The 144,179-nt window shown below is 41.3% G+C and overlaps 1 long non-coding RNA gene across 1 annotated transcript; it reads left to right on the top strand.

Annotated features, from left to right (window-relative positions):
- Window positions 1-23,270: 23,270 nt before the first annotated feature.
- Window positions 23,271-116,958, top strand: LOC116993280. Its single transcript, XR_004417248.1, has 3 exons — window positions 23,271-23,314; window positions 96,584-96,720; window positions 116,900-116,958. It is a non-coding gene; the product is annotated as an uncharacterized LOC116993280 (long non-coding RNA).
- The last annotated feature ends 27,221 nt before the right edge of the window (window positions 116,959-144,179 follow it).

The following is a 144,179-nucleotide window of genomic DNA, read 5'->3' as shown; positions in this document are numbered from 1 at the left end:
GGGATTTCAGTAGACACGTGTCATTACTCACTCCCACAAGCCTTACAGGTGTGACATTAATCAGGTTGTGTGCCGTGTTCCTGGAGTCTCACAGGGGTCTGACCATCTGTGTGGCTCCTGTGTTCAGGGTCAGTAACTGGCTATGCAGAGCAAGATCACTTCCTGAGGCATCCCTGCCTTTTAACAGGCCTCTTCCACCCTGTGATGGATTCCTCCAACAGGCAGCACCTGAAGGACATCACTTTTCACTGATGGATGTGTCCACAGCTCAGTGAGCACCCCATCCTCTCCTGAAACTCTGTCCTACCAGTGTGGCCACTGTGTTTGGAGTGCTGAGTTAGTGTGGCAGCATCCAAGGAAATCAAGCAGGATGCCGATGGTCCTGTCTAGAGATTTCTCACTTTTCCTACTTTCTTAGAGAATTTTGAAAGACTGTTATAAAGGGGCAGTAAATATCAGTTTCAGACTTGGTCCTCAGGTCTGTCACTCCTTAACAAGGCTTGGAAAATAATTACCTTTAAAAAGTTTTTGTAATGCTTGGTTGCAAAGAAATTTCTCCATGTTACATCAGCTGTGGCATCAGCAAATATTTCCTGCCCCTCTTTTCCACCAGCCATATGGAATATCAGTTGCAGGGTAGATAAGTAATTAATTCTTTCATTCTCTGTCTTCCTCTCATATCTGATTGTGTAGTTGTCTCTTCAACTTGGCTGCTTAGCTGCTGGGGATTTTGAATCAAGCGCTTGCATGTTAGAGATGTCACATACCCCCTCATGTGCAAGAGATTCAAAGGGTCCATCTCTTGGACTATGATTCCCATCAGTTCCACCACAGTGAGATCCTTTAAGGAGTCATATGCAAACAGCCCCACACTGCAAAGTAGAGAAAAAGCCATCTTCCAGGTAGTTATCTGTACTTTAATTCAAGAGAATTACTTGCTGTATTTCTTCCCTTGGGAAAATATCCACTGATACAAATTTATTTCCAGTCAAACCTTGCAGTGTCAGTATCTAAAGAGAGAGACTTCGTTTCCTTTAGGCTCAGGAGCCTAACAACTTGGGAACTGTTTCTCTCCCTCCCTTCCCCCCCGAGACATCATGCCTGCTAGATGGGCTTTCCCAAATTCTCACAGCTCTAATCTGGATACCATTTAGTGTGACAGCCTTCTTCCCGGGTTCCCACAGCTGGTTAGTGTTTTGAATTCCAGCCTCGTGAACTCATATCAGGCTACATGGGCTAATGCTCCGAGCACAACCTAGAGCAGATATCTCTGATGACAGAATAATGGAGAAACTGTGGTGCTTTCTGCCTCTTTATTAATGCACACTCATTTGTGGTGCTCTTCAGTTGCTGTGGAGAGGAGCGGACTGCAGTGCCTCACAGAGGCATTGAAATGGGAATGGAGGTGAAAGTAAAATCATCCAAGCGTGTGTTGCTTGCAAGACCAGTAAACCAACCTGCTGCAATGGGAAAAGTTTTTTTAAAAAATTGTTAAATTCCAAGGGTCACAAATATGGCTAAAAATATAATTACTGTCATATCCAGCTGATTTCTTATAAAGGAAAACCCCAGGAAAATATGTCCTATTTTCTCTCATAACATTCAGACTTCACCTTGGCTAAACAATGTTTCAAATAGCAGGAGGCAGGAATTGTCACAGTGTGCAATAGGCACAGCACCCTCTGTTCAAGCCTGGTGTGGAAAATACCATTGGATTCAGTGCCTTGGGCTTGTTCACAGCAGCCTCTAGTTCAGGGGTTTGCTGCTCATTTTTGGGCACCACCTGCATATGGCTGGATTTGGGGGTGGTATTTGGACCCTCTTTGGGAACATTAGTTCTGAGGTACAGCTGAGTAGAGATGTGAAAGAGGAAATTACATGGAGCTGGGTAATTCCTCACATCATGCAGCTTGGGAGGGATTTGACAGTCCTTACCAGGGCAAGATCTAACATATATTGTCCATGCTTTGAGTCTTCAGTTGTTCTTTCTTTAAATTACAAAACATCAACAAAATAAAGCCCTCCTTTAGAATGAAAAACAAATGCGCATCAAAATGGAAATGATTGGTGGCACGTGTTGAGAGCATGGGAAGCTGTGGGTGGAAGTCAATTTTGCCTGCAATTACACTGCTCAGAATGCTATTAGGGAGCTGTTTCACTTAAAATTTGTGGGGGTGAAGCTACACTCAGGGCATGTGAGAAACAGGACTTCACTCTGAAGTGTTTTCAAAACACTTGAATGTTGGTTTTTCCTTTGATGTTGACACAACTGCATCTGATGATTTGTTCATCCTAATCTGGTGAGTACCAGTCAAGAATTTGAATGCTGTATGGATGGAAAGTAGCTTTCTTCCATGGAGAGGATGTAAAGAAGATAGTTTACTGAGAATCAGGAAGTGGATTTCTCTGTTTACCATACAAGATACTTAGAATGTTGTTCAGTTTGTGGTCAGCTCCTGGACTGGATCTTTTCTGGGCAGAAAGTCAGTGAAGATGCTGTGGCAAAAATGTGATGTGTAACAAAAAATATTGTGTTCATCAGAACTTCAGAGTGTGACCAGGTGTCATAAACGCCCAAAATTACTGCAAGCAAATAGACCTTTGTGCCTTGAAATAAAATCTACTTCTTTTGCTGTGTTTCTGTAGGTCAGTAGAGGCTTTTCCATATCACATCCTCTTTTGTAATGAGGTTGTTAATCTTGAATGATTTTGCATGTGAGAAACATGACATATATGGTTGAAGGCAGGACCAAAAAAAAAATTCTCAGTAAGTGACCTGCTCTACAATCCCATTTGTACATTTATCAGGCTGTTTCAATTTTGCCATCTATTGAGCGGCAGTTTCAGAACCTTGTTCCTCGGATACTTAAAAAATCTCATTTCCCCTCTAAATGTGGTAGCACTCAACCTTTTCCAGGTGATGGGATCATCCTGTGCAAACAGGGATGTTTAACCTGGATATCCTCTAAAATGTGATACATCTCCTCAGCATTTGCGTCAGAGGAAGAAGATGGCTAGTCCCACTGTTGAATTCCAACCAGGAATTATTCAGGCCTTTAGGAAACATGGGAGAGCAAATGTTTACTGACCGTGTAATTAGCACGATGACTTGCTCTGTCTATTGGCCCTTAGCACCATATTTCCTGTCTGAGCAGTGGAAAGCAAAAATATTAGTTGCTGTTTTACTAGAGGAACAAGTGTCCTCCAAATGAACAAGTGATCTATTACCAGTCCTGTAGACTCTTCCCATGGGAATAGGCATTTTGCTTCTTTTTCTACCAGCTAATTTCTTTCATGCAGCAGGTTCCCAGACACATCAAATGCCTCTCATGTTGAGCTGTTAGTTAAGATTTATAGTCTCTGTGTTATCAGAGTGAATTAAACTGTGGCTGGCAGTCAGGCTTCTTCTTGTGGGCTCCTGTAAAAATATATACATAAATTAATAAATTAGGGTTTGATATTTAATCTTCCTAAAACACAAGACATTCCAAAGACCACTCTTCAGAAGTTTCTTGCATTATTGGGCAGCCAATAATCAGCCAATACTAATCCTTTGCTCTTTGAAATAGTAATACATAGGCACAGTTTTGGTGGGTCTTCTGGAGGCAGATGAAAGCTGATGCAGTTTGGAGTGAAATTCAGTGGCTATACATTGGTGTTTATAAAGTTCAGCTGGAGTCTTGAGAGGAAAACACAGACAGCAGTTTAAAGAAGAAATGCTTTGTACATTGTTTTTTTAGTCTAGATCTTCTTTACACAGTGTCAGAGTTGGAAGGATGTGAGTACTTTAATATTAAACTGTTCATATGAGCCTTCATCCAGTGCTTTTCATTTCTAGTTGTAAGTATGTCATGGAAACTTTTTTGTGGTAACATAAAACATAGAGATTAAAAGCAAAATTTGCTGTTTGAAAAGTGAAATTATTTTTTTGGAAAGGTCAAATGAACTCTTTTAATGTTTCTGGGAAATTCTATTTAAACTGATTCGCTAATTTATGTTTAATTTTATGGGACAGCTTGGAGTTGAATGGGATGTCACTTCTAAATGTGAAAATCACGAATTGCATATGGAGGTGTAAGCAAATTGTTAGTTTGGGGGGGAAGTGGAGAATGGAATCCATGAGATTTTGCAGTTCCTCAAGCTCTGCAGCTTTTCACTAACTGTTTGATAAACTAAAAGGAATGAACTTCTTTAAAATAAGGGAAGCTAACCCTGCACTTCTTTTTCCTCTTCTGTCTTTCATAATTCTCTGCTCTAAATATTGAATTCTTTAACCTTTAGTTAAATATGAAACAACATCCCCCCCCCAACCATACAAAATTTCTGTATTTACATTTTTTTCTAAGAGATTGATGAGAAAAGGGGAGACACTTTCAAGCCAGAAATGTTCTTCAAACTGCACCCAACAAGACCAGGTCACAGCTAACACCTTGGCTCTGCTTTTATCCATTTCAAACCTAGAAGGGAACAGTTTTCATTAAAGCCATTCAGGCAACATCGTGGTACCACATCACATCTGCTTCTGCTCTGAGACACCTCTGCTCTCTGAAGTGGGACCACGAGATCGATTAGACCTGATAGTTAACCTCAGCTCTGAACTGGTCCAGACCAACAGGGCTTAAGTGCTGATACTTTGGCCACTCATCTGCATTGCCCAGATGTTTGCTGCTTTTCTCTCAGGGAAGATTTCACACTTGTTTGGTTTCTAAGAATTATACCTTTCAAGGAGTTCATGGCCAACATAATTTTGTTGTAACTTTAAGTTACAATAAGATTCCTACAGTTGTTACATAGCATGTTCCACAAAGTTTTAGTGCTGTACACTGTGTTAGTTCAATAATTTTTAATCCTGGAGACCAGATACTGCTTTAACTAATAGGTCAAAACTCAATCTGTTTCATTCCAGTCTTTAAAAGCCGTGAACCTATGTCCCAAATGTCATTCCCTGCCTGCACTTCAGCCAGTGGATGATTCCAGCCAAAGAGAGGGCTGGAGGCTGTAGCTGAGTATTTTGGTGGGACCATTTGTCATCTGCCTTATACCTGTTCACCTTGTTCTTGATTAACTAAGAAGAATAATTAATGGCCTGCCCATTAATTTGAGGTTTTGATGTGACAAAACATTAAAGCACCTTTGCAGCTGGGATAATCCAAGTAGCTGTGTTGAAAGCCAGACTGTCACCAGTGATGTGGCAGCTTATATGGTGCTGTGTCGGATTTTTGATTTTTCTTTTTTTAGAGATTGCCTGCATTCTTGTCTTTCTGCTTCTCTGGCCCTTAGAGTAATAATAATTTTTACTTATTTATTTTTATGTTTTTTTTTCTCCCCCATAGTTATTTCAGGCTGCCCTTCTTAAAGTGAATACAGTTTGAGAACTGAATTCCTTATATTGGAGATGCAATAGGATTTTAGTCTAGGGATGTTTGTACACAAATTTAAATTTTAATGGGTGAGAGACCCTGCATAAAGTGATCAAATTTTGTTATATAATTACAGAGAGTTTTTAGGTTTTGTTAAATTGCATTTTAAATTTATATTTCGTACTGTTGAAGTCTCATAGCATGGCAGAAATAATTCTGCAATAGAAGGAGAAACAAACTAATTCATATTTTGTAAGCTTATTAGGATAACTGTTTATTAGGATACTTGTTTACCTGTGTTCTGAAAGAGCAAAAATTCTGATTTCTACTTAGTTATTGCCTGTAATATTTTGCAACTTGGTGGCATAATGTAAATGCAGCAAAAATTTGAGAGATTCATATACCCCTTTTCAAGCAACAAAAATATATCTTGGTCCAGCAAAGCAAAAGAGAACAAGCAGAAAAAAGTATTTTTGTTACTGACATCTCCCCACAGTAACAGTTTAAAAAGACATTAGATTAAAAATTATATTGCAATTTTCTTTTGAGACATGGCTGCAGGATCTCAAGGTGGACATGAATAAGAGGGCAAAAATGTCTGCAAGACTGTCCAAAAGGTGCATTAACCCTCTCCCTTCTGAATTCTCTCTAGAGTTGGGTTGGAATTTATCAGTGGAAGGCCCTGTGCAGCAGAAAAGCAGTTCTTCCTTACATGTGGGAGGGTTAGAAGCTGGATTTCCAAAAGCAGCTCTGTGTGTGAGATCTGAGGATTAGCCCAAGTTTTGTGGAAGTCTGTGGCAAAACCGAAGACTTGAAACCACAGCCAAAGGCCAGATTTCTGAGTATCCTTATTGGGCCTTCACTGAGAGCTGGCCCTGCCTACTTGGGGCACTTTTACTGTGTGTCACAGAGCTTGACAAGCTCATAAGCAACCTTAAAGGAGTTTTTTGGGGATGAGAGTTGGACAATCCTGGTGACACCTGCCACCTCTTCTGGAGACGTAGCACATGGAGGATGATATTCTGTCCCAGGGTGATGGGATTTGATTGATGCTGGAAGGTGACTGTGAGAGTGGAAAGGGAGAAAGTAACTGAATGGAGGGAAGGTATCTGTAAGAAGGTATTTCATGGACAGAGCATCCAAGCAAAATGAGGACAAGGGCAAAAGAAGGAAAGGACCTTGAGCCTTTCTCTGGTGTGAATGTGGTGGGAGAACCTCCAGCAGCAGCAGAGTTGCTACTCTCTTCTGATTCATCCTTTACTTTGCAATGATTGTCTGCTGGTGCAGAAGGATGTCAGTGTTAGTGGGATATTTCTCTACCTCAGGAAAAATTACCTTGATCGGCTAGGCAAGGAAGGGTGCAAAATGGGATCCCCTAGCAATTTTCCAATTCACAGAATACCATTGCAGGTTTACTTCAGTATCAGATGAGATAAACTGGGGACAGAGAGCAAAGAGAAGCCACTTTGTTTTGTCAGGCAGCTTCTCCAACACATTCTCTGGAGTGGGATTCTTCCCTCTCAGCAAACACACACAAGTCATGTGCCAGGCTCTTTGCAGAGGGTGGGAACCTCTCTGCCTCCCCTCCTGTGTGGTTCCCAAACAAGCCAGACACCCCCTGAGCACTTGACACATGCAGTTAGTTGGTGGTCTGCCTGCTGCCTTGCACATGGGGCTCTTCCCAGGGGGGTGTGCTCGCATGTGGTTTCCATCTCAGAGCTCTCACAGCCTTCTCATAGTGCCACATGAGCAGCTTGGGAAGAGGGCAGCATCTTTCAGGTGCTGGGGTTTTGGTGGCCCTCCCCTTGCCTGGCTGCTCCCCTGCAAGTGGTGCTCACAAAAGGAGTGTAAGGTATTTTGAGTCTCCTTTTGAATGCTGCTCTTAGCTGTGACTGGTGAGCAGTTTTATTCTGTAGCATCTGGTTTGCAATCTCCTGAGTGTGCTCTTGCACTGCCAGGCTGTTCTGACATCCCTTTAATATCTATATTGCTGAATACTTTTTTAATTTTTTTTTTCTCTCTGAGCTGATGTGGTTCACTGGGCAAGGGTTTTGCCCTATAGATAATTTGAGAATATCACTTACAGTAATTTCACGAATACAAGCCGCACCAATTTGACTAAGATTTTGCTCCTAAACCGGAAATGCGGCTAATAATCAGGTGCGGCTAATACAACCTCAGAAGTGCCTGCCAGAGTGCTGAGCCGAGCAGCTGCAAAGTCGGCATTTTGCGATTGTTACAAATCGCTACTCTGTTGCACCGCGGGTGGAGCCTGGCTCCCTGTAGGCAGCACGGGGGGCGGGGAGAGAGGCGGGAGAGCTCTCTTTCCTCCTCTGCCACAGCCCAGGGGAGAGACGGGGGGGGCCCGGCGCTGCCATTGCCGCGGCCCGGGGAGGAGAGGGGGGACCCGGGCCGCCCCTACCGCGGCCCGGGGAGGTGGGGGGAAGCCCGCGCCGCCATTGCCGAGGCCCGGGGAGGGGGATGGAAGCCCGCGCCGCCATTGCTGCGGTCTGGGGAGGGGAGTGGAAGCCCGCGCCACCATTGCTGCGGCTCGGGGAGCTGACAGGAGCCCCGCGCAAGCCATTGCCGCGGCTCGGGGAGCCGACGGGGTGCTTTGTCCCCGCCCGCCGCCGCCGCGGCAGGAGCGGGGAAACTCCGTCCCTGCCCGCCGCTGCTGCCGTAGGAGCAGGGGAAGCTCTGTCCCTGCCTGCCACCGCGGGGCAGCGCCAACCCGGGGTGACCGAGCCCAGTGGCAGCGGTGGCCGGCCCCGAGCGGCAGCACCGGGCTGGGCCACCTGGCCCCGTCAGCGGCCCCTAGCGGGCCGAGCCTGCACAGCCTTAGCTCAGCCAGTAAACCCCGCCCTCCCACGGTTCTGTTACTAATTGCACGCGGGTCCTCGCTGCGAACGACAAAGCGGCTTATATTCGGGTGCGGCTTTTCTATGGACAAAAACCGAAATGTTTGCCAACACTCAGAGATGCGGCTTATACTCAGTGCGGCTTGTATTCGTGAATTTACTGTACTCTGTTTTCATCTCTACCACCTTCCCTGCTGTGTGTGGATAAGATAAACCCATGCTTAACCCAATATGAACAAAATATTCACTAAATATTAATTTATTAGGAGGTATCTTCTCATCTTCCCATTATGTGGCAAGATGTCAGATTAATGTTCTTAAATCAGATTTAATCCTGGACTGGCCCTTGACAATGGATGGCAGACTCCAAGAGAGAGGCTCTGCTTTGCAGAACTTCTGCTTTTAGTTCTTGGCTCTGCCATGGTCTGTCTGGTCCTGTTGGAGAATCTCTGCCCTCACTGCTCCTCTTTCAGAGATGAATAATGGTTTTTCTTCTCTCCCATCTGTGGTTGCTCATGTCTGCCTGGACTTGCTGCTTGTTTACTTATGCAATGCCAATCACTGTCTGTCGGTCATTGCACGTAATGTAGGTAATTGCTCTGTTATAAAAATGATCTTTATGGAGAATACTTCTCCATATGGGAAGCTGCAGCCCTGAAAAATGGTTAGGCTTTCAGAATCAGACCTTAGAAAGCCTTGATGTGTAGCCTTGGTAATACAAATTTTTGTGGTCTTAGTCAAGATGTCCTAGAACTTTTGCCATACCCTGAAATTTTTTTATTTTTTTTCTCTCTTTCCCCGCTCCCACCCCAGTCTTGCAGTTACGTCATGTTTCTTCTCTCTAGTTTTATGAATGGAATGTCATGATCTGCATCTGCATAAAGTTTCTTTTATTAGATGCTCTCTCTGCTCTTAAGATGTTTATGGAGGTTAATTTGGGGAAAAAATTCTTTGCAATATGTGACCTTTTCCTTCCATTGTACTTCAGCCATCCCAGATTTATGTGAAAAGTTTGCACAAAACATCTTATTTATAAGAATACATACACTCATCATTCACACAGACAAAACTATTACAATGCATTCTTTCTAGAGGGGTAGAGCTCTGGCCAGCCAGCCCAAATTACACCATGGGTCTAAAAAGTTTCTATCAAAATCCAGAATTGACATTACTAATTTTCAACACTTCCTATGTGCTTTCACAATCAACCTTACAAAAAAACCCAGATGCACAGCTCAAATCATTGCTGTTTTGCCTTTACCTCAGGGTTTTTGGTAACACAAACATTTTCTGCCCAAACCTAGAAAGTCTTGTGGGAAATGGAACCAACTTTTTATTTTAATTCTTTCAGCAGCAGTTTGCTCATCCCTTTTTTTTCTTTTCCTCTGTTCTCAACATGATAACAGATGTAAATATGAATAGTATTTTTCATTCTCAGACTCCCTACAAAAATACACTCAGAACCAAAGTTTCTGAATAATAAAAAATTCTGGCTGCATCTCCAAACCACAATGAAACACCCTCTCCCCAAACGAGTGAAGGCTTGGTTTGCTCACCTTTGTCTGAAAAGGAGAAACCTTTTCAATAGCACTGCTGTTTATTTTACTTTTACAGACAAGCAGCACTGACAAACTGATGCAAATGTGTAGCTCCGTGCTCCTGTGTGTGCTTAGGTGTGTGGTTTCCTGCCCTCCTTATCTCTCCTGTCTGTGCTGGATGACTGATCAGCACTGTAGACATTTTTGTGGCTTTGATGGCTAAAACGAGCTGATATTCATAGCTTTCAGTCAGCCTCCTTCCCCTTTCTCTTCCATGCGCTCCAAACAAGGTTCAGAATTAGGCTTTCTGAGCTTTTGCACCAGGAAAATCAGGATATATTCATGGTCTGGGATTACATTTAGGCTACAGAGTCTGCTATGAGGTAGCATATCACCCATTGTGCAGGTGTTGGGAGCTGGGTGTGAGGCTTGTTTGAATTATTGGAAGGAATCTTGCTGGCTTTGGGCTTGCTGTAATGAACCTCTAAGGCAAAACCCTTCTTTTAAGTTAAAAAAAACCTATTTGCTTTGGCTAATGACCTTGGGATGGATGTGCTACATACCATCCCAATAAATTGATGAAAGGCTGGGATGCGAATCTCAGTCCAGGATACTGTTGGTTGCTCATGGTTTTTAATTAATGAGCAAAAGTGCCAGCACACTTTTAATATTCAGCAAAAATCAGTCACCCAAGTGACTTCTGGCCATGTTTTGGGAATAGAGAGTTGCCAAGGTCTGGTCCCAGTGGGTAATGTGAATGAGATTCCCTTCTACAGAGGATAAAAGGATTCAGCTTACATGGATGTGAATTGTTCTGTGCATTCATTTGGCCTGAAGGCTGAAGAACAGGCCCAGGCCACTGTATTTGGTGGCGTAGGCACAGCTATTGATGTTTTCAATTGAATCTTTGTATTCTGAATATTCCTGTTCTGGGCACAACATTCCCTTTTCCATGTCAGCAATACATAGAGCGTGGACACCCACGTTTAAAGGTTTAGATTTGATACTCTGAGCTGGCAAGCTTCAGTCTCACCTGCTGAAAATATCAGCTGCTTTGAACAGAAAACTCTTAGAGTGGGCTTAATTAAGCATGGACTGTTTGACTTAACTGGGTTTTGATTGTAATGGGTTTTTTGATTGTAATGGGTTATTTTTGCTGGCAACAAGCCAGTGTATCAGAGATTGTTCTTTAAATGTAAGTGTTCACTTTCATCTTCCCTCACCCATTCACAAGCATCTTGCTGTTGTGTGTGACCCTGTCACACTGGAAGGTTCTTGCTTTCTCTGTGGGCCTTGGAGGGCTAAATATGTCCCCAGAGCTCCAGGAGTCCAAGTCAATAGTGGAGACAAACCACAGTCATGGGAGGCTGGGGTGTGTAGAAGCACTTCTGAGGTGAGGAACAAACTACAGTAATTTCACGACTATAAGGCGCATCCTTTTGACTAAAATTTTCCCCTGAACCCGGAAGTGCGCCTTATAGTCCAGTGTGCCTTATCTGATGTACAAAGTTGCAAAATTCACAAACCCGGAAGTGTGAGCCGCAATGGGGGGGCGGTGCCGCGGGAGCGCCGAGTCGTGAGCAGGGGCGGGCGGCCGCGGCCAACAGGAGCCGCAAGGGGAGGGAGGGAGCTGCCCCTGGCCCCGGCTCCGGCACAGGGAGGGCACCTGGGGCTGTGTTTAAAGGCTACGCCAGTCTGTGAACAATGCAAACTGCCAGTAATTAGTTACTTTGTTGCATGCGGCTCAGCTCCTTGCTGCAAAAAAAAAAAGGGTGAGCTGTGAGTGCAGCCACGAGTGGGGAGCAGGAGCAGCCAGCCCCTGGCCAGCGCCGGCTGCATGGGCTGAGCGGGACCACCTAGCCCCCACTGCCAGCCCCCAGCCCCAGGCGGCTGCGCGGGCTGAGAGGCACCACCCAGCCCCCAGCCAGTAGCAGCCACACAGGGAGAGAGGGAGCGGGCAGCCCCCGGCCAGCGGCAGCCGCACAGGGAGAGAGGGAGCGGGCAGCGCTGCGCCACCCTGAGCCGCTGATGGTCCTGAGCCACCCTGAACCGCAGCAACCCCAAGGTGTGAGCCGTGGCCGCCCTGAACAGTGGTAGCCACGAGCCCTGCCTTGCCAGCCGGGGGCGGGTGGGAGTGCTGGGCCCCGCCCACGGGGAGGGCGCTTGGGGCTGCGTTTAAAGGCTACACCAATCTGTTAAAATGTTTCCAATTTGAGCACATACCAGTAAACTCCACGATGGGGGATTCCGTTACTAATTCATTACTTTGTTGCGCGCAGCACAGACCTTCACAGCAAATAAAAAAGGTACGCCTTATAGTCCGGTGCGCCTTATATGATCTACAAAGTTGCAAAATTTGCCAACTCCTGGGGTGTGCGCCTTATACTCCGGTGTGCCTTATGGTTGTGAAATTACTGTATTTCTTTGTAGTACTTCCTCACATAACCTAAGCCTTCAGTCTTTGTTTAGAACTGAACCTTTAATTGCAGTGGGATTCAATGAAAACTCTTCCAGGAAGAAAAGGCTACTGCTATCACTTGGCTGTAAATGCTCTTGAGGGATTTCTAGCACATATATCTTAACCAAGAAAATAACCACCCTGCTTCACAATGCAACTCCCTCCCCCGAACTAAAAAACCTCTGCAACTCCCTCCCCTGAATTTGCACAGTCAGGAACAATGAAAAATGTTTTCTGCTTCATTATGGTCTTTTCATGGGCCAAGGCAAATGCACACATACTGTCTCTACCCATAAGATAAAGTTTTTTTTTAAAAAAAGAAAGAGACAAGGCAATCGGCAATGATTCACTTCTGTGGGAAATGTGCTTCTTTGCTTATTTAGGGATTTAATATAACTTTGGAATATGTGTGTCTGCAGAAAAAAATAAGGTGATAGAAAAGTTTTAGTCTTCAAAACTTGGTTTTCTAGACATGGGGCCCAGATATGAAGTATAGCAGTGGGCCATGTCTGCTGGCAAAACAAACTGGAGTAGAGCAAATGTGTCCTGCTGGTTTTCTTTTCATACCAAATCAGTATTCTGGGAATGCCTAGGATATCCCAGGCTTTTGTAATAAACTGAGTCATTTGAGGATTATGCTGCTGCAACTGTAGAACATTCATATAGAAAGATCTCTTGAAAGTGTTTGTTTTGTGCTTACCATGAACAAGCAAGCCAGAGGAGTATGTGATCAACATGATGAGGAGGATTTGAAGTGAAGAGAAAAGCCAATATGAGTGTAGACATGATCAAAGCTTTAAAGTAAACATGCTCACTAAAAGCACTTTCCCAGTGTTTATGGGAAATGCATTCAGGACCCTGTGCTAAGGGGAAGAGTGTTCAGTCCAGAGCCAGGTTTAATTTATGCTAAATAAGAATCTGGAAGTGAGGCCATCATGACTTCTTTGGTTTTCTCAATTCATCTTTGAATGCATGTCACTGCAAAATTTTTGTTTTCTAGCTATGGATTTGATTTTTAAAAAAAAAAAATTATTTTTTTTTTTATTAGTGCATAGAGATTGAGCAAGAAGGGAAAGCATTTGGAGGTTCCCTCCTGAAGGCAGTGCCTGGCTGAGCTGCCTGGGCTCAAAAGCTGTCACGGATAGTTTTTACAGGGAAACAGCAATTATTTATTTCACTGTGAACTGGAAGAAATAGCACCTCAGCAATGTGATTCTTAGTCATCATGTTTTGTAAGACCATTTTTTATAGAGATTTTGTAACAACTCTGTCCATATCCAAAACTCAAATCTAGTGTTACTCTTGTTTTCGCCTGCAAGTCGGTCAATATGGTGATGAGTTGAGTTTTCTCCCGCAAGGAAAAGATTCCTCTTTTAATTTTTTCCCTTCACTCGCTGACTTTAAACCAATGCTCTCCCTATCTCTATTGGGCAGACAGGGTGTCAAAATCAGGGCTAACATTTTCCTCTCAGCACCACCCACCGTCTGAGCAGGGGACTCTGATATGAACAAGGTTACGACGTTTCCAGAGTAGGGAGCTTATTTTGCAATGAGGCAAAACTTCCTTTGGGACTGGTTTTCTCCAGGGCAATGAACCTCTGGAAAACATCTTCATGAGTGATACTGTCAGGAGGATTTTATGTACAACCCTCTTCATCACCTCCCAAGATCTTCAACACATCAGTTTATGTACTAGAGGCAAAAAGGATTAGCAAAAGATTGCAATCTTGGGTAAAAAACATCTGAGTGTAGCAGCCAGGCCAACAGGCTTTCCCCTTTCCACTACTCAAGATGCTGAATGGTTTTAAAGCAGTTTTGTGCAGCTTAGAGTCTGGTGTTTGGAAGAATTGGAGCTCTGTGCTGCTGGCCTAGGCCTGTGCAGGAGGTAGTAGAGAGAAGATATGGAGATACATTTTCTGTTTTGTCTTTCTACAGCTTTACCAGCAGTGTTTGTGGAGTAACACTATCCCACAAATTCTATTTTCCATTTATTGAATATGTTCCCTCCGCCATTTAACCTGTCAGAATATAGCACCTTGGGAACAGCAGGAATTTTTCTCTCCTCAGAAAGCTTTATGAAAGCTTTATAAAATCTTTGTTATTTGTGTTGGGGATCTTTTGCTACTACAGAAAACAATTGGGGGATGCAACAGAATTTGGCATTCACTGTGCTCATAAAATACTGATTGTATGCCTTGGGACAGAGTTCAGCAAGGAGCTTATTCAAATTTCTGTCTGGAAAATCTTGCTCAGCATCTGTTTGAGGCTCCTGTAACTCTACAGTCCATGTGGAAGATGGATCTCATGAGGGCACCTTCCCCTCTAGAGCTGAAACCTGCTTTGATTCTGCTTTGATTTTTTTGCAAAGACCACAGGGGAGCAGCTCCCTGCAGCTCCTTTGCTTCACCTTTGTGATGTCATTCCATTGAATGTCCCTGTCTGCAGGTGACAGCTCCCTGTGTCTGAGATGTGACATCGCTGATCACTTCCCCTTGTGTTGAGGATTCTGAGCTCCATGGACCTCTCCGGCTGCACAGGAGCTTCCTCAGTGTGGGTTCCACTGTTCTTACAAGTTGGGATAACTAGAACATTCTCTGCAGAATCCCAGGAAATGCTCTGCTGGGAAAATCTCTGCCCAGGCTTGGGGTCTTCCTGACCTGTAAGTCCTTTCCATCCCTAATTACTGCAATTCTGTTCTTTGCATGCTTTAAATTAAATAGCTGGAGGGAAATTGTGCAGAAAACCCTTGCCATTCTCTGGGGTTGCTGATTAAGACATCCATCCTCTTCATCACGAAGCTGCAGGACAGATATTAATGGGGGAAAATTACTGGAGGGAGGAAAAATATATCCTCACTGAAGTTATATATAGTTTTCCACCAACATTTTTTTTGCACTTAGAAATGCAAATTTATGCCAGTCAAAACTTTGGACTCATTTTAAATTCCCTACATTGTTCCACATAAACAGAAAATAAAGTATTAAGAGAATATTTCTTTATTAATGCCAGTAATATTTCAGGCAGCTTTTTTTCTGACAATATTCAATAGCTAAAATTGCACTGTATAGCAGTGTCCCTTTTTTGTGATTCTAGTAAATTCTGTGTAAGCAAGCTTCTTTTACTCATTATAAGATTATGCCTCAACTGCTGTTTTGAGCGAGGAATTGTAACATAAGCACCCAAACCTGTCTCTTCTGCAATTGGGAAAAATCTTTGTTATCATGTGTGCAAAATAATTGCACAAAATCCTTCTGCCCTGGAGTGTTGCAATAAACACACCAATCCCTTTGTCCCAGAGGGGAATGCACAAATAGCCATTAACAGAGAGTCTTTCTTTGAACTTGAGTAAGCAGTCTGAAAATTCAGTCAATAATTCAGATAAAGCCAAATATTCATAGGGAAGAAGAAATAACTGAGCACTAGGAATCTATCTTGATGGCAGGCAGAGCTTTTTCTAGAAATAGAAACTCTTCAAATAAAAACTTCTTCACTTCCACCCTCCTCAAACCAAAAAGCATTCTCTGAACCTGTATGTCTGGGTACAGATATTATCTAATTCCCATCATTACATGGAACAAATGAGACAAATATTTCTTGTCAGGCAGAAGGAGCAGAATCGCTTGGAAGAATTGTGAGGAAAGAAGAATTTCAGAAAGTTTTGTTGAACATAGATGAATTCCATTAAACCTGTGGAGGGCAATAGCAAATCCTGCTGTGCCAGGTGAAAACTTTCATTGTAGTGTAGCAAGTCTTCAGCAGGTGTGAGAGTGGAAAAGCTGCAGGTTGATGCCTCCTGTTCCTGAGCATCTGATTTGTTGATTTTATTGATCAAGCTGTGATAATGTATTAATAATTTGCTCCCTAGGATATTATCCAAGCTGTTTAGTTCTGTACCTGAACTGTGAGAGCTCCCCAGATAATGGCTGGCTCATTTTAGCAGTGCTTGCCAGGTCAGGTTTTGAAGGCTTTGTCAAAATACAGAATAGGGACACTTGCATTGTCTTCCTCTGTTCGTTTATCTCTTCTGTGGTGTGATGGACAAAGGGAGACAGTGCCGACCCGCAGAAGATTATTGCAGGTGCCAAGGTTGCTGTAAAGAAGCTCTGATCCACCTGGAATGTAGCTGATCTGGGCTCTGCTCCAGCAATATTTGGATTCAAAGGTCCTGAGACCATCCTACCCCACAGACATGATGTGGCAGCTGAGGGTAGCCTGCTACTAAATTTATCCTGGGCCACTGGTCCCATGCAAAGGATGAGCAAATCCTGTGGATCTTGAGGTTTTCTGCAGCGTGACTTGAATTGTTTATCAGAACGCTAAAGACCAATTTGAGATCAGAGACTTTATTTTTCCTGTAATTCCAACCCAAGGTTGGCTTAATTTTCTTTTCCTTGACCCTAAAAGTGATTCAACTCCAAAACAAAAGTGTACTTTTCCTGTGTATTCAGTTAGGGTTAGAAAAGTTTCTACAAAGGTAGGCTGAGAGTGTGCCTAATCATATGTGGCCACCATACACATTTTGTTTTCCACTGAATTTATCTTTTTGTCCATCTCCTGTAGTTATTTTTTCCTGCCTCTCTTTCAACTCAATTCTATTTATAATTAATTTATATGTGGCTTAGTTCAAGAGATACAGTACAAAATCAGTGAAATAAATTTCTCCTTACCATTTTATGGTGATCCTTAGGTGTGTTGCAGTTACTCTTTTTTTTTTTTTCATTTTGAGGAACAGTTCTTCATTATAACTTGTATAACTTTTTATTTTGTGTGTGAAAAGAGTGACAGTCTCCTTGGTTATTTTCCTCAGAAAGCTCATATGAGAAACTCACATGGAAAACCTAAGCAAAGGATAATTCCAAGTTCATCCATATTTATACTTTGATATTTTTTTAAGAGATCTTTAATATATTAGAAAGTAAAGGTTTACAGGATTTTTGGTAGCTGGGAATTCAGATGTTGTATAGCTCCATTCCTAGAAAAAAAAACTGGTTAGCCTGAACTTTTAACATCAGAGTTTTTATAGTGGTCATGTTTTTACCTCCCCAAGCTTCTTTCTTAGGGAAAGCTTCCACTTTTCAACAGTATCAGTTCTTTTCAATTAATTTTGCTCCTTATTTATTTGATAGTTTGATGGTCCTTAGAGGAATGTCTGATATGTTTACATTCCTAATATAGCTGTGATTTCTTCAAAGCCACTTAATTTTTCTAAAACAGTGATGGTCTTTAACTGATTATTCTATGGGAAAATTCTCCCTGGACTATGAAATTTTTCTAAGATATTATCAAAGTGCAGAAGTTATACCTCATATCATTCTTAATTGGCTTTTGTGATTACTACTCCAGAATTTTGGAAGGAGTGAAGGCTGATCCTCTAGAAATCAAGAGGTGACCTATTTGCTTCTTGTTGCTGTACAATTTTTGTTCAATCTGTCTTCATGTCTTGGGACAGTTGTTCTTCAGGTTGTCCAAGGCATCTGGCCACCTTTTGTTTTTCTCCTTTCCCATGAACTCAGCAATATTTTCTACTTAAACTCTTCAGGCATGATTGCCATTCTGTATTTAGACACGAATGCATTTATGTTCTTTATCAGTCGACTAGATTGGGTTTGTTTTTTCAGCCCCTTCTTTGTGGCAGGGGATGTCTGGAAGGAGGGCAAGGGAACATTTGTGTTCTGCAGGGCAGAAAGCAGGAACTCAGCATCCAGGTGCCAGTTCAGCCTCTGCAGATGTGACCAGAGAGGGATGCTTACCCCTTTTTTCATGGAGCACTCTGACATTTGGGGATAGGAGGAAATACAAGATGAAAGTGTAATATAAATGCTGATCACCATATTAGGTACTTCTTTATCGTCAGTGATGTTGAGGGTGATGTTTATTTTCCATTGAAAGCTCTGCTTAACTTGTTTTCCTGGGGTCTGGAAAATAATTGCAGATTTCACTACTTGCCTACACTACAAGTACATTAATCTGAATTTGAAGCCTTGAAGTCCTTGCAGCTGAAATGCAGAATGTCTGACTGATCTTCAGTTTCTTGCTATGAGATTTGGACTAATTTGTGTGTTAAACAGAGTTTTAGACAACAGCAGTTGCCTGCCATACACTAATTCCTAGTGCTGGTATCAGTAATCCCAGTGATTTGCTTTCTGATGTTGATATCGACTGTCAACATTTAATGCTTTGGTTATTATCTGCTGCTCTAAGAAAGAACCTCCAGTCTGTCCCAACTGGATTTTGTTAAACAATGGGTAAAATATTGCACATACCCTTTGAGAAATTATTGATAATTGTTCTGTCAAGATTACTTTTGGTAATTCTCATCTTCTTTTTAAAAAGTGTTTCTGTTGCTCAGCCTCCATTTAATTGTTAGGAAAGACAACTTCTGACTTGATAATATTACAACATTCAACTGAAAAAAAGCCTTGGTCCTTACTGATATTTCTGCATTACCTTAGATGACATTACATTTATCTTCTCCCCCACCCACCAAAAATATTTGAAAATCCAAAGGCTCCCTTTGGCATGAGCCTCACTGAGACAATCCACACAAAAACCTTTCATGCCTTGTGATCCAGCCACAAGGACTGTAGGCTTTCCAGTCTCCTTTGCTTCCAGCTATATTCTGGAAATATATTCTGGTAATTACTAGCACAATATTGTGTTTGCCAGGATTTGTAGCACTGATTGGGCTGTCAGAACCTCCTGGCTGCCAAGCAACAGACCTACCAATGGTATCAGGTGAGAGGAGCAGTGCTGACACTTCTGGTTTAGAAAGCTCTTTAGGAACCTGAAAGATGGCAGTTTGCTGAAGTGTCTCTTGAATTGTAGGAGAATTTAATTAGGATTCACCTGAAGGAAGATGAGACCTCTAAAGGAGTTTGGTTTCAGAGTCCTATGAGCTTATGAGGCAATTTCATCTTGGTTTTTGATCACAAGGATGTCTTCAGCTAGATCAGGTTGCTCAGAGCTCCACCCAACCCTTGTTTCCAGGGATGGGACATCCACAGCTTCTCTAGGAAAACTGTTCCAGTGTTTCACCATCTTCACAGCAAAGAATTTTTTCCTAACACAAACCCCATTGTTGTGTCAGTCTGAAACCATTCCCCCTGTCCTATCACTCCATGTGCTTGTAAAAAGTCCATTTCCATATCTCTTCATGCCCTTTTAGGTGCTGGAAGGTGCTCTAATGTCTCCCCAGAGCCTTTCTTTCTCCAGCTCTCTCAGCCTGTCATTGTAGGAGAGGACCTCAGCCCTCTGAAGGTCTCAGATGAAAATAAAGTGTTCTCCAAGTAGGAGTACCTAGAGCAGGTATTTGTGTAATCACATTCTGTGTTTGGGAGACATAAGACAAGTATGAAAATATTTTAAAAGTCAATGGTTTTCATATCTCTGAGGTGATTCTAGTAAATTTTGGTGTGTCAGAACTGCTAGAGGCTCTCACCTCAACTGTTATCAGGCAGTTAGTAACCTGGGCTAGAACCATGTCCTAATACTCAAATAAATCAGAGATTCTTGGGGCATGAGATAACCACAAACTGACTTGCAAGTCTGCCAGCAAAGCAGATCCATTTTTTTTCTACCCCTTCCCCACTCATCTGCTCATATCCTCATTACTCAAATTGATAGGAGTTTTAGCTGTGCATCTCCTCACACCAATCACCTTTCATGGTAAGAAAGATCCTTTGGGGACAAGCTCACCCAGGCAGGTTTTGAATCAGCTCCCTTATGGGCTTGTTGATCCTTGTCAGCTTTCAGCTGCTTGGATGCAAGCAGAGCAGATCCTCAGCTGATATTGAAGATCTAATCCCCAACTCACTTTCTCTACTTGAATTTCTCCCTGGTTTTGAGTTTCGTGTTGTTCTGAAGCACCTTAAATTTTTGGGTAGTGGATATTTCAACTGCCAAATAGATAATACATTTCAAAACTGAATGCTTGCCAGGTTAACAGATTTCCGGCAGGTTTTCTGAAGGTCTCATTAGCTCTTGCTGATGAGTTGAACAAAAGTTTGTGATTAACAGGAAAGGACCACCCATGCTTAGTACAGGCAGTGACCTTGAGATGCTTCATACTTCACATGACACTAAACTTCTGAAACTTCTGGAGACGTGTCTGACCTTGGCTCTGCTGAAAGCCCAAGAGAAAAAACTCCACCAAAATGAGAACTTTGATTGTCTGGACCTTACAATGGGAACCAAGCTTTGCCCCACAATCCCTGCACTGAAGAACTTTTTGTTTTATCTGCTCCAGTCACCAGCAAGCCACCCTAAATATGACTGGGTTGTTATTTCACATTCTTGGTGATAATTTCTGGTACAACATGTCCCCAAATTCTTTCTGTAGCTTGGAAGCTCTGCTTTTAGGGTCTGAGCCAATACATACTGAAGTCAATAAGTCTCCCTATTGATTTCAGTTGATTTTGGATGAGATCCTTATTTAGGGGCTATAAACACATCACTGGAGGAGAAAATCCCATCCCACACTTCTTGATAAATTTTTTTCCCCAATTTTCTTATTCTCACTCTTGTGTTTTGGTCAAATGAAATCTATCAAGCTCAGTTGCATTTCCTAGTCTTCACTATTCTGACAGACTTCAGGCCAGCAGAAAGACAAGTTTAAAATTATGGAAATTAAGTGCAATTTTTTATTATGCTGTCTAAGATGTTTTCAATAAAAGCAGAGAGAGAGAGATCACTTTGCCAGATTGGTGTCATGGCGTTCCAAAGGTTTTGGTTAGTTAGCAGACTTCCAGTAAAAATGCATGTTGCTCTTCAGACCTCTTGTGGGTTATCCACACCTCTCTTGGAGCCTCCTCTTATTGTCTTGTGGCTTCAAATGGAAGACAGCCTAAATGATTTTGGACCTGTGCTAAGAGTTCTCAGTATTATTAACAGCATGCTGAGTGAACTTACTATGTAAAATGCTCCGATTGCCCCTCCTGCCTTTCATATACCAGGCACTTAAAAACCAGACAATATTGGAGAAGGCATGACTGGATGAACCAACTTCACACAGAGCCAGAAAGAAGGTGAGGATCTGGAAGAGTGAGGCATAAAGAGGAATAAAGAGCAAGGGCTGTTCCTGAGCTGTAGCAATCAGGCTGAAGCCCCTTTCAAACTGACATCCATCATACATTGGCATTAGAATAATGCTGCGCAAGTTTGTCCACAGGATTCTTATTCCTTTTTCTTGAAGAAAGGAACTTCTTTATATTGTTTTGATTTCAACCTCCCCAAGATGTTTTTTTTCAGGTTCTACAAATTCAATTTTCATATTTTTATGATATGGAAATTAATCACCGGAAGCTTTGCAACCAGAGAATTATTTCTATCACTTTTTGGTGCTGTTGTAGAAGTAATAGACCAAATTACCTGCTAGACAATGTTTATTTTAAGCATTCATAATATGCTAACTGTGTCTGTATTTAGTTCTTCTGATAAACATTGCTATCAATATGTCTAAAACCTCTGGGTTTTTGTGCATGTCATAATCATGTAATTTTTGATACATGGTTTAAAAAGGGGAAGGTGAAAGCAGAGGAAAGCAATAGCTGGAATTAAAAAGGAGCACAAAACAAAAACCCGGACATTCCTCTGTCTAACTGCTGTGTTGGATGGATTTAAAACAGAATTTTCCACCATTATCCAGGGAAAAGAATCTGAAATGTAAGAATACTTCTGGCACCACCTTTCACAAGTAAGGCAACTGCATTCACTTAGTGGGCATTTAAAATTCTACAATAAAATACTTGCAGCACACTTCAGAGACTACAGCTGACTTCAGAGACATCCTCACTGGAATCTGGGAAGCAGCCAGGATCACTGGAAAACATTTACCAAGAAAGCAGTATTAGTATGACTTGTTAAAAAGCCCTAAACAGCCAAAACAAAACTCTCTGCCCAATGCTGCTCCCCCCAAATCCATGCCTGGAGGTTCAACCAGGTCCTGCATGGCCTGGACAGGTTTCACCTTGGACTTGGTGTGGAAGAACTTCAGCACAAGCTCAGCTCCTTCATTTTGAAGGTTGGGTCTGATTTTGGGCAGTGTTTGTAGCCTCCAGGGTGAATGACAGTGTGGTGGGAGGAAAGTTGATTCTGTGTATTTTGGCACATCCTTGGGTTCCAGGAGTCATCCCTGTGCAGGTGTGGGAGAAACATTAGTTCAACTGATAGGATGCAAATAGATTGAAACTTAAGGAGCTGTCAAAAATCACTTTCTGCACAATTTTCAACCTACAGAATCACAGAATGGTTTGAAAGTTTCCCTGCAGACCATCTCATTTGAACTCCCACTGCCATGGGCAGGGATACCTCCCACTAGACCAGCTTGCTCAGAGCTCCATCCAGTCTGGCCTTAAACACTTCCAGAGATGGGGCATCCACAGCTTCTCTGGACAACCTGTGCCAGTGCTTCACCACCCTCACAGGGAAGAATTTCTTCCTAAGATGTTGTAACCCAATACCCTAATGCTTTAGGAATGGTATGTCCCTTTAACCCTGTAACCCCTACAAGACCAATGGACTGACCCCTGCGATGGGATTGGCCTGAAGCCAAGGCTGACCCCTCCCCTTTCCTGACCCAGAGAAAAACCCTGAGCCCACGTGGACTCTCTCTCTTTATCCCCATCTCTCGCTCTGACCACATGGAAGCCTAAGAATAAAGCAGAATACCAACCCTGAGAGAAAGAGCCTCTAATGTCTTCTGTTCTACATGAAACAGCATCCCAGGCCAGCTCTGCAGGGTATTTGGGGAGCAGGCGAGGCCTAGGGTGCAGTTTCACTAATAGCCAATCTAAATCTACTCTGTGTCATTTTGAACCCGCTCCTGATCCTGATGAAGGGTCCCTCTCCATCTCCCTGGTAGGACCCATGAGGTACTGCAAGGAGCTTTGAGGTTTGCAAACAACTTTCTCTTCTCAGCCTGGAGAAAAGGGAGGGTTAATTGCAGCTTCAGGTCTAGAGATGATGCATTCATCAAAAGCTTGAGAGCAGAGAGAATACAAAGCCACATTGACCAGAAGGGGCTGGGTGACATCACAAACCCTTGTGACAACAGCAGATCTTCAGAGTGAGTTGCCATCTTTGTCTGCATGCAGCAGCATTGCTGTGAGTACAGTGCTTTGCATGAGAGGATGTTTTGCTGGTAGCCTGAAATGGGGAATAGGGGTTTAATCTGGGCTCATTCAATGCTCACTTTGCTGGATTTGGGGTTTGTCAGAAGTCTGTGGAAGATGCAGGTAGCATTTCATTGAATTCAAGTGGGATATTGAAGGGTCTTAACAGAACGGTACTATGTCCTTCTGAGCTATACTGGAATTCAATTATAGTTCTGCATGGAAGCACTGAGTTATTTACTACCTCCTAATGATTAATTTTTTATAAGTTTGTAAAATAGATGTTAAGAGACCACATTAATTGTTCATGAGGGAGGCAAAAGTGAACAGAATCCTTTAAGGTAGAGTATTCCAAGAGAAGCAAAACAACTTCTATTCATCATCAATCACCCTGTAATCTGCCCAGCACTAAGAGAACAGCAAGTGCATAGCAGAAGAGAAATATTTTAGCACTTAAGGAAATCTGACATGCAGTCAAAACATGAGAGAAAATGATGGCAGTGCTAACAAAACACAAATAATGTTTTGAATAACTTCTCACTGCTTCTTCGTGGACACCTTCAAGGGTCTCCCTCTCACTAGAACTGTTTTCTTTTCCTATAATACTCATGTTCCATATTTTTCAAACAAATTCAGTGTATTGTGATTCCAGGAAATTCTGAGTCATGAATGGGCTCGTAAATATTCAGCCCCTTATGTAGAAAACTTTAACCCCTCCTAAAAGAAAATTATCATTAAGCAGGAACTAGCATGAAACTATATTGTTACCTGAGGCGAACATCAAACATTTAAAGATTAAGGTCTTTATTTACAGATTAATCACAAGCCACATCAAAATAATGATGTTATTACCACAACTACTACTACTAATTGATACATAGATCACATTGCACATCTCAAGGTGCTTTAAAATACAGCTGTAAAAATGACACAAAGCCACAAAGGCATAATAAAATGTAATTAGGACAAGCAATAAGTCCAAAAGTTGTTAGGACAGTTCCATGGAAAATAACTGTTGTTTTAGGAATTACCTTCTACCAGTGATGGGGAAATGGGAGCTGAATTTGCTCCAACTCTCTTCTTTATTTCTGATGCTGACTGGCAATATTGCAGTCTTGGAGTCTTCCTGTCAGAAAGTCAAAAAGAACCAGAATCAAAGCATCTCAGATTCCTGTTAATTTTCACATTTCCCAGTTGGAGGCTTGGTTTTCAACAACACTTTCCCTAAAACTAGGTAACTAATTTCAAGGTCACAGAAGGTGTATCCTATAACTTGGGATTAGTGTGCAATATCAGCTCTTTTTGTCTTTGAAGCCTCTGTTTTCTAAACATGGGGTCTATTTCTCCTCTCTTTTCTTATGTTTGTTTCCTGTTGTGACAGGGTTTATAGAAACAAGAACTAGAGTGGATTTTTTTTTCTCTTAGTTGTCTATGAAACTGTTGAGTATTTTAATTTTTCTTGTTTCATGAAAAGTTCATTTCTGTTTGTTAAAACCTCCCAACTGTCTTTTACTATTGAAAGTAAAAGTACAGTAATTTCACGACCATAAGGTGCACCGGACTATAAGGCACACTTTTTTTTTTGCAGCGAGGATCCGTGCCACGCGCAACAAAGTAACGAAGAAGTAACGGAATCCTGCCCATGCTGCTCCCGGCGCTTGGGGCAGGCCCCCGCCTCCCTGCCCATGCTGCTCCCACTCCCCGCCTCCCTGCCAGTGCTGCTCCCACCCGCCCCCCCCTCTGCCAGTGCTGCTCCCTCTCGCCCCCTGCCAGCTCTGCTCCTGTCCCCCGCCTCCCTGACAGTGCTGCTCCCACCCCCACCACTCTGCCAGCACTGCTCCCACCCCCCGCCTCCCTGCCAGCACTGCTCCCACCCCTCGCCTCCCTGCCCGCGTTGCTCCTAGTGCCTGGGACCGCCCCACATCTCCCTGCCTGTGCTGCTCCCGCCCCCCGCCTCTCTGCCATTGCTGCTCTCGGCACCTGGGGCCGCCCGCGGCCGCCCCCCCGTCACTACTCGGCGCTCCCGCGGTGCTGCCCCACCTTGTGACTCTCACTTCTGGGGTGGCAAATTTCACAACTTTGTACGTTATATAAGGCACACCGGACTATAAAGCGCACTTCTGGCTTCGGGCCAAAATTTTAGTCAAAAGGGTGCACCTTATAGTCGTGAAATTACTGTACTTAAGATTGTCACTTGTTGGTTTTTGTTTTTTTTTTTTCTTCCGAAGAACCCAAAAGTGTGGTGAGGTGTGCAACAATATTTTAATAAAAGAGTTTATCCTTTCTAGGGTACCTTATGGCAATCCTTTGCAACTACATATCACATCTTTCTCACAAAGTCCCTAGTCTTCCATTTGATACTCTGAGGTTAGTTTTGATCCCTGTAAATATTTCAGGGCTCCATGTCAACACTGAAACCATATTATTGTAGTCTAGAGTTTTGACTGAAGTTACCCAGGCTGTTTTATGCAGCTCTGCTTGCTCTTTCCACAGCCCTGATGTTGTTTGCCAGCTGTTGGTGAGGTTGATCCTCTTCCCCTAGCTAAAATTCCTGTACTGTACCACCTTGGGAGGAAAAGTGCTAAGGAGAAAGACGGATGGAGGGACGAGCCAAGACTAAGAGCTTTTAGATGCATTTCTGGGTTTTGATTTGTTGTTTTAGTATTCTGCTCGCCTTGAAGTTTTATTTTAATGCATCTGATAATTCTAATCTTGGATGTTGAATCTGAATATTTCCAGTGGAATAGAAGAAGAATTAGGGTTCAAGTTCATCTGTGCTGTCAAAATAGTGAGCTGACAAAGCCAAACTTTAAATACTGTGAAATTCAATCATGAGCTTTCCTGGACCCAAGTCTAAAGTTGGAATTTGTGTACAGACTTCCAGCAAGAGAAAAATAATGTGTACCAGTGGTTGAAATGGAGGATATGCATCAAAGCAGAAATAATACTTATTTTGCAATAGCTCTTGCTTAATCTGAGCATCTTTATCTTTGAGCTGGCAGTGCACCTTAGGAATGGAATGAAATCCTTATGTAACTAAAGACAGTGGTAAACTTCTTCCTGTACAAATGCAAAGATTTTTGTTTATTTTAAGTTTTTTTTACAATTTCTTTAATCTATGTAATCATAGTTACATGCACTTAAAATTTAAGTAACTGGGACAGTAGTATATGGGAGTATTTAATCAGACTCACAAATGTTACCATAAATAATAAATTTTCTTTAGTCTATAAAGATCATAGTGTATGTACTCAAAGTTCAAATGAAACTGGGACAGAACAGTGTGATGGAGTAGCTCATCAGATCCATAACCATGCCCATAAATAAAAATAAAGGGAGCATGAATGATGGAATTTGAGACATTCTTTTTTGATAATGCCAGTTCATGCATTTTGGGCAGGGCCATAGCCATGGTAAAAGCCAAAATAGAATGGAAAAGTCTTTTAAAAATGCTGATGTAGCAATGAATTAGCTTATTTTAAATGGAAAATAAAAATCAAAATAATAATTTAAAAAAAATTCCAAGTAGAGTATAAAGGCAAAACTGATTCTTGGATTTACTCTGCTGCTGCAAATACCATGTAAATTTTTAACTGTGTTTGAGAAAGTGCAGACATTGCAGAATCCAGGGAAGATTATCATCTCATGCACTACATTCTTCCAAGGTGGTGAAAAAAAATACTGGGATAATAGTGGTTTATGATTCAAGTCAGAGACGTGACAGCAAATGTATGATTGCAAAATTCCCCTGCTCTTGTGCTGTACTGATTCTTTGTTAACAGACTCAATATATCTGTCATAGGTATCTGCTCAAGCAGATACTGTCCTGGACAGGTCTGAAACACTTGGAAAAATTCCTATCTGCTCTCTTGAGACTTAACCCAGTAGGCTGAGGCTTCATGTGTGTTTTATGGGCCTGCTTTTGCTACCTCTATGAAAGGGCTGTAATTAGATGCTCAAATGAACCCATCAAATAATTGCCAGTGATGTTCATGGAATCACAAAATCAACTAGGTTGGAAAAAAACCTCCTTTTGAGAGTGTTGATGTGGCCCCTGAGGTCCCCATGTGAGCTGGTGAATAGGTCAAGCCTTGAAGTCATCTAGATATAAATCTGGATGTTCTACGTGTACCAGAAAATAAGCTTGAAATGAGAGTTTGGATTGTATTAGATATTGTCTCCTCATTCCATGATAACTGTACTTTATTTTATTCAATAATTACTGTAATGTCACGTGTATAAGGCGCACCCCTTTTGACTAAAATTTTGGTCTGAACCCAGAAGTGTGCCACATACCCCGGAGTGCCTTATATATGGACAAAGTTCGGAAATTTGCCAACCTGTAAGTGCGAGCCTGCAGCAGCCCCGAGCCGAGCCCTGCAGCCCCGGTGGCAGCAGCACCAAGCCAGTAAACCCGCGATCGCGTGATTCCGTTACTAATTCATTACTTTGTTGCATGCAGATCCTCGCTGCAAAAAAAAGTGCACCTTATATGCCAGTGGGCCTTATATATGACAAAGTTTGGAAATTTGCTGACACCCAGTAGTGTGCCTTATACTCTGGTGCACCTTATACTCGTGAAATTACTGTAATTTTTCATAGAGGGCAAATGAACCTTTCACTGTCATTGAAGAAGTAAATCCCTCTGGCAAAGGGAGAATGGTTTCAAAAAATCAGAACAACCTCAAAACAACAAAAGAAACAATTCTGTCCAGTGGGAGGTCAGCTGCTGACATGGAGCTCTGTCATCTAAAAGCTGGAGAAGAGATTCAGATTAATCTACCATAATGCTATAGCTGTGAAAATACAGTCATCCTCCATGGTAAAAAAAATTCCTTGGGATCAGGGAGGCAGATAAAAATAGCTGCTGGTGGGAGTCAAGTGTCACACTGCCTTTTCCTGAGATATTGAGGTGGCCACTAAGCCAGGGAAGGAGAGAGGGGCTGTAACATTAGCTATGATGACCTGTGATGGCGTGTGCAAGTTTTCTGCTGCTCTGTGGTCAAATCTTCGGTTTTGAGCTAATATTTAAAATTTTGAGTCCTTTGCCTTACAATCTTTTTGATCTGTGCAGGGTTTCATGTGTTGTGATTTTTAATTTTTCTTTTTTTAAAGTTCTGTAGGTTTGGGTTGTGTAAAACGTCAAGTGAAAAATCTGGTGATTGATTAGAACTGTTTCCCTTTAAGCCTTTGCTGAAGGGCTTGAGATCATTCATGTAGCAGAATGGTAATTTTTTAAAACATAAATGCAGACCTGACCATAAAGATACATACCAGAGTTTCTGGCAGGAAACAAGACTTCACTAAAATCACTTTTTTACTAAGAATATGGTGGTTTTGAAAGATATTTTGACAAGAATCTATCAAGGCAAACACTTAAAGCATTCTTGTTTAATTCTGTAACATTGTCAATTTTAAAAATAAATTGAGATCAAATTAATTCTGACATATCTAGATTTTTTTTCAGCTTGTAAAAAGTATGTTTTCTACTGCTTTATGTCTTTAATTTACTTTTTGGATTTCCTTATAGTACCTCTGCATTATACTGTAATTTTTCTGGTCAACTCTATTCCCTTGTTTCTCTTGTTTAACACTAGGGACTCTAACTGAAATATTCTGATGTCAAACAGCTGATGGAACACATTGGAATCATTGACTCTAGACTGACATTTTCTAGAACTATGCAGAAAGATTTTTTGGTGTTAATATTTTTGGGATAACTTTCATTTTTTTCCAATGCCAAAATCTTATATCCTCATCATTCTGCAATCACTGTAGTTTCTGTTAGCTGTAAAGAGAAAACATGCTCGAATTTCTCTTTGCATCATTATGTGTCTAGAACTGGAATCAGATGTGCTTTCACTCCAAAATTGTCCATAGCACCCTGGCAACATATACTTCACCCCTTTTATGTCAAGATGTCAAGTCTGTCTCTATTTTTACTTTCACCTATATGAAAATGTCATCAGGGCTAAAACTGAGCTGTTTTTCACACCCCATGCCCTATAAAACATAGAAACACTACACTCATGAAATTTTACAGAAGGAATTCTCCTTTCTTATTCCACAGCAAGTAATGTTTTGTGGTGTGTTTTTGGTGGTTAAAGGGCAACAGCAGTTTGAGGACTAACAACCCATTCTTGCCTTGCTAAATCAGGGATACTCCACTTGTTTTGAGTTACAACTTTGTTTTACACTCTGAGAGTGCCTCGGAGAATACTTGGCTGGAGGAGCACAGAGAATATACAGTAATTTCACAATCATAAGCCGCACTGAGTATAAGCCGCACTTCTGGGTTTCAGCAACTTTTTGTTTTTTTGTCCATATATAAGCCGCACCTGATTATAAGCCGCATGTTACAATACAGAGTGTGATAAAAGGTATCTATTCTATCACCATCTGTTGAGGGTGGGGACAGTGATCCTTATCTCAATGGCAGATAATCTGCTAATGGGCCATCCATTGAAACCAGGCAGGGCATTGTTCTTTATGTTTTCACACCCCATCCTTCCTCCAGGGAGTCATTGTCTGCTAATGGCCCATTGAGTCCCACTGCGTGACTGATAAAATTACTGCATCCCATTGAAAGTTGCTCCAGCCAGGGGGAAGAGCCCAACATTTCTTACCAAGATAAAAACAGAGGTTTTGGGACACTAAGGTAGCCACTTTCTCCACTGGACTCCAGAGGAAAACCGGATTTCTCCACATCACCACTGGACCTCCAGAGGGAAACTGCACCTTGTACAGGAGCACTGCTCCAACTGAATCACATCTGTCACTGCAAGAGGATGCAGCCACCATTTAATGGGGCTGCTACCAGCACCCTGCCTGACGGGGTGTCAGGTTGTACTCTGACTTTGTCAGGGTTTGGAGTTTGTTTCTTTGTAGTACTCTATTTCTATTTTGATTTCCCTAGAAAAGAACTGTTATTCCTAATTTCCATATTTTTGCCTGAAAGCCCCTTGATTTCCAAATTATAATAATTTGAGAGAGGGGGTTTACATTCTCCATTTCAAAGAGAAGTTCCTGCCTTTCTCAGCAGACACCTGTCCTCCAAACTAAAACAGCAACTTTTTGTTCTTTGTCCATATATAAGCCGCACCTGATTATAAGCCGTACTTTGGGTTCGGATCAAAATTTTAGTCAAAATGGTGCGGCTTATAATCGTGAAATTACTGTATATGCATGTATGTATGCATTGAAAGATAACAAGGATATGATGAAACATGTGGGACATCAAGAAATTAGAATTTTTACTGCAAGTTCAAATAAGCAAGATTTAAGAAACTGGAAAAAATACTCAATATACTTTGTGAAGAAAGCAAAGGAATATCTCTGCAGTGTAATGAAACTTCATTGGAATGCAGTTATTCAACTTTTTGTGATGTGGGGTAGCAGGAAACTTTGGATAGTTATTACTTGCCTGTTTCTGAACACACCACATTATTTCATTGTTATAATATAAAAATACCTGGTGATGTAAATATAATATCCATTCTAGGATAAAAAATATTGAAAGTTTTTCTTCATTCTGAATGTTTCACTTATTCTGCTGCCAGGTTTGAAAAATGTAATAAATACTATGGAATAATCTATGTAGGCGTTTTGGAAATAGCAAGCAGCAGAAGCCAGCTTTTTGCAGTGTATTCTTTTCCATTAGAGGGTAAGGAAGAGTAGAGTTATCCTTGACCCCAAATTATCCATTTTGCTCCCTACAGCTTTTCCTCAGACTAAGCAGGCAGCTCTGTCACTGTGATAGTGCAGACTTCTGTGCCCTGACTCCTCAACATGTCCATGGCTTCGGGGTTTATTACTGGTACTATGGAGTCTGGATTTATTCCAACTCCAGGTACTAAGGTGTTGAGAATTTCTATTTGCAGTAATGACTTGAAATAAAAGCACCATTTTTCAAGGAAAGTTGCAAAACAATGTGTAGATGAATCTAAAAAATCCAAAACCTGAAAGGGGAAGAGTAATTCAGGACACTTGACTTCTGCAGTTGTGAGATACACGGTGCTCTAGGGCTTCATTTCAACAATTCCAATTAGACTCTGCCTTTTGCTAGAAAATGTAAATACTGCTGTAGCATTAAAGACTTGGAGCACCACACTCTGAAGAGTTAAATGCAACCTAAATGTAGGAATTTCACAATTAGGCATCTAGTGTTAAAATTGAATATTTCAGCTTTCTTTGCAGTCACTGGAGGGGGGTGACCACTTTTGCAGCCTTTTGGTGACATAGGTTTTTCTCTCCTGAGTACAGAAGAGCCTGATTCTCTCTCTTGGACTGGATGGTTAAGCTGTGGATGTGGGGAGTAAAAGGAGAATCTTTGGCAGATGGATCAAATGCTGCAAGCTCCAGATCAGGAGGTTTGGCTGTGTGCCATGAGGTTGATCCCTGTGCAGGAGGTGGCTGGGACATGCAGAGCAAGAACTCCCAGCTCCATACCTGCTGTCCTGACACGCCTGAGCAGTGGCACTGGAATTGCTGGAGGTGGGAGCTCTTTGGGCAATGCTTGTGTTGGATCTATTTATTTATTCTCTGCAATGGTATAATGAGAAAACATCTTAAAGAAGTGCATGCATCAATTGCTACATTTGGCTGTGAATCTACTAATATACAAAAAGTATTTCTAGGACTTTAAGAAGTTGCTATTACTACCTGATTCTTTAAAATGAACTCAGTGATGAGGGCATTTTTAAGAGTCATTAGAATCCATTGCAGACAGAATCTGTTTGTTATTTCAGAACACTTTAAATAGCACGTTACTGACCTGGGGGACTCTATTTGGCACCACTGTAATGTTTTACATTACCTCATCAACCTTGTTTTATATAGGTAAAATGTTATTTGCTCACATCTAAATGCCAGGAACTTGCTGACGTGGCAACTGGAAAATATTGCCCCTCTGTAACAGCACAAGGAATTGTTGGCTTCCCCAGGCATCCTTGACAAGGATCTTACTGCTAGGGGAGCAAAAGGCCGAGGATCAGCGGGATTGGCTTGGGCAAGCTTAGGGCGCATCCTCAGTGGCTGTACATTGATGTTGTCCCTGCTCAGGGTCTGTCCCAAAGATGTCACTCCCCTGCAGACACACAGCCACCTGTGTGCATGTAATTGAGTGAAACACATGAGCAGGGTGCAGTTATTGCTGCCAAGCTGGGATGAGACACTGAATTCCATGAAGGGATGGGGTAGATTAGTAAAAAATGTAAAGGTGGTAATTTCTCACACGGAGTAAAGCTGGTAAAGGTAGTGTCTGCACCACTTCATTAGTGACTTGTCTTCATTTTCTTCTGTCTTTACTCAGAGTCAGGATTAAAAACACAAAGGAGATGAATTTTCTCGTGTTTGGGCCTGGTTGTTTATTAAATCTTATCTAAAGTACAGAGAGTTCTGCAACACTTCCAGCTACCAGCTAAATGTGAGCAAAATGAAGGTGAATTGAGCTAGTTACAGGGTCTTTTAAAGCTAAGCAGTCCAATAGAAAATCAACACCTATTTTATTTATATTTTTATAACCAAACTGCAGTGCAGTACTAGTTATCTAACCAGAAACTACTACCTGAATTCATGGAGAAGAAGGAAGAAGATAGAAAATGACAACTCCCAGAATCTTCTATCTTGTCCCATATCTATTACTATATTCTAAAACCTTAAAATTTAAAACCCTTCACCATGTGAAATCACACACCTCTATTCCAGCTACACACCCATGACTCTACCCCATGACTCTACCCCATCACTCAAATTTGGAAGCCTTCTCTAAAGTGTCAGGTCAAAAGCAGTGTTCTCCTGGAGGTCAGTGTCAGAGAGCACAGAAAGCTCAAAAATCCCAGGTTTCTGGGTTCCAACAAAAAAAAAATTATACAGCCATACATGATCTCTACTTTCATGATATATAGAGATACATCATAAGACCATGCACATTTTCTATATAAATGTACTGCTTTGAAGAGCACCTCAGTGTTTTCTGAAACTGATTTAGAGCACTTTAAAATCAAATAACAGTGTTGCAGTTTCTAGAGACCACTGTGTGTGAAAGTAGAAATAGGAGCTGGACATATATCAGCATAGAAAAATAACATGTCTGTGTTTTCAGTTCTCCAGTTTGGCTTGTGAGGACGATAAAAGTGCCACAGTAACTGCAGAAGGTAAAGAGGTAAATGTCAGTGGGAGAAAGAACACCATCAGCTTAGAAATAATTCCCTTCTCGGTCTGCCAGACAAAACTTATGTAACCTTTTGTGGTTTTGTGCTCCCTCAGAGTCTAATGAGAGATTTAGTGAGAGCCCCTCTGCTGAGTCCAGTGATCTTTGGATCACTGCAGCTTTACATAATGCAAATTTATGCAGCGAGAGCAAGATTCATGTTAAAAATTACTCTCTGTTCTAACATTCAGTTGCTGCATTTTATCTCATTTAGTGACTTATTTATGCAAAATTCCAGACTGTCTGATAACACTGTTTTTTGGACCTGAAACTCCTAGAAGAAGTAGGGATAAAGGGAATAGCAAGGCTTAGTTTCTTGCAGCAAAGGTATTCTAAAGCAAATAAGAACACTTCTGCTTTGTAACTAGCTGAATGATTCTATTGTAAATTCAACTTTTGGGTATTTATTTTAAAAGCTTCTGCTGCTTAAATGATTTTCAGTCTGTGCTGATGCATTGTTGCTTTATCTCCATAGTTTATACAGCTGTCAGATACCTGTGGAGGGTCCCTTATAAATCAATTCCCCAGCAGTAATGTGCAATTGGCCTGTAGGGAGGCTCAGGTCACTTAATCTGAGAGGTGCAAAGAGACATCTTACGTATTGTTTGGTTTTATTTATTTTTGTAAGGCTTAAGGCTGCTTGAAGCTTTTGTGAAGTAAAAAGAGGTTTCAGCCTAAAGGAAATACTATGAACTGTCACTAAATCATTTTGCATTTTCTCAAAACATACCTTTCTTTACTATGAGGTTCTTAACTTTTACTCTGGTCACATGTCTGTCTCTGCCAGCTGTTGCAATTGGGTCTGGGAAGAGGATCTGGAACCTGACTAGGATTGTCTCAGGAAAATATCTTGTTTAAAGAAGAACATGCAGAAAACCCTGCAGCAATGCAATTTTATAAGTGTCTGGGAAAAGGAGATTTGATCTCTTTATTTCCTAAATAACTTACTTTGTAATGTGTCTGTCTGTGCATACACTTATGTACAAGTCAAAGGAATTAAAAGGAGAAGAGACAGAAATAACTGATGGAAAATTAAGGACTTACTTTCCAGCATTTGTTTTCCTTTTTATGACAGCATATTTTATTTTATTTTGTTTGGCACAGTATTTGTTTGAGAACTGCTGATCAGAGGCAGCATTGGGCTTTAGTGGTGGTGTGTGTGTGTTTGTGTGTGTGTGTGTGTGACCATTTTACAGGTGGAAAAATGGAGGTACAGGAAGATAAAGACCTGCACAGTGTTCTGTGGTGAATCACTGGCTCAGCTAAAATTAGGGTTTTCCTTCTTACTCTTAATACTTCTTAGATCCACTTCATCCCCTCCTCTCAAATTCAGCTGCTCAACACGTTTTTAAATTGAGGCAGAATGCAACCAGAATTTTATATAATTTCTGGTAGGACTTGTCAAATGTGTAGTCATTCCAAGTTTATGCAAACTCTGTATTTGTGGAAAACAATATGGATTTTCTGCAGAGCTGCTGCAAAGCTCAGTGAGGTAGTGGGAATCTTCCCATGGAGTTCTCTGGGATTTGGACCAGACCTCAGAGTCTTATTTCAAAGGGAGAGCCATGATGTAAACACAAATCACGTCACATCCATGTGTCACAGGAACCTTAATGTGCTATGAACTTGAATGTCTATTGTTCAAACCTCCCAATGTTTTTCCTTTGTTTCTCTGGGTATTGTTTGTACTTTGGAGACCCTATGTGTGGCTGAAGTTTGTGCCTTCTAGGAACTGAATCCCATAAGGCCTCAACTTGTGTTAATTTGGCCTCATAAATGTCACTCTGATATGTAAAATGATTGTAAAAATAGGAAAACATATGTACTAAACATTAACATTACTTGACATACAAATACTAGAAAACATTCCCACACACTGTATAGAAGATTTCATTGTTATCACAGTTTTATTTTAGGAGTACTAAATCCAGTGGTGATGAAAATAAGTTCCAAATTCCATGTTATAAATAAATTCACACCCACTGGCAGAATAAGTTTCTGCTCTGTGACAGGAGAAGGTTTAGCCCTTGATGTTAAAGTCCAATTGCCCTTTTGCCATACTCTATCAAATGGGAGCAGTTCTTACTTGTGATGTTGGCATATGAGAAAAAACTGGGTTGACCAGTGGCAGGAAGTGGTAGGAAGATAAATAAATGAGGTTTTCCATCCTTCAGCACATTGCAAACACACACTACTCACTGTTCACCTTAGTGACATTTGTTGTTTGAGAAATTCTGTGGATTTAGATTATGAGATACATTTAAATACACGAGCATGTTTTAATAGGCATTAAATAACACGTGGTATTAGTTCTGCAATTTTTATTGTATGAATTGATCTAGCAAAATATCTGAACTGAACTCTAAGTATGTGAAGTCAATTAAGCTGCACACACACCTGTACTTGAAAGCACACGTGTTCTGGTAAATTAGAAACACAATTTGAGGCAAGAAGGCATATCTGGAGTTTGAAGCATTTTTTTTCTGACTAGTGTTGCAAAACGTCCTTGGTTTCTTTTTTCCCCTTCTTTCTTGAAGTGCTCTTGTACTTACTGCTCTACTGAATTTTTTTTAGAAAACTTTTGGACACAAAGGAAATTCAGTGTGGCAGGGTACCTGTCTCGTAGCCCTGAATAGGTGAAGTCAACAGGATTCAGTGGAGATGGTGAAGATGGACTTCTTGCTGCTAATGTGCAAATCCTGTGTTTCCCCACAGATGTAGATAAAGATATTTTCAAATAACAGCTTCATAGAAAAAACACACCAGTAGATTCAGAGCTGTTCATAAAAACTTGTTTTGGTTCCTGTTAAAAACTATTTCCAGATTTTCCCAGTCAAGGTCTGTGTTTTTCAACCAATTTCGTTTCTAGGTATTTCAAATACTCCAAAAACATTACAGCAAACTAATTCTTTCTGACCTCTGGGGAAGGAGTAGGGATGATTCATTCCACAATGCCCTTTGGTAGTGAGTCAGCAAGTTTCTTACTCATTTGGTTTTCATAGATGCTTTTTTTTAGGGAATGGGAATTTCCTCTTTTCTCCCTTCTCACACCTAGTGAACAATCCCACAGTTGGGAGGGATTCTATAAACACCTTCACCAGTCCTAAAATCCCTATATTCATCCCTATGTTCATCTTCTCCTAGCTGAATTGCCTGTTCCTAAGGAATTTATCAAAATGTCCAAACTCTAAGTGTTGAGTCCATTACTCTTTCCATTTTTACTTCATTTTCCCTTGAACTTAGAGGTCAGTCAAGGAAAATGGTCAATACTTCCTTGTATGTATTTAGTTTTTTCCCTGAAGTAATAGTTTTGCTAATGGCAGTTATATCCATTCTCACTTTTTAGGCTCCAGTTCTTAATACCTCCCTAAATATTATTTTCTTGAAGGGAATGAATAATCCTCCATAATGCTCTTTGCTGAGATCATTGCTACTTTGAAACAATTGATGTGAATAGTGAACAGTCTTTGACCTTCATCAGGAGTTCTTCATGCATGCTCTGAAAGAAGAACTGACTGCAGGAAACGTGGTGATAGTTGCAGTTACCGTCACAAATTAAATTTTCTGACACTTGATAAATCATGGCTGACATGTCCAACAATGTTAAAAATGAAAATACTGTGTTTTCACAAAAAACATGCAAAGAGGGGTAGGCACTGCATATGCTCACTAGAATTCCTCTGTAAATGAGCATTCATGTTCCTAATTTCCCACCAACTGTAAAGCAAAATGAAAAACAAGACTATGCATTGGGTTAGAAATTTGTTGCTTTTAATATTTATTTTCAATGTAGTGATGTAAATTTTACCCAAGGAGATGTTTGAATACACATTTGATAGGAAAAGCTATTTATGTGATTGACAGCTTTATTAAGCCATGTAACAGTTTTTTAATGTGAATTATTATTTACCCCTCTTTCTGTATCCATTTTAGCACTGGGTTCTCATAATTATTGCTTTTACCCAAGTTAATTGGTGTAAGGTTTTGTTAGTAAAATGGCCTTTTCCCCTTCACACTTGGACTCATTCCGCAGTGCAAATTATGATGGTGATTATAATTATTATTGCTTGACAATAACCTACACAAAACCTAATTCTGGGAGAAATTCTACCCCATTTGAAACCTCTTCAGGTTCAGTCTTTTCCATGGAGCAAGGTTTCTTTCTATATGTTCTAGATGATCTATAGATTTGTTTGGGGCTTGAACTTTTCATGAGAATTTGGGATTCCTTCTGGACTCACTATTAAAGGATTCTCCACATACTTTTGAGGTAAGAAAGAAAAAGTCTCCTCTGTTTCGAACTTGGCTGTTGCATTCTAAATAATGAGATTAAATATTAAAATAATATTAAAATATTAAAAAAATATTGATATTAACAATGACTAGAGATTAACAGTGATTTGTTTCTATGCCCATCACACTCCTGGACTGCTGTTTGGAAAGTGAAAGACATTTTACTCATTCTGTTACAGTCACAACTAGAATTGTTCACAACTAGAATTGTGAGAAGGAGATTTCTACAAGAACAGAGAAGTGCTGTAATTTATTAACACATTTCTAGTATGAATGAGGAAAGGGAAAAGGGGGAAAAGGGTAAAATGCTGAATTTCAAGAAAGGGAGATTTCTCTAGTGGTAGGCAAAATAATTTTGTTTAAGAGAAAAAAAGAAGCCAAGAGGATATGCATGCCTGATGCCAGAGAACAGCCACAGTGCCTGACATACTGGAGAAACTGTTTCAGAACTATCCATCTATGGGAAAATATGATTCTTATACTATCACCATGTCACAGAAACCTGCAGAGATTTGCTGAGGAAGGGGTTAACTGGGCAAATGAGAGATGCCTGGAGTGGGATGCTGTCCCACAACCTGCTTCGTGTATGATTTTCAGAATTAAAAATACAGGGATGAATTTATACTTCATAGCTTTTTTCTTTGTTCTCTCATGCAAAATCCTGCTGAATATGTGTAGGAAAAAATAAATCCAGAGGGAAGAAGGAATTGTTACATATGTACTGAATAAAAGCAACATTGGGGGAAATATCCCCTCAGTAGTTTTTAAGTTAATTTCATATTAATTAAAACTCTTGTAAATTTGCCTTGAAGAAGGTTGGCTGAAGTAAAATCTAGGATTAGGAAAAGTCATGGAATCATTTCAGGCAATGAAAGGAAATTCTTAATTTTTATAAAAGAGGAAAGGTCTTTTAATGGAAAACCTCATAATGGGAAGCTTGTTAGATTAGAAAATTTACATAAATGCACATTCGCATGCAATATAGAGGATGCAGCTTAGCAGAAGGAAAAAAACCAAACCCTTGCAGAGTGTACTGTATTGAAAGGTGATCCGTAAGGATTTTTGGCATCATGCTTTCCAAGATTTGGTGCAAATTTCATTTGTGACTCTTTGCTGTGACCTGCATCCAGTACAGACCTATCAGAACTTTAGTGAAGGACACATCTATCACATAGAAGAAACTCAGAATTCCATGGCAAAAAAAAGGAATTAAAATCAAAAGAAAACTTATGAAAAACCTCAGCATCTGCAAAGAGCAAGATTTCATTCAAGGGAACTGTGTGAAAAGTGCACTATTATCTATTTTGAAAGTTACCACAGGGATGACTGCACTGAATAATTAAAGCCTTGCAGTTTTAATCTACTTCAATCATTAAATATCTTGAGCTGCCTGTAATTCAGTCTAAACCCAGAAATGTAAGTGTTTGGGTGTATTTAGTCTATACTAGCATTTTGGTCAAGAAATAAAACGTTGTCATCAGTTGCCAGTGTAAAAGTTGGATTTTTGGTGGTGCCTGTATGGTTTTTCCAAGCTCTGGAGTGGCAGAAGTTCAGACTGACCTGAGGTTGTTATTCAGATTCCTGTGATGAAAATCACATCTTACTGCTCAGTGGAAGTATGTTGGCATTACAATGAGGATATTAAAGCTGGACTGAGGGTGGCAGAGTCTGATCCAGCAGGCACAGTTTGGAAATTTGGGAAGATCTTACCTTTCCCAGTGAGCCAATGTGGTAGCAGGTCTGCATCAGTCAAGCAGCACCAGAGACTCCAAGGATTCCTGTTTAAATCAACACCTCACCCAGTGTGGGAAAGAGGGCTGGAACCTGGCTTGTAATGATGAGGGCTGCTGGGAATGGCATCCACACACTCAGTGGGAGAAGTTATGTGGGACATTAAAGCTTTTTCCAGGATTCGGTCCATAATTACATTTATGAATATTTTAGCATGTGCTTTGCAACAGTTGGAGAATAAAGCACATGTCCATGTATTTTAATCCCAGGGATATTTTCAGTATTTTCTCCTCTTTCGAGTAGCAGTGCTATAAATGCAAAATGCTTGCTTGTTTCAACAAATGGGAATTTGGGTTTAAATTAAAACTGAACAAAAAATCTGATCTATACTCTTCCACTTTTTATTTTTCAAGGAAGTTCTCTCTCAAAAAAGAAGAAAAAAATTATTTCTGTAGTGGTGAAAATGCAAGGTTCAATTTTTTTCCTTTGGGAGGTTGGTGCTGTCACTGTCCATCAACCCTCTGTTATCACCAAGGCCCACTGCTAAATTCTTTTTAGACATTTCCACTTTCACAGAAGTTTCCTTGCTCACTTTATCAGGAAAAGGTCTTGGCTTCAAACCAAGAGGGCCATTTGGATTTAAATTTTGACAGATTTAAAAAATAAAGAAATCTCATTTTGAAATACATACACCCATAAATAAAAGATGAAGTTGTATTTTGAATAGCACTTTTCAATGAGGTAGAGGAGCTGGAGCAGTGTACTGTGGAGATTCTGCAGCTTCAAGGGTGGAAACCACAAAATGTCCTGGAAGAACTCTGCCCTGGAATTAGAATGAACAAGATTGGAAAGGGCTTGTGCAGCACTGGACCAAGAGCTGATGTGAAATGCTGGTACCATGAGAAAGCTACCAAGTTACCTTGACACTAAGAAGGGTTTTTGTGATTCATGGGTATCAGCCCAATGATAAGGTATCACAAAACCAAAGCCATCCCCACCCTCTGGTTCAGTAGCCTGGGAGAAGGAGTAAGTGGAGGTCGGTGAGTGGAGAGGGAAAGATGAGGTGCAGGCAGGACAAAATTTGATAAAGGAGGTGAGAGAGAAAATCACGTGTGTCTTTTGTTCTGGCCTTTGGATGCCAGGGATCACAGAGCTGAAATGTGTGAAGGCTCCCACTAGGAAATGAGTGTTTACACCTCCCTAGGCTCAGAAAAGTGGACAGATAAGATGCCTTCCTTTTGACGTGAAAAAAGACTGAAATGGGAGTTGCTATTTTAGACAATGAGCAGCTGTTCTCTACGGCCCAAAAAGGGTGGGGAAGAAAACACAAAGTCATAGGATGTGTTGCAGTTTCCCTCCAGACTTTCTTAGTGAATCATATAACATTTTCTTTTGATTTTTAAGCAAGGAAGATGAAGGAATATCACATTAACCCTAGCAGCTTAACTGACACATGCATTTATTCATTTGGAGGGTTTCTTTCTCGTCATTCTGTATGCAAACACACTGGCATTGTTTTAATGCTAAGTGTTTTCTTTGCTAATTCGGGTGAGATTGATGAATGAAATGCAGAGCTTTCTAGCCAAGTGCTCTTAAAGGAAAAAAACCACGGTCCATGAATAATAAATTTTAGGCAAGACTAAAGACACAAGATGCTGTTCAAACCAGGGCCAAATGGTTTCTCCACTCTGGGCAACAGCTGTAAACATAAGTGTGGCTTCACTCACAGATTCAGGAGATTTAAATCACACGATTTATGCCTGGGAATTTTGGAGCCATGGTGTTTATATCTACCTTTCCCTCCTCCTCAGCAAAATCCTACCTTTTATCTTTGGAATTTTAAAATTATGACTTCCTAATCAAGCATAGAACTCAAAGAGCTAAATCTTGACCTTGCAGAGCAGTTATCTTGAAAATAAATGTGAAGACTATGCTAAGTAAGTGGTTTGTGAACGCACAGCCCTGTGTTCATTTTTCTTAGTGTCTTACCAGGAACATTGTTGGAAGTCTTCTCTTTTACCTCATGCCTGGGGCAGGCACAGCTCTGTGTCTCCATGGACTGCAGGCTCAGTGTCCAAGGTACTGGTAGCAATAATTGCCCAGGTTTTTCTGCTAGTTATATATAAAAATTTTGGAAGTCTTTCCAATGAGGTCCCCATCAGAGCTACTGCACTCTTAGTTTGCTCCTTGTTTTGGATCCAGACAGAAATTCCATCCTGTTGGCATTTGCTTATCTAAAGAGTTTATGTGCATATTCTGAGCTCAGTTCTTTCTTTTTGTTTTAGGAATTTTTGAATAATCAGATTTAATATCCAATTAAAGGGCATTTTGTGGCCCTTTTAAAGTTTCTCCTAGGGTGCCCACTAGAAAAGGTATCATTGGCTTTTCTAAATTGTTGAAATAAGAAATTCTAAATCCTTTCTATTACGGTTTATTAGGGTCTCTGTGGTTTGTGTTAATTGTCACAGTCTCGTTTACTGTAGGTGGAGGAATTTTAATGTATAGAGTAAGATGGTTTATTTAATCAAAAATATTTTATGGGAAGTTTCTGTAAGCTGAAGGAAGTAGTGTAAAATGCACTCTTGGGAGCCCAGCTTTCTTAGTCTCATGTAAGAAACAAAGAAAGAACATCTATAAATTAAGAGTAGAAAACTCTGGGTCACAAACCAGTTTTTGGGTTGTTTATGTACCAAAACTCCTAATTTTTCATCAGTGCCTACATCACTGAGCTGCAGCAGATCATCCCAGTGTGGTGCCTGCACATTAAGGAATTACCCTGTCTAATACAAAGGCACTCAACTCCACCCAGCCAGAGCACAACCAAACTTTTCATTAAATCAGACCTGGAGGTTGATGGTGGTGAATTCACAGTGCTGATGGAAAAGAGCCTGGCAGAAGGGTCTGGTGCGTCCTCAGACCCTGCCAGCCGGACCTTGGCCCTGAACACCTTGGCTGCAGTTTACCATTCCAGGTTTCTGATAGGAAGTAGTTTGCTTTATTCAGATTTTGGGGGGCAGAGGGGAAGGAAGGAAGAAAATAATTTACTTTTTGGTTTCCTGCTTAAATTAAGGTTTTCAGATGGCTTTAACTGAGAGTGGGGAAATCCCCACTGTAGGTACACATGGTACCACTCGACCTATTTTTTCCTAGTGCACTTAAAGGGGGGTTGTGTTTGTTTTTAATGCATCCCTTCAGAATAAAGGAAAATGAGAGGGTTTTGTGACAGCCTGATAATTGAAGTGCACTCTCCTAGAGCAGTGGCTTTCTGAGGAGAGTGCAGGTGGCCCCTACATCTCCAGGCAAAGCAATCTGTCCTTTCTTTTATTCCTAAAGGAGGAATTATTCCTGGCTGCCTATGTTTTCCTACATCATTCTGTCACATGGTTTTTGCTTGGTAACTCTGTGGGTATTTACAGAGCCTTCACTGCCGTCCTCTGTGAGCACCTGAGTGAGCCTTGAGTTTTATCCTGGAGACTTCCTATGGGGGTCATGAAAAATTACAAGGGAGATATGATTTCTCTAAGACTTCTCTAAGAAGCAACTTTGGAAGCAAGTGCTGATCTCTGATCCCAGGCTAGTGCCTGCTGCACTGAAGTATCTTTCTGTTCCACAATGTGTGTCATTTCTTCTTGATATTTTTCTACTCAGCAGCTGATGTCATCTGCTTTTTTCTTCCTCAATTATGCTTCTAGCATAGAAAATAATTGCAGGGAGCAAGAGATAAAAAGCTTCTGAGAATTCCCATGGATTCTTTTCTGCTTCAGACAAGTAAAGATCCCTCCGGCATCATTGGAATTTTCTTGCCTGCTGGTATTGAGAAGTCCTGAGGACTGTATACAAAGAAATAGAAAGGCTGCATTTTAGTAGTGGGAATTTTAACAGCACAGTCTGACTCGAGTCAGAGACACTATCTCATCTGGGGCCCAATCCTGTCAGTACAATTCAGAGGGATCAGATCAAGCCTTGAGTTGGTGGTGCAGTGACAACAGCCCTCACACAAAACCTTTTTGAAGGGACTCTTTGTGTTCAACAGGCCCTGGCAAAGTGAGTCCAGTTGTAAGTACAGAGGAAAGATAGAGATGGTGATGTTGCCAGGGTCTGTGATAAACCCAAGGACATAACATAGAAAACTTAGCAGAAATCTATGAAGTGCAGTAAAAGGGGGGGAAAAGGGATGTAAATATGTTGAAGATGATGTTCCAGATAGGAATGGGGCACATTGTGTCCAAGGCACCTGAAGTTGATCCTAAAGCTCCAGTGATTTGAATTGAACCTGTTTGATGTGCCTGTGGGAGCAGCCAGGATGGCATTTTTCACCTTCCTCTGAGCAAGACACTGCTGTAGGGGAAACAGGACCACACAACTTCCCAGCAGGATGAGCTGAGCAGGGAAACAGAGCAAAACTGAGGGAGTTTATTCACCTTACTCAGGTCTGGAACCAATAACCAATAACTTGCAGGTGAAAACTAAAGGCTTTGGCTTTTCTTTCTTTTTTCATTTATTTGAATTTTTATGTAAGTGTCTTCAAAATTCTCTTCCCTATGGTGTAAATCAGATCTTCAGACTGCTGTAAAGAAAACACTGAAATCTTTTCATACACCTTGCAACAAAAAATGTCTTATTTACAAGTTGGCTGCATTGTGCTGGAAGGCCACACATAAAATATTAACCCCCCCATATTTATTGTCCTCTTGACTTTGCATTTTGCTTCTCTATCCTCTTGCAAACATAATTTATAAATTTCTGTAGCAAGCACAGGGAGCATAACCCCTGAAAAATACCAAACAAAAACACTAAGGCAATTCAAATATGCAAATGAATCTCTACTTTGTCTGCAGACAGTTAGAATTGAGTGGTAATATCCATTTAATCAATTTGGGAATGTTGGCCCTGTACAGACACATCAGAGCAAGGACTTTGGCTGAAATCAGTCACACTACAGACACAGCAGGGCTTCATCCATCTTCTGGAAATCATATTCCTGTGTCCTGAGTTTTTATGTAAATTTTGCTTGAATTGTTAATCAAATAAGAGACTCACCAGCTGCTGCTCTTCACGGTGTAATAAGCAGCCTTTAAGGGGAATTCCATAAAAGAGAAAGGCCAAAACTGTAACTATCTCATAGAAGCAGAATTTTTCTCTCATGAGAAAGATTTTTTTTCCTTAAAAATGAATCCATTTGCAAACATGATGATTGAAATTCACATGAAGAAATTAATTTTCACTTACATACTCAGCCATACCTGTCGCTGCCCTTTAATTCTCTTCCCAGGTCTCTAATGAGTCTGGTGATATATTTTAAGTGAAAAAAAGATTCTCAGAAGAGATGGAAAATTTAAAATTACCTCCAAGAGTTGGACATCAAACACCTAGTTGAAGTTCCACTGAACCTTCCTCTGACTCTTAGAAACAAAAAATTTACAATTGTAATGAAAATCCTAGGTAAAATTACAGAACAGAGGAGTGGCAGGGATTTTGTAAGAAGGAACAAGGTTTTTCTCTGTTATTTTGAGCTTTGAGTATGTCTGTGAGTGCACACTTCATACATAATATTCTACCTACATGCCAAAGCCAGGCTGATTCTCTTATTCACACCATAACCACATACACAGTGGTTGAATGCTTCTGATTTGATCATGTGCAGAGGGATAGCTGGGAAATGCAAACATAGATCAAGGTGAATTTTGCTACCAATTCCTTCTATGAGGGCCAGATCACACCTATACATTACAGTAACTTCATGACTATAAGGTGCACCGGATTATAAGGCGCACCTCCGGGAGTCGGCAAAATTCCGAACTTTGTCCACATATAAGGCAGACTAGACTACAAGGTACACTTTTTTTTGCAGCGAGGATCTACCACCAGTTCCCTCGTGCAGCTACTGGCCGCAGCCCTGCTGGCCCCCTCTGACCATGCCAGCTGCGGCCCTGCTGGCCCGGCACCACGGCCCTGCCTGCACTCCCGCTGGCCTATGCCAGCTGCGACCCTGCCAGACTCTGCCGGTAGGGCTCTGCCGGCTCCCGCCGTGGCTCTCGCTGCTCGCACTTCCGGGTTGGCAAATTTCCGAACTTTGTCAATATATAAGGCACATCAGACTATAAGACGCACTTCCGGGTTGGGACCAAATTTTTAGTCAAAAGAGTGCACCTTCTAGTAGTGAAATTACTGTACTTAATAAAGATAAAATTAATATATTCTTGCATATCTTAGATTTCTGTGCAGCTGCTGTGCAAAGCCTAAACCTGATGAGAGAGCAAAATGCCAATTGAGGTGAAACCAACTCTATGTTGTCTGCGAAGGTTTTCTTTAAAGTCTTCCTAGACAAGTTCTTAAGCTCAGCAAAACTCTCCAGATCCTTCTCTGGATTAGTTAAATCCCCATTACAATGGTAGAAGCCAATGCTTGCTCCAGTCGGGTTCTGCCCTGGAGTACAACTCCTCTTTCACTGTCACCATGTGGAAAAAATGGGGAAAATTGTCACATCTTGCACTTTCAAGTTCATCCTTTGCTGATACTTTGAAGGTTTTTTGTTTTTTTCCGCCTTTGAGGTCTGCACCTTGTGTCTGGTGTTTGGTTTCTACCATGTGACCTCTGTACCATTCACAAGGGAAAGGGACACACTGGTGGGACACATCTGCACCATGTTTTATCTTTTTTATTCATGGTGAAAATAATAAAAGCATAAAATGGCTTGGATTGGAGGGGGCCTTAAGGATCATGCAGTTCTAACCCCCTTGCCATGGGCAGGGACATTTTCCACTATCCCAGGTTGCTCAGAGCCCCATCCAACCTGGCCTGGAACACTTCCAGGGATGGGGCAGACTCTAACTGAGGGGTGATGGATGTTTCAGCTTTCTGCAAAGAAACATAAATAAGTTTGTTTGGTTTACAGCCTTATTTCATAATTGGTATTAATGACTTTTCCTGGAAGATAATCAGTCATTGAACAATGGTTATCTTGGTCCTTGGTTAGGAATCTTGCACATTCTGATAATGAGTGAGTATCATTTCTTTTTACTTGCTGAAACATTCCTTTCAGTTTTAAAAACCCTAAAACCTGAAAAAGAAACAAAGTAAACAACATACCCCACATTCACAGCCCCCCCAAATCTCTCTATATGGTAAGTTTTGTTTTCTTGGGCTGTTTGCTCTGCAAACTTGTTTTCAAAATATGAATTATCACTCAGGCTAAAAATTAAAAGAAGAACAAGTATTTTAAATTTAAGTTACTGAAAAACATTATTTTCATCATAATTATTGGCTTAAATAATGAGATGAAAAGTGAGAATTCTCAAAGTAAACATTTTGAAAAATTAATTTTTAAAAAGGAAATATTTATCCCTAGTTGTCCATAGTTTTTTCTGGAGCATAGATGTATTTTGATGTAGCGTGTGATGAATGTCAAAAAATAGAGAGAATTGTGTGCTCTTTATCTTGGGAGGAAAGAAAAAACCAACATATAGCAATGCAGCAATAAAAACAGATTATAAAAACATCTTGAAAAATAACAAGTCACGCGTACTCTACATTTTTTTAAAAAGAAAATATTCTTTGTTTTATAAATTCTGTGAAGATTTTCATAGTTGTGACACAGTCTATAAGCCCTTACACCAAATCTCTTGTCTCTTCTATGAGACTTCAACCAGAGAGAGATGGGTTTTACATGATTTTTCAAAAAACCTAGGAAGGTGTTATTGGAGGATGATAGAAAATACAGTTTGTTACTGAAAGGATATGGCTTGTTCTCTGAGTATGTGACCAGGAGAAATCTATGCAGATAAATGTGAATGAAACTTGCTGGCAAAGAGTGTTTGCAGAAAAGTTTTTCAGCACTATTTTGGGGAAAAAATAATCTTTCTCAGAATTGTTTGCAGTACTGGTAGTTTAATCCAATTTTCCTGTGAATTCTTTAGATATACATTTCTGTGAACCAGTCCTATCCATAAGCCTTTTCTCCTAAATTGCTGAAGGAATGTGTTCTAAAAATGCTAAGAGCAATTAAAGCAGGAGGAATTTTTCTCTTCATTCTTGGAACCCATTATTGGTAATGTCAAAAGAGGTTTATTTTTCCTGATTCTAATGATTAACAATAAAGCTATAGAAACAGCAAGTCCTACCTAAGGGGTCAACAATTAGTGAACTCCACATAGGTTTAGACAGATGGAAGCACTTACAGCTCAACCATGGGGCAGGAGAAACTGAACTCAATGGCTGCACTTCCAAAAAAGACTGCGAGATATAAAATACTCCACCTATAAAATATGTAATAAAATATTTACAGAATTCCACAAGATCATTCAAATCTCAATATATTAAAAAAAAAAAAAAAAAAAAAAAGGGTGTGAGAGGGGAAATAGAACCTATCTCTTGCAAAGCTTGCTGCTGATACCATGGAAAAGAACTCCGTTCTCCTTTTTAGTTTTAGGAGGGAATATGCTGTGAGTCACAGGGTGCTATAGGGCAAACATGCTCATGGAACAAAGAGTGTTCCTGACACAAGTGAGAGCAGATGCCAAGGAAAAAACTCTGCACAAAGACTCACCTGGTTCCATTGTGCAGAAGAATGTTGTAGCAATCTTTAAGCATTAACTTGCTATCAAAAAAATATGGAGTCTGAAAAAGAAGAATGTCTCAAAGCCTGTGGAAATGTGAGCTACCAGTGAGCTACCACTCCTGCTTCTGCCAAACTAAGCATTTCCTATCTGATAGATTAAATTCTAAAGATAAATACTAAACATCAAATGCAGCAGCCTAAAAATATCAACCACTGATTTGAACAAAACACTCAATTGTTTGTTCATACCTTCAAAGGGGTGTTTTCCAAAGTGTTCTAGGAACACCAGTCCCTTCCCTAACAATGAAATCCATAATGATAAATGATCTCCACTCTTGCACACACAAAATGAGCTTTAATTCTGTTCACAGCACACATTGCGTGCTGTGCAGTTTGTTTTCAGTGTAGCACCACTGAGCCATGTTTTGATGTGAGGGATGTTCAGGAGGAAAAGCCTGCAGGATCAGGATGCCAAATGAGGAAATCATTTGGTGGCTGTCTTGTAGTAGTCTGAGAAGTTCAACATCACTATTAACCAAGAACATTGGTAACAGAGGTGAGTGTGAAGGAGTGACCAACAGGAATTGCTTCCTTACAGGTTATGGCATGATCCTACTTAGTTTTAATCCTTTCTGTGTGTCCACATGTTTTCAGAGCAGGATAAGCTATGGGGTGATGACAGCTGGAATATGATCCCAGGGAAATACTTCTGCCCAACTCCCTCAAGACTTGTGGTGAGATTACCACTTAGTTCCCTTCTTCTTTTGGAGAAGAGAAGGTTGTGTGGAGAGTTCATAGTTGCCTTCCAGTATCTGAAGGGTCCTGTAAGGAAGCTGAGGAAAGACTTTTCATTCAGGAACTGGAGTGACGGTACAAGAGGGAAGCCCTGGGACATGGGATAACCTGAGAGTAAGTTTAGAGAAGATGTTAGGATGAAAAGCTTGACTCTGAGGGAAATGAAACACTGGTACACATTGTCCAGATAGTCTGAGGCTGCCCCATCCCTGGAAGTGCTCAGGGCCAGGCTGGGTCAGGCAGAGAGCAACCATTGCTTAGTCTAGTGGAAGGTGTCCCTGCCCATGGCAGAGGGATTGTAGCCAGATCCTTAGGTCCCTTCCAGCCAAACCATTCTATGATCCTAAATTTAACAAGTATTCAAAATGGAATCTTGACAGCCAAATGAAAATATATGCAGAATTGTCTCCTTCATTCTGGGACTTTACCTTGATTTTCAAATGCATTAGTACTTCAAAATACAAGATGCTGAAACCCAGACTCCAAGAGTGTTTGGATACCTACTTCTGCTTTAAATAAAGAGGAGTGAACCTGACTCTGAGAATCTTGTTCTGAGCGAACTCTGTCAAGGAATCCATTGAAAAACTATGGATTAACTTCAGCTCAATAATATCTTTCTGTCAGAAGAAGCAGCAGGAATGAACAATAATTGAAATAATAATAATAACAATAATAACAACAATAATAACAACAATAATAATAACAATAATAATAATAATAATAATAATAATAATAATAATAATTCAATGAGGTGTTTGCTTAGTTCTGTATGAAGTTTAGTTCTGTTTCTAAGGCACTGCCCAGGCTGTGGCAGGGAATTCCCACTGTTTCTCTACACAGATGGAAAACAGCTCCAACCAAATCCAATGGTCTCATTTTCAGTGCCACCAACCCGTGCCCCAAGTGACTGAGCTGAGCTGCACAGGGCTACAGCCCAGTCAACTTTAAGGTCCAATCCCACAGTCAATGGGAGTGTTGTCTGTTTAAGGACTGCAGAATCTGGCCTGTCTGCAAGTTTTTACAGGTCAAATAACATAAGGGAATATTTTAGTCTGAACCACTTCCTGAATTCCCAATGAAGAATGTAGAGTCAAAATATAATGAATGGTGACTGCATTCTATTCTAAACAATAGCTGCTATTTACCAAACAGTGTGCAGTGTATAAATTAAATGTGAGATTTTCCCCCGGTCTTTTTACTTCTTAGAAACTTTTCCTTCTTAACACTTGGGATTTGGACTGACTACAGAATTTCCTGGAGACACATATGAATACAGTAGTGAAGGATTTCAGAGATGTTAGCCTTCCTTGCAAGTCAGATTTCTGCATTATTTGAATACTACACATACAGAGCATACACTGACATCACCCATTCTCTTTTGCTCAAAATCAGTCTTCTAAATTAAAACAAACACTCCATCACACTTTGCTGAATTTTTGTGCACACCCTCACAATCATTGCTTCCCCCAGTAGCTTTTTCCTCATCGAGAAAACAAATGGCATGGAGGGACAAGATTTTGATTTCAGTGCAAGTCCATTACATCTCCATGTCATCAAACTCGTGTTTAGCAGCTTTGGTTACAACACTGTAAACTGTTTTTATGGAGGTAATGAGGGAGTGCCTTACAGAAAGAATTGTGTGGCTTCCTTCACTTCCAGATGATATCAAGACTGGAGTTGCTCTAGGCTCTGGGATTTAGGTTGAACTATGTCTGATTAGTTTTCTGCAGGAGTTGTTAACTGTTATTGTCTTGCAGGTTGCATGAAAACAAATAATATATTTTTAGATTTAACAAAGCTATGTGTGTCACTTCATATTGGTAAAAATTTACGAATTAGTGGAAATGACTCCACAAACCTTTTACAAAGGGAACAGGCAGTTCTTCAGGCCAACTTTGCACAACTTACCGAAAAAAGTCCAATTACTTATTTACTGAATGTGTGTTTCAAAGTATTACGCAAAAGCATGTAAGTGCCAGGGTAGCAGTTGTTTCATTTCATGAAATGAATGATTGCATTAATGAGGGACTCATGCACTTGAAGGTGAGCATGTTTCAGAGCACCTTGCCAAATCAGAAACAGTCATTAATTTCAGCTGCCAAACTATTTTTGTGGTTTTGGACTGCAAATTGGAATATCCAAAGAGATCAGATATCAGTATCCCATGGGAACAAATGAATACATAGGAATATCAATGTCTTCTTGGACTTAACACAAGGGAAAAAATTGAGCTGTAGATCCAACATCTTAGCTCACTGTAAAGGGTTTTGGAATAAAAAACATGCAGGAGACATGCTTTGCCTGTAATGGTGTAAAGCTGACACTATCCATAACTTTTCTACAACAAATCCAATTCAATTAGTATGAACTAATATGGGATTTTAATATGGAGTTTATCCTTGGAAGTGCTCAAGGCCAGGTTGGATGGGGCATTTAGCAGCATGGTCTAGTGGGAGGCATCCCTGCTCAGGGCAGGTGGGATGGAATAAGATGAGCTTTAAGGTGCTTTCTGACCCAAAACATTCCATGAGTCTAAAGTGAGTCAGTTCATATTAATTTTCCTGTTCATGTGTTTTCTTGGTAGCGATAAACTAATTTTACAAAGACTCCAGAAATTACCATCAAGTCAGGAGGTTCAATTTTTTGGTAGAGGAGGTTGGAGCCTTCTGTTCAGTTTTTGCCATTGCCTCCTGGCAGTCCCATGGATTGTAGTCCCTACAGTCATTATTCACTTGAGCAATCTCAATGGCTTCAATGAATTTACTTATAGTAAGAAATGCTCTGCACCCTCTGGAAATGTCCTCTATGGATATTAAGTGCTCTTTCAGAGGCACCAGATGACTGATGCAGCTGAACTACCTGTGGCTGGCACAGACCATGTCCCTGAAAAGCCTTTCTTTGGACTTTATTTGTATCCAGAGTGCGCAATTTCATGTATAAATCTAGTTTGTAAGTGCTACTTCCAGACTGCAGCCCAAGTTTCTTCAGTGTAGCTTGGCTTTGAACCGTAATTTGATTTTTGTGACAGTGGTTTCCAGTTGCAGTGTTAAAAGACCCCTGAATTATTGCTGAACTGCTCAGGAAATATTTTCATATCTGCATTAGGAGGTAATTCAAGGACAATTTTAATTGGAACGTCAAAACCCATGGCTGTTTCTTCAGTTTGCAGGAAGCAAATGCATTTTCAGGTGAGAAGTGCCAAAACCTGTAGAAGGTTGAAGTAAAAAAGAGAAACACAACAACAACAAACACTTTTAAACAAAAGATTAGTGATTTCTTTGGGAGACAATCACACTCTTTCTGCAACGCACACAAAAGAAAGAAAAAAAAATCAGTTTGAAACCCCAATTTTCTGTCACATGAAAGTTTAGTTTTTCTAATCAGCTTAGTAATAATTGCAAATGCTGCTAACCCCCAGACACTCCAGTTTGGGCTGGATGGCAAGAAGAGTAATTAAAGAGCAGCTGTATGAGCATCCCAATTTTATGGAGTTGCCAAAATGCATTGGCGGAGAGACAAATTTGTCTCCCACCCTTTTTTTGATTTTTCATCCCTTTTTCCTCAATGGTGGACAGGTAGGGCCTGAGTATCTTCCTCAATCTTCTGTTTCAGGCCTTTTCAACTAAGTTTTATTAACACTTACCATGAGAGGAGAGGAGAGGAGTGGTTCACTCATAAAATTATATCCAGGAATGCCCTGTGCTTCTTTCTGACAACTTTACCTAAAATACATTCAGAATAAGAATTATCATAAATTCTGTTGAAAATCTAACATTTTGATGGCATATTCAGTGCTTCCTGAAAGATTGCATCTTCTTTACAGAGCATAGTGGGATTTATGGACTTTAAATGGGTTTCCCAAGGTTGTTTCTCAGTACTTTTAGTGAAATTGGTTTGCAGGGGGATCTCAGGTTTAATATTTTAGGGTTAGATGTCTTCAAGCTTTCAAGCTTTCCCCTCAAGCCATGTGTGAGTGCTCAGCAAACACAATACCAAGAGAGGCGTGCAGGGTACTCTTTGCAGGGATGCACATGGACCACACTGCTGCTTCCCTGATGATCCACATCAGCCATGGGGATGTGAAAAGAGAGCTCTTGAAATGTTTCCCTGTAGCTCTGGGTGTAGGCACCCAGATACTTGGCAGGGAATTTTGAGGCACCATATTGAGGCACATCCATTGGGCAGGCACAGAGCTGTGATGATTTGTCTGACATAATAGACATGGTAGAGGATTTTTCTGACATAGCTGAGTTATAAAGAACATATGACTGCAAACATGAACACCATTCTTCTTTCATACCATTATTTTAATCTATAGCCAGCAAAATATGTAATGAAATACCCAACTTTGATAGTGGTTTGTTTTCCTTTCCTCCTCATACTAGGCTTCATCTGGTTGTGCAGCTAATTCTTTGGGAAGGATTCTCCACCACATTAAATTTTATGGATCATTTGATGCAGACATACTACATCAGAGACATATAACAACATTAAAAACTTGGTGTTTTTAATCCGTTTTCTTATTTAGAGATATTTTTTGCTTCTCATGCAGCAGATTACAAACAGAGGTTTTATTCCTTTATATTCCAAACAGTGGCAGATCTATATTGGCATGGTCTCCAGGCCAATTTTCTGTCTGCTGAGCTCATCTAACTTTTCTAAAGTGCCCATCAAGCAATTTATCCAAAGAACAGAATATTCAATACATGTAGAATTGCTTAAGATCTTTGAAGCCTAATCAGCACAAGTAGCTCTAAACCATTTCTGTGATATTGTGTTCTAAGTTCCTGGTTTGTTGCAGCAATGGTTTCAATTAATCTGCAGTTATCCATTAACATGTCATGTGTCTCTGATTAAATGTGGGCTTGTTTTTTTCTTCCTAAGGACTGCAGTTCATTGTCCCATCATACACTTGGTGTCATGTGGGTTATGGAATGGGAGCAAGAGTTGAAACAGGCTAAATTGCCAAAATCTGCTCTTCAATTCAGTGCATTTAGATAAGGATTTTGCTTGAGTTTTCCCCATCTTCTCATGGACATCCAGAATCAGTGCTGTTGGCACAGTTGGGGGTGGGAGGGACTGTGATCTGTGTCCTGGTGTCCCTCTGGTCTCTGCTCCATGGCACTGATGCATGTTAAGCACTCAGATGCTGGTGGTGCTCCATTGGCTTTCCACAGCCCCTCCACTGCAGTCATAAAGGAAGACCAGACTTCCCTCAGTCACTGGGAGGGGAAAAACCTTACACAAGGTCAGCCCACTGCACCCCATGAGTAATTGAAGTGGGTGTTTCTACATGCCTTCAGGTCCTGGGACTTTGGAGTGTTTTGTAGAAAAGTTATCTTCAATTAATTCAGATTTCCTATCTGAGCCCTCTTCAAATACTTGTAAACAACTCTTGGAATGAAAAACCAAAGTTTCTCACATCTCTACTGAACCTACAGGTGACATGTTTGGAGGCCCCATGAGAATTTTTGGTATAACATTTCAAGTGTATTGCTCTGGCTTTAGGTTTCCTGAGGATTTCCATTAATGGTTTTCAGGCACTTGTCTTTTGGGATGCATTACATTATGCTTTTCCACAGAAGCACAGAGATATTTAATTATTAGAGTAATAATAGCACTGTATTTCCTCCTTCCACAGAACACCATTCAATAAAGGAAATGGCTCTCTTGGTCTGCTAGCATCAACACGGGTTCTTTCCTCTCTCTTTTTCTCCAGAATATCACTCTTTGTACAAAAGACGGTTATTCTGCTCAAGTCTGACCTAAAACTTGTTACTGAACAGTGATATCTCTGTGCACAGAGGGGTTTCCAGAGAGATGGACATTGTCATTTGAATATTTATATTAATTGTCAGTTCCATTATACATTAACAGATTTAGGAAAGAATTATATTAATTCAAATGATGCCTGGGGATTGTCCTATAACCGTTATGCTCCAGTTTGCTGTGATCATCACTTTGTACTGCATCAATAATTTTTGTCTCACAGTTAGCCGGATCACTCCCAAAATATCACTGCCACCAAACTCCTCTTCCTGCTTTCCTGCAATCCATACTACTCAATCTCCTTATTCCATGTTGTCAAAATCTTTGAGCTTTATACTTTGCATGCTGGTCTGTAGAATTGGAAATAATCTCAGTTTATAGTCCAGCCTTTACAAGTTAGAAACGTGTTATGATGTGGGCAGTTTTTTCTAGCAAGTGCACAAAGAGCAGTGATGTGCCTATATGGGTGTCTGCTTTAGAACAAATAAAGGTGCAGAAACTAAAATGCCACTGGATCTTCACAAGAGGGATGTTCAATCAATCAAATCACATCCTACTTCTCAGACGAGGAATAATTCTTGTCTCACACAAGTGGAAATTGAAGAGGATTGAATGAGCTTCCCAAAGCCATTCTGGGCACAGGTATTACACCAACTGTTCTGCACAAAGGGCACAAAGTTCTGCCAGAGGACTAGAATTTTGGAAGTTTACCCTGAATTATTCCAATTCTCCTGTTACCCACTTCGTTGAAGTCAGTGCCAGGCTTTAGATTCATTGAGTTTCTCTCATACAAATGGTGGCCAACACCAAGACAGCTCAGGTCCTTTGATTGAATAGTCTATCTAAAATAAAATTCAGATTTAATTCTATAATAAATGACATCCGCTCTTAGAACAGTAGCTGGACTGAGAAACAGGGAATTGTGATTTTATTTGCTGTCTGCTTTCCAGGATCTTGCTTCAGAAAAGAGGCAACAAATGGACCTCAATAAATGGAGCTGAGACATAAATCTCTGAACATGGTCTTCGGGGTAGCCATATGTGTTTTATGTGAAACACATGAGAAATGGTGTCATAGAAAGTCCAAATGGACAGTCCATACACATAATATCCATTTGGAAAGGCATGTCTGGGAATATCACTTTGATGTGCTCTGCTGCACAGCAGCTGATTTTTGTTTGAAAAAGACTTTTTGTACTGACTGGGGGTCTTCAGTTGCCTGGAAGTGTAAAACTGGTTCTTGGTTAGCTGTTTTGACATGTGGCAAAAATGAAGACTAATGCTTTATGATCTCCCTGTAATTTGAAATCTGGTTAACTGGAAGCCCTTAATATTTTCAGGTCCTTGGATGACAGCCACTGCAGTTACATAAATGCAAAATATTATTGGAATAGGTAGTAGGTGTCCTTCCTTCCTTAGGAATTGCCCCACTTAAAACCTCAGTTCCTGTCCAGTCCCAAAAGTTCTTTTTAATCTTGTTTTTTCAAGCTGTGACTCAGCTCCCCAGCCTTCTCTTCTAGGTTGAATCCAAGGTTGTCCAATTCTTTTCCCTACATGGTCTGGAGCAGTGGATATGATGCATTCTTGTTTACAGTATGCTAAAGCAGAATATTTCTGAGATGTTTACGGGTACTTCCTGCCCCAGAGGAAGAATATAGGATTTCCATCCCCCTCAGCAGCAGTGCCTTGGCCTTACTGGAGCCAAGGAACTCAAGCTGTGTGATCTCTCCCTTCCTGTTTCTTTTACTTGACGCAACGTGGTTAAGTTGTTTGATGTCTAGAGCGAAGGATACAGAAACTCCAGCTTGCTAAATTCACCACTTATTTCCTTTATCATGTTCCCTACTAGGAAGTTGTGAGGATTAACCTTTTTTCTTTGCAAGTTAAATGAGGTCCAAGATACACTTGAAATACTTAGCAGCTTTTCTCTTTCGTATCAGGAAAACTGGACTCTTAAGGCTGCCTGTCTTCACTTTATGCAAGTTTGGGGTGTAGCTAAATATTTTCAAACACTTTTGCATATCTTCTTTCAGGGATTTTTTCTTTAACTCTCAGAGGAGACTTCTAGGTGGAACTGGCAGCTTAAATACTTAAATGCCCTGTTTGGAATTTCACCTCTTACCTATCTTCTGCTTAACTTCTTTGCAGAAGAAGGTTTCTGTGTCCATTATTTGTAGGAAGTTTTTTGAACCCTTCTCAGCCTCTAAGTTATTCTGTCTACTCTTACTGTGTAGTGCTCTGGGTCCCTATTTCTCACTGTAGAATTGCCCATGGTGGTAAATATGGCATTTGACAGATTCTGCCCCACCCATCAAATCCTGCATCTCAGCCAAAGAGCCCAAGGATGCAAATAGTAGGATGTGGCTTTCTAAATGCTGAGACTCTGTGTCAAATTGTTCCATGCTGATAGCAAATATTTTCATTATCGCTGCTCTAATCATTTGCCATTTGTGGCCATCATCATCCTTGTGGCAGCCCAGCACAATTCCTGCCTTAAAAGGAAGGTTCAAACTTCAGGTTTGAGCAAGAGGGTGGATGTATGGAACTAAGAATCAGTGTATGAGTTGGCTTATGCATTTTTAATCCTATCTTGGCAGCTGTGAAGGGATCAGTCCATGAACGCCAAACGCATTTTCTTCCTGGTGTTTGACATTCTTGTGCAGGTAACAAGGAGACCAACATAAAGCAGTGTGGTGCTTGCATGACACATCAACTTCTTTTATTGCAAGGATTCTATATTAAGCTGACTTGTTTATTTATTTGAGTTTCTGTCTCAGCCATGCCTTACCTTGTGGCAAATTTGGGTCAAACCTGTGACAGTGTTTCCATTATAGTGAAGCAGTCCAAACAGGGCCTGAAACATTGTTCTGCATGTTTTCTAATTGTTTTTTCTTATCTCAAGTGTAAAATAGATTGCTTTGACATTTCCAGAAAGTCTCTCTAAAGCCAGACAGAAAAATAATAGAGAATATTTGATTCTTTTTTGTTTTTTGGACAGAGATCTAAACATGGGAGCTTGAATACTTATATGGGTGTGATTTTTGTTCAGATTCTTTTGGCACTCATACTGAAATATTTGGATTGTTCTACTTAGAACATTCTAAAGGATGCATCCTTTTCTTCAAGTCTGAGTGCTTAATGCCCTTTTTTGTTTTCATAGTCAACCTAGTTCATGTTCCCTCTGGATACTGAAGGTTATGTTTTGAGCACATTTGATGGCTACTAGGAAGAAGCTGATGGTGATTACATCTGATGTAAAGAAAATAGTGAAGCCTTTAGCTTGCTACCTGTCACTCTTTTTGTCATACTGTGTTGCTCTGGATTTCATATTCTAAGTTGTTCAACCCATTTCCAGATTTTATTTCCACCAACTTCCTTAACGGTTTGCATGGTTTGTATAGGGGTGTCAGGATGATGGATAACTTGGCACTAATTTGGAAGCTATTTTTTTGACTGAACCTTAAGTCAGGCCTGTTAGTGCAGTCCAAATTCTCTGTGTGATGGTAACAAAACATCCTCAGTAGGCACAGGTTTAGGTCCTTGGATTTTTCTGCTTTTGGAGAAAGTTCTCTTCAGCAAACTCCTTTCAGTGCTTCAGTTGGTAGAATTCAGCTGAATGTCGCAGCAGCACTGAAGTGAATCCTGATGTTCTGTTGGACTTAGCTCTGGCACGTTTTCCATTTTGGAAACCTAGAGGAAAAAACACCATTGACAGAGCACAAGCCTTGGCATGGGTCATGCAAAATAAAAGGTAAAGCATCCAAAGGAAATGCCAACTGTGAGGTCTTTCCAATGTGAAAGGAAAAGGAAGATCCATTTCAGGGTCTAAGGCAAACTACAGGATCATTTTTGGGTGTTTTTAAGTGCATTTGGGATGTCTCTCAGAGCAGCATGGTGTCCTGTACAATTATACAGAGAACTTTAAATGTTCCCAAATCTGCAAGCTCTGTGCTGAGGGAGGCCTGTGTACAAGAAAATTTGGTGAGGAAAGCAGGGTGTCATAACTTAGGCGAAGAGCTATAGCCACAATGAGGCAGCATTAACTGTTAGCAAAAAATGTTGGCTTTTATGATTTTCTTCCTCCTCACCATTGGGATGTGGTTTGGCTCAGTGGCACTCAGCACCACATCACACAGAGATGGTCCGTAGCTAGAGGATGGTGTCTGATAAAGGAGAGGCGGATGGAAACAGCGTCTGTGCAGGGGGACCTTGGGACATAATGAGACAGGACAAGTTTCTCTAATAGGCAAATTAAATACATTCTGAATTAACCAAATACCTACAATTGTGTTTGCCTGATGCACTGTCAACAAAAAGTATAATCTCCCTTACCTGGTAGATATTTTCTCTATGTTTTCACATCCTTTGTGGCTAGAAAGCACTTCAGGATGGCTTCTGTGGCAAGATTTCATTACTGCAGCAATGACCAAAAAATCCAGCTTTCCATCACTTAATTACAAAATACATCACAAAAAACCTTTAATTCTTCAATTAAAACAAGAGTTTTTATACTGTTGTTCCCATTAGTCCCCTACAAAGCGGGTGAGGTCTTGGCAATGTAATTCTCCACCTGTTTCTTACATGTGAATGCAGTCATTTCAAAATCCATAATGTGACGGACCTGCTTTACATTCTGCTCACAAATGCCTGAGTAAAGCTATAAAAATGATGTGGAAAAAAATAGGCTTCTTTTCATGCTGATGCACTGTAAGTCAAACATTTGGATAGATTCTGAGGTCAGAAAGGACCATTATGGTTATGGTGCCAGACCTACAGGCCATAGCATTTCACCTAGTGGAGCTGAAGAACTAGGAAATACTTATTTAAAGGAAAATCCACTCTAGTCTTGAAATCTACCAATGCAGTTCCTCTAAAAGGGATTTCTTGCATTTGTTTTTATAAAAAAGTATGAACTGGGAGCTTTTCATGTGAATCTAACATCAAATTTAATAAATCATTGTTAGGTGTATTTTGTGCTACATAATAGGATGGTGACAAAAAGCAGGACAGAAAAAGGAGCTTTAAAACCAGAAAGCTCCAAACTTCAAAATATTGATAGAAATCTGTGTCATAACCAACTTGAAATTAGAGTCAAGGCTGACTGGGAGCAATCAGCACCTTCTTTGTCAAGCTAGAAACGGTCCTAGCTTGAGGTACTGAGAGCTGACATATGATTAAAAATTGAAAGAGATTCAACCCCTTTTTAAGTAACATAACCAGGACTCAGATGTATGTATACTTTCTCCTGTCCAGTGGCAATACTCTCAGGTGTGATCAGTGATTATCAAGACATTCAGATTCTATGGCTCATAGATATCTAGATGAATTCCCAATCTCTTAAAATTCACCAGCAGCTTTGTCCTGAAGTGAGGCTGTTATATTTAGCTGTATTCAAAGAATAAGTCTTAAATTTTATACAGCCTTGAGGGATTTCTGTGATTCTCTGGCTTGAAATGCAGTTGCATAGATGTCCAGATTTTTTTCACACGTTTAAGCCCTTCTTGAATAATAGGTCTATCATTTAAAATGTGTTTAATTGATAAAGAGTGAATTGGAAATTAATGTTGGTAGAAGCTCAGAGCAAGAGGTATATTCTAATCCCAAATTCTAACAATGATAGAACTCCATGTTTCCTACAAAATTCAGCTGCAGAGATGACTAAATATAGATTGCTTCCTAATAACATCCCCTAAAACCACCCAGTTTTCTCCCTTGGAGGATGCACACATTTCAGAAGGAACTTGGGCAATGCTAGATTTTGTACAATGTCTCCTGATCCGTAAAAGATGCAATAAGGCTTTTGGATGGAGGAACGCTCAAACTTCTGTTTCAGTTTTTATGTGGTAGACGCTGCTTCCAGTAACATGACTCAAAAATTACTCTTCAAGCACTTTATCTGGAGTTTTATGGCCAAATGTACCCAGCTTCTAACCTTCTGCAGTCAACATAGAGGACAATTTGGCATTCCTGAGAATTCTCTGTGAGCCCCCATGGGATAACTTCCTGCTGGTCTTTGACAGAGCAATCTAATCCAGATTATGGCTTTGGATTCTCTTCCAGGTTTTCCCATCCTTACCCATCTTAGACAAAAGCAGGGACTGGTCTTTCCTTAGGACATTTCTGCAATCAGAACTTCTAAAAGAGACACCAGAAGACAGCAACTTACCAGTGATTATATTGGTGTGCAGTAATTGGGAAAGACTTTTTTGGACTGGTCACTGTGCAGGGTGACACTGAGTGAGTCTTGCAGGAACTTTCCATCTTTGCCTCTGCTAAACAAACTGTTCCTCTTCTGCCCTGGAGGACATGGTCCCTTCTTTGGGGACAGCTATGAATCTTATTAAGCTTGTCACTGTAATAATTTCTGGTGGAGTCCAGAGGCTAAATATAAGTTGCTTAAGTATATATTGTGTAATTACACATTGTGTTAAGAAAGAGAGAAAGGGATAAGACTCGTTTCCTCCTCTCCCCATTTTAAATATTTTAACATGAAATGTAATGCTTTTCCTAGGAAGTTGTTGACTATTTTTTCCCCTCTTTTCTAGGAGAGCTCCCTCATATCCTAGGGCAGATTTTGGAGTCTAGATGTCTTTTTAATAATGAAGAGGCTTCCCCCACTTAGGCCTCCTGGGAATTGTAAGATATTTTCTCATGAATTTTTGTGTCATGTCATCTGACAACATTAAAAAAAAATATATATAAAACAGCCATGTGTTCCTTGACTTCACCCACAGTGGCAGATTGCCATATTTGTTTGTTGGCCTGAAGAGCTGGTTGAGGGACATGACAAGATCATAGAAATCCCCTCTCTGTCACGCTTCCTCTGGGAAGAAGTTCTTTCAAGGCTAAAGCCCTCAGGATAATCCAAAATAGAGGAATTCTTTTAGAGATCTACCCTTTCAAATGGAACACACTGTCTTTTCTTGGGGAGGAAAAGTGACAGTCCCCAAATATCTCCATAATTGTAAATACATGTGATACAAGCCTTTTTTACAGCTAACCCTATTACTTTTTTATACTCTTCTTCCTCTAATTGCCAGGAAACCTTTTACAGCTCTATAAGAGCCAAGCAATAGGGTTTTCCCAAACAGAGTTGTGCCAAGATATTTAGAACCTAATTCCCCCCACATTACACAACTGTTAATTGGGAAAGATCAGCAGCAGGCAGCTTACTGTGGGACATTCAATCCCCAGTTCTTGTAGCAGCACGTATAATCTTTGGGAGATGGTTCACGGACTCTCTGCTTGTGATACTTGGCAGTTCCCAAGCAGTTGCTGGGCTGGAAAGAAGTACTGCTGATTGTCAACCTCAAGGGTTTAAGCAAATATGCCTGAAACATCTATTTGTGGAAAGAAAAACTCTCAGCATTCTTATAGCACCAAGTCCTGGGAACAAGCACGGGTTTCAGAGATCTATACCAGCATGACCCTGTGCATCACAGGATGAGTCTGCAGTTTGTGTTAGGCAGAAACGTGGAATCTGTGGCTTTTGAGTATTGCAGTTACCAAAAGATCCTCATCAGGGTGACTGTGGCTGTATGATTGAAAGAGTTGAGAGGATGAGCTGAAAGAAACAGCTGAGAGGGGCTCTCATCAATGCCTGTCAGTGTCTGAAGGGAGGTGTCAGAGCATGGATCCAGGCTCTGCTCCCTGGACCAATAGGACAAGAGGCTAACGGCAGAAACTGAGGCACAGGAAATTCCCCCTGAACATGAGGAAGAACTTCTTCACTGTGCAGAGCTTGAGCATGGGAATGGATCACCAGGAGAGGGTGTGGAGTCTCCCTCACTGGAGATAGATATTCCTGAACCATCTGGACACAATTCTGTGCCATGTGCATGATCCAGCTTAAGCATGGAGCTGGGACCAGATGACCCACCCTGTGATTCCTTCCAAACTGACCCATTCTGTGCAGGCAAAGCCCTCACTGGTAAGCTACAAGAATAGCAGGTTATGCTGGTACTGCAGATGTAGAGGAAAAGGAAACAGAACGAGTCCAACAAAGCCAATTTTTCCAGTGAATCAGGTTTGATAGGTCACTGTTTTATCTGGACTAATGCAAACATTAAGCTTGGTTATTCTGCAACCGAGTGAACCTATAGTGTCCTCCAAGATCAGATCCTGGCTCGCAGTGTCCATCTATGACTCAGAGTAATCTTCAGCTTTGTAGATGGCCTAGACCAGTAGATTACTAGAATAAAAGAGAATGTGTAAAATGATAAATCTTCCAAAAAATGTGCATGTGTTTTGGGATAAATTCTCTCCCAGTTTAGCTTCAGCTCTTCAGGTTTACACTTCCTTCAGCATTCATTCCCACATCCCCTTCTGTGACTGTCCTTTGATGCTTTCAGAGTTTTTACAATATTGTCACAGCAGCTGTAGTAATAGTCTTGTGAAATCTCCTCACACCAACTCCTGCACAGTCCTTATACCCCTACTCTCACTGGAGGGATCATTACACAATTCCATCCACAGAAGAGTGGAATCAGGCTCCTTAATGTGAACGCAATTGTAATTATGTTTCTTTTATTTTCCCTTTATTTAACAGTGATGTGAAATAAAAATGGGAATCAGGTCTGTGGTAACCACCTGAAAGTTAGAAAAAAAGCTATTTTTCTGAATTGTGGTCTTATTTGTCTATCTTGCTGCAAAAGGAAATCTTTCAGAGCTGGTTAACTTCTACTTAATTACAGTAATTTCACAATTATAAGCCGCACCATTTTGACTAAAATTTTGCTCCCACCCCAGAAATGCGGCTTACACTCAGGAGCAGCTAATATGTGAAAAATTTTCTGAAATTTCCAACCCCGGAAGTGCCAGCCAGGGTGCCAAGCCGAACACCTGCCAGTAAAACCCGGCATTTCGCGATTGTTACAAATTGGTTACTCTGTTGCGCAGCGGGTGCAGGCAGGCTCTGTGCCGGCAGCGTGGGGTAGGAGAGAGGCGGGGGGCTCTGTGCTGCCATCCCCGCAGCCCGGGGCAGAGGTGGGGGGCTCCATGCTACCAACCCCACGGCTTGGGGCAGAGGCTGGGGGCTCCGTGCCGGCAGCGCGTTGGGGGGAGGGAGGCGGGGAGCTCTGTGCTGCCATCCCCGCGTCCCGTAGGGGAAGTGGGGGGCTCCCACCCCCACCTACCACCGCAGGAGCAGGCAGGCTCCGCCCCCGCCTGCCGCCACGGGAGCAGGGGGGCTCCTTCCCCTCCCGCCACCGCCGTGGGTGCTGGCGGGATCCATCCCTGCCTGCCACCACGGGGCAGTGCTGGGCCAGGGCGAGCGAACCCAGTGCAGCTGCGGCCGGCCCCGAGCAGCCCCGTCGAGCTGGGCCACCCGGCCCCATCAGCAACCCCATGCCCGCACCTCCTGAGCCGAGCCAGTAAACTCCGCGATACTGCGATTCTGTTACTACTTGGCAACTTTGTTGCATGTGGGTCCTCGCTGTGAATGACAGAGTGGTTTATAATCAGTTGTGGCTAACTTATGGACAAAGAACGAAATGTTGCCGACAGCTGGAGATGCGGCTTATAGTCAGTGCGGCTTGTAATTGTGAAATTACTGTACTTGCCTCTAAGGTTCAAGTAACTAAGTGGAGTCAAATTAAAAAAAAAAAAAAAAGGAAAATTAGTAAGAATAATAAAAAAACTTTTTCCATGTCTTGCTAACTGTAAAGAAAAAAACCTCAAGGAGTGGTGTCCTGAGGGATCCGACTTCAGAAACAGTTTCTGATGTGACACAGCCTTTCCTCAGCACATTTAGCTCTGCTGCTGCTAATAACATCAAAACTGTTAAAATGGATTTAAGGGCACAAGCTGTTGTTGCTACAGAAATAGCAGTAAGCAAGCAATTAAAATGCACAACTTTCTTAGGGGAATGGAAAGCATTGCAAGATGCAGTGTGAGTCATTCTTCCTAAGTGCAATAGTCCGTGTTTAAAACAGATTTTGGACTTAACATTCATAAATCTTCTGTAATAAAATGAGAGTGGGCTTTGGTATTGAGAACCCAAGCTATTCCTTAAGCTTCACTGACAGAAACCAAATGAAAACCAGGCAAAAACTCCTCGCTAAAAATGAGTCCATCTGGGGCTGGGAGGTAACAAGAACAGCCTACATCCTGGGAAAATGCTGAAGGCCAGCCAGGACATCGACAGGTAGATCATGTTTCCACAGCAAATTTTTGAGTCGTCAAAATCCTTTCCTCTCCCTAGGGAGAAGATTGGACAGCAGTATCATCACTTGCTGTTCTTTGGAACTATGGCCATAAGCTGACACATATCTGATACACAGAGGGGAAGTCTGTGCATATCAGCATCAACCTGCTTCCATCCCATTATTCCCTCAGAAAGGGTGTTTCCATCCAAGCAATTATTTGAGATCTTTTGACTGAAATGTGGGCACACAGGTCTTTCCTCCCAAGTTTACGTTACATTTCCAGGACACTCTTTATAACCAGGGTCTGGAATTTGTTATCAATAAGAGTAGGATAAAATTGCACAAAATTAATTTTTTTAAAAAATGTTGACCTTGATAATTTTTCTCCCTGTTACCCTTGATTGCCTGTTGGTTGTCTTCCATTATTCTTGTTGAAATGACAAGAGAGGGAAGAGCTATTAACATCAATATGTAAGGCAAGGGTCAGGTTGCATGAGGAGGTGGGAGGGAGGCAACAGTTGTGGAAAGCAGAAAAAAAGACATTATTTTGCTAATCAAAATAGGTGCTTAATCAATTTGTAGCTCTTGTCTCCCTCATACTTATGAGGTCTGAAATTTGGTAGGATTCCATTTCTAAGGCTAATGAGATTGTTCACAATTTAAAGATCAGGAATGAAAGAAAATCATTATTTATATAGTCAGGGTAGAAGCCAAATAGTTTTTGTGACAGCATAGGGCAGAATGCATCTCCCTCTCAGCATTTTTTCACTGTTTGTCTCCTCTGGAATATCTTGCACCTTTCTCGGAAGCACTTGTGTTGGTCGTGGTGTGATCATGCTAGACAAATCCCTCGTCCAGTCTGGGTACCTGTAATTGTCTATTTATTTAGGGCTTGGTTTCAGTTGCAGTGATTTGGAGCAGAGTTGTTATTTTGGTTTCAGAATTAAAGATTTTGAATAAATTAATTTGATCTGTCTGCTTGACTTCGTCTGTTGGACTGCCCATAACTAGGCAGTCTGGAAACCAGAAAAATGGCAATACCCACACTGTTCCTTCTGGAGAGGGAGTCCCTTTTCCATTGGTAACTTCACACCAAGGAGGCCAATTTGTCAAGGAAGGGAGAGGATTCTGGTTCCCTCTCACACACAGAGCTCGTTTTACTACATGCACAGCCTACACCCTCCAGGAAACAATTGTGGAACCTGGAACTGTCCTAGGCAAACCAGAAGACCTGGTCATGTTGAACTCTAATATTGCATTTTTCCACTGTAACTCAATTCCACTCTGACTTGCCAAAAGTTTCAATCACTGGTTTCTTGTTTTCATGCTTTTATTCTGCAGTGCTCTTGACTGTAGTAAAGAGTAATTTAAAAATATATGAATATGAAAGAGTAGAGGATTATAAACCAGGGTAATATTTGTTCAAAAATTGCATAATATGTCAAGGATTTGAAACCATTTTGCAGCCATTAGTGAATTCTGCCTGACAATTAACTGATAGGGTGTCAAATCATTATTTTAAAGATCTACTGCAGTGGTTAGCTGCTGGGTGAAAATTAATATCCCTTTATTTCTTGGTAAAAGCAGATGAATAAATTAAATCTGTTATACCTACAGGGTGTTATAAAATCTCTCTGCCTGGTAGTCAGTGAGAGGTCAAAATCAGGTTTCCTATCTGCTAGTGCTTGGTCAAAGAAGTGTACAGGGTGTTAATTTAGCTCAAAGATGTCTGGGTAAATCTATAGGAAGGAAGTTTGCAGACAGGAAGGAGGGGTGTGGATGGGAAAGGCTTGCCCTATGCTGGGCTGTATTGAATGCAGTCTCAAATCACAGCACATGGACAAGAAAGAATTTAGAAAATAATGTGCAATCTTAAGAATTAAATTCTCTATCAAGTGACCTTAGAGTCTGGCAGCTGTTCTGGAGCTGATAAGGAGGGGACTGGCTGAAACGTTCCCATGGAAGGCTCTGGTCCCTGGCTGGCGTTACATGAGCTGCAGAGCATGAATCAGAGTCTAATTCTGTCAACCAGTGATAGGGTCTGCGAGGCACTGGCCTGTGCCTCAGCTGAACAATATGCTCCCTTGAGTTATGGGAATCGTAGAGTACCCATTACATTTTTCCTTTTTTTTTTTTTCTTTTTCCCCCCCTCTTCAGCCTGTTTTTCCCACACTGCCCCTCCTGTCCTTTTCATTCCAGAGCATGCAGTGCATAAATACATGTGTGCATTAGCTCATGTGTATAGTATATCAAAGTGCATTTGGAAATGACTTAGCACAACACTGTTATCGTGCCCAGTGGAAGCAGCCCAATGCCACAGGACACACTGACTGTGCTTTGGACAGCTGGGCTCCAAGGATAACAAAATCATGTGTCTTAGCTTATGGGTGGGCAAATCTTAAAAAGCTCTGTAAGTTTGAAGTGTATCTCCTCCCTCCTCCCTCTTTTGCTTGTTTTACAAAACGCCCCAGGTTTGGTGTCGTCAGGCCAGCCAGGCTTTTATCGCCTGTGACAAAGTAAACATCAGCATGGTGTCAGCGAGTAAAAATGCTCTGGAAGAAATAATTTGGTTTACTTTAACCTCACAGAAACTAAACTGTATGAAACTGAAAGTGTTCAATTTACTCTGCCTGAAGCCAAATGCCAGAGACACATTAAAACATCTGTTTGCGTTTATAACCTGATTGACTTTGCCAATGATAAAATGGATTTTAATATGATAATTTGAGTGCCCAGAGAAGTGGTATTAAATAGTTCACTATTTTTCTCCTGGGTCAATAATCATTTGAGTCCTAATCTGAAGCTCCCTGAAGACAAAGTGTATTTTCTTGCTGTCAGGCTTTGGGTGAGGTGCATTTCTTCCTGAGGACCACATAAATGTGCTCGGACACATCATCATTAGCACAGCAGTTCTGCTGGGTAAGGATTCATGCTGAACAGAATTTCTGATGAGGTTTCAACATTTCTGACTTCCTCTGTTTCAAAAGTTTCAAAATACGCAAAGCAGAAGCCATGACATGTTATTTTACTATACATAAAAACACTGAATTGGGGAAAATGTAACTGAAACATCATTTTAGTTTGCTTCAAAGTTGGATGAAGGTCAGTAATCAACTCATAATCAATTATCTAATCCTCTTTCAGTAAGAAACCAGGCTGAAAATCTCATCAGAAAGGTCTTTCTCCAAATATGCTTGCTTCAATCTGTTATTCTCTTCTGGATCAAAGAAGGTGAATGAATTGTACCACATCTTGAGCCTAGTTCTGAGGGTATTTTGGATTAGCATTAAGTCGTCATAATAAAATGGAAGTAGAGGCTTCATTTTAGGTTCTTCAGACAGGTTTTTAGTTATCAGTGACTTATAGAGGTGTTGTTCTGTAAGGGCAAACTCATGCCCAAATGCTGCACCAAAGAAACCCCTACCTCTCCTCACCAGAGCCATCGGTAAATTGAGTTTCCCAAATGGTGATAGGGATGGTTGAGTGTGAGAATGTGTGATGCTGGAAACTCGGGGAAGGCTTTGCAGAGCTGAGTACCACAGGTATTTTGTTGGTTTTCCTTGGCAGCAGCATGTCTGCTTAGGATGTGGGATTAATGAAAGCCTCCAGCTCAGAGCAATGGGCTGTATCTTGCACTCAAAGGTGACATTATTCAAAGGTTCACGAGTTTGAATGGCACTGGGGAGATTTTGGGCTACTCTCATCTGAACTATGAGCACAAGGCAGAGATCAAACTTCTGATGGTTTAGGATGGGGCTTAACTTCAGCTTGAGCTGAAATGTCAGCATCAGAAATGCATCAAATTTTCTGGTCAAGAAGTGAGTGGAGAATCTCTAAGCAGGTTATTACTCTCTTGTAATACATACTGGGTTTTAATTTTGTGTTTTATCTTCTATTGTTTAGGACCAGGTTAAGTTTTTATAGTATATGCTGTTAGCTAATGGTGTTGATGAAACTTCTTGATTAATGTATAGTGTTAAAATTCTTCCACTCTTTAGATCATTCATCAACAGAATTCATATGAATGGGAATTTCATGCATGAGTATTTGCATGAGATAGCCCAGAAGATTTCTTTTCAATGAATGAATTATTTGCAACCTATACACTTTGATTCTGACGTATGGTTTTAATAGGCTAAAATTTCCTATTTTATTAATACTTTCTAAATAATTATTCTCTGCTATAAAATGAAATAGAAAAATGAGTAATAGTTACTCTGATAAGAAAAATGAGTATTGATCTGAGTAAGCAGTTCAGGATGACTCATTATTTGTGACGTACATAAACACACACAAAAAAAGAGAACGCCTTTAAAGCAAGATAATGTAAACCCAAAGGAAAGACAAGTCAGGCAACTGAATCAGTTCTCTAATAAAGATATATAATGATTAATAATATGCCATTAAAAAAATCTGGTCAGTTCAGTGTCCTTGCTAATCAATATGTTTGTATGCTCATGAGTTACCTCTCCTCACCAATGTCCATGGGCACTTCCAACACATGAGCTGGAATCACATGTCACTGCAGCCCAGCTTCCAGGTCCTTCATGTGGACAAGCTTTTCTCCTGGCTGGAGCTTGCCAGCAAGACCTTCAGCCCTACTTCAGCAGAACTGGTGCCAAGTACTTTTTTGGTATGAGCATGAACAGATCTTTACAGGACCCATCTGGGGAAACCCCATACAAGCTCAGCAGCAAAACCCATGGAAATCAGATTTTGATCAGGCTGAGACTAAAAGGAAACAATCCGGACACAAATAGTTTTAATTTTTTGCCCTTCCCCCTTTCTAACATGAGGCATCCCTTCTTTTTTTCCCTGCATAGTTTGAGGGAAATATCTCAGTAAGCAATTAAAGGATTTTCTCCAGCGAGCAGGGATCTCGAGGTGTGATGTTTTTCATCTGGCATGGCTTTGTTGCTCTCATTGTGGGCCATTGTGCTGAATAGAAGGCAGACATTACTCAGAATGAGAGTGGAAACTGTCTGTTCCTGAGTGCTGAGGCTTTATTTGAAATGCATGCTTTGCCAGTGAAGCCTGTGTGTGCCTCTCTTTTATACTGCAGCCCCAGTCCCTCAGATGTGTGCTACAGGGCTGAAATAGCACACAGATCCTTTGCCTTCCAACAGGCACTAACATTATCCAACAGGCACTAACATTACACTTTTTACTTTGTACACCATGAACAAGTGAATGAGGGAATCACTGAAACTGAATCCACTTACCTGCTGCTCCTACAGTGCACGAAAATGAGGTTTCTGCCAAACATTTGGCAGAACAAGAAGTACACTTTCTTTTTTTTTTTTTTTTTTAGCTGAAGCAATTCTAGTTCCAATAGAAAATACATAAACGAAAAATGTTTAACTAAATAAACCTTGAAACACTTTCACAACACTTACACACGTCAGCCTTAGCTGCACATTTGGGTTAGCATGGGCCATGCTCACATTGAGGATTCTGAGTGGCAAAACACGGAAATATCCAAAGATATTTCCAAAGAGAATCCAAATGTCTTGCTCACTCTTGTCACCTCTTGTCACCTGGGTGCATTCACATCTGGTGCTCTTCTTTCCATCTTTGGCCATGATAATGTGCCATTGATGAAAATTACTGACTTCATGAAATAGAACCAGGATGTGCTACAGGGAGAAATTGGACTTTGGTGCCATTGTTTGCTGGGACAGCCTGGCAATATAAAACAGCCTCAAGGAGGAGAGAACTTGCCATGATGGCCAAAATTAGATAAGATAGGGATGGAAGAGTTATCAGTCCCACCTCCCTTTCTCTGTCTTTTTTCCATTAAAATTCTTACTTAATGCAATTTTAAAATAGCCTCCCAGTGCAAAGTATAGATACCCCTGGAACTTGTTTAAATCAAATTTGTTCATGCTGAGTTTTGCTCTGATTTCTTACAAAAGAAAGCAGGAATACGTGCAGCTCATCAGTGGGTGTGCACAGCACAGCAAAAGAAAAAATACATTAAAATTGGCAGCTGTCGGAGTTAGCATCAAGTCAAATGCACAAAGCTGGAGCTCTGTCAGTGACCCAAGAGTGGGTGCAGCACACACAGAGGGGACGTATGTCCCCAGCTGCCTCACACTTGTGTTGATCTGCAGCACTGATGTGAGCAGCAGCAATTCCTGTGACAATGATGACAGTCACACTGGAGTCTGCATTTAGTGCTTGGACTCTTCTTAGGAGTAATGGGCAATTGAGTGAATTATGCCCTTGAAATATATATATATATTTTTTATGTGCCTTAGTGAAATCACAGGTTCATTTTACTCAATTCAGTGTATGCTGTCATATTTTTAATTAATCAATTTAGGATAAACCTGAAGAGTCCATTAATTACAGCATATTAGAAAGCAGTTATCATTCAGACATCTTTGAGCTGTCTGTATCTTTGTCAGAATACCTGAATTTTGTCAACCGTTTGGCCTGGGTTATTTCTCAGGTAAGCAATTTCATCAGTGTCACTCATTTCACTTGTGTGGAGGTGTTGATCCTAAACTTTTTTCATAAAAAGCTCTGAGACCTTACAAATGCTATCCAGGAGATAAGTGTTACCTTATGCAGCTTGAAAACTCAAAGCTGAATTCACTGTAGAGAGGACACATCTAATTCTTGGAGAGGCCAGTGAAGCAGGCAATGTCTAATAAAAATCCCAAGTACAGGACTTAGATTTAACTCAGGCTGCAGTGATTCATGGTTTAAGGTTCCTGGCTCACTCCCTGTTGCTAGGCATGGTGAGAGACATCCTGCTGCTTCATAATCCTACAGCTGAGCTGGATTTTGTTTGGCAAAATACAAGGTGTTGCAGAGGATTTCATGTGCCTACCTTACTGCTCAGTAAACAGCTAAAGTATAGGTTAAAGGTTATTTTAAAATGGTATTTGAGAATGTCAGATGAAATGCAAGGCTAATAGAAAGGCTTAGCCTGTATTTGTTAACTCTGAAGTAGAAGGAGCTGTTTTTTACACTGAACTGGAGAATTTGAAGGACTAGCAGGAAGTGATGGCTACAGGATACAAAGGGGTGGGGGAAGCCATCGAGTTTTATTGCTGTTCAGTAAAAACGATCACATTACTCCCAAGTGGCAGAGCTGCATACATAGAATAGCTTTTCATCTAGCAAGCAACCTTGAAAATGCCATACATGTTACATGATACATGATACATGTTTTGTCTAGGTCTTGCATCTGTGGTACCTCAGTGCCTTCTCTTTTTTCTTTCCTTTTCCCCTTTTCCTTTATTATGCAGACATTATGAGGATGAGTATGGTTATCGCTGCATTAATTCAATTTATTTTAAGGTTTCTTTGCTAGAGATATTTATGTGCTGATTATTCTCATATTGCATATTCTTTTTAGTTAGAGATGGGGCTGAATTCAGCTTATGAAGTTAATCTCTCAGAACTTTACATTTTTGAATTCTGTGCTATCATTTTTAGAGTTACTTGTGTGTGTCTCCATCTTAAGGGCTTAAAAAGCCCACCAAATTAATTTTTTTGTGAAGCCAACTGCACTGGGACTCCAGGTTTACAAAGGATTCCCTTTCCCCAAGCAGGCTGCGTAATCAGGGCTGTGCAGTTTAGGATCACAGAATAACACTAATTTAGCATTAAGACAGCATGGGAAACCCAGCAGAGCAGTCCACCTCAGGGTTTTAGTGTTTTTTTCCTCCTGCTTAGCTGCTCTTTTGCCAGAAATCCAGCTTTCTTCAGCCTTCCCTGTGGAGAGAGCTCTGGAAAACCCAGTCTCTTATTCTCCAACACCGTGTTTCTTCTTTACTGATGGAACACACTAACTTCATTTTGGCTATTGGAAAACTTTACTTAGTTTCATTTTGGTTTGGCTGAAATCTTCCCCTCCTCCAATTAATGAACATGAGACTTTTCCTGAGCTGTTTCCCTCCCATCTCAGGAGGGGAGAGGTGTCTTGGGTCTGTTGTTAGTCACTGGTGTAGGAGAGGGGAAAGTTATGTACTGCAATTCTCTTTCCATTACAGACTTGAAGGGTGTGATTTGTTCCCTCTTTCTCTTTTGGAAACTGAAGTGTTCATCTCTGCTTTTTATTGGGGAAAGTGTCTTATGGTGAATATTTCAGAGCTGTTTCAGTGTTTCATGTTCAAACTTGGAGAGATTAGAGCTTTCTGGATTTCTTATCCCATACCTGACATCACTTTGGCAATGAGAACTGCACGGGCCAGCCTGTGAGAGAGTCTGTAGAGAATTCCTGATGGAATGTTGTGCTACTCATCTTTGTGATTCTTTCCGGCAAGATGTGCATTGGGAAAAATGTATTCCAGTTTCTTCATAACTAGCAGTTTTATTATGTCTTGTTTAAAAAAAAAAAAAAAAAAACCAAAAGAAAAAAATCTTCTCTACTTTTATTGAGAGTGCTGTAGTTCTTATACCTCAATTTCCTTAACCTAGCAAGCACCATTTTAACCAAAGGATCTCAGTTTTAGGGAAATTTTTTATATCTAAACAGGTATAATACAGAAGGGGAATGAGAAAACGTTAAATGTGTGTTCACTGAGAGATTTTGAGGCTTGAGTTTTTGGGGCTTTCAAGGTCAGAAGCACTAGCACAGCTTAAAAGAACTCATTTCAGTAAGGTCTATGAAGCATAGAGTTAATACTCCTTACATCTCTGTCAGTTTTTAACCTTATATCCCCAATCAGCAACTATTTTCAGAGGTTTATAGGCAAAATAGTTTTGAAATCAAGCCAGGAAGTTACAGACTTTGATTGTTCTGGGCAAGAGAAGGGAGAAATTTCAGTGGCTGGTGGTCCATAGATAAAGCATTTTGGCAATAATCCCCTTTCATTGGTTTGAATACATATCTGACCTTCAGTCCCACATGAGTCATGGTCTCTAACATGAACAGCTTTCAACTCAGAATCAACTTCTGATATTTAAAGTTGAGTGCAAACTGTCAGAACATTGTGAAGATGAGCATGTTTTGCAAATTGAGGGTTGAAACTATTAATTTTACTGCCATACCATTTTGGGTAGCATTTAAAAAGTCTAAAAGCTTAAAAGTGATGCATCAAAGAATATAGTGGAATGTTTCAGAGAACTGGAACCTTGTGCCAGAATACTAATAAAGTAATTCTGTGTCCTTTTAATCCTTTTTCATGATTCAATTTAACTGGGACTTCTTGGGTTGAATAAATTGTATCCATTTGGTGAGTTGAAAGAATTTATTCTCTTGGGAGGAAAAATAGATTTTCTGGCACAGTTTTGAAGATGCTGAATATTGATAGTGGCATGCCAAGTCAGGTTCTAGCATAGTGATGATCACTGCCTGTCTCAAGGGAATTTTTTCTCAGGTCGAACTTCTAGGGCGGTTAGCTACTTGGCCTTCAGCAGGAATTTTAATCCTCTCTGAACTCTTCTGGAAATCAGTAGGAACTCTGCCTGACTTTGGATGCCTGTAAGAGCCTAAGCTGGTACTTTGGTGTGCTTCAGGCACCTTTGGAAATCCATCCATTCGCTGTTCCAAACTGAGCAGAAGTTTTGGAGCACTGCCCCAGAACAGACACCAGGAGACTGTTCCATTTCCTTGGTGGGAGAAGGGATGCTTAGATAAATAGTCTGTCAATTTGTCAAGCATGAGGGATCCATAAAAATGAAAGTGATTATTGCAGCAGGAATTTTCCCACAGCAAAAACAAAACAGAAGTGACTTTCATCCACAAAAATATTGCAAGTGAGCCACTTCTTACCTCTGTTAGCCTTTTTTATACAAGCCAGCTTTCTCCTTTATGAGGACTTAGGCGAGGAGCATGGGCATGTTGATCCTTGCATCCAGAGAAGAATTCTATGAGCTAAACACATGTTCTGCCATTGGCACATTGCTGCTGTCCTGCCAAAACCCTCCTCCGTGCTTGGCTTCTGCAGCAATGAGCATGGGTGGAGGAAGGAAGGAACAGCTGGGAGGTGATTATGGTTTCCTGATGCCCTGCCCCACCCATGGCACAGGTTAGCTCAGTTCTGAATCTCAGGCAGCTGGTAGAAATCCCCAGGAGACTCTCCATTCATCCCCTGCTTTATCTCCACCCAGCACCTGGCACACATCCTCTGCAGCAGGCAGCTGCTGCTGCTGGAGGAATTGCTTTTTCCCAGTTCCATCCTACCTCCTTCAGCTCTTTCTCTCTTTGGGATGTTGCTTGGAAGAAGAACAGACTCAGTTCTGTTCTTTGGATTTCGGGACCAGTTGGATTTTAATAGGACTTGTGTGCATGGAGTTTTATCTGGAAGCCCAGGGGGCCCCAGCTGATTAATTCTGGTTATTTGAAGGGTATGTTTCTGGAACTAATTCCAGTTAAAAAGCTGAGGTCCAAGAAGAGCAGAAAACTATTCACTGAGGAGAGAGAAAAAATGTGCTGGGGGAAGCAGTATGAAATTTCCAAAGAACACTGTCTACCTCTGTCCTGTTGGAAAATTCACCTTTCCCAACACAGAGGTTATATTGAGCATTGAATGACAGACAAAGCTTTTGCCATTTAAAATATTCCTTGTGCTATCTGCCGATAATACACCCTGCCACAAATTTATCAGCAATTTACAAGGCCAAATTCAGAATCAGTCAATTTAGCAGTCTGTAATATCTCTTTGGCTGATAAATAAAGGATTTCAATACCAACAAAGTGGTGAGACCAGTTTCACACACTAATGCTGAACCATTTTACAACCTAGAAGAAAGCAGAGTGAATTCGGGATGAAAGGGTGACCAACTCCACATCCAGGACTATAAGCTGCCGTTATCTGATGTCCTGGTGAAGGGCAAGCCACAAACAGAGGTATTGGCTGACACCCCTGGAAAGTAGTAGTAATAATAAACATCTGGAGGGTTTGACACACTCGTGGTTGCCAGTAAATAATCCCTGGCTCTGAATCAATTCCTTTGGAGAAGCAGTTTGAGATATGGAGAATCTAAAAAGTAATTGTGTGATGGGCAACATCCTGATAAATCAGGACTTGTGTGTTGGTACAAATAATGAGCAGAATCATAGGAAAAGGGGGGAAAAGGGATCAGGCTGGGGCATTCTGTGAGTCAGCCATGGATGGAGGGAGAAGAACCACTAAGTTTCAGCTCATCCCTCTGGAGCACCTGAAAATGCAGCCCTTCATTCCTCACAGGGACCAACTGCAAAACCAAGAGTGGGCTTGTGCAGCCAGGAAGAGAAATGTTTGTGTCCACTGAGGATTGGGTGCAGATTTGATTGAGTTCAGTATAAATCTCCCAGTAAGTGCTGAGAGCCTGGGATCTGGCCTTCAGAACTTCCTGTTTACATCCCAACCTGCAAACATGAGTCCACATGCCCAAAGCAGCACTTCACTTTGGTGTTTACTCTGAGCCATTCTCAGAGATTCCTTTTGATGAATGCCCCAATTATCTGCTTGCTGTAGCTTTCATCCAATTTTCTGTGGCTGTCTTGTCTATTGGATATCATACATACACTGCTAATGCTTCTGCTATGTATTGAGGACACCTTGCTCTGGTTTTCTCATTTCTTTTCCCCCTGCAACCACATTTGAGGCGATCAGGGCATATGTGCAGATGAAATCAATCTCCTGCACCTACACCAGCATTATTTTCTTTCATTAGAGCCTCATACCCAAGGTATTCATGACCTAATTGAGGCTGGTGGGAGCCCTGCTGTACAAAGCCATGGGGCTGCTTTCTTTCAGGTAAACCCTGTTGACAGGCAGAGGGTTACTGCTTGTAGAGGCAAGTTCCGTGCCCCAGTGCACATAGTGCTGCAGATACATCATCAGATTAGTCAAATGTCTGTGAAAAGGAGTCCGTCTCCAAGGTTCCAGTTGCTCCTTGCCTGCCTTTGATATTCCTGTGCTTGCACAAGGGATTTGACCACTCTGGCATTACACAGGCTTCGCTCATAGAGAGCTCATTGTCTGTATCCTTCTCCCAACAAAGCACTAAGGTGTGGGGCTCAGGCAGAGGCATGGGATGTGCTTCCCATTCAAATAATAAATCAAAAGATAATTGCTGCCTTCTAGCTGCAGTATCAATAACCTGATAAGATAGCTTTTACTGAAAGGAAAAAAAACCCTGCAGTGTTATGCAGTGTTTGGGACTACAGGTGAAGCAATTTAGAGCTGGAGAACCACTGATCCAACAGTGCAGATCATCACAGCCATAGGGGTCTCCTGTAAGGAATCCTAGATGAATACATACCCAAGAATTCATTGAATGTCATGTAAGAAAGAAAAAAGCAAACCAAAAATGGTTTGATGACACCGATGATGTTTTAACCACTTGCAAAAAGGTGCCACAGAAAGGTTTCAAGGTGTCCTCATTATTGCAAACTACACTTGCATTCACACAGTAGACTACCTGGGCTTGTTTAAGAGGCATATTTTTATTTATTTTGACATGGAATTTTGCTAATTTTTTTTCCTCCCCCAATCCCCCCTTTTTTTTGCAATATTTAATACTTAACAGTATTGATAATATGTAATACTCATACTGCATTTAATACTCTATGTCTATATCATGCTCTAAGTAACATTATATTTAGAATTTAATGTTTCAAAGACAACTCTTCTGAGGAACCCTTCATATTGAAAAAAAGTTTTATTAGTTCCAAGTAGGAGCACAAAACATGTTTTGGAACACTAGAATTTCCCATGGGGCAGAGATCCTGTTTTCCAACCAGCTCTGGTATATGGGCTATGAAAACTCCTTCTCATTTGCCCAAAGAGGACTTGGCTCATGATCCCTTCTGAAGCTTATTCAAGGGCAAAAGATGGGGTGATTATTGTGAGGAAATCTCATTTTGGTTCATTCCCAGAAGACCAAAGTAAAAGCCAGCAAAGATCTTGATGCTGTCTCACCCACCAGCTGTCATTTCCACCCCAGATGCTCCACATCCCTTGCCAGCTTCTTGCTGGGGGAATGGGAGGAGGTAGGCAGGCCTCAAAAATAAAATAATTTTAAGAAGAAGAGAAGGAAAGTGGAATATTGTTTGTGCAAACTATGGTTTGATGCAAAGAAAACATAAATTGGAGCCCTTGGTAGCCATATGAGTCACACATTCCCAAATTTATGACAAACTGTCCAGCTTTGCATATTAATGGAAGTGTTTAATGATAAATCCCTTCTAACTTTGGCTATGGGGATCTTTCCATCTCATGTTTCGAGGAATTTCTATGTGTGGATACGTATGTGGTTCCCATCACTTTGTTAACCAAGCACAGATTAACAGAGTTGTCCTTGGGTGGAAAAATTTTACCTCCACTTTATGGATGCAAACCCAGAGACACTGAGATTTTTAAAGGCCTCATTCACAGCCTGTAGGCATTAGTGAGAATTTTTTCCTTGATTTCAGTGGTTGTGGATCATGCCCTTAGTAACTTGCCTGACGGAACTGCTGTGATGACTCAAACTGCTCACTGAGTATTTGATATTTTTTAAATTTCTTTTTGTCCAGCAACAAAATATATCTGAGTATTTATTTTCTACAGTATATATAAAACAATGTTTTAAAGTCATAGCTTTGCTTTTAGTGCATTTCCTCTCAGTAGGAATAGAGCAGAACAATAGCTCAGGTCATTATCTTTCAAACTTTGTCATTTATAATACAGTGCCTAAAAATATTGAAATATTTCAAAAATTACTAGTCCTGGCTGGCCTCAAAGCCATGGATGTGTAAGGATAGCTCCTGGTTAAGATAAAAATCAGTGTTCTTCTGTCTTTTTCTACATATCATGAGTCTAGATACTTTTTCAAAACCATTATTAGGTTTGCTATAAATACTTGATCAAGGAATTTATATGAAAATTATGCATGAAGACAGTATTTAATATCCCCAGCACTGCAAATTCAAATTACTTGCTGTACAAAATACTGTGCTACTGGTACAACTGGCATTCAAGCCTTTAACAGAAATCTACAATGTGGTTCCTTGATGAAAGCTGGAGCAAACCTGATCTTTTGCTCACCTTTGAGCTTTGCTGTGTTTAGATGGTTGTCAGCTCTTATGTGAGTGTGAAGTGATGCACAGCAAGCTGCCCATGAGTAATAACTGAATACAAAGGCTCCAGACTGAGCAGATTTCACCTGATACAGCTGAGTTTTAATTAGAACTAATGGGGTAAAACTGAGGAAAAGGCATATTTGGGCTGGATGTCAGGAAAACATTCCTGTTGGTGAAAGCTCTTATGGTATGTTCTTCCGAGGGAAGCAGTAGTAGTCTAAGTAAATCACAAAAAATGTATTGTAAAGATGGAACAATTTTTGAGAAGAGAACTGGTTGATTTGGCTGCAAAGCTCATTACTAAGCTTCTTCCTCCTCAGAGCCCCACGACTCATTTTATTTTCCTGAGTGTACCATGGAATTATAGCTTGGTTTGGGATGATAAACCAAAATTGATAGACCTGGGAAAAAATTATCTGTTCCATCATTCCATGTTTATAATGCCCATATAAACATATCATTATTATTTCAATTGTTCATGTGTATTAATTCATAAAACAGAACAAACTCCTCTGTGACATTGAGACTTTGTATCATATGTGATTAATGTTACAGACTTGTCCAAAGAGGAAGATTGTGTTTTTTCAGCTTCATAGGAACTGTGGTAGAACCTCTTAAAAATGCTGACCTCAGCACCTAAACCATGAATTTCCAGTGAGGTCACTGATCCAGAGTGGGCCAGAATGAAGCAGCAGTGATTAAGCAGTGTTTTCAGTGTTCACCAAGTTCCTTCTTTCATACCCCAGATACCTGTGGAGTGGAATAACCATGGCTCCAACTGGTTCTCTACAGGGTGCAAAATAAAATGGAGCTGCTTTGTGAAGCTGCATTGTGAGCTCCTGGCTGAGACCATGATGGAAACGCTTCCAGAGAAAAGAAATGCTAAAGATGCCTTCATTAACTATGCAGATGAGTGAGTTTCCTTTAGAAAATGGAGAATCCTTGCTTTATTTCTCTTGCTGTGGAAGTTGTTCCAGCTGGAGTTATGAGACAGTTGTAGTGGGGGCATATATTTATGCAATATGTTGTTCAGTGACACTTGGTGTGAAACATTTGGGGGGGTTATGGAGAACAAATTATGTGTAGGAGTAGCAATTGATTTATATGTGTGACATTTCAGTGTCACATGATAGGCCTTTCTTCAAAATCGTGCATTGAAAATTTTGTTTGTCATTCTACATTTCTAATAGGAGACACTTGATTGAAAGTAAATTCTTTTGGAATGTCATAATAATGAATTTGTTCTATCTACCCAACTTTTATGCCATTAATCTTATGCTTTCCATTAATATTTTCAGGCTTATTTTTCCCTTAGGTAGCACATCCCCTTTTTGTCTTCCTCAGCATATAGCAGAAGTTCAGTAATTTCTCTAGCAGGACTGTAAAACTGACATAGTATCTTAATTTGAGAAGTCATTAAGCTGCTCAAGCACTGAGATTTTTGAGATGTTCTGTTCTTCTCTATTCTACCACAAAAAAAGGAGAAAAGATTAAAAAAAAAAAAAATGAAAAAAGGGGAGGGAACCTTTGAAATCTGGGATACTGTTTGCATTTGCCCAGATTTCCTGGGGCATATGGGAACATATATTGACCGTGCAAGAACTAAATGTCCTTTCGACTCTGTCCCTGGGGGACTGTGGTGAGAGTCCTGGTGACACTGCAAATCAGGATCTTTGGAACAAAATGCTGCATTTTGTCTTAGCACTATCAAAAGAAATAACATTTTCATGATACGTGCTATTGGCGTAATGCTTCCAAAACAGACAATGATTTATATATTTCATGTGAGGACAGGATTCCTTTGGGGGTGACTCATTGTTTTAGTCTGGAATAATTCCAGTGGGAACCTTTTTCAGAACTGGTTGATACATACCTTACATGGTCTTAGTTTGGGAATTTTTTTTTTTGTCTTTCATTTTGTCCGATATGTGTGCTTGGCCTATTAAAATTAAATTGACTCTTTCCCTTCCGAAATATAAATACAAATCCAGTTTGTATTAACCAAGACCTTACATGGAGAGGGGAGGGGAGTGTGTGTGTGTGTGTGTATATATATATGTATTTATGTATGTATGTATGTATGTATGTATATTAAATAAATGTATACATAAATGTATTTATGTATGTGCATATACAGAGGAGGAAAAAACAAGAGCTGGATCTATTGCAACAGCAGTGTTTATTTTTTAGTAAAAGGGTGAATTTTGCTGTAAGCACATCTTTACACATCTTAGTTTGACCCAAAGACAACAATTGCCAGCATAACTGCTTCCATTTATAGAAATAATTCCATATTGTAGATTGTGGGACTACACGAATGCTGTGGCCTCTGAACACTGAATTAACAGTCAGTGGAAGCAGGATAGACTTGTATCATTCTGATCTGGGAACAGACTGTCTTCACTCACAGTCCTGGTCTTTGTGGCACATTTTGTCCCCTTTCTAAATTGATTTTGCCACTGTTATGGATCAGTGCAGTCAAGAGACTTCTGTAGCTTGGACGATAAGGAGCTGGGAAGCAGAGCTGCCCTAGGGAGTCCTCTAAAGTGTTCCAGTAAAGGGCCTACTGCATCAAGGACTTGAGGTCATCTCCATTAGTTACTCTTTCTGAAAACAGGTAAAATATTTGCCTTTCTTCAGTCATTGGGGACCTTCCTTTGTCTCTATAACTTTCCCTGCCATGCCACTCTGCACTCTTGCCTCCATCCCTTCTGGTAGCATGGGGTCATCATTTCTTGAGAGATCCCTGACTTTGCTTTGACTGCTTAGAACTTCTTCCCTTGAGCCTTATTTAGAGAGTGAAGAGGTTGGATAGATGTTGCTGGTGAAACTGAGGCATAGAAAACCTTGTGCACATCAGCGTTACCTGGGTGTGCTGTTGCAAAGTTCACCCACCCCTTTTGACAGTGGAACCACTTCCTTTGCTTCCTTCTGCTATCAAAGTGCTTCTAGAAGTTCTTGTGGTTTTAAACATGGCATTTTGGACTTCTGACTTTGCTGAAAGCATCCTTTTGTGCCAGAGCAATGTTTCTGTGTTCGTCCTTTGTAGCCTGTCCTTGCCTCCATCATCTGTCCATGGCTTTTTGCACTGGAACTCTGTCAGGATTTCCCAGTTTAGCCAAGCTGCTCTGTTGATATGCAGAGTATAAAGAGTATCTCTTGTGCTGAGAAGAACATGACCCTGGAGATAACTTCAGTCTTTCAGAGCCCAGAGGATGCCACCCACTAGTCCCCTACAATTGACATAATCTGCTTTCCTGAAATTCAGGGTCTGTGCTCTGCTACTTGTCCTCCTTGTACTCCTTAGGATCTTGAATTCTGCTGGATATTAGTGAAAGCCAAAGGTAATTCTTTTGCATGAGGACCAAAATGGTTAAAGTTCAATTAAAACATTTTGAATATTGGTTGCAAATGTCAGATTTTTGTACAAAGTTCTTCCTATGCATGACATTACACTGGTAGTGCTGGGTTAATGATAGAACTTGATCTTAAAGGTCTCTTCAAACTTTGATGATTCTGAGATCATGGAAAACAGTGACTGAGCCAGAGAAATTTGAATAATCCATTCCAAAAGACACATTGAAAACGGTGGCGTCAGTGAACCAGCCCTAACTATAAAAAGATTTCCATTCTTGGGGACTAAAGTCTCAAGACAACAGGTTACAAGATTTCACGTGCATGGCTCAAGTTTAGAAAGTTTCATCATCATCAGGTCTGTATGACAACCCCAGCCCTGATTTTGTCATGAAACCAAACCCCAAACCACTGGCTAAACCTAATTTAGATCTGGATCTGAGCACCCACTTCCTTTTCTTCATTTCCAATCAAAACAGGTTTCAGTTTTGGTTGGTTTGCATTCCTGGTGAAATCTCTTGTTGCTTATTGTTAACTTTTTCTCCCATCACTGTCTATGATCTCAAAAAAACCCCAAACAAACAAACAAATAAAAATATCAGACCCAAAAACAATCCCCTCTCCTCTTCACAGGACACATGTTTCAGTTAACCAAAACCACTGTCAACAAATGGAAGTATGACAAAACAGTGGTGGTTTCTTAGCCCTTGTTTTTATAGTTATTAATTATATTTGGTTTTGGTCCTAAAATGAGATGTAAATATTTCTTAAATCAGGTGAATTAGTTGTTTTTGTAATTACATTTCATTGGATAAATGACAGAGTATATTTAAGTGGGCATAGATTCTACCCAAATATTTTAAGTGGTTGTGTTAGCAGTTGGTTGCAGTTTATTAAATCTGTCACACAGATCAGGATTAAAAACTTGTTCTTCCCTCTAAGTATTATGCCTTAAAAAGCAAATCTTGGGACAACTAACACACATCTGACTTAAGGGATCAGTTTTCAGTATAAATCCTAATGACTTCATTTTTAAATGAGTAGGAGAATTGGACAGTCAATATAGAAAGAGATTTATTGATCTTGCTCAGGTTTGTAGACCATCATGGAAATCTCATATGCTTTCACAGTATATTGATAAAAGGAATTGAATGCCAAGTCCAACTGGGATTCTGTATCTGGTTTTATTGCTGCGAAGCAGTTTTATTTTCAGACATTTCTATCTGTCTCAAATGACCACCTGTCATGAAGTTCTTAGGAAAAAAGCATGTGTGCTTTTTATTCCTTTCTTTTATGTGGTCATGCAAATAAATAGAATTATTAGCAACTCAAAATTTGTTTTCTTTTATTGTAGTGTTCCATTTGGAAACAGTAAAATGGATGCTGTAGTCAGCCCCTTAGACTGACACCTCTGGAATATCCGCAAAGTGTTCTATTTGAATACATTTGGTTAAAAATTAGTAGCACATTGGTGAGGAACAAAAATATATCCTGAACTGCAAATATAGGTAGGTGAGATACTTAATGTAGCACACCAGAGGAAAACACGTGGAAATCCACAGTGTCAATCTGTTTAAGGGATTAAATATATTTGGACACTGTCTCTTCCCAAAACAGATGAAAGAAGCTGGTGAGATATGGCCAAAGTTTGTTCTTATTTGCTGTGGGGAAGGAGGGTCTTCGGGCTAGGACAACAATAAAGAGTTAGTCTGTGGTGTGAAGATATAATAATAATTGGAGCTGGAAAGGGGAATCTGGAATTCCTGGTGGTTCTTATTGGGGTGCAGTTTAACCACCTCCCTTTCTTCCTAACACACCATTTCACCCTTACACAACAGCGTTAGCACAAAATGTTAATATCTGATTTCTCAGGGCAGAGGAAGCAGCTGTTCTGATTTGTGTTTTGAGTGAGTCATCTTTTAGCTTGGTGGAATTTGGTGAGCAGAACCAGAGCCTATGCAGGGCTGCCAGGACCTGCTACTTAGAGAGAAGCACCGAAAACAGGGAGCCAGTGACTTGTTTTACATGACAAATTCACCAGCACTAGAAAGCACGTGGATTTTTTTGGTTTTTTTTTTAATTATGATTTTTAGAGAGTCAGACAGTGTTTGCATACACAATACTAGTCTGTATGCAGACAGAGGCTGGCATTATGCCAAATACCTACAAATTCAGAGCCCCGTCCTCAGCTGGTACGTGTCACTGTAGTTCCATTGACTTCAATGAACTGGCCCCAGTTTACATTAACTGAGGAGCTGTTGCATTATGTGGAACGATTTTTTTTTTACCCCCTTCTTTCTTTCTTTTTTTTTTTTTTTAAATGAAAAACATGGAAGTCTCATTCTCATTGTGTTAGCTCACAGGACCCCTTCCTCTTTTGGGAGACCTTTGTCTTCTCCTTTGATATTCTTTCTTTTCTCTCTAGATTATTTCCATTTCTACCAAATTTAAGACATATTCACATTAGTTTTCTGAAGGTAGTATGCTGAGGGTGCCTTATGCTTCTTGACCTACCCCTGAGGGACTCACACAGAATTTTTTAAGTTGAAATCTCAGAGCTGTAGGGTAATAATTCCTCACCCTGTGATTAAAATATGCATTATATCATTGAAGTGGTATCCCTTTCACATTGCTGTGATACATAAGTATCTCTCACAAAAGAGCAATCAGATTAATATTTTTGGTCATTTCCCAGGAACTCGTGGAAGCAGTGGCTGAAGGGAGACTGCTGACCAAAAGCAGCCAAAAAAAGATCTTTCTCCTAAATTTAAACTCTCTCAAGGCAGTATGTAATAAAATGAAAGCTGGCTCAGGCTAGGATGCTGTTGGCTGAAATGGATGATGAAGTCTGTAATCAGCTTTGTCACCCAGTGCTTTGGCCCAAGAAATGTGCATTTATATGTGTAGCTTCCACACCTGTCCTTTCATGTAAGAATAAGTCCAACCTGTGTAAATATTTCTTCTACATAAACATATGTTCACATTCAATGTCCAGTGGGTCTCACAAAAGTGAGATTCTTTCCTTTCCTGCACTGATTGAAGTGTTCTAGTCAATAAACTGGCGTGCAATTCCTTAAGGGATCATTCATATTGGTTTTTAATTTCTTCTTAAAAGCTTCTTTGAATGCTAAGGCTCCCTTTTAATAATTTTTTCTTCCTTAATCATTATGTTGTTGTCTTTTATCCTTGAGAAGATGGATGCTTTGGATACCTTCTCTGTTCTATGTAAAAATTCTGCTCTATCTTCATTTTTGCCATAACAATTTTGGACATTTTCCAATTTTAAACGAATTTGTAGTAAGCAATGAGTGTTTGAAGAAGGACTTCATGTCTAATATTGAATGAGTGTCTGAATTGTTCCTCCTAATGTTTTGTTGTTCTTTTACCTACCCTGTATTTTCTCATGCAGTCATCTTGAGTCACATTCCCACAGTCTGGCCAGATGTTCAGAAGAGCTCTGCTTCTATTTTGGCATTTTAATAAGTAGCCAGATTTTGTAAAGTCCCTGCTCTGTGTCTGAAATAAGAGTTTCTGAGCAATGTAAACTCTTAAAAATTAATGTTACATGCCTAAATTGGAGAGAATTTTTTTTAAAAGCAGGCTGAGATTAGGAGTCTCTGAATTACTCAAAATCTGTGTCATATAATTTCCCTACTACAACTTGTCAACTTGAGGTATCACCAGCCTTCTCACGTGTTTTCATTAAAACTGAAGTGCATGGAAAGAAATTCCTAGATATAGGGAGGCATGGAAAACAAGCAACTGTTGACAACACAACCATTCATTCATTTCCTAACATCACAGGTCATGTACTGTATTTTAAGTCAAACAATAAGGCCATTGTTGGCATAGGAAAACAAGCACAGTTTATGTAGAGGTTAAAAGACTGGAAAGGTGAAAGGCTGGTTTGTTTTTGGCAAGCTGTGGTTTGCTCCTCTCAGGTGAGATGGGGAGGTTTCATGCTCTGGCAGTTTCTGCAGAGGACAGGGGAGGCAGATGATGCTCTTTGCCATGGCCAATCTCTCCTCACTGTTTCCTTGTGCTGTATCCAGCTCCACAGTCTCCAGTTCTATTGTCAAGTGGAGGGAAGACTGGAAAACTGGAAGCCCGTAAGATACTGATTTTGAAATTCAGTGCTAATGTTGTTAATACAATTGTGTAAATGCTACAATTCTGTCATTAAGATTGCAAAAACAAGTGCTCAGGTTTTGGCAGCACGAAGCAGCTTTTTCTAAGACATTTAGGAGTCTAATTATGCAGAGACAAGGGTTTCAGTAGCTGTTTGTTCAGCCTGTCTATTATTGGCTCAGCCTTTCAGCTCCAGTGGGATGTGAGAGCTCTCAGCATTTCTGAAAGTTAGTCTGCACTACTGTAGGTACTCCAACAGCTATGGAAAACTTGCTTTACAGACTTGCCTTAGCACCTAGATATATCCAGTGTGCCATGTTCCTTTACACAGCACATTTTAAGAATAAGAAAATTCATGGTTTGAAAAATCTGGTTTAGATCTGCATGCTTTCTCCTGTCATGCAAGGTGAAGTACAATGCCTTCCCTCTGGTCCCGCTGAGCATAAACTGTAATCCATAAACTGTATTTCCCACATACCACCATCGTGTCCCACAACAGGTAAAAATAGAGCCAGCGCTTCGGAGGCTGGCCTTGCTGTGAGAGTATGATGAGAAATTTCAGTATAATCTCAGTGCAGCCTTGTGTTTACACAGCCATGCTGTCCTGGGACAGAGTCACACAGATTGCAAGCATTCTTGCTGTGAGGAATCCAGCTCTGACAGGAATAGCCCATTCCCAAAGCTCAGCTCTGTCTAGAAAACTGCCTCTGTTATCCAAGATTATGGCAGAGAGCAAACACTCCTCCAGCTTACCATAGCTTTGCCATCAAAAGGAGCTTTCATTTAGGAGTCTGAGCTCCCAAACAGAGTGTGTTTTCCCAGGAATGTTTGGCTCAAAGCTGACAGGAATGCTTGGTTCAAAGTCTCGCTATCAGTGAGGCATGGTTTAGGTTGGGTTTGTTCCAAAGGATCCCAGGGCAGTGTGTGGCAGAGACATTTCACCAGACGCCACCAGCTCCCTGCACATGGAGGTAGCTGGCTGAGTAATTTTATGGATTCATAGGCACTGGGCTCCTTTTCCCTTCTGTGGGTCAAATCCCACATTTAAAGGTAACCTCAGAAACATCTGCTTTGGGGGACATGATACCATGCAAGTAACCAGAAAGCTGCTGACTTTAAATGCCATCTTTTATTGTCAAACATCCTCTTTAAAATCAAAAACCTTCTGTGATTTCTCTGGTGGAACACAGTGTGTTTGGTGCTGTATATCAGCACACTCCACTTTTGGAGTATTGCCCCTCAGCCATATTCCTGCTGGGGAGAGGTCACTCTGATAGAATCTTAGTTCAATGAAAATACGGTTCTTCTTAGCAGATGCTCAGCCCCTACACAGCAACTACTGCCTAATGTTTATTTTGAGAGCTGTTGAGTAACTGACATCTTTGTTCAGTCTTGGTTTGTTGGTTTGTTTTTTTTTTTTTAACATTGTGCTGTTTGATGGAGCCAAAATCTGATTCTCAATGTCTATTGTTTTTCATGGGCTTTTAGAGAACTCCCCTAAAAAAAGGCAGCATTAACTGGTTAGGGGCCAGTTAGCGAGGCCAGACAGAAACACCAGCAGGGTGTGTGAATTCTGACTGTCATCTTCATGCATGCAGAGGTCAAGAGACTGACACAGCATATGCAGATAGCAAGCCTTAAATATTTGACAGAAAGATAAGAGTATTTTTAGCATAATCCTTGGTAACCCTCTGTTTATTTTCAAAAGTGAATTAAGAATCTATATTCCATTGTTTTAATGTGATGTTATGCCACAATCCATTGAAAAGGTGGTTTAGGATTCTAATTCATTTATGCGTTGTTGGACATATTAGCTAGTGTGCCTAAGGGAAGAATAGGGCTGAGTCAAGCAATCTGAATGCAACTTTGAACTGTCACTGGGACTTTGTAGTGCCTTGAATAAGTCATGCAAAGATTGCTACACAAAAATGATGTGAACTTATGAGTGGTGCCCACATTTTCTGTATTCCATTTTTGAAAATCCCCAGTTACCTTGTCCTATAAACCTGAAGGTGCGTCTCTTGCTGCTGATGATTTTCCCATGGGAATTATCTAGGTATTGTGGCCAGCTCTGCTTGAGTCTCGTTAGGAGCAATTTCAGAACTCGTGACTCAGCTCCCCTTGTAGGCTATGGGGCTTGGCTTCTCTGTGTTTCCTGTGCGGACAGGGGCTCCTCTCAAAGGCAGGACAGAGCTGGCTCTCCAAACTCAGAGCTAGGCCTGCTGATTTCTCTAAACATTTCTGAAGGAAAATAAACAGCAAGTAACCAATGTAGTGGGTATGAGATAGTTACTCACAAGGTTCTTTCCGTTTCCTACTCTGGAGTCTATAAAGTGCATTCTTGTGTCAAGAGCTACTGTTGATGCAGCATATAATACCACAACACCACAGATTTAAAAAAAAGAAGGAGGAAAAAGAATCAATTAGACGCAATTATAATTAAAGTCTACTGACTGTAAGTTTGTTCTGGCTGATTGGACAAGCTGAATGAGAAATTTCTTGATCATGAAATTTTGTATCATACCATCACATGTACAATCCTTTGTTTACACAGAAACCACCATATTATGCTCTGTTTATTTTAAAAATCTAGTTCTATTTTTGCAATATAATGACATGCTAGTGAAACCAAAAGGAGCATTGGCATACTCATTCACTCACAGCCTCCTTTTGTTACCATCTTTCCCCCTGGCAAATAAAATAGAAATTCATGCCTTCTAATAGGTTCATTTGTAAACTCAGCAGATGTGGGCAAATGAGGGCAAGTGAGGCAGCTGCATGATCAGGATTCCTGACTCGTGAAAGCAGATTTTTGGCAGTGGCAACCAAGTCTTTGGTTTGTTTTGCTTTGGCTGGTCTCTAATAAGGCCCTGATTTCCTCCTTGTTTTGGCTGCTGCTGAATTGCTGATGAGTCTGTAAGAGTAGCTTGGGGTCATCTGGCTGAGGCTCTGTGGGAGCTTGTGCATCCCAAAAGTGATTTCACTGGGTTTTACCTGCTCCCCTTGAACAGAATAACTTGTCAGATGCTCTTTTTCAGTAACCCTGAGACACTTCTGGGGACTTGCAAATGAAATCCACTGCTAGATTTTCCCACTGTGGTTTCATCTGTTCTTCTGTATTCCAGCCAAGACGTGGTGTCTTTCTCAAATGGCCACTTGGCTGAGCTGGGAGCTGTGGGGTTGATGTTTGAGTCAGTGAAACCCTATCAGAGCTTTTCCACAGTGATACAGGTTAGGCTCCCTTGGTGCCAAGGATGAGCGGGCTAGGAGATGTTATTTTTAGGAATTGCTGGAGACTTGATGCCAAGAAGTGCAAGCTCAGCACTCCAGAAAAGCCTCCAGCAGGATCCTGTCAAGGACTGGATCAGTCTGTGCTTTTACAAGTGTTACTCTGAGAAAGCTAATTCTCAACAAACCTGCATTTGTGTGGTGTTGGTTGCTTTAAAGAAAAAAAAAAAAGGGAAAAATAGCAGAATTACTCAGACTAGAGTGATTGTGTGCTTGCCCAGCTCCAGGTAGTGTGGGCATTTGCCTCGTGAAACAACCCCATGTTTCAGAGGCTGGCACAATGTGATTGCTGTATTCAGCAGCCCAGGCTTCTTGGAGTTGCAAAGGACCATCCATTGAAGAGTGACAAGAGATCATGAGAAAGTTTGTGGGTGTTTACAGGAATTTGCAAATTTCCCATTCATTTTCTATGAGATACTCACATAGGCTGGCATTTCCTGACCCAAAAAAAAAAAAAAAGAGGGAGGTGCTGCTGAGAGGGAAAGAAAGCACTTGTCATAGTCATATCACTAATTATGTATTCAGAACTGCAGGAGGTACAGAAAGACACTGAAAAGGTCCATGTGAATAATGGGACAGATGCTCATATGTCTGCTAGGATCTCTCCATGCAGATGGATTTGGTTGCTGTGGGCTTCTTGGCAATGACGTGGTCTGTGGTGCTGGCTCCTTCTGCACATTGCTGCTCTTGGATGTTGAGATTGCATTCACAGTTCCCAAGTTCAAACCTCAGCATGCTACACACCCACAGATTCCCACAGCTTGGTCCTGCAAAATGTGCCCTCTGACAGAAACCTCCCAGTCCTCATGTGCTTTTTTTTCCACCACTGCAATGAACAGCTTTGTTTTGAACAGAAATTGAATGTAGCTCGCTTCCGCACCTGTGACCTGGTCTCTCATGTGCTAAACTTGGAGTAAAACAGTATTACTTGATCCCACCCCCTTGATCCTCACAGCTGCAGGACATTAATGGCAATAGCACCTCTGAATTTCAAGCACTTCAGTGTTTTTTTGCCTGCCTGCCTCAGTCATCCTTGTGAAAACAGGAACAGATTTTGCTCGTTGCTCCTGGAGGAGCACCTTCACATGAATAACTCAGTACAGACAGCAACAACAAAAATTTTCACACCTATTCTCTCTTCTTTACTCACCTCTGTTAGTTTAATATTCCTGAATATAACAGAGATGTATTTAGTGATCAGTCACAAACCACAAATCTTTAATACCTTGTGAAGCATCAGTTAATGTTCACTAAGGTCCTTTTTAGTGAAATACAGACCCATTGCTCTAAAGAACTGGAAACTTTAGTAAAAGAAGTAGAAAAGTAAGTGTTTGAAGGGAAACAAAGTCAAGGAGCAGTGGCCAGTGCTGCAGAAAAAATGGCAGAACACATCTAAGTATTGTTTGTGAAACTCTGCTGCTCTAGGTCACTTTACTGTGACTTTGCTCACATGTTTAGAGGAGTGAATCTTGTTATTTGTGAAGCCCAGCCTTCTGCTCAGCTGAAGGACATGTATAGTCCACCTGTGACTGAGGAGACTTATGTTGAGAACCATATGTGTGTGTTTCTTGGGCTGGGATTTGTGAGATATTACAGCAGCAGTTAGACTTGCTTAAAACCAAAATCAGGAAAGAATACTTGGCTTATCCACAGCGAATAACTCAGCAAGTCTGTCACCAGAGCCCTTCTGGTGTGTGCAGATATTGCACACAGCAATTCCTCTCTACAGAAAGAGCCCATCAATAAAGGCCACCCATTCTTTCCCAGTGACGACCACCAATCCTTTGGTTGTCATGACTTCTCCGAGCCCATTGTTCCCCACTTCCTTTCTCATATAATAATTCTGACTTCCGTGACCTTTCTGTCTGCTCTTCCAACATGGATTTTAGAGCACCTACCACAGAAACAAAACTGAATCCCAATGATTATTGGCCTTCATTCCTTTCACCCTAGATGGAGTTGTATTTTCCTTTCACTCAATTTCCGTTTAGACTTTCTTTTCCAATTCCTTTAAACTGTCTGTCTCAGCTGCCCAGTTTGCAAAGGCCTCTTGTGCTCTTTACTGTGTTTTTCTCACACCCTTCTGAAAGCCATAGGGTCAAAACAATGCTCCTAATCTCATTTGAAATCCCTTGTGTGCTTTGTTTAGTTATGTTTTTTGTGCCAGTTTTTTTGACAGATTTTTTTCTTGTAAGTGGGGGTTGCAGTTTCTTCTCAGGGGTTGAAATTCTGGTTTCATAGAAATCAATATAAATCTTCAGTCAGACCAGGACTATGTTGAGAATCCTGAAAGAAGAAAGATTGTTTTTGCTTCTTGTTCCCACGTTTCTAAAGTTTTACTAGATTGTACAGAATTTTGAGAAATAGGAAAAACATTCTAGGTAAGAGTCCAGGTAAGAGTAAAATTTCTTTTAGCCTTTTTCAGAAGCATGGGTTTGAATTTTTTTCAGATGTATTGCACCACAGTGGATTCTTTCCTTGGCTTTAAATAGTACTTTTGTTTTTTCTGCCATTCTGCCATCCTTAATTATACTAAGTGTGTTCCAAACCCCTCTGAAGTTAGTGGAAACACTCTCACTGAACTCAGTGAACTCACCTCAGAGTTTCCCTACCCCACCTGAAGTCAGAAGGAAATTAGAAAGGCTGCCTGTGGTGCAGGATACTAATGGTTTCAGCAGACAGAAGTCTGTTTATTCTGTGTTCTTTTCCTCATTTCAGGGAATGCTGCTTTACAAGGATGTAACAGGACTCTGCTTCTGCTTCAGTACCTACATCAGCCCCCAATCCTAATGGCAGATATTAAATCCATATTCTTCTGATTCTTGAAAAATAGTCAAAGGTGATAGAAGCCCAAATACATTACGATATATTTATTGTTACTCTTTTGGAATTCAGTCTCTTTTACTGCTTTTTAAAGCATATTTTTGTGTAATAAATCCATCTGGAATATGTAGATTATAGTCACATTTACACCTCCCTCTGAATCATACAGGAAAAAATTGAGAGATGATGTTTTGAGTGCAGGCAGAGGTAAGAAATGGTGGTGGGGAACCAGCAGTCTATTTCTTTCTATATACCATGGAATTGTTATTTAGAACCCTTGGCAAAAATTAGTGGAAAAATAAGCATCATTGTGAGCTCTCTCTAAACATGGACAGGAACAGGTGAGAAATTAAAAATTGAAAAAAAAAAAAAAGACAGCAGCTCTTTGACAGGATCATTCTTTTGTAACAGGAAACTCATTCCTAACTAGTACAGTGCACGAGACACCAGGCACTCCAAGTCGAATTTGTTGTGCTAATTGTGCCCTGGGGGGTTGCTGACCATTTAGGAGGATCAGCAGAAGAAACAATAAAACATTTTTATTAGCCTTGAAGTCAGACCAGTGGGAATTTTCCAGAGAAGGGCCTACCCTAGTTCTCTTTCATAAACTAACTTCCTCCAAACTATTTGATAACAAGGGAAATGAAAACTATCAGATAAAGGAGGGAGGGCAGAAATTTGTTAATTACTTGGATGCTTTGGAGTTGTCAAATGTGGTAGCTCCACAGCATTTCTGTCAACCCCTGGGTATAAGTGGTTGTGGACATCTTGTCTCCATGTCAGGAAATTTCACTGCTCTTTGGACCTGAACTGTGTTTGGCCAATGACTTCTTGTCATTGGTTTGGGGTTGAAAGGACCTTAAGCACCACATGGTTCCAACCTCACCTTCCACCAGACCAGGCTGCTGAAATCTTCATCCAGTGTGGACGGGAGCACCTCCAGGGATGGGGCAGTGCTCCATTCCATCCACAGCTCCTCTGGGCTGTGCCAGTGTCTCCACTCTCACAGTGGAGAATTTCTTCCCAGCACCTAATTTAACCCTGCCCTTTGCCATTTAAAGTTTGCAGCCATTCCCCCTTGTCCTGACACCTCATCATGATGATCCTTGCAGTCAAAGGTCCCAGACAAAACAAGGGGACTGTGCAAATGTGCACTGAGAGACAGAGATTTCAACAGAAGAAATGCTTTGAGTTGTTGCTTGCATCTGATATTCTCACTGGTAGTGCTGTATCTGCTGGTGTCAGGTCAAGGAGTTTTTTGTTTCTCTCACTGTCCAGGAATGCTGCAGCAGCAGCAGCAGCAGCCATCCCAGGTGAGTGATGATTTTGCCCTTTGCTTAGTTTGCTGCCCTCTGATGCAAGCTCTGAGTATTTTAAGCAGATAGAAATAAAGATGAGGGATCTCTGAGAGCGGTATTGGCTGCTAGATAACTACACTTCCAGAAACTTCTTTGAGTTTGGCTTTTCCTCTTGCGGTGTACTCTGGTCTGCTGCAAAATATAAAAGCCTTAACCCTTGATTTCAATGGGAAATACATACATAAGTACCTTCAAAGATGTGATTTTAATGGGAAATAGATAAATGAGTACCTTAAAAGATTTGATTTAATGCGCTGGAATAACAACATTCTCTGAATTTATTCTGCTGAGCATACTCAGATCCTTTTATACTAATGCTGCAGCTGAAGCTTTAGGCACTGCAGAAATGTGATTCTAAACCAAGGTTCATAAAGTCATATGGTTTTTAGGACTGTCTTTCAGTGAAGGTGAAGCTGCTTCTTTTTTTTTTTTTTAATCAAAGGCAGGAACTACACAAATACTTAAAAGTAGCATAAGGATTCAACAAAATATTTACTGCAACTACTGACTTGAATTTTGTGAGGTTTTCTTATATATAAGCTAAGAGACTCAGCTTATCGGTAGCTCTCTATAATTTCTTGCCATTTAGTTTTGAAGATGACTATCAGGATTTCAAACCAATAAAGTTAATCTAACTGTACACTATTCTCTCTTCAGCATCTTTGCATGCTTAAAATAACCCAAAATTATTTCTGACTAAATATGCTAATCAAAAAACTGGAAATACCACAGCTGATGAAATGAGGACAGGTTGGGCCAACATCTCCTTATAATTGCCAGTTATTGACTTCCTTTTTGTCAGGGTCACCAGAAAGCTATGGAAAACTTTATCCCAGAATATTGGGTTTACTGGCATTTCTTGAAGAAAAAGCATAAAATACGTGAAGAACTTGCAGAGTCTCTGCCCTCAAGTCTCTTTACAAGAAACTATTTTTGTGATTAGATGTTGGACCAAGCTTCTCTGCAATTTTTCCACTGCTGTTAACTGTAAATAACTTCCAGCCTTGCATTAACTCTTTTAGCTCCTGACAAGCAAAACTGTTCTGTATCTGCTGGGCGTAATGAGAGAAACAGATGAGCTGGGAATTTGAAGCTGGATCTGAGGCTTTTTTGTTGGGACTGTGTTTATGAACTCTTTTGTAACTTTCCCATTCCTGACTCCCCTTAGAGACTGCAAATATTTTTATCGGGTATAACATTTTTTGGGAAATACATCCATGGCCATGGCTGGATTTTGATCTTGTGTCTGCTGAAGCAAATGACAACATTCTTACTGGCCTTTGGGAAATGGTTGTGTGCACTGCAGACATTGACCTGGAAAGACTTTAGCATCTCTCTGGTAGGCCCAAGCTGGAAAACTGTAGCTCTAAATTCAGTTCCTAATTCTGTGTGGTTGTCCAAAGGCAGCAGGGCCTCAGATATGAGTGGAGCCTGTAAATGCTAAAAAAACAATAAAATGCTGATAGGAGTAAAAACATGAACACATGTTGAGTTAAGGAGAAACGCAGCTCTTTTTGAGCCAGTCTTGAGAGGCAAATTCTCTAGCCCTGTGCATTCCCTTCTGGAATGTCCATCTAATGCCAAGATCATGTCCTGACTCCTACATGCTCTGCCATGGCCTAGTTACAGAGTGGAATCTGCCTGAGAATTTTCAGATGGACACTAAAGAAAATGTAAACACAGAGAAAAAGTCCATGCTTCGAGGTGTGTGATGATTTGGATTCTAAACATTCCAAGATTAAAGATACTGCAATACTGTGGAATCCTGTGTACCTGTCAGCTGAGCGGAGCTGCTTTAAATGCTCCAGTCACACATACAAAGCTGAAGAGTGACCCTATCATGGATTTAGGAGAGGCACGCTTCCCGTTGCAGGGCAGGTTTCCACCTCTTCTTTATCCACAGCAGTGTAATGATGTCTCCTATGAAACACAGGGATTTCTTTTCAGCTCTTATCAGAGAAATATAGTATGAAGCAGATTAATTGAAAGTCAATCTTATGCTACATATTATGAATGAGGAAAGTTTTATACCTACTCTCACTTTGCCACCAAAGAGGGAAAAAGACCATTTAAAAATTCTTGCATTAAAAACATTCCCAGGCAGTCTTGTTTGTTATTTTTTAATTTTCCTTTTTAATGGGAATTATGCCACAGAGGCACTGGCTTATAAGGTTCATTAGGTTTTAAGAATATGTTTCAGTCTCTTGGTCAGACAAAATTAAAAATTGGCAGGACGTCACGTGGGAAAATTCTGGCAGAGCTGAAAAGTGGTTCCAGTCTCCCCATAGTTCTTGGAGAAGGGTTCTGGCTTTTCGTTTTCCTTCTGGTTCAAAGTTCTCCAATTCAGCATCTGCCAGCAGAATATTGCCACGGGCTTGAATGGAATTTAGGTTGTGTATCAAAATAATGAGTAGATGTTTTATCTATTGCAAATGATGAGTAGATGTGTTGTCTATTAATTATACAAATTGTACCCAGCTACCCTGGCTGGGATGGTGGTCCTTAGGGTTTTCCATAGGACTTTTTGTTCTCATTCAGGACATGGGCATCTGTAGTGGAACTTCTTCTGGATTTTGCAACCAAGTAAAAGCCTCGGCTTCACGTTTTTTTCTTTTGGAAGTTAAATGTGTCAGTTTCCTGTCTCAACCATGAGGAAAGAATTGAGGCCTCTCAAGGCTCCTTCTGCAGTGTTCTAACCCTCAGAAATAATAATAACATTCAAAATAATTCGTCTTCGTTGAAAGCTGTGATCAAAGAGAAACATCACTAAATCTATATCTTTACTGCTTGATTTTTTTTTCAGGACTCCACTCCATGGGTTTCAAATCACTACCTGGGAAGCTGCTGTGGTTGGAGCTGCAGCAGACTGATGGATAAATCTTCTATCCCATCCTCTTTGCTTAATCTGGGATTCTGAAATATATTCATGCATCAGAAAAGGTAAGTGTAAAGCTTTCTGTGTTTTCATCCCACAGCTCCGTTGCGCTGCTAATAAGGATGAGCCCGGAAGGTTTTGGGACCCAGTTAGGCTGGGGGTTCTGAAATGGAAATTGTTTGTGCTGAGCCCCATGCAGGAGAACTGATCCCATTTTACAGGTTTGGGGCTGGGAAACAACAGATGGTTTGAAATGTCCATAAAGAGGAGGGGAGACTTTAAAAAAAGAAGAATAACTGGGAAAGGTTTAGGTTGGGCAGAGCAGGGGAGGCTTAGCCTTGCAATTCCAATATGATGTTTTGCCTTTCTGTCTTCTGTGGAGCCATAGGAAGGAGTAAACAGTGAAAAAAAAAATAAATTAGAAGTGTGGTGGTGGTGGGAAGTAGGCCAGATGGAAAACTACAAGGTACAGTAATTTCACGAATACAAGCCGCAGCAATTTGACAAAAATTTTGGTGGAAACCCGGAAGTGCGGCTAATAGTCGGGTGCGGCTAATATGTTAATAATTTTCTGACATTTACAACGCCAGACGTGACAGCCAGAGTGCCGAGCCAAGCACCGGCCAGTAAAAGCCGGCATTTCGCAATTGTTACAGTGTTACCGTGTTGCCCTGGCTCCCTGCAGGCAGCACAGGGGGTGGGGAGAGAGGCGGGAGAGTTCTCTTCTTCCCTCCTCTGCCACAGCCCAGGGGAGGGGGGGGGGGGGCGCCACCATTGCCGCGGCTCGGGGAGGGGGGGGGAAAGTGCGCGCCACCATTGCCGCGTCTCGGGGAGCCGACGGGAGCCCCGTGCAGCCATTGCTGTGGCCCGGGGAGGCGGGTGGAAGCGCGCGCCGCCATTGCCGCGGCCCGGGGGGGGCGGGAAGTGCGCACCGCCATTGCCGCGGCTCGGGGAGGAGGCGGGGTGCTTTGTCCGTGCCCGCCGCCGGTGCCACGGGCGCGGGAAAGCTCCGTCCCCGCCCGCTGCCGCTGCCGTAGGAGCGGGGGAAGCTCCGTCCCTGCCTGCCACCGCGGGGCAGCGCCGACCCGGGGTGACCGAGCCCAGTGGCAGCGGCGGGTGGCCCCGAGCCCAGTGGCAGTGGCGGCCGGCCCTGAGCGGCAGCACCGGGCTGGGCCACCTGGCCCCGTCAGCGGCCCCTAGCGGGCCGAGCCTGCACAGCCTTAGCTCAGCCAGTAAACCCCGCCCTGCCGCGGTTCTGTTACTAATTGCACGCGGGTCCTCGCTGCGAACGACAGAGCGGCTTATATTCGGGTGCGGCTTATCTATGGACAAAAACCAAAATATTTGCCAACACCCAGAGATGCGGCTTATACTCAGTGCGGCTTGTATTCGTGAATTTACTGTATGTTTCTGGTGCAGAAATCTTGGCTGTGTATGGAGCCCAGAACTGTCCTAATTTTGCCTCTCATATGCAAGGCAACCGTGTATCCAAATTAAGTGTCAGGGAGAAAATATTTTCCAGATTAAGCTAGAAGACCAACATTATGTGCTGGAAAGATACACTTCTCTGCAATGGCTTTGTCTTGATGAGTTTGCAAATCTTCCCTGAATTGTTAATTCACCTTTTCTATTTGAAATTTGAAAGACAAAAGGTTTTATTTTACCATTTTGTCTATGCATGCATGTCAGGGTGAAAAAGGGGGAAGAAGGAAGCAAGGGATGGAGATGGGCTCTTGTGTTTTTCTTTAAAGTCATGTGTTAAACATAATCCCTTTGCATACATCTGTAGAAACAGTGTCAGCATCCACAGGGGGCTGCTGTGTCTGAACAAGGCTTCTCAATTTGTTTTTGGTTAAGCATAATTATTTATTGCAAGACATGCAAGAACGGTAATACCATCTGAGTCCTGACAGGGAAGGTGTTTGTTATGATTTGGGTTTGTTGTTTCTCTCTGTCTCAGTTTAAATTTATCTCCATCACCCTTTTTTTTTGACAAATAAAAAGGAATGCATTTTTGGGATGCAACTTTAAAAAGCATTATTTATCCTGACCCAAGGAACAGCAAAAAGAGCAAACTTGAAAGATTTCTATATTGGAAATGAAACAATCAACACAGAAATATGAGGAAGAAATTACACCCATTAAATACATCTAGACTGATGAATGATATGATGGCTGCCTATTCAAGTTGGAAATTTTACACATGATTGAAGCTTTATTTAGTCTAATGAAATGTGCTTCCTGAATGCTGCATCTGAGTGACGGTGTGACCTAGAGCACAAAAGAAAGTATTATGTGATTAGACTGAGATCATTCTCATTAAAAGTCATTGTGATATAATTTTACATTTTTAATTAGCAGCATATACTTTTGTGTCCACTGCCTCTTTTATTGTTAATACCTTTTCAGGTCTTGTCCTTCCGCAGGCTTGTTTGAAGCTCAGCAGGGATTTACAGCAAAGGGGTTTGGAGTTCATTGATCCTTTTTTTTTTTTAAATTCCCCCCCTCCCAAAGTGGTGAATGGTGGGAGAAGAGGAAACTGATCTTTTAGAATAGGCTCATCTTGTGCTGAATTTTTCCTGAGTTCCATAGGACACTTCACATTTTATCTTGAAATCTAGCTTAAATACCTTGTCTGGCCCATGAAAACACTGATAGTCACATTTTTAAATCAGTGAAATTAAATTTAATAGTGAAGCAACCAATTCTAGAGATATTTTCCTCAACATCTGGGCTCTGGCAGCTGGGATTTCAAGAGGACTGTGGCATTATCCTGATTTACATCACTGGGAATTTGGACCTACATCCTATACACCACACATTTCTTACCTCACTTCACCTTTATGAGCTGGGCCTTTACTTTGAAGCTGTTTTGTGTACCAGGTTGGAAGGCAACTCCTCACACAGAAATCCAGTGTTTGGATTAAAAGCTATTAAATCACATTTGACTCGAGTAAAATTTAGTGTGGTTCATAATGCAATTTTATGAGCTATTGAGATTTCTGGCACCATAAAATGAGTTTGTTAATGGGTTTCAGCAGTTGTTACTTAAAGTGATGTTAAAAAGTAATGAAGGGGGAAAGTAAATTCAAGGGGTGAAGTTGCTTCTCAAGTCTGCAGTTCTTTCCTTTCCTGGAGCATTAGCAGGGGTAAGCAAGCATAAACAGGTTCAATGTGCTGCCTTTGTGTAAAAGAGCTTGCTGCAGACCCCATATTTTCAGATGAATATGAACTTGCTGACCACAATCCTGACTTTTAGCTTGTTAGTGAGGTTGACTGATGAACACCCAGGACCAGACAGATAAGCCAGGCACTTAATCTATCTACTGTATGTGTTCAGTCAGATTAAAGCTTTATCAATCATTTCAAACTGCATTTCGAGAGCATATTGTATAGCTTCCCATTACCATAAATCACTGAATTTGGAGCCAGTAGCAATTTAACCATCTCATCCATGAGGCTCTGAAGGTGTCCATGTACCTGTAAGTACCTCAATTTATGCCTGTATGGAAGATTCATAGTTCCTTAGCACATTTTCTGTTTTTATTGCAGCCTGTAGATGAAAATTTGGGAGGGCAAAAGAAAAATGTCAGGAATAGCGTTTCAACAACAGTTTTAAAAATATTTCAATTTGAAATTGAGAATAATTTTCTTAGATCACTTTTTAACTCACTGCATAGATATCTTCTTGATCTGGGTTGTATTTCCTGCTACAATGAAAAGGATAAAGTCTAAAAAGGGTAATTTCAATGCATGTGCCAATTTCAGAAGAAAATCTAATGCTGAAAGAGACAAAAAAAAAATCTTTTCTTAAAGGAGATGTTCCCATTTTTTGCCTGTCTTATTACTTTTTAAATTCTATTTTTACACATACAGTTGCATAGGCTAATCACATACTTCACGAAAGTATGGTAGCATGCTTACATGTGGGGAGGGTCAATTTACCTGATCCTTTTTTGTCCTATTTACAGAATTTAGGCTTCAGATGTGCTCAGACATTTTTTGTTCTCCTTCAGTTATTGTCTGGCTTAAATTTCAAGACATGAGGTCTCCAATAGCCATTCCAAATCTCATGTTAGCATGCCAAACCTCATGTTAACACCTTGGATTGTGACAAACTCAGGTACTTCCACCCAAGAGAGCTTTGACTCATTTTGAAGCCTTGCTGAGATTGTCACAACTACAGGCATAGACAACTGTCCAACCATTGGTTCCCAGGAATAAATTAAATATCATGGCCTAATTTTTAGAAGCCTGCATATGTATATCATCAGAATTTCATTTTCATTGTTTTTAGCTATTTTTGTACCTTATTTTTTCCTTGATGGCTGTAGTAAGTGTACATTGGTGTGGTATGTGAAAGTTGCTCCAGCCCATTTGAAATAATGCAACAATTAAGTTGCAGCTTATCAGAACCAAGTTTTTCTTCATTATTTTCCCTTCAAATTACACTTTGTGGCCTATGAAGCATCATTTTCTGATAATTGGTGAAGTCTGAGTGCAGTCTCTGTTGTATATGGCTGGCCTAGATTTGGGCCAGGCTTTGTGCATTGTAAACCTGTCAAAAAATCCTGTTTTCAGCTGTGGTGTAGCACTGAGGGGCAATTGAAGAGGAGACATGATAAAGTCTTTGGGACAAATTACACATCACAAATTAATTATATGTAATGCTTGGCATAACAGACATGACTTTTGGGCATGACAATAATACTTGTTTTTACTGCCAGCAATTATCATCTGCTTTAAGTCATATCTTGGATGGAGAGTGGATCTTGTGATGTTATGGTAAATGCACAGAATATGAATAAGCAGACACCTCCAGGTGAGGAGATTAAGCGGATATACTTCAGGTGCATTTAGAGGAATTTGGTTTCCCATGCTAACTGCAGTGAACGAGAGGAATTTTTTCCACAGGTTTCCTTGAACTTTTGGATCGAGGCCCAGAGCCTGATCTCATACTTTGCCTAGAGGAGATTTCTGAGAACATGCAGACTTGGGCATCCAAGGGACTAGCAATGCCAGAGTGGTTGTAAAGGGCCACAACCAGGCCCTTTATTTACATGTTAAATGACTTCCCCAACGTGTTCTGGGTTTGTTTCACCTACCTAACATCACATTGAGAAAGAGCTGAGTCCCCATCCTTTGACAGAAAACAGATCAGCTGGTTACAAAGCAGAGGGTGAGGATTGAAGTTTTGGGTTTGTGGACTGTGGGAAAATTAGTTATACAGACTTTTAGGTCTCCTCTGCTGAAATGTAACTCTTGATCACTGTAATTTTGGATGATGCTTAAATGGTTTCTCGGACTATGCAAACCACAGGCTGTCCCAAGCTTTGCCAAAGAATGAAGAGTGGCTGAGCAGCTGTGCTTCTTCACAGCAGGTTTCTGAGATTTGTCAGCCCTGTCACACCCCTCAGACTTTGCAAATGAAGGGAAAGGGGTTTCCAGAGATATTCTGTTCATAATTAGGAAGAAACTCAGAGCCACACCACATAAAAACCTTCTAATGGCTCTTACACTGGCATGTGAATGTAGTGAGGAGGATGTAGTTTAAAAATATAACACAGACTTTTTTTCTTATAAAACATTTCAGGAAATTCTGCATTTTAGTGGGAATCTCTCACCTTTGAAGAATGCTGCATTTGAAGAATTTATAATGCTCTATTATCTCTGGGGCCAATTTGCAATATACTTATGTAAAGTGAAATTCAGTCTGCAAAGATGCTTCTTTCTGAGCGTTCTTATTGCATAGCTATGTAAATGTTCTCATGCAAGCAGAGACAATAATTATGGCTTAAGGCTATATACATTACAAGCAGGGAATTCCTCAGACATTTAAATACATATTTTAGAAGCAAATCTGGATCTGATTTCAAAATCCAGAGTGGATTGACACCAGTTTACATCATCAGTATCTGGCCTTTCGAAATCCAGAGCACCCATTAAAAATAAAACTTGTGGTGGGGGGAAGACTGGAGTAGTATACAGCAAGTGAGAACAGGAATGGCTGGCAGGAGAATGGTATGGTGCAGATGAACTAGATGGAGGACAGACTTGCACTGTTGCAAAACACTAAAATACATGGGAAGAGTCCCTTCTGTTTATTTTTTCTTTTTTTTTTTTTTTCTTCACCCACTTATTAATTTACTGCAACCACAAGCCATGTGTCCCAGTTCCTGTCTGGGAAAAGAGGCTGTTCTGTGACTTAGGGATCTGAGAGCAGCTGGAAAACCCCAAGAAATTCTGAATTGCTCGTAAAAGAACTGAGGAGAATTGTTTGCAAACCCCTCAGTACTGGGGACAAGGCCTCTCTGGTCACACTGTGCTCCCTGTTTGGTGCTCACAGCTCTGGTGAAGGACAACAGCTAAAGACCAAGTGGACAAAACATCTTCAATGGAAGCTTATGCCTTAAAAATCTTGGATTCATAGTGCACCCAGAAATTTATATTCAGTGGCAGCAGAGCAGCGACTTGTGTGAAATATCCCAACACCTTGTGTACTTTGGAAAGAGTTGTTGTACTTCATGTAGATAATACTGAAAACAAGAGAACGCCTGCTTAAACTCCTCCTTTCCTTCCTTGCTCTCAAGGTGAGAGAAGCATGTTGCTGGTCCTTATGCAACACATTTCCTCTGATACACAAAGGATCTGTGACAGGTCTGAAGCTCCTTCCGGTTCTTTCTCTTTACAGCCACTCCTGTAAGATCAAGCCTCTCACCTGCCCTCAAATAAGACCATGCAGTATCCTAGGTAGGGATGGGGATATGTTTGTCGTCTGGATTATAAAGTAAAATTTATAAACTATTGGTTTAGCAGGCTTAAAATCAAATAAATTCCTTTTTATATGGCTCACCTGTGATAAACATGTGATGAGTAAAGTTGAGTTCTCATCTGAGCTCTCTCCCTGTGGCTTTAGAAGGCTGAGCATGGTAAGTGCAAGAACACAGCCATGAAGGTGGAAATATATCTGGGAATTAGTATAATCTTACCTACTGCTGCTGGTGAGACAGCAATGAAATCACTTCTCACTAATAAGATTGATAATGCTTGTTGATGCATGGTTTTAAACTACTGTTGTAGGTTCAAGTATTTACTTTTTATCCAGTGTTTATGCTAAACTTCAGCATTTTCTTCTCCTTTTTTTTTTAATTAACTCTAGCCTTTTTTGTCCTTTTTACCCCCTGAGTGCCTATTTATATCTTGCTACCAGTTGCGAATTTAAGAGAAGTGTTTGCCTTTTGGATTTACCTATCCCAAGTTTAATCCTTCTCACAGACTCAAATGAGATCAAGGTCAGGTTTTGTCATTAAAGATGGAGAGGGCACATTTCTTTGCTAGTGTGCCTCAGCCACAGACATCTTATGTGGTTTGGTGAATGTGAAAGGCTGGAGGGGTTAGTAACTGTGGTATAAAGGAGGAAAACTCTTATTTCATAATTTTTGCCTTATATTTGAAAGAGCTGAAACATTTAGAATAGAGGGTAATTGATGTGTGTTGCAAAGACAGACCATTCAACAAAGAACCTTAATAATTACTCTTGGCACTAATGCACTGTTCGTCAAAGAAAATTCTGAATCCCTCATGAAATATATTTTAATTTGAATTGTGTATACCATATATAATCACATCCATAATTATATCACATATGTGTGCACATATATTTTGTAGTGTTATTTTTGCTCATATCTGGAGCTAAGACTAAAAAGACTATCAAATTCAGTGACTTTGATAACAAAAGTGAGAGAATTTTTACTTTTTAACACTAGTATGGAATTGTTAACTCATTTCCTTGAGGGGGAATTTATGATTTTGGAGAGGGTTATTGCACTGTGCACAGTACTCCTGGTTTAGGCTGGTTGGGCTGGTATAAATAGGGATCTGGATGTGTTTATATTTTCCCTCTTTCTTTTTTTTTTGTGAAGAAATTAGTTTTCAGAGGTGTTATTGCTCCTCTTCCTCACACAGACTCAAATCTGTACAGGCCACATGCTGCTGAGTCAGAAAATGTGTTTGAGTGCTGTTTGTTAAGCAAGTTCTGCCCTTATTTATTTCTGTCTGTGCACTTGAAGAATGAAATTATCCTGAGGACGAGAAGTTGCCTTGGTTGGAGCACTCTGTGTGTGGAGATACTGCAGTTCAGAACCCCCCAGGTGTGTCAGTCCGTGTTTGAGCCCATGCAGGTGACACAGCAGATCACCAGAGCTGGGATGTGTAATTCCATGTGCTGCTCAGCCCGTGGCTACTGTGGCTCATGGGAAAGGCTCCTCTGGTGCAAAAATAGGAGGAACAGCCTTCTGACAAGAGCTGGCACCTTCATGACAACCACATCCTTTCACACTGTGGTACTATGCAGCTCAGCATGCTTTGAAGGCCCAATTCGGTGGTGGTCCTGCCTTATCTCTCAGTAGATACTGATCCTTATCACAGAGTCATAACAAACTCTTTGGTGGAGCTGGAGGGGGTGAGAGAAGCCTTTGACTTCGTTTAGAGTAAGTCTGACGTGAGCACTGAGATATTCTGTGCTTTGGGTGGCTGGCTTTTTTTTTGTCAAATTTTAAGCAGTTTGTAAAAATCAATGCAATGTTGGACCTGCTTCATTTATCCTACTGGGAAAAGAAAGAGCTCGTTCCAATGAGACGTTAAAGATGTCAGGCTTGGAATTCTTGTACTCGAGAACATTCTGTTTAATTCTTTTGCAACTGCATCTGAATGGTAGGAAATGGTGTTCCAGTGTAATTTCTCAGGCAAATGCAAGGTTGCCTTAGTAACTTGTGACCCCCCTGACTCAGTTTGAGGAGAGAAAAGGCGAAGTTATTCAGAGATTAGAGGAACGTGAGGCAAAGTGTTATCTCAGAGCTGTGATATTTGGCTTCCAGTGGCCACAGAAACTTGACACACATCAAATGTCAAACTGGCTGATAGCAGACAGGAAGGATTAGTGTTGACACAGCAGAGCTGACCCCTGCCAGCAGCGAGGCTGTGTTTTAATACAGCCACGTCGCTCTGAAATCAGCCTGGGTGTGCAGGTGCTATGAGCTGGAGGTGAAGGTATAGGAAACACCCTGGGCATGGGGATATTTGTCCTGCCTAATTGGGCTGACAGCTCAGTCTGGATGTAGGACAGTGTTTATTTACTCATTGTTGTGTTATGAGCAAATAGAAAGATATGCCTGCTTTAGCCCATGCTGATATTGGTGCTAACACTGTCTGGCTCCAGCTGCCGTGAGCCAGGACAATACAACACAAAAACTTCCTATTCACCATCACTTCTAAGTCTGTCCTGGCACAGATACGCAATGACCTCAGACCACAGTTGGGGCTAATAAGGAATTTATCTTCATGGAAATGTGACCTCTTGCTACCAGAAGGCTACAAAAATACAAGTAACAATGGGTAAATGAAGATAAAGGTTTATCCTGGCCAACTGTTGCATTTTCAAAACAGTTCAACCCTACCGTGAAAAAAAAACCTACTGTTTGACATAGGACGCTGTCTGAAACTCTTAAAAAAATTATCCAGGTCACTGTGGAAAGAACATGCCATTATTATTGTTTTTATTAGTGAAAATTACCGGATTGATTATTTTTTCTTTTGAATGATTCAGACATTCAGTATCAATTTTCAATTCCCAGAATCTACTTTGGATACAGGAAAGAGATTTCAGGAAATAGAGTTTTTCACCAAGGAATTAGGCTTTTTCCTCTTTTAAACTCCACCCTCCACACTAGGAGTTCACACTCTGTATGTTCTTTTAATCTTGACTTCAATATATTTTACTGCGGCCAGCTTTTAGTTACAGTTTAATAACTTCAGCTTTATGTTGCCCCAGGCCATATTATAATAAAAAGCTTTTTCTATGATTTAGCTGAATTTATGCAGCTGCCCTTGAAACAGCTGCATAACTTTTCCTACTGACTAGGAAGGGTAGCAGTTTACTCAGCACAGACTGATCAGCTGAATTCTACTTCTAAGCTCAGTTTTGCCAAAAAATCATATGAAAAAGAATTGTAGATCCATGACCATGCTTCCAGATACCTTGTGAAATGTTGATCTTTCTTAAATTAAAATTATCCTCACACCCAAAAGCAATTAAGACTGGATAAGGACCATAATTTTATTTGACTCTGTATGGTACCTTGTGCAATGAAATCTTCAATCTGATGAGTGCCTCTGATACACCCAAAATATCTGCTTCCCAGGTTCTAGCCTTATGAAGGAAATGGTGAAGGGATTTAGGAAGAAGCTTGCATCAACCATTGGTTGTCTTACATTTGACCACTTCTAGGTTGGTTCTTCCTGTGAGCACAGCTTTGATCCATCAGTGGCTCCACCAAAATCCACAGAGAGATGTCAAAAGTAAATCTGCAGATCCTGTTCTGACAGGAATGATGTGTTCAGCTCAGAACAGGCATCGAGCCTTTCATCTCGTTCATTTTGTGTCTCAAACCCCTGCATCTAAAAAGGGATCCTGACCCAGGAGTGTGGATTCCAGCCAGTGAGGAGCTTGGATAAGACAGCCTGTGTGGGAACCTGCCTACAAATTGAAGGATGGCAGATACGGTGGAAGAGGCAAGAGGTCAGTAGTCTGCAGCTTAGGGAGCACATGGTTTGAAGGCAGCTGTGAAACCTAAGACACCTCATCAATTTGTGAGGCTTCTTTAATAAGGGCCCAGCTTCATCTTTACAAAGGGAATCCTCTCCAGAATTCCAGACACATGAAAGACATTAACTCATAATGCCTAGTAGTCTTCTGAGTACCTGTTAATAATTATGGCTGGCCTTTTTGGCCTTAGAAGCTTTCTATTACCTGGTGTTAAACCTTTTAGAGCAAACTGGAAACAGTATAGGATGCTGAATGTGAAAAGGGTATTTGTTAATACTTCTGTGCACTGACAAATCAGAACCAAGTGTACTGTTCTTACTAGCTCAGGATTAGCAAATATCAAGTTGAAATGAAGAACAGCTATTTACATGTATAGTAATTTCACGATTATAAGGCGCACCCTTTTGACTAAAATTTTCCCTCGAACCCGGAAGTGCGCCTTAAAGTCCGGTGCGCCTTATCTGATGTACAAAGTTGTGAAATTTGCCTACCCGGAAGTGTGAGCTGTGAGCCGTGGGGGAAGCCAGCAGTGCCACAGCAGCTGGTGGGAGGCGGGCCCAGGGGCCCGCGGCACCGCCCCTGCCGGGTGGAGATGGGCCTGGGGGCCCATGGCTGCCGGATGGAGGTGGGCCAGGGGACCCGCGGCACCCCTCTCCTGGGTCCAGATGGTCCCGGGGGGCCCATGGCTGCCGGGTGAAGGCGGGTCAGGGGCAGTCCCGGCAGCCTATGGCTGCCAGGTGAATGGGGGCCAGGGGGCCCGTGGCACCCCCCCTCCCGGGTCCAGGCAGTCCCGGGGGCCCATGGCTGCCGGGTGAAGGCAGGCCCAGTGGCTCATGGCACCGCCCCTGCCAGGTGGAGGCGGGCCCAGGGGCCAATGGCTGCAGGGTTGAGGCGGGGCCTTGGCCAGAAACCGCGCAGGGGGAGCTGGAGGTGGAGCCTCGCTGCAAAAAAAAAGTGCGCCCTATAGTCTGGTGCGCCTTATATGATCTACAAAGTTGAGAATTTTGCCAACTCCCGGGGAGTGCGCCTTATAGTCTGGCGTGCCTTATGGTCGTGAAATTACTGTACTTAAAATAGCAGGTTTAAAAGAAATCTTGTAAAGGAAAGGGAAAAAAACAGCAATAAACTCTAGTCTGAGATCATACTATTAAACAGAAATATTATTAAAAGAACGGTTTTTAGAAGAATGAGAATGATCAGTTTGCCCAGCTATTCTAGTAGCAAGGAAAATGTTAATTAAAAATAAGAGAATTCTGCACACATACTATTTATCTCAGTATAAAAAAGGTAAATAAAGAAAGCAAGGCAGATTAGATCCTGGTGTAGACTGTATGTCCTAAACTTAAAAAGATTATAAGATGTGTAATAAAGATAAAGCACCCCCTCACCTTCCAAAGATCAAGAACACATTGAGTCGTGCAATGAACCTTTTATTCATTACAGCTCTGAAAAATTTGGGGTCAGTTCTCCATTCCTTCATAAAGGAGACTTAAATGTAGTATTTCTGTAATATATGTTCAGTTAAAAGCCCTCCTCCCAGCTTTTCAGTGCCAGAATGAGGTAAAGAATCTGGAGATTTTAGGCTTAATAAGCCAAGCAGTAAAATGGTGCACATTTGTGTGGAGCCTGATGAGGGATGGGAATGCACCCAGGGAAGGCTTGGCAGACGAGTGCACGCACCAGGACTTCTTTCAATGAATCAACCTTGGCAAATTCCACCCAGGAAAATTCAAAGACAAGGGAAAAGGTAAGAAAAACCTGACTCCAGTTGTTACAAACTGTACAGGATGAAAGCTGGACAAGCCATCCACTTGCAAACCACCACAAAACCTTAGGAAACTGGAAAGACGAACTGAAAAAATCTTAGAGAAGGGTGTTGGAATACCTGGATATCATTGACTTTGCTTAATGTGAGGAAAAAAAATTAAAAATTCGCTTTCTTTGGGCAGGAAAAACCATGTAATTACAGAATAATGTCATAGTGCACTGAACAGAAAAGCTCAGTAAGACAACTACTATCAAATATGCCAGTTCTTACTTCTTTGGGAGCCTCTGAGGTCAGAGAGGCGAGACAGACATTCCATACCCCATCCTGTACTGCAGTTCAGGCCTTTCCATAGCACTGGGTGGATCAGAAAATTATTCCTTCAGATGAAAAAATCTCAGCCCCTTCAGAACTCCCATATGCTTCATTAGTGAAAAGACTTTGATAATAACAAACCTCATTTAAAAATTCCAAGTGCTGTCTTTAAACATACCAGGTAAGAAAAATTTAAAGTAATAAGGTAGGGAATAAAAAAGAATTCTTGCATTCTTAATGTGATTGAAAGTATAGTCTTTCCTTATAGGTTTAATTCCTATGAATGTCCACACTGTGTTTGCAATATTTAAAAAAAAAAAAACCTGGATAGAATCACATTGGAGTGAGTGTTTGTGAAGTTAATAGAAAACTCTGAGCCTTCAACTCTGATAAATGTAACTCCAGAGTCCTATGAAAAATTTCATTTTCAAGGAAATCTTGCCTTTTCATGGGAACTTTGTCCAGCTGAAAAATTTTACTGGCTCTACTCCTCATTCCCAGTTATGGACCAGATTTGGAAATACCAATATAATACAATATAATGGTTTCAAGGAAATGCATGGACGAAAGAATTGTAATTGAGGACATCCAGATCTGTTCTTGCAGAAATGCTTTGTATTTACGTGGTCCCTTACTTACACATTCTGAAGAGCATTACAAGCACAGAAAACTCCAAAAGAGTGAAAGTTAGCCAAGAAAACCAGCTGTGCATGACTTTGAGTCCTACCCCAAACACTTGGAATACATCTGCATGGCTCATCAATACATCTGTATTGCTTTACTTGCAATGTGACTGGTTTGATCCTAGAACTACTGAGACAGAGCAGTGGAGGTATATAAAACGAGAGCAGTTACGGAAAAAGGAAATTTCAGTGTCTTTGTGCAGACAATTGTTTGTGTTCAGGATCAGCAAGATGGGTTGCAGATGTAAGTTGGAGAAACAAGGCAATTCACTTGGATTTTTGCAGAGCATTCTCTTAAAAATTCTTTGCAAGGCTTTAAAAAGATGGGGAAAAGGTGAGAAGGAAATATATTTTATACATATATATATATATTTCTGAGAGTGACTGCAATCCTCAAGGCCAGGCAAATAGTTTGTACTTTTTATAATTAAGGTATTCTAGAGTTGATGAGAAGCAGGGCTGGGTAGGAAAAACAGGGTAGGAAATTGAGAGATTTGAGTACAACTCCAGCTTCAGGACAGAATCCCCATGTGGCTGTGGGCCTCTTGTTTGGACCCATGATTACCTACACAATAGAAATACAGAATATTTCATCCAAACTGTTAAAGAAACATTGTTCTGAAATAAAAATGGTGCTGAGCCACTCTGGAGTGCAGACCTACTTCTGTGTGGGCATTTTGCTTTTTCCTACAGAAGGAGTAACACAGGACTTGTTCTAAATTAGAAATTACACCTCCTCCCTCTTCCTGCAGTTTTGCTTGGTGGATTACAATCCCAGTTTCTGAGTCCGACTTGGTATAGTGAGTATTAGATTTTAACTTTACATGATTTACATTAAATCTCTGTGAGTATCGTGTAAAGAGACTGTAGGTTCTACAAAATTTTAGTGCCATTTTGGGTATTCTGGGTCTGGGTCCATCCTATCCACCTTCAGGCACCAAATCTAGGAATCTCATTACATGGGTAGGCTGGTGAAGAGATCTCTTGTGAGTGCATGTATCCTGTGTTCTCTGGACCACGGCCACAATCAGCTTTCTAAGTGGAAGGCACTAGTTAGGAACTGATCCAGGAGTACTCTTCCATATTATCATGGGCTTAGTTTAATTCATTTCCTCAATGACAACAATAATCTGAAAAAGAGAGGTAGAATAAATGTTTACATATGTGCAGCTATAGAAGGGAATCTGCAGAGTAACCAATTTCACATCCTACCTTTACATAATTTTTTTTGTACACGAGTCCGTTGTAATTGATTCAGTCTTTAACAGAGTTTGTTGGATTAAATCTGGCACAACGGTTGCCAATTCTGAGTTTGCTAAATCTTGAAATATGGATCCATTTGGGGCCTCTTCTTCAAACACGTTTACTGGTTGAAGTCACCATCAGATTTCTGTTCTGTGCATAAAGCACTTGTTATAAATCTCAAATAATCAGTAATCGATCACAGCCTGGAATTGTAAAACTCTATCTGAGTGCCTGAAATAGCCAATGTTTGTGGTGTGGTAAGTGGTTTCAGTCCCTGTCGAGAAAAAGGGAGACCTGGGAGAATATGAAAATCATAAGAAGCTTTCCACTAATAGAAGGGTCAAGGGACAGCACAGTCAAAGCATCCCCTTGTTAAAGCTCTGTGGGGAAACAAACTGGTCTCGACCTCCAGCATCCCAACTGTAAGTCACAGGGGATGAACACTCCTTTTGTTCAGATCGCTGAGAAAATCCCTGGACTCTCCTCCTTTCTGTGCCCCCACACTGGTCCCATGTCAGTGTCCCTGCTGAGGCAAGAATGATCAGCCATGATCCAACCACGCCAACCTGACTGAATTTCCCCAAAGCACCATGTTCAAGTGTTGAAAATTAACACAACTCCCCTTCTCCCCACTGCAACCTCCATCCTCACAAGAGATCCAAGGAACTGCAGACTTCTCGTGGGTGCCTGCAGCATGGCAGCTGTAGCATGAGAGTTGTGGTAAAACTGAGATTGCTTGGACATTTGAGAAAATAAACATTGACGTAAGAACTTAAATTTAGTTTTGTGGCTTTGAAAAAACCCAACCAAATGATCAAGCAAAAAACAAAAAACAGTTTGATCTCTGTTTTGTTTTTAACAAGTTTTCAATGAGATCACCCTGTGGCTAAATGTAATTTATTTTTGATGTTGAGATCTCCATCAGTTTGGTCAATAGGACAGTTTGGGATCACTGATACTTGAACCTTTCACAATTTTATATGGATAAAACATTTTTGAGTAATTTACCACTGTTTCTTTAATAAAGGAAAAGTAAGACTTCTCTATCATGTTGAACCAATAAGAAATCTTCAGAAGTTTCCTGATAGAGTGACTTTACAAGTTTCCATGTGCTGAGGATGAGTGCAAAGGGATTCTCTGCTCTCGAACCACTGCAGATTTTTTAATATTTTGCTTTCTATAGGTTTATCACCAAAAACTTTTTTACTTAGTACATATTTTGCAATAACAATTTAAAAGGATTAATCATTCCTAATAGTAAAACTTCACTGTCTTTGTAATGGATTAGCCTTTGTACCCCGCTAGATTCTAAAAGGTGTTACAGAAGTAAAGCAGTAGCAAGATGCCACAAGTCCTTTTAAATCAAATACCCCACTCCTTGCTTGAGGCAAGTCTGTTTTTTGGGGAAAGGACTTCAGATGGAGCATTCCAGATATGCATGGCAGAGTTTATGTAGCTTGTTTAAGGCTTTAAAATAAAAAAATTGTATTTTAAATCCCAATGATCCTTAATATCTTTGAGAATGAACAATTAACTGGGGTGGAAAAAGCGGATATTCTGACGTATGGATTAGCAATCAGCTATAAAGTGAAGTTTCAGTTAAACAACTCAATTCCCTTTTTCCTTGTACTTTCTTTGCACTTCTGTGACATATTTTCAGGGGAACAGGCATTTTAACACTGGCTGGAGTGGGCTACAGGGCAAGTCTGTAGAAGGTTAGAAGGTACATATTCACTGGTAGAGCTGCTTAGCTCAAACACGGCACACGATGACAGGCATTATCTCCTAAAATGTGTTTATTTAGTGGGGCTATATTTAGAGCTATCCTGTCTTCAAGGGCTTCTAGTAAACTCTCCTCCTCCTCACTGATGAGAATGACCTTTCATCAGCACAGCACATGGTCAAATTTCAAACCTACCAGCAAACTTGAATAAATTCAAGTTTCAAGAATTCACCATTATTCTCCTCTATTTTGCTGGATTTTTTTGTTGTTGTTTTTTTTTTTTTTTCCAGCTGAAGGGCTGACAAACAAAAAAGGCCTTGCAGCTGGTGGCGGCCCTGGTATCCAGCCTGGTGTAACAGTCTGCCACGCAGATGAAGAGGAGGGTGGTCTAATCACAAGCAAAATGACATCTATGACTGGCTCCAGCCTTAAGCTTGTTAGGGGAAAGGAGGCATTGCTGTTATTGTTGATGCCAATTAGGACAAGCCTCTTTCTTGGCACTAAGCAGTAGAGGATGCCTACAGAGAAATCCAGCTGCTGGAATGCCACCAAGTATCTGGTGGAGAACCTGCATCCTAGATGTGGAACTCTGTGCCCCTCCATCTGCTGAGCACTCTCTATGCTGGTACTGGCTTAGGGAGGGATACAGAAAGCTGTGGTTTTCTTACTGATAATCACATGCCTCAGCATTTTAAACCTAAACCAGTCCTGAATTCCTCTGGATTTGGTTCATTAACAAAATTCCTGAAAGGAGGGTCAGGGTTTCTCTAGGCAGTGGTAAATCAGGAATAAATCAGCTGAGTTACACCATCCAGGAGAAGTGGGGTACTTTTAGTCAGGCCTTGTTTTGAGTACCAACATGATTCTGGTGTCACAATGTTCTGCTTGCAAGATTTGATGTCTCTTAAACTGAAGCTTGCCTGTTTTTCCTGTTCAGTTTTCCCCAGCTCAGTAAAAGGGAAGGCAAATGAAAGGAAGAGCAGGATATAAAGCCTGATTCACGTGGTAGCTCATTTCAGTCTCATCTCTGTGCTGTCTTTTTATCCCTCTTATTTCTCCATGGCTGTTCTGGCTGTGGTGTTCCCATTTTTGTGAGATACTGGGTGATCACATTAAAGGAAATCCCATCATGGTTGTTATTAATCTTGGATGCCAAACACTGGCTTTGTCCTTTAACTTTTCCTTTGACACATTGAAACTGGTCACTACATGACTACCTAGGAACAGGATGGTGTTTTTTCAGGGAATAGGGATTGATTTAGCACGAGCTGCATAGGAAACTCTGGCTGTCATAAGCTTTTGTGAAATCTGAAGGAAAATTGCCATGATTCATCCACAGTTGTTAGTATGACAAAGCCCAGATCCATACAAAGAAACACCTGGCCTACTAGTGAACATATCTCTGGAGAGCAGCATTTGCCCTCATGTTTGTTGCTCTAGCAACAAGCCTGAATGTGGATCACTTTGTTTTGAAACACCACAAGAAAGAACAGATTCCACGATGGGAAATTTTCTGTCATAAAGAAAATTATATTTGCTCTACAAACACTGAGTTCTCCCACTTTGTAAGGACTGACTGTCACTCTCTGAATCACCAAAAAACACAGAGGCCCATTTCTTGACTCTTGAGAATCTTAAGATGTGCCAAAACATACATGGATTTCATATTTTCCAGTAGCTACAAATCAGACCCTTTCTCTCAAGATGATCCCAGTTTAGAACAGTCTCCTAGGTCACTTTACAAGCTCAAAGTGAACCAACTTTAGAAAGTAAAATAATTTCCTTATAGGGTGAATTTTACCCCTCTGTTCAAAGCTTTTTCATCACCTTTCCTTTCTGGGTAGTTTTCAGATGGTGGCTTGCACTCTTTCCTCTGCTCTCCTGCAAAATGCCCCTGTAGATGAACAAGTATGTGTTAATGTGGCGATGGATCACTAGCTTTTGTTTTAGTTGCTCTTGCTCCCACTTCTCCAACTTTCAAGGAGCTTGTAGATGCATGTATGTGTCTATATATGTGCACATGTACACTTAAAGCAGTGCTGAGAGGAGCTTGGGTGCTCTGTGAAAAGATGTTTCATAATCTATTCTGATGTTCTTCCATTTCTGCTGCCTGGGTTCCTTGGGTTCCTACTTTGTAGACAGACCAGCTTTGTTAATTTTTTCTGATTCTCTTCTGATTCCTGGTTTTACATTTCTTTGCCTGGTAATGTTCTGCTAGTACAATGAGGATTTTTTTTTTTTTTAAGGCTGAACAACAAGGAGGATAAAAATGGAGAGAGATACTTTGAATCCCAGAGGTTACTAATTTCTGTCTGAACTGAATAAATGGCTGCATATAAATGTGTTTCTTCTTTCAAAAAAGGGTTTGGTTTTTTTCTGCTGACCCTGGGTGAGTCTGGAGTTACCTGAAACTGTTTGTAGCTGTTCAGAAATCGCAAGCTTTCCCACCTGAATTCCTCCCCTGCCAGCTGGAGGGGGCTTTCAGGTGGGTGTTTGTTTCATTGTGCCTCAAAGGGATCCGTTCCTGTGCTGAAAGACAAGCCCAGGACAATGTTTTACAGAGCAGAAGATATTGTGAGGGCCCAATTATCACATAAGTGGTTCTCACGGCTTGGGCTGGTACTGTGTGCCAGGTTGCACATTAACTTCTTTCACTGCTTTTTTACCCAGTTTACTCAACATTCTCAAGTGGTGGCTTTGTCAATTGTTCCTCCTGCTGATATTTTGACAGATGATAGCCCCCTGATGCCAGCTTAGCCCAGCTAGCAAGAAATAGGCCATCGTGAAACTCTAGACCAAGTGACTACTCTCATGGTATGGAGGAGCTCTAGGGTTGGTTCTGCTTTGGAATTGTTATTAATTTCCATCTGAAAAATAGATCTCCCAACCCTGCTCTTGAAATACACTCTCTAGGTACTCCATTAAAAAAAAAAAAACCCAAAAGCACGGAGACTTTATTATACTTTTTTTCTCTGTCACACCATGCTTAAGTATCCTCTAATGAGTGTCAGGGTACACTTGGGGAGTATGTCTGAATCATATGAGCACAAGTGTATTTAAAGATTTATAGTGTTTCATTGATTCCAAAGGAATGTATAATGACCAGGCAATTTTCAGTGTAATTTTCCTATATAAATCTCACCAAAATTGCTGACACTGTGTTATTAACACTTCGGGCTGGTGGTGTTGCAAAGTGAAGAGATTTATGTGGAGGATAAAGTAGAGATCTTTAGAAAGTGGGGTTTGCTAATTCATCTGGCTGTTCATTAGTTTAAGAGCATTCTGTAGTTTGTATACTGCACTGACTTCTTGGCTCTTTCTTCTTATGGTTAGAGATGCTATATAAGAAGAAGCTAATTAATTTTTTCCTAGTAGTTTGGGTTGAATTTTAACTATATTCTTAAAAGTCTTTTCCTCAATTTAATCCTGTTAGGTATTGAATGCTTTCAATGGTTTCAAGTTAATGTAGGCACTGAACTCTGGCAGGCCTTATTGTTGTCAGACCTTTCTTTTCCATCTTTTTTTTTTTTTTTTTGCAAGGAGTGACACAGAAGAGGTGAGAAAATGATGCTTAAGACTGAAATGGTTCTTAATATATACCATATGTATGTAAATGTGTACCACATATTTGTTTCCCTGCAACATTATTAATTTTAATCAGCAAAGATTTTAGAAAAGAAAGTTTATCCATTGTTACTTGTACTATTGTGTTCATGTTTTTTCAAACTTAGCCAGGAAGATAAATGTGCATAAAGCTCATTTTATTTTTTCTTATCTTTACTTAATTTCTTTTCTGAAACTGAAGGGCTATTTAATGGCATAAAAAACCCCTCTGCTTTCAGAAAAATTTAAGGGCTACCAAAGAGAATGAGGATGTTTTTATTTAACTTTCATTTTTTTTTGATTGCAGAAGCCAAATTCTGAAACAGACCTGAGAGTGTTGGGAGAAGCTACAAACTTCTGATGTGGTAGGAGGAGCTTTTCTCATCCTTTTCCTTTGCATATGTTTTCATGTGTGTGTTGGTATGTTTTGAAGTCTTCCTTACAAGGAACATTTTGCAAAGTGCTCCTGTTTACTACACATTGCCTGTAGAATCATTCAAGTAAATTGAGTGTACTTTTGCCTAAAGTTAAGCATGAGCTTGGAATCAAGCACATCCTAAAATCAGGGCCTGTATCCAGAAGCATTAAGCTCCATGGACTCAGTGTTTTTTGCATAAGGAGACTCTCAGAGGTTACAGAAATTTGGGGTCCCAGAGCCTGAGCTGCTCACTGAGTTCAGAGGGAGCAGACACTCCTTTGTGCTGTTCAGGTTATCCTGAATGTCGCAAGAGACATCTGCAGAAGGGTCTACTTAAGGAACTATGATTTAACTTTTGTTTCTTACCTGCTGGGGTCTGGAAGAACATTTTGTGCTATCTGTTTGACTGATGGTCTGAGAGGTCCTACTCTGTGGGGCTCATAATTCCAACCAAAGGGAAAACCTCCATCAAAGACTTAAAAAATCTCTTTTCTCACATATTTAGCCTGAACTAGCAATAACAACTTCGATGCAGGGCATTTCCTGAGGATTAATGACCGTCTGGGGTCATCATCTCCTCCCAGTTAGTTATTAATCCTCAGGAAATACTCTGTGCCTTGATCATTATTGCTTAATTAGCATTGAGAATGTGGGGGGTTTAGGTTTCTTTTCATGCATCCTGTGAATTGCTGGGGTGGGGGTTTCTTTCATTAACTTGCCCTTTTCAGCCTGAATGGGACCATGGGCTTTGCTTACAGTTTGCAGGTTTGAGAATCCAGTCACAGGGCTAAACCTTCTCAAGCAATGTGAAAGCTCCACTAAGAGCCCACATCTGCAGCACATCAAGAAGTGTCCCCCCTTCAGCCCTGCTGGAAAACATCGGGTGCCATGGGGGCAGTAGCCAGAGTCTGGGAGCTGAGGATGCTGAAAAAGGGCAGGGAAAGTTGGAGGGTGGAGGAGGGAGAAGAAAAGGAAAGGAGGGAACCTCCAAAGAGTGGAGGAGTTAGGAACTGCCAATCTCAACAACCAATTTTATCAGCCACCAAAAGAAGCTCTCGTGTCATATGAAATTTTGGGAAAAGTTTGGAGTCCAAGCAGTCTTCAAGGAAACTCTGCCTGATTCAAATGACCCTGACTGCAGCAAGCCAAATCTATTTAGTTGCAAGAGCAGGGAGAATAAATTCAGACTTTATTCTGCCTTTCCCATCCCTGGAGGAGAGGAAGAGGATGGACAGAAGCATTTTCGAGCATTGTGTGGTGGGAGGGCTGTTCCCACCACCCATCCCATTACTCCATCATTATTTCCAATCAGACTGGCTGCCACAGCACTGGGAGATCCCCGCTGCATGGTGTGTTTAGGGTTGTTTATGGGATGTGTGGCTCCAACCCTACAACTTCAGGAGTGATGGACAGACCCTGACCTCAGGGATGAAGGCACTGCAAGTCTGGGTGCCCCCAGGCATGATGTGATTCCATCTGTTGATCTGTTTGTTATATAGTCTTAAGTATATTTTGAAAAGAAAATTAATTTTAAAAAGGAAATATCAAGTTTTCTGCTCCAAACAAAGCCATAATAGGATTTTTTCAAGACATTTTTAAAAAACATTTGTGTAGGACTTCAGTGGGGAGACAGCTGGGGATGTGTGGTGACATTTTCCCAGCCAGTGTTCTTCAGATCTCATTCCTCTCTCTGCTGTGGGAACCTCTCTCCAAGTCTCCTTGAAGGTCTTTTGGGTCCTGCATGTTTAAGTGAATATTTTAGCAATTTGGCCTTTATGTTTGGGACCAGAGGTGTAAATCATTTTCATGCCTCAGAGGAAAAACCCTTATCCTAAACAAATATCTGGCCTCACAAATATTTCTATGACTGGTGTGAAAATATGCAAACTTTGGTCCCTAAGTGCTGCTCTTCTTACTTTCCTGCCTAAATATTTGTATTTTGGGGGACAATATACTTCTCTTAGTGTTGGAAAAAATATTTTTTGAAGAAAGGGCATATTGTAAAAGGAATACCTGCTTAGTTGTTAGTTTGAAGAGTTTGTTAGTTTGAAGAGATTTGGAACAAAAATATATTTACTTTTTTTGAAGTCAACTGTCTGGGTATTTATGACCTTTAAATTTTTGCCTGAAAACCCCCAAATACATACATATAATATCGTGTAAAATCAATGCAAATAATTATTTCCAGTCATTTTGAAAATAGCTTTAGAAAGGCACAAGACTCCCTGAAACTGAAATAACTCCACCTAACCACATAGTAGTTATAATTAATTCAATAGATATAAAGAGATATGACTGGTTTTGACCTTAACCCTGATCAACATTAAATCTAATCCTCATTTCAACTCTGTTGTTAAGTATGTAAAAAGGCTTTTGACAGAGGCCCCTATATATTTAAATTCTCCATCATGTATCCTGCAATATTCTATCCAAATCTTGTTCTTGTAACCGACCTCTGACAGTCAATGTATGGTCAATATCAAACCATAAAAGGCATAAAAAGGGGAGAGGGAATAGAAAAAGAGTCATTATTCAGATGATATATAAATGTCCATTAATGAGACATTCCTTTGTACTTTGAAGTTCATAGCAGAGTTCGACATTGAATAGGTCTCAGGGGTTTTAAGGCTTCATCACACATATTTTTGCAGGCCCTTATTCTTACCAAAGAGCAGAAAGAAGAGACCTTGGTAAAGTGAGGAGGCTATAGCCCTAGATAAGATCAAAATTAAATGTATGGGAAGAAATTTCTGTGTGTGCTTGGGAGAGAAAACAACATCATAAATATTAGGGGTAGTAATCTGATGTAATAAGGCCAGTCTGAATGAAAGTCTGAAACCACAGCCACTAAAACCATTTCTGCAAAAAAGAAAAATTAAGACATCAGAGGAACTGCAGCATAGGTGAGCAGTCAGGAATCTGTGGTGATATCTGACCCTGACTGTGTCCACACCCGAGCCCAGGGATCCCACTGGCATTCCTGGGAAAGCCAAAGCTGTTGGAAGTGTGTGGGAAGCTGGGAGCCCAAGTCTCACAGGTCCAGGAATTTTCATGGATCTGTCCACGGGCCTCTGGCCCTCTCAGTATCCTCTGTTTGCCTTCTCTCACCTCATAGTCTCTGAGTTCCTCAGAAGTAATTATGTCCTCTCACAAAACCAAGTCTATATTTCCCTGAAGCTCAGAGAGCAGAGAATCTCCTCCATTATGTATAAGAAAAGATGCAGTCCAGCAGTGCCCTGGCTTGAGCCCTCCAGCATGAGAAGGCGAACAAGAGCCAATAACAAGAACTGTAGGGGAAGGAAATCTTTGAAGATTTAGCATGCAAAATGCCATGGGTAAGAGCTGTCCCTCTGCCTCTGGCTGCCCCACAGCCTCCAAGTTCCCAGCACACTTGCTGGTAGCTGGGCCTGGATGTGCTCAGATGAATTAGTACAGAAGAGTCAGAGCAGGAAATTGGAACAGACCTTAGCTTCATTTCTCATTTTTTCAGAACAGCGTCTGCATCCTGATGTCCTGGTTTAGGGGACAGTATTGCCAGAAAAAGAAAAGGCGAGAGGTTTTCCCCAAAATGGATAGTGAAAAATTCCCTCCCTCCCAGTTTACTATAATTTGGAAATTAAGGAACTCTCAGGCAATAGGTATGGGTTTTAGGAATAACAGTTCTTTACTGATACATCTGCAAGACAAACAAGAACAACATCAGCTATGAACAGATCAGTGACAAAATGGAATGAAACTCAGTCTCCGTCCTTTTGTCCGGTCAGGCCACACGGTCCCGGTGGAGCGCGGGCGGAGTGACTTTTTTTCTCAGTTGCAGGAACTGCAGCAGCAGGCAGGCGGTAGTGACAGGGCCGTCCCATGTGGGAGACAGATGAAGGAAAAGAAACCTCCGCTCACCATTTGCATCCCGGTTCTCAGTGCTGTTCTCAGAAGCAGGAAACTGTAGCAGTGTTGGAGTGCAGGGCCTGGTCGCACCACGGAGAAAGAAAGAAGTTCTCTCCTCCGCATTCGGGCTGGCCAGCGTGAGTGGCTCCTTGCAAGGACAAAGCGACTTACAGCTATTCGTCCCCACCCCCTCTTTTGTCTTGAGCAATTAGAAACCAGGGAGCTGCCCAGCCATGTTACTTTGACATGCTAATGGAAAAAATTCTCTCCACTGAGGGAAAGAGTAAAAAACTCCCCCAACCCCCAACACCTGATTAAAGATTTGTGTGAAAACACTTTGGGAACAATTTTCAATACTTTTATCCATATTGGGTAGCTATTCTGTCTTCCAGTTGCAGTGAGAGAAGATCTGACTGGGATTTTGCAAGACTGTAAATCAAATTGGAGAATTTTTTATCCCAGAGTTTACTGAAGTGGGTTACGCCTGGAATTCCCTTTGGCCAACATGATTCCCAATTTTCAAAATGCATAATAGTCAAGAAACATGTGCTGAGGTTCCATGTGTTGCAGTCTGGTTGGAAGAAGAATCTAAACTCCCATTTTTGTACCTTTGGATTGCAATGATATTAAGCTACAGGATGGAAAGGACTATGTGAAACTGTGAGGTCAGGGGAAGGCTTGCCTTGCCTGGAGTGAAGGCAGTGTTTTATTTTCCATCAATCATAACATTTTATATTATTTTTAATCCACTCACCTCTGGAGAAAAGTTTCATTCATCTTGAGATAAGAACGTGTTGCTTTTTTCTTGCTTCCTCTCCACTCTGCTCAGAAAGTATGTGGCTTTTTGATCTACTTAGTGAAAGACAAAGAAGATGACCTGAATCAGGGCTTCTGGGTTTTATGATCTGATGCTGGCAACCCAGGTCTGCATCAAACTTGTGAGATCTATTTCCTAGATCCCCATTAAACATACAGGTTGAGAAAAAAGTGGATAGGAATGGCGAAACCTTTGTTTGCCTTTGAAAATCTACCCCTGTTTATTCAGTAGTGCTCAAAAAGCCAGGTTTGGGATTTTTTTATTATTATTATTATTATTTTAATCCATTTTCTTCTTGTTTTGGAAGGCAAAAAAGGTTATCTTTCTGATCTGTACATGGTGTGAATACCAGATGTTATCATCACTTGGTTGTAGCTTTGCTGGTACAGCATGTTTTGCTTAATGAAGCAAAAACATGGTTGAAATTAGTTCTGTGTGATACATGTCATCAAGCTTTATGTATTTGCAAATAATAAACAGTTTGCAAAGCATGGCTTGATCTTGTGGGTTGCAGCTTACTGTCACTTTAATAGAGGTTTCAGAACACTACTGGCAGTGTAGGGTCTGTGTCTAAGCTGGAAAGCACCTTTGTAAAATTAAGAAAGGCACATTTCACCCACGGCTTGCTTTGTTGGGAAAGATGGACTCTGTCTCATGGCAGCTGTAGTTTGAGTAAACACAAACTCTGGCCCAGATTTCATAACCATCATTTCCTCAAAGCTAGCAGCACTAACCCAAACTATAGTTTTATTTGGCTAACCCCAAAGTAGGATGTGGTTGCCAGCCTCTGGAGCCACATGATCGGGTTTCAAGCAGACGCCACCAGAACTGTGGCGTTGTCTTCGTCAGGAAAATCCTGGATGTGTGAGTCCCAATGCCATCATTGTGTTTAACAAATAAACTTAATCATAACGACAGGTATGCTCCAATTAAAGCTGCCTGCTCCTCATCCTGCACTGGGAAAGTCCAGGAATGCCACACAACCACTGGGCTCAGGAGGAAAAAGGTGTTAGAAAGGGAAGATTGCCAAGGGAAAAGGCCAGGTCGTAAGGGGGGACCTCGTTGCTCTGTACAACCACCTGGAAGGAAGTTGCAATGAGGTGTTGGATTTTTCTCCAGCAACAAGCGACAGAACAAGAGGAAATAGCCTCAGCTTTTGCCATGGGATGTTTAGGTTGGATATTAGGAACTATTTCTTCACTGGAAGGGTGGTCAAGCATTGGAACAGGTTGTCCGGGGAAGTGGTTGTGTCACCATCCCTTGATCCTGGGAAGTCTTCAAAACCATGTGGGAGTGACACCTGGAAATTCAGTTTAGTGGTGAACATGGGACTACCCTGTCAATGATTGGACCCAATGATCTTAGAGGTCCTTTCCAACCTAAGTGTTCCTATGATTCCAGGATTCTCAGCAGACTTCCCGCTCTGCCATAAGCACAGGTCTCTGCACAGTGCTGCCAGACACAGGGTACAAGTTCCCTTTCTCAAACAGGAGGGTTGAAACATCAAAATTGTTGGCGTGTTGCTACATGGTGCCGTGTTGCTCCCCTTCTCCTGAGCATGCAGAGCACCCATGTTCAGCCCAACCTCTGCCAGCTGATTTCCACAGGTGATGGGCAAGAGCTTCAGGACAGGGCCAAGCCAAAGGCCAGATCACTCTGGTACAAGCTGTTGCTTCATTGTTTGAGGTGGAAATAAGCTGATTTTGTCTCGCTAAGAGCAAGACTCCTCAGGCTTTTCTGTTCTCACTTTCTCCCCACCCACTTGGCTTTTCCTTTTCTATGGCAAACACCTCAGTGAGCTGAAGGGATGAACAGATGATGGAGTCCGTGCCCCCAGTTAATGACCAGCACTATATTCACAACCTCGTTTGGTTTTGTTCCTCTTCGCTGCTTCAATGGTGCCGATGAGAAGGAATTAATTTTATGGAGGACAACTCAGTGAATTAAATGAAAAACTGCTCACTTGGTTGGAAAGGCTTTGACAGACGGCACAGCAGCCGGCCAGATTTGAAAAACTTTACATCTCCTGGACGTGGGGAGAGAAGGAGGCAAGAAAAGTGAGGGAAGGGAAGGTCATTGCAGATAAGCCGCAAGGCAACTATTCCAAGGTCTCTGAAAAACAATAGAGCAAGCTGCAGTCTCTTATTTTGATTCATGGGTCTCCCCTCCCTTTTGTTCCTTGTTGCACTAAATCTGTTCCTTAGCCCCCCTCATTTCAATAAACACCCAATAAGAAACTAATCATCGTATGGTGAATTAGAGAAGAAGAAAGGATGCTCAGAAGAAATGTTACCGGTCATGGAAAACTCTTGTGCATTGTAACCATCTGGTGCACCACAATTACTATGAATGGAATAATTGAGTCCCAGATAACTTCTTTTGGGTACAAATAATAGCCATCACCCTGATTTGTATTCTTCACAACAGCATCACCCCATCATTTCACATCACATCTGCACATTTCTTTGATTGGGCACTGTGCTACCAATAAGTTACTACACTTAATTAAGCCCACATAATTCTCTTCAAATGAGCAGAAAAGTTTGTGTATAGGCCAAAAAAGAAAGGGGGCTGCAAATGAGACTTTAGTGACTCCACTTTGTATGAGGTGTTGAGATTGATGGTGATCCCATGCCACCAAGGTTTTCATTCAGCATTGGAAAAGTGTGAAAGCATTAGGCAGCTCAACAGCTGTGTACAATCTGAGAAAGGCCTGATTTCAGACAAACATTCTCCTGGAGGTGATTGAAACCCCATTGTAGCATAATCTTGCTTTTCAGAAAGTGTTACAATACGTTTGATTTGATTTCTCGGGTGTCTGGCTTTCACAGCACCTTTAGAAGCTCTGTAAGAAACTGAGAAATGGAGTGCTCTGCAGAGCAGCATTGTCTGCTCCTCCTCAAGCATGTTTCACTCGAACTCTGGGGGAAAGAATTGACAGACAACAGGCAAATGTAAACCTCAGAGTAAATATTACAGCAAATAAAAACTTAGAGATCAGCTTGCTCAATGGGGAAGGATGAGGATGCAAAATCTTGAAAGAGATTTTTTTTTTTTCCTGTGGTTCCCTGTTTACTAGCTGAAGTAGTGCACATTCCTTCAGTTTGCATCACTGATGTGTTATCAATTCATATGGCTTATTAGTTCTTCATGGACCCTTCACACCTCAGAATGACAGGCCACACAGCCTGTCCTGGCAAATAAGGCACCAGGAATGTGCTGGCAAGTCCAGTTGCTCAGGATCAAGCCCAAGAAGCCTTACTGGAATGTCAGCGTCTATGGGAAGCACAATAGTAAACAAAGAACAGGGTTACAGAGAGAGAAACAACTTAAAATAAAGTGAGAGTAAACCCCTGTCTTGCTAAAAGAGACTTTTTTTTTTATCAATGTTTTCTCATTCCACCCAAGCAAATCTAGAGAGGCTTGAATATGTTTTTCAGAACAAGTGGCAAAATATCCCATGAATGCTGCAGAGGTCACTTCACACACTCGCTCTGCCCCTCATTTGTTTATCTAAATGCTGACAAATTGCAGCATTTTAACAACATATCTCTGGTACTGAACTTCATGTGCATGGCTTGCCCTCTACCATTGAACTGATAATGAGGCTAAGCATAAAGCCTTCATTCACTGCTATAAAGGCTTCTGACAGTGATGAATACCAAGTAGAAGAATAAGGTGGTTTACAGGAGAATATGCTATTGTGTAAAACCTCGGTGCTTTTTATCAACCCTTCTGCTCATTTTCAGTTCCTTCACGTTAGCCGTCTCCACAACCACCCCTGTGAGCTTTCCCCTCCTTACTTCTAATTTCAAAGAGGCTGTCTTGCAGCAAGTGCCAGCTAAGATGTTGTATCAGCATTTATTGCTGATTATCCTCTCTGAAATGCCCTGGACCCCTTTAATTTCACCAGAATGATGATAAACATTTAAAATAGCAGTAGGCTGAGCCATTTCTCTGTGAGGTAATTCCTGCCCCAGCCCTGGAACAGCAGCTGTCTGTCACTAGGACATCTTTCTTACAACAAAAGCAGCCTTGTCTTGGCATTTCTTTGCAAAAGCATCAACTAATATCCCTTTTAGATGGGTGTGTTTGTAGAAGAGGTGACTTCTGGGATGTTTTGTTTTAAATTGCTGGCTGCAATGAATCCGATTAACATTTCATTGTTCAGGTCTGAGCTCACGGCTGGTTCTGGGAGCTGAGGGAAATGTGGGGAAAGGATGCTGGCAGATCCTGACAGAATATCTAATTTGACTAACTAAGGACCTCCCCCAGTGCTTTTATCCTTTGGGCCGTGAAGTTTGTGCTCCTGTCTGCCCCCCATATCACCCACCTGTGAGCACAACTGTGAAGCCTTTTACTCTAAATAGGATCTGGATATGTCTCAGTTTGTGCTGGTCCTGCAATGATTTGCACTCAGATTCATCTGTGCCAGAAGGACACAAGTGTAGAGGGATGGACACTGCCATGGAGCAATTATTTCCTACCTTCTTTTCTTCTTTCTGTTGTCTTCTGCCCAAGGTGTCCAGGTGTCTGGTCCTAATCACTTCTTGCTGACTACAGCACTTTTTTTCCAATTTCTCTTCTCTGGTTTTCCTCTGGCTCCTCTCTGCTATCAGTGTTGCCTCCTGGCTCCCTTCCTGCTTTTGGCCAGAAGCCTGCAAGGTTAATGCTGTCCCTGTGCTGGAAGAAAGGCTCGTGGAGTGGATGCTCTGACAGTGACATCTTCCTTCCAGTTTTCAGAAGCAGGTGGAAGCACCCCAGACATTTTCGAAGGTCCTCCAAACATGGCTGGAAGACACAGAAATGCTCAGTGACCTATGTGCTTGCTGCCTGTCACTTCTGCTGGCTCTTTTGGAAAACTCTGGTTATCAACTTCTTCAAAATTTCTTTCCCTTTTTACACCAAGAATATTCCTATCACTTTAAAATACATCTTCCCTTTAAAAAAAAAAAAAAATGTGAGGACGGAGAGGGGAATAGCATTTTATTAAATGTGCATGACACTGAGGATACAAAAACACCAGCATGGGATGAATTTACTAATCAAATGCAGACTTAGTCTGCATTGTAGTATGACGCTGGAAAAGAAATATCTCTTCAAAAGATTTATTTTAACTCCAAAGGATAATTAAGGGAGACAATGTTGAAATTCAGAGGAGTCCAGGGTGTGGCAGGGAGGGAAGCTGGAGTATAATTGATGCAAATAGGGAAGCAGAGCCTCATCCCAGGGCAGTGGGAAGAGTGGAGGGTCCATCCTGCTAAAAGAGTGCTTCAATCCAATTACTGTGCCTGGAGAGGCAAAGCAATGGTTAGAGCTGGGAGAAATTCAGCCGTTCTCCTACTGCTCCCACTGGAGGATTTTTGAAGGTTTTGCAGTGCAGATCCTTCATTCCTTACCCCAAATGTCACTATGGAGCCTGGCATCACAGGCCACAACCAGGGCAGGAGTAGTGGTGTAAGGACCTTCTCTTCCAGGTGCTCATGTCACCCTGCTGAGCCCCTCAGTGCTGTCCCCACAGGCCTCCTTTAAACCAAACCAGTGATTCCATCTGGGCTCATCCTTTTCCAGGTTTGTTTTTCAGCCTGGATCCACTCAGTGCCATGGTTTATGGGCTGCTCCCAAAAGCTGCAGGAGGAGCTCAGCCCTGGGAACCAGCACATGGGGTGGGCACAGGCTCTGTGAGCTGGTGTGGCTGCTGGTCCCCCACGTTCCTCTGCTAGAACCATAATTGCTTTTCTCACAGGCTTTGGTGGGAAGTTCCAATTCTTATTGTTCATCCTCGATCTGCCTTTCATTATGACGGCTGCAGGGTCCCCTCATTGCTGTAATGAGAACCAAGAAAAACACAACAATTCAAAAGGAAATGTGAAAATGCTCTTCAAAATCAGATGTGTGAAACACTAGAGCTAAAAGATATATGTGAAGTGCTAGTTAGAGGATGCTGGAGCAAAGGCAGATTAGAAGTTTGCTTTTTTTTCCTCTTTTCATTATTCTCCAGAAGGATGAATTCTCATTTTTGTTTCATGCAGAGTCTCTGAGCAATTCGAGCAGTATTTTTGTGTGCTGTGAAGTTGATGAGAGCTATTTTCACTTTAAAACTTTATTTTTTGGAGTCTCTGCTTTTTGGACTTGTGAGACATGGGATTTGGAAATGGAAACAGCTTTCACCCTGTATTTCTCTCTTTCAGGCAGAAAAGTCACAGGTTTACAAGTGGAAATTGACACAAACTACATGGGGCAAATACAGTGATTCCCTTTCCTCTTTGGAAGACTTTTCCAAATGCTGTTGGTTGGTTGTTTTATTTGTCAGAAAGCTTTGGTATATTGCACATGGCACATCACATTTGCCGCACAAGCCTCAGTCCCCCCAAAATGCTCATAGGCAACTATCCTGCGCCTTTGCTCTTGGCACCACCGAGTCAGTTTTCTCTGCAGCATCTTTGCATGTGTTATGAATCCTACCCCCTGACAATGGATGTGGTGGGGGCCTGTTGGATTGTGTTATGTGAGAGGAAACTGTGCACACCACATTTTCAAAGGGGAGAGATGCCTTCTGAAGAGGGCAGGGGGGGTTTCTGTGGATTAAAGCAGGGCAACCCTGTGTGGAAAACCAGCCATTCTTGTTGGCTTCTTATAAGCTGCCCACAGAGCACTGACAATGCCAGACACATGATGTATGGATTTTATTCCTTTTTAAAAAAAAGGTAATAAACCCCCTTCAAATTGTAAACTAGGTTACATCTTTCTGACACTGTTCCTGCAACAAATTCTCTTTGGTCTTATTTATGAGAAACTAGCGACTTCTAAAATGTAGATGGCTGAGTCCCAAGTTCTCGAGGTTTGCTGGGAGAAAGAGCTTTCACCAAAGCTGCAGTGGCAATGGGCTGTCCCTTGCAGCAATTAATCACAGGGGACATGTGCCGTGCCTCTGTCAGAGCAGGTCCCTTTTTCAGCCCCTACCTGCAGTGCCCAAAGGCAGCAGAGCCCATGGCAGGGTGGTGCTGGAATAACAAAAATGGGGGTGCCACAGCTCTGCCTGCAGAAATCTCACTCCACTGCTCCTCATGTCCATGTGGTCTCCAGTCTCACCCTCCCTTGGGTGCCAGGAGCACAGTAGGATTGAGTAACACTTAGGCTCAGTCTCAGGACTGAGTCCAGCTCTGCTGTTTGTAGCAGCAGAGTCAGGGCTCATCCATGACTGCCCTTTGCTCATTCTCTGCGGCTTCTGCTCCTCTGCAGGGAAATCCAAAGGTTTATAACAGAGGCAAAGCCTCCCTCCACTCCTCCCCCTTGCTCTCAGCAACAGAGATGTGCTGTATCGGAGATGATTTCAAAGGGATTTAATCAATCAGGGTGCCAGAGCTCTTCATGCGAGAGAGTTCTGTGTAATGGGAAAGCCTTTTAATGAACAGGATATGTGCAGCTTCAAGTTTCACTGCTGGATGTGCAGGAGAGCAAACCTTGGCACTGTGCAGTGCGTGACTTCACATCCCCGTGCAGCTCTTAAGGATGTTTAAACTTCTGCAGGTAGTTGGACTCACAAAATGTTTAAAAATAAGGAGAAAAGTAGATTGTGTGTAACAGGCTGTCAGTCAGCAGAAGGGCCCAGCCATGGCTTTTTAGTTTGTTTTGGTAAGGGAAGGTCAGGAAGGAGATTTGAACCACGAGCTGATTCAAAAATGTTTTATTTTTCGTAAACAACTCCATCTGGAACTAGTAAACTTTCAAAGTCTGAGCCAGCCCCTCACCACCTCGACACACCCCAGCCTGCCTGAAATGAATCCAGCAGCAACCATTGATTTCCACTGCCTTACAGAGTTGGGATATGACCACATCACCTCTGGGCCAGAAGAGAATACAATCACTCACTCTGAGTCATTACATAAGCTAAAGTATGTGATTTATTAAACCACAAAAAGTAGGTTGTGCTAACATAGAGAGTCTGACTTGAAACCACAGGAGGAGCAACATGCAGAGCTAAGGCTGGGACTCCCTCCTTAACCCATCTTGTGGTGCCTGGGCATTGTGAGGGACCTGTGAAATCACCCCTGCTTTGGAGACTCCCTGAAAGGCAGCACACAGAGGCAAGGATGGCATTTGAGCCCTAAGGCTGATTCTTCTTGCCTTTTCTTTTTCTTTGTGGGCCGGAGTTGTGTTTAGCAAAGTGACAATTTAATTTTCTCTTCTGGTTTGGTTGGATTCTGTTCTAGCTCTTCCTAGACTTGGCCCATTACCTTGGAATTCAAAAGAGCAAATATATAAAATTATAAATAATAGGAAACATTTGGAAATCTAAAATGTTTCAGTGAAATACACAGGCAACTCTCCCAAAGAGTCTGTGTTTCATTTCTCATTTTCAGTCTCAGTGAAGCTATGAGATGCCACCTATTAATGATTTCTTAGGGATTCCTTACTCTGTAGGTCATTGCACCAAGAGCACATGAAGTTTCCAAAGTGCAAGCAGCAAACAGCATCCTTGGTCTTCTCTGCCTGCATTCAGAGCATGCTCAGGCTGTCGCCCTGTTTCTCTTACTCTGTTCCCTAGGTCTAGGCTACTGATTCTTGCTGGAGACAGGACCAGTTCTGGGGCTTGCTGGGACCCTGCCCCAGTGTGGCTGTCCCTGTGCTGTTTAAAGGTTTTTTTGGAGAGGCTGTGTGCTCAGCAGTGTGCTGTTTACAGTAGAGGGGGCTGCAGCAGTGGGTTTGCATTCACAAATGTTGGTGCAATGCAAGGACCTCACTGAATGTTGCAATTGTTGCCTTCTGGCCCACACCACTGAGCATGAGACATGAGTTACAGACAGTGTTTTACAGTCCTGCCATCCCACTTAGACAAGAAGACTTGTACAAAGAAAACATGGAGGATTTCTGTGTGTTAGGTCACAAAATCCTCCTGGGAGTTAGGTGATGGGGATCCCTGGTGTGTGATGTTGGCATGGAAGTGATTCAAACATAGGACAATGTGTCAAACCTGAACAGATGAGGGCTGCATTCCCCTATGAGCCTGAGATCCCAATGCAAGGCAGTTTTATAGCATGCTGGGTTTGGTTTCTTCTGCTGAATATGAGGCTCTGAATAAACAGCATATAGGACACTTAAGACTGGAGTGGAATTTGGGTGGATGTAAGAGCTGTTTTACCCATCCCTGTTACTCACCTTTGTTGTGCTATATGGGACAGTTCTGGATGAAAAGGCAGCACCCCCCGCCAGGCAGCACTGACTGTGCTTCAAGGAAAGGAATTATCCAGGACTCTGCCTGCATAAGACACGTTTTTGAGGTTGACCATCATGCATTTTGTCCTGGCACAACTCTACAGATATTCTGAAATAGTCCGCATTGAGATACAGGGTTTGACACCACCATTTCCATTAGACCAGTTTTCAGGAAGTCTGAGCTCATCACGCCCTGGGAGTAGAAGTGGTGGATGCAGTTCTGGTGCCAAAGGGAGACTCATGTCAGAAACTTCTCCTTTAGTGAGCAAAATACCAGTGAGCTTGTCTTTGTGAGTGACAGTGACACAGCAGACAAGTCAGAGTTCATCCAATCATTCCTTCACCTGATTCCTCGGTCCCAACATCCTACCACCTTCATATCCTTAAATAAGAAAGGAGAAACATCTTATATTTTGCTGGGATGCATATAGTTATGTGTGTGTGTGTTTTGCTTGGGATATTTTTCTTGTTCTACAAACCAATACACCCAAAAAACATTTTTAAATTACTTAAATTAGTTATTTCTACACTACCATAACACTGAAAACCCAGTTACTGCAGCATCTTCTATTTTCAAGGGCTCCACAAAATATGAAAACAGAACAGTGCCAAAACTTAAAATGGAGGTGGCAATCTTCCTCACAGCTTGTCCATAAATAAATCTTTTGTAATCTCTTCTCCTTCTTTCCCATCTTCTCCACCCTATGTGCCATCTTCTAGAAATAGCATGTTGCTCAGGGCTTCCATTCAGTTTGAGTCAATGGGAACACCAGAAGACCCACACTGATGTGCCGAAGGGAATATGGCAAAAACAAGGAAGGGACCAGCAGTGTGTGAAGGATAATCAGGTCACCCATTAGGAACTCTAAAATTCCAGTGTGTGGCTGTGAAAATCCAGCCAAGCAGGTGTGTTTTCAGGTGGTCTGCTTTTTGGGAAAAAGCCCTTGGCAGGGGCTTGCAGGGCACCATCAGAGTCACTCTGACCCAGGGCTCTGGTCCCAAGAGTGGTAGATAAAAGGAAGCACAAAGCAGAAAGAAATTAAACTGTGAACCATCAAACCTTCTGAGAGCTCAAGCTCCTAGATGCTCCTGGCCACTGCAGGCACAGGACCCTGACTCTCAAAGTGTGACATTTTGGATAAGGCTGAGGGTGGGACTCTTTCTGCAGCCTCCTTCCTCCAAATAGAAGAAACCAAGTGTGTGTGTGTGATCAGGCACACTGGGGCATGGTGGGATCAGTGTCCCATTCCTGAAACCCTGGACAAATACTTGCTGTATTTGGGTGTCAGGAATAAACCTCTCCATGGCCATGCTGGCTCTGCATGGCTTCTGTGAGCTGGGGCAGTACTAGCAGGAGTTCCAAAAGGTGCCTGCTGCAGAGAGAGGGCTGGCCAAAAGGTTTGGGGGACACATTTTCCCGGTTTTCAGCAGGCAGAAGTGATTCCTAGTCTCTGCAGGGTGATCTTGTCATGCCCATCTGGACCTTTCCCTCATGCCCAGCACCTTTTATCAGGAGGTCCTAAGTGTCACCTGAGCCCTTTGGATAAACAAGGTTGCATTGTACATTGATTATTCCCATGAAAGAGCACAACAGCTCCTTTGAAATCATTACAACCTCCTGTCCAAGGGCTCCCGTGCAGACTCCTGCTCTCCCTGGCACAGGTTTGCTGCTGCTGGGAGAACTCTCTGCATTTCCAGAAGTACAACTGTAGTGCTGGAATAAAGCTCTCAGTTTGTTTACTGTGCTGAGCCCCTGTCTGAAGTCTGTTCTATTCATTGTGTGGAGTCTTCAGTTAGTAAAATGAGTTGTAAAATTATTATTGGAAAAGAAGTCGCTGCACATGGGAAGCAGTTGCTTTTGCAGACAGAAGTGCTTAATAGTTGTTAATATGCTCCCCCCATGTATTCCAGAGCAGAAGTTTGTGTTTAGGATTTGCAGCAAAAAGCTTTTGCAGGATTTATTAGTCTTTAAAAGATATAATTTGCTGCTATTTAGTGTTTGTGTATCATTTGTGTGCTTACAGCAAAGAAAGGAGAAAAATCCCCACTTCTCCCTTCCTCTGCCCTGAGCTGAGGCCCTGTGTGCCAAATCTCATGCAGCACAGAGGTTTTCTATAAATGGGTAATAATAAAGCCCTGAAAATAAGTTTGATATTTTTAATGGAAATGTTGACTTGACCTTAGCTGTAGAGAGCCACGAAAGGTGCTGCTGTAATAAAGGAATGACTTCATCAGAAAATCAGGAAATACTCATTCAAACCTCCAAATATATAAATATCACCATTTATTCCATTGTGAATCAAATGATGCCATGTCCTGTAATTAAGGATGCTGGCAGCCAAGTTGTATCATACACTCATTTCCATCACAGTACATTAATGGCTCAGCAACTTTTCCTTCTTGGTCACCTGCTCTGGCAAATGTCCTTGGAGCTTTGTTTCACAGCTTATTTGGTGGTGACAGATTCTTTATTTATTCCCTACCTGAGGGGCAGGGATTGCACTAATTGCCTCAGGCCAAGTGCTCCAGAAGTTTTATGTGCCACAGGGCAGCCACAGAACAATAAAAGTGGTGCAGCAGCTGAATGAGTTCTTCATGTGCTGATGGCAGGTGAGCCCTCGCCTACAACAGGCCTGGATGGGAAAAAATCCTCAAAAGTGGGCTGTACTGGCACCTGCTTAAAATTACTTCTTTTAAAAAACAGCACTAAGAATATTGGTCAGTGGAACACAGTAAACTGCTCCAGCAAGATCCCAGTAACACCAGTGAGTAAATCCAAAGATGTCCCAGCAAACCAAATTCAGAATTTAAAGAGCTGTCCTTGGGTCTGATGAAGGTTTATCCCAAATCAGCTGAGAATGTCCCCACAGATTTACTGGACAAGTAAGGAGTCACTGCATGGCTATGTGGATTCAACAGACTGTGAACAAATACCTGGGATCCCTGTGCCACAGTATTTTCCACTCAAGATAAATTTGTAGGGCCAAATCTTGACCTTGTTGAGACTGTCACTACTGCTCAGAGTAACATAAGGAGCCTTACTCCTCTCTCTTTTGATTTCTGGGTTCTAGCCTTGTATTTCCTTCCCAAGGACCTAAATACAAACCTCTGCCTTAGTGACTCATCAGCAAACATGCTAAAGGAGATGTCTTGATGCAGGAGAGAACAAACTTCTTTTTAAAATGGGTTAATAGAAGGGATTTTCCAGTCTCCGAAGGTTCCATACAAGTCCTGGTTCAGTTTGCTCACTTTCTCTTTTTTTTTTTCCCCTCCAGTCTGTTCATCATTTGGATTAGCATTACACCCTGAGATCATGAGGAGTGGTGGACAAATAAAGGGATGGTGTTTTTGCAAGTGGCTTGTTAGGTTTATTTATTTCCAGTGCTGATAATTCTGTTGGTAATTCTGCAGCTAGAAAATGAACATGACAGAGTTGCCCATATTGTTTTGGGGCTAAACTGAACTGAGAACCTGCAGTGATCCATTGGTATTAGATAAAGCCTCTGAAACATTTTTAGTAACACTCAGACAGTATTTAATTTACTAAAGAATTTATTCTGCTCCACTCTTCTCATTCAATTTTGCATACTGCTGAAAATTAAATTAATTTATTGCTGAACTGAGGTGCTGGGCTGGCAGAGAAAACTGAATTGCTTTCTGAGCTAAATCACGGCAGGGTCAAACTGGGGTGGAAGGAAGAGAGCAGGATGCGTCACATGTTGATTTTGTCTGCCATAGAATAAAATGAATTATTCAAATGATTGCTAAGAACAACAAAGGTTTTTAAATTTTGAGATGCAAAACAGGATGAGCATTGCAAAAAGTCACCTGCAAAGCACGTGAAGTGGTTTGTGTGGGGAGGGTCTGGGTCAGCTTTGATGGGCACTGTGGACTCCTCTCTCTCCAGCAAAAGTTTATAGACATTTTTTTAAATTTTAAAAACAGGAAATTATGGAATATTTAGAGCTAGAGAGAAAAAGAGAGATGAGCACTAGCACTTCTTCTCTGACATAAGTAACAGGATGACACTGGTTCATCCCAGCCAGCAATCTGGTACTCCCCAGCCAGACAAGTAATGCGTAAATATCAGTGTTAGGTTGGAATTTCTGCATCACTGCCTCTTGCAATGACTGCTTCTTGTCCCTGCTCTCAGTAGTCAATATTTCAAATTAACTGTGTATAAATACTTCTTGAAAGCAAATGTCAAAATCCCCTGCAGCAGTGGTTTTTGTGGACAGCATTGTAAATTTACATGCTTTTGCAGGAAACTGGAAAGGCTCAGACACTCCTCCAGATGCAGCACAGGGATTTATTTTTTTTCTTAGTGAAAGAAAAATGCAAATTCAGATTTTATCACTGGGAATTTTCTATGCTGTTTTTGCTGCAGTCTTCCAATCCCTCATGTGCCTTGATTCTGGTTATTTACCAAATCCAGTATTATACTGTAAGTACCTCTTAGAGCAAAGGATGGAGATCCATAAAATGGTCCTTTATTCTTCTTACACTGAGAGGATGCTGATGATCAAGATACTTTAATGTGCCTTTGCCATTCAGGTGTCTTTCCCACACTTGAGCCTATCTTAAAATCATTTAAAAAATCTCTTTGCAAATGTATCATCTCTTACACCAAGAAAAAAAAATGAGGAAAAAAAAAATAAGGAAAAAAAAATTGTTAAAGAGAATTTTAACAAGCTCTAGTAAATCTGATTGAATGGGAAATCTTCTATGAACATTGAACCAAATAAAACCTGCTCGCCAAATTCCTAACTGATGCAAATCAGAAGTCTCTGGAGGAGTGTTGCTTTACAACAGCTAGTATCTATCCCTGTGCATTCACTTTAATTCCTTCTGTGACTCGTGTAATTTAATATCTGTGAATGTTTAAGTAAATGAATTTTGTCCAAAAGGAAGTTTGCCAAAAAGTTAAAATCACACAAATATTTTCAAGTGCCTTTTAATGAGAAATTGGTGCAGCTGTCTTGAAATCACTTTGATTTTCTTTTTTTTTTTTTCTTATTGCTTCAGCCTCCAATCAGAGGGCACACAAATTATGTGACTTAGTGAAAAAAAATCTCACAAGATACTCACAGAAAAGTCACATTTGAAAGAGAATTATGGCCAAAACAGTGTCAGCTGTTTTCCTATGGATGGATGGATGGATGGATGGATGGATGGATGGATGGATGGATGGTGGATGTGAAAGTTTCTATGTCTGGAAAATCCATAAGGATATAGGCATAATTTATGGGGGATAACAGTAAGGGTAAAAGACTTTGATGGCACACTGTGATAGGGAGGTCCCAGGCTGGCTTTCTTTTCAGGCTGAGCTCCAGTCTTGAAGGCAGAGGTTTTTTTAGCAGGGTGAATTGTGGGCAAGGGTTGGGCTCACACATGAGCCAGGTGAGGCTGATGTGGGACCTTTACTGCACCCTTGGATCTGTGAGGATTGTTGGGAACTCAGGCAGAAATTCAGGCTTTGCTTCCTGGCTGCACACTGAGCTCATGGAAAAGGTGTAGCAGGAGCTCCCTTTCTGCACCAGTCCGAATGCCAGCTCCTCTGCTTGGCCCAGCCTGAGCTGGGATACACCAGAGCGTCACACTAAAGGAATTTTCAGTCAAGAGGCAAGAACCAAAGGAATTATCCCTCAAATCCACTATGAAAAAATTTCTGTGGAAGTGAATAAACGTGCTTCTGCTCCAAAACGAAAACTGGAATGGAGGTGAGTCCGGGTGGTGAAAGCAAAAAGCCCCAGAGCAGAGCTCAGGCAGGCTGAGCATCCTTGTGCCCATGTCCCTAGGCCCCAGTGCCAGCCTGCCCCAGCTCCAGGCACACACTCGTGTGCACAGTGACATCTAGTGACAAACGGGATGTCGGTAGGGAGCGGCTGCAGGGACAGCTGCTGAACACATATTCAGAGTTTTGTCACTTCTCTGACAAGCCTGTGTGGGTTTTTTTCTCCTAAAGGTACAGAAATCCCTGCCTGCCAGGTTAGTGTTAACCCCCCAGAAGCTGGCTGCAACACTAAGTTCACAGTCTTATCTTGGCATGGTGCAAAACATGTTTTTTTATTTCCAGTACCATTTGCGGCAGCACTTGGGCTTTTTTTTTATTTCCCCCCCAAAAATCCTAATGTTGCTTTACCTCTGGCAAGTGGGTAAATGGACATGGAGAATGAATTTTTTGTTTGCACTATTACACAACTAAAAGGATGTGTCTACAAAAGTAGGTGGAAGAGGAAACTTAACAGTTCCTTTAAAAAAATTAATGCTTTTTATGTATGAAGTTTGAAAAAAAGAAACCTCAACCCCATGCTTTTTGTGTATATATATTCTTTACTTCCTTGATTATGGCTGAGATACCTCTGTATTTTGGGATGGATACCTTTCTGCTTCAGATTTGTTAAATAAATGACATTTTATTTAGCCCTGAGTAGGTGCTTTTTGCTTGGTTGCTTATTTTTCATCTCATATTCCATAAAGGCTTCCTAACTGAGGCAGGTCCAGAGTGCACTGCTGGATGTCACTGACCCTGGGAATGTGTGGAGGAAAAGAAATGTAAAGAAATAACCCAAAGCACAGAAAATTCAGTGGGATCAGTCAAGTGGGTGTTTCTATTTTTTTCTGTGGAGTCACCCTGGGTTTTCATGGCCTGCCTGAGGCCAGAGTTTTTCACTTTCCAGATATGCAGGGGTGATTTTCAAATCTTATTTCTCAAATGCCAGCTCTGACATACAAAGCTTCCAAACCTCCACTCGCCCAAATAAGTCTCCTATTGTCTCAAACATGAAAATCTGGCTAATTTTAACTTAAGAGTGAACATTCACTGCCTTATGTCAGCAAAGAAAAGTAGAGGCCTCCAGAATAAAATTGCTTGAGAACAAGCTTTATTTTAGGTGTAAATGTGTTTCCTTTGAGTTGAATGGGATCATTTGGCTGTTCAAAGCAAAGTACCTGGTCGAGATGCAGGTGAAGCACATGGTTTTCCTGCATCAGACCCATAAATCCCTAAAACAGCATGGTTAGGGCACTTATTGACCAGTGTCATTTGTTTTGCCAGCACTGAACGAATTAATGAAGGCAGGGCAGGCTTTTAAAACTCAGATTAAATATTCATACAGATTTTATTAATTTCTCCTGTAGGCACAAATTAAGAGGGATGTGTTTTTCTCTGTAAACACTTGAAGTGCTGCTTAGCTTCTTGGCTCTACATGATGGATTTTATTAAAATCAAGTAAAATGCAGCTTAGCAAAATTGTTTCTTAATTATTAAAGCAATTAGAAGGATCTAAGAAAGATCTTATTCCCACTAGGCATATAAAGCCTCCCTTTCAGTTTCCTATTTCAGTTGTTCCACGTTCTTATAAGACACCTACTAATCACCACCTAAGCCCAGGCAAACACGAAAAGGGTGAAATGTTATCAGAAAAAAATATTGAAATACCACCAGCCTGTAGTTAGGCCAGTGATATGTTCCTGCAGTCCCTTTGGACTAATACAGGTACAGAAAAGGCTTTACTTGGACCCACACAGGAGATCTGGAGAGGGAATGGATCCAGTTGAAAGCTGCCCAGTAATACCAACAAAGATAGTTTTTTAGTCTGATTGCTTTTCTGGCTGTACCAGGTTGGTGAAGGGGATGGGCAGGAGAGCCAAAGTCCAGCTGGGTGATATAATCCCTCTCTTCTTGGCTAAAAGCATCCCACTGTAAGGATTTACCCAAGTTCAGCTCTTTTTTTGACAGCCCCAATTCTATCTCTAACCTTGTAGGCATTACAGGGAAATCCTGCTGCCCTCCTCCACCTCTGCCAAGGAATATTTTCTGATCTGCTTTGTGCTTTCTTGAGAGGTATGTCTGACCCCCAGTAAGTAGAATGTGTGTTTTGGTCATTCGTGGATTTAGCATCTCTCCTTAATAAGTGAATCCCACACACCTGCTCTGCCACAGAAGCACTTGGCCAGACACATTGGGGCTGTTGAATAGCTGCAGTTGTGATACAGCCCCCAGAGGGTCCTATAAAACTAGTGGGGTCAAGAGTGTCACCCTACACAGGTCCCACCACTCCCAGCATTGTCATTTGTTTCTGTTTAAGTCTTATGCTGAGACTGGTAGCAGTTGCTGCAGTTCAATCACTAAACTGTACCTGTGATTAATAATTGCTGCAATATAAGATGTGTAAAGTTTTACCACTGTGTCCTAGAGGGCTTGTAACAAGAACGACCAGTTTAAAGCCAAAGCCAGGAATGTGGTAATGAGTGTGTATAATAGAAATGTTAATTAAAACACTCTTAGCAGAGAGAAAGGAGGGGAGCATTCCCATATTATCATGTGATATTGCTGTGCCCATTCACAGAAAAAAGGAGATCCAGGGAAGCAGGAAAAAAAGAGGTGGTTGTGCTTCAGCTACAGCCAAGAGCTCTGTGCAGGTTTAAAATCCATCTTTAATGATCCCAGGCTGATGAGCTCCCAGTGTGTTGCTGCAGATAGGTCTGAGACAAATCACACTGAGAGCAGCCTGGGAAAGGCAGCCCCAAGCACTGGGAGGGAGCAATTAGCCCCACTCACAAGCTGAGATGCCAGAGCAACTAAAGAGGATTGTGGTTCTAAGGATTAAATAATGCATGTGCTTCTTCTCTAACTCAGCCCTGCTGTTGCAGATCTGTGGTTTCTAAATCAGTCATTTTCTAGTGGAAGCAGTGACTTGGAGTGACCTGGCAGTGACACAGGGCCATGTGTCCCTTTTGGCCTTGCTGACCATTATGTGCTTGTGGGACACAACACCTGGAGCTCATCAGGAAAGCCCTGTGGATTATAGTGGAAGTGCCCTAAGCCCAGGGAGCCTGGAGAAACTTGTAAATGCTGCCATCGTTTTCCTTACTGCAGCCTGACTCTTGCAGGAGACTGTGAGGGAAGGAAAAAGATTACTCCATCCACTGAAGAAGGCCAGAATCCATCACCAAAATTCTTAATAACTTTTAGAGGTGCAAGGTACCTTCCAAGATAGAAAAGCACAAAATTCTGTTTGACTGAAGAAATCACCTCTGAACTTCAGTCGCCAGAATTCAAAGAATTCCAGGCCTTTTCAAACATACTTGCTTCTCAGATTGGAGATTTGCTCTCACCTTGGAGAGAATGGAGATGCTTGGAAAATCACTGAAGCTGATGGTTAATTTTAAATCTGCTCTATTTTTTTCTCCTTTTTCTTTTTTTTTTTTTTTTTTTTTTTTTTTAGCTACTTATTAATTTTTACTTTTTTTTTTTCCTAGTGGAAAACGAGTTCCTGCAGCCATATTTCATGGAAATGGTTTTATGTATGTGAGTTCTAGGATACTTCAGCTTAGCATTAGCACAGTTTATTCAAATCTAATTTAAATCCCAGCTCAAACCTACTTGAGACAAAATAGACTTAGACTTGCAATCCAGCAGCCACCTATGTCACAGATGTGTTTTCTCCTTCACACAACAGACACTGGTTTCACAAAATTCTGAAACAGGACTTAATTTAACATATGTGCTAATAACCACTTGCAGTTGATTTCACTATGCACTCAAAGTTAACTGTGTAGTTAAATGCTTGGCTAAATCATGACCTGTATAAATTATCCATTTAATTATTCTCCAGCCAAAAGACCTCTTTAGGTTTTCTGTGGTTGTTTGCAGTTGTGTCTGAAATAACTGCTGGGAACCCAAGCCTTGCAGAGAATTGTCTGAGCCAGTTCAGAGCTACTTATCTCCTGCCTCTCCCTGTAACATCTGGATCAGTTTCTTGTAATATCATCCTAAATGAGGATGAGAAACCCAAAGAATAAATTAAGGGGAAGTTATAGAAGTTTCCTGGGCTGTAGTTCACTGCCAGATGGTGACTCATGCTGGTGAGAGATAACAACAACAACAGTGATTGTGGATTCATCCCAAGCCAGACATTAAAATCTCTGCAACTAAGTTTGCACTCACAGATGAGCTTTTGATAAATTATTTGGAGCAGAAGGTGTGCCACTCAAAAGGAAGAGCAGCAATTATTTCAGAATTCCTCCTTGAGAAGGGGAGCATTTCGGGGGACTCAAAATACATTTCTCCTGCACCCCAAAATAACATAGTGGCATGTAAGACTTAGAGCTCAGGTTCTTGTTCTCTTTCCCCTTGTAGGAATTTGTAAGCTTAGAGAAACCTGACACATTCCCAGGATAAATATTGTTCATCTTGGGAATAAAACTTCCACTGTTTCTACTTGTTTGCTGATTATATGTCAAGGGTTGTCCACTTGAGCAAAGTGTCATAACCCAAAATGCACAGATATAAAGATACTAGTACAGTAGTTTCACGAATACAAGCCGCACGGATTATAAGCCGCACCCCCGGTGCCTCGACAATGTTGCTGTCTTTGTCAATAGATAAGCCGCACCCCGAATATTAGCCGCACTTTCGTTCGTCGCGAGAATCCGTGCGCAGCTTTCACAAATTGGCCAATTAGTAACAGGATCGCGGCATAGCGGGCTTTACTGGCTCGGGGCGGGGCCAGGCAGGCTCGGCCCGCTCATGGTTGCCGACAGGGCCGGGTGGCCCAGCTCAGTGCCACGGCTCGGCAGGGCCGGCCGGGTGGTGCTGCTGCCGCCGCCGGGCTCGCTGGCCCCCCTCTCCCGTCAGCACCGCCCCGCTGCCGCGTTCGCTCGCCCAGCTGGCAGGGCTGCCGCCGCCGCCTCCGGGCTCGCTGGCCGCCCCCTCCCGTCTGCACCGCCGCCGCGTTTCCTCGCCCTGGCCGGCACTGCAGGCCCCCGCACCGCCGGGCTCCCCCACGCTGCTGGCCCCGATTCTGCTGGGCTTCCCCCACTGCCAGGCAGCCCCACCCGTCGACCTTCCTGCTTCTGCCATGCTCCCCTGCACTGCTAGCCCCAGTTCTCCCGGGCTCCCCCGCCCTGCTGGCCCGGGCTCTGCCGCCCCCCTGCCCCGCCCTGCTGGCTCAGGCTCAGCCGCCCGGCCCCCCACACTGCTGGTCCCGCCTCTGCCAGGCTTTCCCACCTCTGCCGGGGCCGGCCGGGCTCCAGCTTGGCTTGGGGCTGCCGCGGGCTCTCACTTCCGTGTTGGCAGCTTTTAGAATATTGTTCATATATTAGCCACCCCCGAATATTGGCCGCACTTCCGGGTTTCCACCAAAATTTTGGTCAAATTGGTGCGGCTTGTATTCGTGAAATTACTGTAATAGGTTTATGCCAAATTAGTTTTAATCAATTTCTTGAAAACACTTCATTTTCCAGTGTAACAGCCCAGTTTAGCTCTCACCTGAAGCACAAGTGAGATGGTTACAGTGTTCAGTACTTCATTTTATAGTATTGCTGTAAAATATATATATTTTAAGTTTCACTTTCTTCAAAAATACAAATTTTTATATTTAGAGTTTGGCTATAAAATGGTGAGCTCTTGCCACCTTTGCATCTCGCTTTAGCAGTGGCTGGCAGGACCACTGGATTTCCTTTCCAGTCAGGTTGCTGCTGCTGCTGTTTAGGAATCAGAGGCTGCACAAGGGAAAGGTGCAGTGGGGCTGTGCTTTCACAAGTTCCTTCTTGAAAACGAGGAAATTGCATTACATTACAACTTCATCCTGATTTTTGGCAGAGGCCAATGCTCCAGATAATCACAGGAATACAGGGAACGGCCAAGCTGGGGCCTGTAACCCAGGGGGGTTTCCTCTTCATTTCCCAGTCTGCTGGTCTTGCAGTAATTGCACACTGATTATCTAAAGGGAGGTGAATGTATGTGTGCCTCCTTTCTGTAACTGCTAAACCTTGCCCAGAGATTTTAATTAGGCCTTCATTTTGCCTTGAAGATTTGGGAATTAACTTTATGGGAATTAACTTTATGGTGTCCTTCCCCTAAAACTTGTTTTGTTAATTTAGTGATTTCTTTCAGCTTATCACAATTTTTGCAGCTTTATTTGCTCTGTATGGGTGTGTGTTTATAGTGATGCACTGTGGACCAGGTCATGGTCCAGCTTAAATCTGTGCTAGATTTGACTCAAAGAGCAACATTTGAGTTCAGTTTTAGAAGGAAAAAGCTGTCTGGGAAAAAAAAAAGAAAACATTCCACTTAGGGTCCTATTTCATTATTGTTGTCTCTACGTTTCTCAGTGGCACAAGTTGTGGATTATTATATTTATTCCATCAGAGAAAGGACAACAAAGCAATCTGAGCTCTGGAGCATGTTAGTGAGGAAGTAGTAGAAAAAAATAAGTAAAAATTTTTCAGGGTTTTTTGCTGTTCGGTCAGTACTTGTTCAGAGTTCAGTTGCACTTGTTCAGAGATTTGTGCTTCTTCAGGAAACTGATGAAGATACCAAAGGAAGAAAATAATTGAGGAAAAGAGAACACACCAATGGAAGTGAAATGTTTCTAAGATAAAGATAACTGACTTTGCTTATACTTTTTCTTTTTTTTTAAATCAGCAAGCAGAACTTAGTGAAGTTCTAATTCAAGAAAATTGAAATATGTATGTTTGCTCTGCTCCTTTCAGACATTTGAATTGAGTACTTTTCAATTTTACTTTATAAACCATTTTTCAATCTATTCCCTCTCAGTCTATTAACTGGAATAGATGAAAAAGAGAACAAAATGAGAATAAAATCTGTTCCCTGGCTTCCCTGATACCTTTTTTTGCACATTCCAACATGTTATCAGGGATTTCACAGAGGTACATATCACAAAAAGGGTTTGTTACTTAAAGAGAGGTAACCTCTAACACTGAGTTAAGGGTGAGGATTTTTGTGGTCTGGATTCCAGCTGACAAACCTTTGCACTTGGCACCAATTTGGTGATGGTGAGCAAAACATATTTGATGTTACAAACTGTCACCTCTTCTCAACCTCTACATGTCACCAAATTTGATAAGGATCAATCTTTAAAAGTGTTAATCTTTAAACTCAGTGCTTTGACTGAAGTCTTCTGAAGCTTTGCATGGTGACTGTGATTTCACTAATGTGACTGTATGTGATCAAGCCTGAATTTCTTCCTTGCACAAGTTTTGTTGGCATTGTCACGTGGTGTTTGTTGTTATATTTAATTTCCATACATGAAAGGATTTGGAATATTTCTATGGCCTTAATATGGCCAGTGTCAAGTTGGTGAACAGCTGCTGAATTCAGTTCCTGAATTGTGATGCTAGCTAGAGCAAGAAGTGCTGGACAGCTTTGGACAGTTAGTTTAAAACTAATTTATTCTCTCCTTAAATGAAAAACCTCCTTTAATAATATAGGTCTGATTGCAA

Source organism: Catharus ustulatus, chromosome 3 (genome assembly GCF_009819885.2).
Source record: "Catharus ustulatus isolate bCatUst1 chromosome 3, bCatUst1.pri.v2, whole genome shotgun sequence".
Taxonomy (NCBI): Eukaryota; Metazoa; Chordata; class Aves; order Passeriformes; family Turdidae; genus Catharus; species Catharus ustulatus.
This window is presented reverse-complemented; position numbering and strand designations above follow the sequence as displayed.